The sequence below is a fragment of the Pleurodeles waltl genome, chromosome 6, assembly GCF_031143425.1.
Source record: "Pleurodeles waltl isolate 20211129_DDA chromosome 6, aPleWal1.hap1.20221129, whole genome shotgun sequence".
Classification (NCBI taxonomy): domain Eukaryota; kingdom Metazoa; phylum Chordata; class Amphibia; order Caudata; family Salamandridae; genus Pleurodeles; species Pleurodeles waltl.
This window is the reverse complement of record NC_090445.1, coordinates 1,540,089,891-1,540,234,069: the sequence shown is the minus strand read 5'-3', so window position 1 is coordinate 1,540,234,069 and position 144,179 is coordinate 1,540,089,891.

Sequence of the window (144,179 nt, the reverse complement as noted above, 5' to 3'; positions counted from 1 at the left end):
TGGACAAAGACTTCTACTGGAATTTGAAATACCAATGTCCTTTTTCCTGAGGTGATCATGTTTCAGAGGGATCTCATCTCTACAGGAAGCGAGATCCACAGGTTGGCATTTAGACAGGAAAAGATTCTTCCACCTAACCCAGTGCAGTGAACTTTAGGGAAAGTCACTAAGTGAAGGATGGCAAAGCGCAGTTTGCATTTATGTGTGTGGTAAGAAAATATTCATCTAAGATAGGTCCAGTATTGTTTACTGCTTTGGGAGTGAAACAGGAAGCTTCGATTATCACTCTTTTATGTACAGGGAGCCAGTGCAAGGAGTGGAGATGGGCTTTGACAGACACCTTGTTGGGATATCCCAGGATTTATCTGGCTACACTGTTTTGAACACTTTGCAGGTGGTGTTTCATGATATAAGCTGGTGCTCTCAGATAAGGAGAATTCCCATAATCTATCCTGGAGATGATAATGGCCTTGAGGATGTTTTTCTGGGACGACAGAGAGAGCAAGGGAACATTTTTAAAGCGTAGCCTACTAATGGGAAAGCAAGATGCCACAAGCTTATTGGCTTGTATCGCAAAATCAAAAAATTCTAGTTTTCTTGCAGAGTTGATTGGTATGGGGACGGGTGCCTAATTTTACTGGCCACCATTCAGATATCCACATCCAGGTATTTTTGCGTAACAGGAGGATCTCAGTTTTGTTTCTCTTGAGACAATTGGCTTACATTCATTTGGCAACTGCAGATATGCAGCTGTTTAAGTTGATTTTCATATCCCCAAGGTTATCCTGGATGGAGGCAATAATTTGGGTATTGTCGACATATGCGACAATTTCAAAGCCCCGTACATCAAAAAGAAAGATGCAGAGTGAAAAAGGGAGAGGGATGCTGTCTGGCACCTGACAGAAAGGAAGGAATTAAACTATTTCATGGCCTCCTTAGATATGCCTACTTCCTGCATACTTGAAAACATGTCAAATGCTGTGGACCTGGTCCAAATAAGTCTGAGATCATCTATCATGGCAAGGAGAGCAGGTTCAGAGCTGTGGGGCCAGATTGACCCAGATCTAAAAGTCCATTACTTTCCAAATACTAAGACACTTGAAAATGTAAACTTTTTCGATAATTTTAGATGGTAACGGCAAGAGGGAATGGGTCTGTAATTTGTAAATTGAGATGCATTGGCGTGTTTTTTTTTTTTAGAAGTGGAGTGATGATAGTTCTCTTCCAGATGGTAGTGAAATGAGTGGTGTCTAAAGAACTAAAGAATACTGGGTAGTTTCGGTGTTACGATGTCTAAGGTTAGTTTATATCCTAGGGGGAGGGGAATCTACACAGGCTCTGAATTTAATAGCTCCAAGAATATTGGTTGTCTGCTGTTTTTGAAAGGGGACGTATGTGGAGCATAAAATCGGATCCGTTCAAGATCAGGAATTTTTGGGAAAATAGCTATCATTTACTCTTTTAGAGAGGCAGGTGAAGTTACAAAAGTTTTTTCCAATCTGTGCCTCAAAAAATGTGGTTAAATTATCACACAGATCTTGAGATGGAGCCAGGGCGGAGGAGCACCGCCCCACTGGATTTTCCAAAAAGGAAAAATAGAAAGATAATAACATATGTTATTATAATTTTATTTTTCTTTGTAGTAAGTGGCGGGGCGGGGCTGGGCTGGAGGGAGGGGGCCTGAGGAGGGCTATGCACCACAATGAGTGCACGTCTGCTTGGCCAGCCATGTTGGGGCAGCCAAACAGACATGCGCACCTTCTATGTTCTCTACCTGGCTGTAATAAACAGCCGAGTGGAGAACATGCCAGCCTCCCACTCCCGGTCTGAGCTGCGAAGCAGGCTGCTTAGACCAATCACGACACTGCTGTTATGCTGGTGATGGCAGCTTTGTGATTGACAGGTAGCCTGTGCAGCCATGAAGAGGATGGACGGGAGACGAACGCGTCTCCCCTCAAAGGTAAGGGTTTTTGTTTTTAGAAAAAAAAAATGTAAACCCCCCCTTCCCTGTCCCGCCCCGCCCCGCCACCCCCGTTCAGTGGCAGCCTCCACTAGATGGAGCTTTAGGAGACTTACGGGCCTTTAGATTGCTGAGGTGGTTTACAATTGCAAAGAGGTCACAAATGGGATTTTGGAAGAAAGGATCACAGTTGAGTAGTAGGAGGCTCTCGCGGCTTTTGTAGGGTGTTTATAATGGCCTACAGCCTTAAAAAGTATTTACTTTTTATTATAGGGTTATAATTAGTCTTCTATTTCCATTCTAGCTTTTAATAGTATTTGTTTATGCCGCTAGGCCTGAACCATGAGCCACCTTCCTAGTTTAACAAGCATTTACAATGCATCGGGTCTCGCGTTTGCTCGTGTTAGAGCCGATCGCGTTGTAAACTCCTAACCCGACTTTTCACCTATCGGGCAAAAGTGCATTTATGCACGTAACCCGAAAAAGTGAAATCAAGTAGGTAAAGCGCTCGACTTCTGCCAAGCGAGATCGGGCTCGTAAATTAGTTTAAAAAAAAGTCCACGAGCCCGATGGAAAACAGCGAGCCTCGCATGTTTTCTGTACTTGGTCGCTGCGCTCGAGGAGGGCTTGCCACCGGAAAAGGCATGACATATGCGTGCCTCGACTAATGAAAGCAAGCCGATTTAATTAGGGAAGCCCACGAACCAATAAAAAGCACTGACGTGAAGTTGACAGGGCTCGGAGCCCTTTTCTAAATACATAAGAGTCTCCCTGCTATACGCATGCGCGAGCGCATGCAAAGCAGGCTCGTCCCTAAAAATGTTGGCATGTATCCAGTAAGTCTTCAAAGCATGCATGTCTGTCGTATCTGTATAGACAAACTTAACCGATGGTGGCCGATAGCTGTAGTGGGTCAAGAGCAGAGATGCAGTTTTAAAATCGACTCTTAAAGCAGAAGTGCACTGATATTGTGTCGAGATGCAGTGTTCTGTAAAGTAGGAGGAACCTTTAGGGGTTTTCCTATCACTCTCTGTGCACATTAAAATACTGGTGGGGTAGGTATCTCAAATGACACTTCTACAGCCGCTCATAACTCCCAGGAAATCTCTACATCTCCCTCCTTCTGTCTTCCCTCAGGGCTCCTGCAGCCAGTGAACTGCACTGCACCGCACCACAAGGCAACCTGCAGAGAAGATAAAAGCTGCAGTAGTGACCCATGTTCCTCGCCCCGCCCAGGAAGCCACTCTGTTAGAAAACTAGAATTAATTACATTTGTGGCCATATTCTGACCTTCAAATGCAGAATGCACTGCAAAAGCAATACTGTATGGTTGCCACAGTAGGCTAAACATTTCATGAAACAAAATTCTCTAATTACAAAAATCATTTCACAGATTAGCTGGATGCAGCATGTTTCCCTTTGCCTACAGTGCACTAGTTAATGGCCATAGGCAAGGAACAAACTGTAAAAAAAAATGCATTCTCTCAGTGGTTCCCTTTTGACTTCTGTGGACCCCCACTTTATCAGTACTCTGGTTCCCCCCCCCAATCATTATTGGAATCAGGGTACCCCCACACTAAATCATTACTGAAAGCTGGGGGACTAATCTGTTAATAATATTTAATTTTCTAAGCAGTTGTGGACCCCCTGAGGAGGCTTCGTGGACCCCAAGGGGCCCCCAGACCACAGGTTATGTATCACTGCTCTACACTGTATATTTTAAGCATCTTATAGACACTTTCAGGTCCAGCTTGCAGAGAGCAGAAGCTTTCTGGATGCAAACAACCTATGCCAGTTTACAAAGAATTTACATTGGTCTTAAAGCCCGCCCATGCTTTCCATGTGTTGGCTTTATTGTCAGTCATATTTGCTTGCCTCTTACTACATGCCTTGTTATCTTGTGTTTGCCCCTACCTGGGGCATAGTCTCTGTATTTGTGTCCCTCCATTGCTTACTTTTATGAAACTACTTTATTTTATTATTTCTTAAGCACTTCAACTGTCTCCTTCATGTGCTTCTTTTTCCACTCCCACTGTGTTGATCGCTCTCTCTTCCATGTGCATCTCTCCCCCCTGCGCAGCTCCCACTCATCTGTGTGCTTCTCTACCTCTCCCCCACCGTCCCTGTTGTTCTCTCTCTCCTGTTTCTCCTCCCCATTGTTGAGCTGCCTGTCCTTTTCCTCTCCAAAGCCCGCTCCTTGGTTTATCTCCAACTCCTAACAGCCACAGTCCTTATAAGGTCACAGCCTACCACACAGCACAGCTCTCTGGTTCGCTAAAGACATCTTGGGGACTTTCAGAGAGTTGACCTATCAATGCATTCTGCTCATTGATTTATTTCCATTGTCTTTGTGGTTTGTGACTCACACTTTGTGGCTTTCCTTTTTATACCTTTATTTGCTTTAGGCTCCCCAGGTTCAGTTTGTCCTTCCCATTGCCTAAATTGTGTTTTCTGTATCCCTCCACAAACTAGCTTTCTGTTCACAGGCCTTTCAGCGGCGGACTGGAAACCCAAAGCAGCACTGGCAAATTTTGTAAGACCAGCCCTGCAAATTCAGTGAGTGAGCTTGACAACTTTAACGGGGATTGGGGACGGGTGGCTCTCCCTCCCCAAGTAAATTTGGGAAAAATGCTGCAATCTTTATTGGGGCTCTTCAGTGTTTCCCTCACTGTCACCCTCCAACAGTGCCCCTCCTCTCAAATGTATTTCATTTGTTTTATAGCACCTCTCATACCAGTGTAGGGTGTTGGAGCACTTTAAATTACGCACACACATACAGAGACAATGAATCATTTGTGTGTATATTGGTGTAAATCAGTGTATAGAAAATGTTACAAAAGACTAAGGGGACTGGCAGGCAAGCATGCTTGGTCTGGGGAAGCACAAACTCAGGATTCAGAACGTATCACAGTGGTTAGGGTTGACTTTACTACAACAATTTATTTCTATCCACACAGAATTAGGAAAATGAAAGCCTGGAGAAAGCATAACTTTCTCACCTGGAGCACACGGTTTGCATGCAGCTCTTTGATGACAGTTCATAGCTCACTGTGCTAGATTACTATTGTAATGTATGAACTGCACAGTAACAAAAGGATCTCTGTGACAAAAGCACACAAGGCCACATCAGTCTACTTTGCACAACTCCACCTTATGCCACTGTACTCTACACCAGTCTGCAACACTGCACTGTACACCACTACACTCTATGCCAATACACTGTATGCCTATGCACATTACTCTGTAACATTAAACACTATGCCCCTGCACACTATGCCAATCCACTGTCCGTCACTCTAATCTACTGTGCACCACAGCACTAAATGACACTGAACTCTACACTACTTTCCTCTATGCCATTACACTCTATGCAACTGTACTCTACCCTGCACCACTCCACTCTATTCCACTTCACTCCACTCTGAAACAATCTACTCTAGCCACTCTACTCCACTCTGCGCCACTCCACTCTGCGCCACTGCACTCTACATCACTGTACTCTTAACCACTACACTCTAAGCCAATGTTCTCTGCACAGCTGCACTCAATGGCACTGCACTCTACACCACTGCACTCTACTCTGCATCACTGTACTCTGTCCCACTGCTCTCTACACCACTCAACATCACTGCACTCTGACACTCTTCTCTGCAACACTACACTGCCCACCGATGAACTCTACGCCACTCTACTCTGCACTATTCCACTCTATGCCACAGCACTCTATGGCACGGTAGTCTACTCTGCACCCTTGTATGCTACTCTACACCACTGCACTCTATGCCACTGAACTATACTCTGCATTTTATGTCACTGCACTCTATGCCACTCAAGTCTATATCATTCCAGCCACCCCACTCTGCACCACTCTACTCTATGCCACTGCACTCTACTCTGCACCACTCTACTCTGCGCCACTCCACTCAGTGCCACTCCGCTCTGTGCCACTCCGCTCTGTGCCACTCCGCTCTGTGCCACTCCACTATGCGCCACTCCACTATGCGCCACTCCACTCTGCACCACTGCATTCTACTATGCACCACTCTAATCGACACCACTGCATTCTACAACACTGCATTGTACTCCACGGAATTCAATACCAGTGCACTCAGTGCCACTACACTATACTCTAACTGCAGTCAAGTCCATAAATAATCCCCTCACAGAACACTCTTCCTCTTAAATGCAGCAAACTTTACTTGCCCGATGTCCTCTTTCCATCTGTGTTATGACTTTATTCATATTCTTCCTCGCTTCATCCTTTTATATTGCGCCTCTAAAAACAAGAAAACAACATTCAATAAACTCAATTTCCACATAGTTTTAACCTATAAACATAAAAGTAATAATTTCAAACTTAAACACATTCTAAAATGTAATCATCTTCCATCCCTTAACATTAAAGAAGTTTTCATGAGTGCTGTAATATCTAGGGTAATTAGCAGTGCATGGCAAGGGTCCCAGTTATAGTTACCTTAGGGCCCGTGATATAGTTACTTGAAAAAACTCTAACTATAACCACTGAATTTTGACGGTTTTGTGCGAGTAAATTCGGAACCTAACTATAACGTCCCTGTAATCTTTGTTTTTTTAAGTGTCTTTCTATAGTTTTTTTAGTTGCATTTCCTAACTATAACATCCCTGTAACTTTTGTTTTTTTCAATGAATTTAAATGTTTTTTTAAATGTAAAGTGATTTTAATCCACAAAAACAATACAGACCACACACATCAGCACATCAAAATAACACAAACTTTCATTATACTTTCCGTCACACCCACTCCCGCCCTCATGACTACACAAAGAATACAAATCCTGACCTATCTTTACCACTACTTTCTCACTCTTCACAAACATCTACCACAAATACCCCAACACAGCAACATGCATTCACCCGCCTCTCATCCATTGCGCAATTTAGAGCCTTACATTATGATCCACATGCTCCTCCACCACCCCTAACCCATACTCCTTCCACACTAAACAGACGCAAAAAATATAAACAACATGCCACTCTTAACAACTTTGCATCCCCTTGTCTATTACAGAATAAGGCTAACCTACAAAAACATTTACATTCTTCATGTCTCTCTCAGCCACCAAGTCCACCACCAATATCCAAAGACCCAACAAAATGCCTCCTGAGCAAGCTGGAAGAGGAACACTATATTGAAAAATAGGACTATTGTGACCCTCACACAGTTATCACAACTAACAACATACCTGCTACAAGCTCAAAATATACTGCTCACCCTTCTCCTAAACAAAACAACATCGCCACTAACACACTTTTTCTAAACTCCAGCTTATAAATGCTCAATCACTCTAACAAAACAAGCACCACATCTATGATTTGCTCACAGACACACAACCTGACTTACTATTCATAACAGAATCATGGTTGGGAGATGAGACTGCCTCAGTGTTGCATGAAGTCGTTCCTCCGGGCTATCAAACCATCACACAAAACCGTATAGGCAAGGGAGGTGGTGGACTAGCAATAATATTCAAACAAGCAATAAATCTCAGTTGAACAGACATTTCCATACAAGGTTGTGAAGCCTTCCTCACCAGATGCCACCCTACTCCAACTTCCTCCTGTAACTTTCTCCTCCTTTACAGACCTCCACGTAATAACTCAGCATTCCCAGATGCTTTTCTAGATACTGTCTCAAACCTTATTACATTTTACTCAAACCTACGAATTCTTGGGGACCTAAATATTTGGTGTGACAAACCCAATATACTCCATCCAAAAGCTATCACCACTGGCCTAGTCGAATTTGAGCCTACATCAGACTGTACACAATCCCACATACATCGCTGGACACATCCTAGATGTCATTTTTGCCCAGCCTGAACTAGTTACCGTTCATAGCATTATTCCAATCACATGGTCGGACCAGCATTTGATAACTTTCTGACATAAAACACAACAAATCAACACACATCACAAATACATACATGCACCTATCAACCCTGGAGCAAACTCATTTTTGATGAGTTAGAAACACAACTAACAGCCAACACAAATCTAGATACAATTAATTATGTTCCAAAACTTTAAGAGTGGCTACAGGAAGCTTTTGATATCCTAATACCACTCAGAAAAACTAAACAGGACAAAAGAAAATCAACACCTTGGAGAAACACAGAACTCAAAAAGATAAAGCAACAAATCAGAAGGTTGCAGCGGACCTGGCTCAAAACAAACAACATTCAAGACAAACTGCAGCTACACAAACGTAAAAGAATATACAAATCATCAATCAAAAAAGCTAAAAAAGCTACTACTCAGACAGAATACAAAATACAAAATCTGCAACCAAAGAATTTTTTAAAATTTTCAATGAATCTCAAAAATGTAAATGCATAGAAGGAAGTCAATCCCACTACAAAAGATTTCACAAACAAACTGGCAACTCATTACACAACCAAGGCAGACACATTGGACTCCTTTTTAAAGCAGAAGATAACCATCGGCGCCAACCCATTTCCTAAAATTCCCTCTAAGAATTACCCAACCCAGCCTCTACAGTCCTTCAAACAAATATCACAAGGTGAATTTATGGATTTGGTCAAAGCAAGCAGGCCTTCCAGTTGCCCTTCTGACCCTTGTCTACCACACATCTTCAAGAACATTCTTTTATCTACTTCTGCTGCCACACCTGTAATAAGAATCATCAACAACTCTTTAACTACAGAAATTTTCCTGAAGACCTGAAAAAGGCCTACATACATCCGTTATTAAACAAAACAAACCTAGACCCCCAGGACCACAACAACTACAGACCAATCACAAATGGACCTTTCCTGGGGAAACTGATAGAAAGAGCAGCATTCGCCCAGATGTCACAATTCATTGAATACAATTCCATACTTTCAGACTACCAAACTTGATTCTACCCAGGAAGAGGCACTGAATCAGCACTCATAGCAATCTGGGATGATCTTAAAAACACAGTCGACCGCAATAGAGTTGCTGCACTACTTCTCTTGGACATCTCGGCTGCCTTTGATTCGGTTGACCATGACACCCTAATTCAAAGACTCCACAAAGTCAGCATACAAGGGACTGCTCTTGGCTGGATTACTTCCTACCTTCAAAACAGAACTAATATTATCTATTCTCACCCCTTCTCATTCAGACCCTATCTCACAAAAGCAGGGGTCCCCCAAGGATCAATCATCTCACCTTTGCTTTTCAACATCTACATGATATCATTCGCAGAACCGATCAATGATTTTGAACCCGCATGCTACAACTATGCAGATGACATGCAAATACTACTTAAATTGGAATGCCCCAAAGACAATGAAAACTCACAAATCTTCAGGTGCCTCAGAGCTGTTGATCAGTGAATGACTTGGAGCCACCTCAAACTAAATGCCTCTAAAACGGAAATACTCATATGTGGTGACTGGAAAAACTATGACTCACTGTGCGGCTGGCCTGATGATCTCAGACCACCTCCTCAATTATCCAAGGAAGTTAAATACCTCGGAATTACCATGGACTGCAAGTTAACTATGAATGCCCAAGTGGACAAATTAGCATGAACAAGCTTCATCACGTTGAAGATTCCGTGACGCATCTTCCCCCACCTCAGATTTCCACACAAGGTGCAGGTTACTATCTCTCTTCTACTATCCAAACTGGATTATGCCAATGGCCTCTACCATGGATCATCTCTATTATGAAAAAATTACAACATATTCATAACTCCGCTGCCAGGCTACTATTACATGTAAAGCCACAAGCCCACATCTCCCCTGCCTTGAGATCACTACACTGGCTACTTGTTGCCAGAAGATTCAAATTTGAGCTGATTTGTATCACCCACAAAGCTATACATTGAACAGGACCGCTTTTTATCGGAAACAAAATAATCAAATACATTCAACAAAGAAAGCTCCACTCAAGATTGGCACCCCTCCTTAGAACACCAACATACAAGAAAAATACTATAGGTGGTACATCCTTCTCCGTTCAAGCAGCCAAACTATGGAATTAATTAACCCCAAATATAAGATCCATGGATAACTATCTTGTCTTCAGAAGACTAATCAAGATTTGGCTCTTTTCTTCATAACCACCATATTCAAACAGCAATGGACTGCATATGCCTGTGTTGATAAATTTGTTTAATCTGAATATGTGTATATTCTGGGTATGTATAGGTCTTTAGGGAATATGTATCGCTACTATGTCATAACAATAAATTACACACTTACTCTTTAAACCTGTTTAACAAACTATATTTACTCATGATGAAATATACATAAATAAACATAATATAAATTTACTCTCTTGTAAGCTTCACTGTGTCTACCCATCACCATATGTCATGTCTCTATCAATCTATCCTCCAGCCCCACTCTGACCAATCCCAAACCCACTCTACTACTTTCATCTCCAAAATAACCCTCCCTAAGCTCTTCCCTAATATATTCTCCCTCATTTATCTCACCTTGACTCATCCAAAACCCCTCCTGCTACTATGATCTCCCTAACCCTTTCCACAGACTCTTCCTTCCTCCATCTCTCCTTTACTCATCCCAAGCCTCATCCTATTACTATAAACTCCCAATGAACACTTCTGGATTCTTCCCTCCTCTATCCCTCCATTAATCTAGTCAATCCAACTAATAAACTCACATATCCTCTGCACAAATTAACTCATAAAAATACTAAAACTGAACTCATATTTCCCTATACTACTCCACCACTATTCCTCTTGGGTTCCGGAGTAGCGTGCCACTCGCCGAAAAGCGTTTCAACGCCCCGTCAGGGGTAGTAAGTGCTATATAAATATTATTACAATACAATACAATACTATACATTAATCTGGCCAGGACAGATAAGATAAGACCCTTGTTGGAGGACTTGGGCTTTACGTAAACTGCATTTTAAGTCAGACAGTGGTGGGAAGCCCCATCTCTGGAGAAATACCTGGAAGTGGATTGTATATCACGGGGCCTGCAAATCTTCCCAATTCCTACAGTGTCTCACCCCAATCCACGCATGCTTGAGGAATTGGCAGAAAATTCCAAAAACTGTTCACAAGGAATGTTAAAGATTCTAATTAAATATGCATGGGAAGATCATAAGTCATTGTTGGTACAAATTAACCAATTACTCATGGAAATTAAAGCATGTCCAGATCAAGAATGGATTATCAATCCTTTGAAGGTGGTTGATGAATGAGTACAGAAGTACGAAAAAGATATAATTCAACAGAAACGTTGTAAATTCAAAAGGGCCGAAAATGGTTATGAATCAGGAAGAATTTTGACCTTTGCACGTAGATTCGATTCAGTGAGGAACCAATTTGTGAAAGACCAAGCCCTTCAAACAATGGATAGAAGAAAAGGTGATTTTAGTATGACCTTAAGTTCAGATTTGGATTCCATTGGTGGATCAACTGTGGATTTGGGCACCAAGATGTCTTTTTCCAAGGAATATCGCCTACTCCAACAGACTCACAGTCATCTTGAAATGCGCAACAAGACAGGGTAAAAGGAAAAACAAACTCAAAAACAACACCAAAGAAGGATCAAGCAAAGAAGTGGCCGTGGGAACACAAGGGCGAGGTCAGAAAAGAACATAATGGTGATGGAAAAGTCATCACCGGAACTGACGGTAAATAGCTTATCTGATTGTATACTTATTCCCATTGAGAATGAGATTTTAAAATTTGGACTATCTTTCTGTCCCAGTGTCCCTGACAACTCTTCTCAGTTGTGGATTGAACTATTTAAATTTGCATGTAAACTGAAACTTCACAAAGTTCACACTTTGAATGATGAGGTGCTTGCAAATAGACCGGCCCGGGACATATAGAAATATCAAATTTATTGATTGATGATGTTGGAGTCCTTCATTCTCTATATGAACTGAGTAACTCTACAGGCTTGGATAATACTAGTGTTACCAATGTTTCTATTGACCCCTTTCACCAAGCCTTGGTGACTAATTTACATAAAGAAGATATGTCTGCTGATAATAGGTTCAAGCCACCGTCTAAGTTTATGCCACAAACACCTACACACCGTATTGATGTATTTTGTGAACGTGTAGCTAAAGAATTGTTGAATCTTTGTAAGGAAAAAGGTAAACATCAGAATTTGAATCCAGATCAACGGAGGGCCATCAAAAAGTTACAAGAGGATCAAAGTATTGTCATCAAACTCTCCAATAAAGGGGGGAATGTTGTCATTATGTCCAGGAAAGATTATGTTAATGAAGCTTTCCATCAATTCAGCAATGAGGATTGTTATACTAAGGTTGACAAAGTGACACACGTAATTTTGCACAAACAGGCATCAATCTTAAGGACATTACTTTTCAAAATTGAACTGTTTTTAACTTTTAACCTTTTCTTTGAAAAAACTGGTGTTGGGGTGAACTTGATTATTTTGCTTGTGACTTACCGCATGACGAATGCCATTTTATTGTTGGAAGACCGGTCTAGTTGAGTTGCACTATGATTTGGAGGGGTTAAATAGAGAAAGCTGGCATAACCGTGCAGCGGGTGCGCTGATGGCGCACCAAAGGCAAGCCCATCCGTGGCCGGACTACTCTGGCCTGGCCCTTTCTTTAATCTGGCATATACAAGAAGTGAGTTGTTAACACTAGGCGATAAAGGTAAGACAACTGATAGTCTAGTAGCAAATCTTTGTGATAACTGTAATCTTTTTTGCTGCCCTGGATGTAACTATCAGGTGGGGTTTCAAACGTCTGAGAGCTTCCCACTAACAGTCATGGAGCCCGTTTGTACAGTGAGGGACCTGCCTCAAGAGTTAATTGGTGTACTGTTAAACACCAGGTCTCTTGTGAAACACAAATATGAATTCAGAGAATTCATGGAGGACTGTGCACTGGATATTGTTGGTCGCACTGAAACATGGTTTGGTGATGATTCGGATCCAGATTTAAACATTGCCATTCTGGAGGGATATGATTTGGGTAGAGTAGATACACAAGGTAAACGTCGGGTGGGGGTGAGGTGGCGATTATTTACCGCTGCTCAATTAAAGCGACAGTTAATCCTGTTGAACATCTGAATGGTGAGGCCCTGATGTTCTCCTTTAAATTTGATAATACTACATTGTTTAATGGCATACTGATACACAGACCCCCTGGGCCACAAGAAGGTTTTGTATCAATGGCTCAAACTTTGCTAGAATACTGCATCGAGTTTTCTAACTTTGCGCTGCAGCATGATTTCAATTTTCACTTAGAACTCACTGACAATTCCGAGGCTGAGTATTTGGTTGACTGTTTACTCAGTTTTGGTCTTGAACAGTTAGTGAACCAACCTTCCAATAAGGCCAATCATATCTTGGATGGAATTTTACTAATAATCCATCCTTAAGCTTTGACAAAGTTCTCCCTTTGAGCTGGTCAGATCATAGTGCATTCTTCTTTAATGTGGCTGTCCATTCCAATTAAAAGAAGTGGGTCATTCAAACCTCAGATTATTAAGTTCCACCCCTAGCGTAAAAGTGATAGAAGCTCTGAATTGAACACTAGATTAAGCAGGCATGTCCCAGTGCTTGACTTTGAGGTCGATAAGGGTATAGTAAATTTTACCAGCTTGATACATTCTGCAGTTTCAGAACTGGCCCCAGAAAAAACTATAAAGAGCTTTAGGTGACGTTCAATCAATCAACCAATCAATTTGTTGAGCGCGCTACTCACCCGGAAGGTTCTCAAGGCGTGGAGGGGTGCTACTGCTCGAAGAGCCAGGTCTTAAGGCGCTTCCTGAAGGTCAGGAGGTCATGGGTCTTATGTAGGTTGGTGGGGAGGGAGTTCCAGGTTTTGGTGGCGAGGTGGGAGAAGGATCTGCCGCCGGTAGTGGTACGGTGAATGTGGGGGACTGTTGAGAGGGCGAGGTTAGCGGAGCGGAGCTGGCGTGTCGGGTTGTGGAAGTTGAGTTGATCGCTGAGGTAGGCCGGTCCGGTGTCGTGGAGAGCTCTGTGAGGGTGGATTAGGATTTTGAAGATGATCTTTTTGTCGACGAGTAGCCAGTGGAGGTCCCTGAGGTGGGCAGAGATGTGTTTGTGGCGAGGGAGGGTGAGGATGAGACGTGCTGAGGCGTTCTGGATGCGCTGGAGTTTTTTCTGGAGCTTGACAGTTGTTCCCCCGTAGAGGGCGTTGCCGTAGTCCAGCCTGCTGCTAACGAGGGCGTGGGTGACCGTTTTTCTGGTTTTCACGGGAATCCACCTGAAGGTCTTGCAGAGCATTCGAAGGGTGTTGAAGCATGAGGATGAGATGGCGTTGACTTACTGGGTCATGGAGAGTGAAGAGTCTAGTATGAAGCCGAGGTTGCATACGTGGGTGGTGGGTGTTCGAGGCAACCCCAGGGTGGCCGGCCACCAGGAGTCATCCCATGCTGACTTGTTGGGGCCGAAGATGATGATCTCGGTCTTCTCTGAATTCAGCTTGAGGTGGCTTGCTGTCATCCAGTTGGCGATAGCGAGGAGTCCGGTGTGGAGGTTGTTCTTGGCGGTTGCGGGGTTCCGTGTGAGGGAGAGGATAAGCTGACTGTCGTCTGCGTAGGAGATGACATTGAGGCCTTGGGATTGGACGATGTTGGCGAGTGGAGCCATGTAGATATTGAAGAGGGTGGGGCTGAGTGAGGATCCCTTGGGGACTCCGCAGATAGTCTTGGTGGCCTTTGACCGGAACGGGGGGAGGCGAGCTCTTTGTGTTCTTTTGGAGAGGAAGGAGGTGAGCCAGTCCAGGGCTCTATGGCGAATTCCGGTGTCAAAGAGGCGTGTGCGAAGGGTTTGGTGACATACGGTGTCGAAGGCTGCAGAGAGCTCGAGGAGGATGAGGGCAACAGTTTCACTTTTGTCATGCCTGGTCCTGATGTCGTCGGCGCAGGCGATGAGGGCGGTCTTGTGCTGTGTTTATTGCAGAATCCCGACTGGGAGACGTTGAGAAGGCTGTTGTTCTCCAGAAAGTGGGAAAGTTGGTTGTTGACTATCTTCTCTATGACCTTCGCGAGGAAGGGGATTAGGGAGATAGGTCAGTAGTTTTTTAGGTCTTCGGGGTCGGCTTTGGGCTTTTTGAGCAAGGCGTTGACTTCGGCGTGTTTCCAGCTTTCCGGGAAAATGGCGGTCTAGAAGGAGCTGTTGATGATGGTCCAGAGCTGGGGAGCTATGATTTGGCTGGCCTTATTGAAGACGTGGTGAGGGCTGGGGTCTGCAGGAGAGCCGGAGTGGATGGTGCTCATGGTTTTGGTGGTTTCCTCATCGTTGGTGGGGGTCCAGGCGCTCAGTACGTTGGTGCAGCAGGGTGCGATGGGGTCGACCATGTCAGTGGTAGTGGTGGTGGGGGACGGCATTGCGAAGCTTCCATGTATGTCTGTGATCTTGCGGTGGAAGAAGATGGCAAGGGAGTTGCAGAGGTCTTGTGAGTGGGGAGGGTCGGTGGAGCAGGACTTGGGGTTGGTGAGTTCCTTGATGATGTTGAATAGCTCCATGCTGTTGTGTGCGTTGCTGTCAATCCGTTCTTTGTAAAAAGATCTTTTGGTGGTCCGGATGAGCTGGTGGTGTTTGCGCATGGCTGATTTGAGGGCAGTAAAGTTGCTCTCTGATTGTTCTTGGTGCCAGGTTTTCTCAGCTTTCCGGCATTCTCGTTTGGAGGCCTGAAGGTCTGCGGTGAACCAACTTGACGCAGGTGTTGCCGGTTTTCTTGAGTGGAGCGAGGGTGTTGGCGCAGTTGTCGAGCCATTGTTTGAGGTTGAGGGCAGCGGTGTTGGGGTTGTTGGTTTTGGGTGGTAGGGACTGGGCGAGGTTGGAGATCAATTGTTCCTTGGAGATCCAACCACCCCGTGGTTATTAATAAAGAACTAACTACTTTCCTGGATTCCAATTATCTGCTGGACCACTCCTGGTCTGGGTTTAGATCACATCATTCTACTGAATCTGCCCTTATGGCTGGCACAGAAGAGATTTTGATGCTGGTAGACAGAGATGGGAGCGCCACTTTGATCCTCCTCGATCTGTCTGGCGCATGCAATATGGTTAATTATCAGCTCCTGATCAGGAGAATAAAGGAGATATGCGTGAGAGACTTGGCTCTCACTATTCTTCACTCTTTTCAAGCTAACAGAGAGCAGACCATAATGCTGGGAGAGTTTGTTTCTGATCAGTTTTCTCTCCCTTGTGGGGTACCTCAAGGTTCATCCTGATCCCCCACTCTTTTTAACATCTATGTTACCCCTTTGGCCAAACTGAGTTGGTCACATGGTTTCTCTGTAATTTCGTATGCACCCATGCAAATGCACCACCCAGATTGTGGTATCCATGTCTGCTGATGTAGAGGTGACAGTCAAGAAATTGGATGATTGTTTAGTCCAGATTGAAGGCTGGATGCAAAAAACTGTTTCAAACTTAACACTAACAAAACAGAGGTAATCCTCTTTGGCCAGAATACAGCTTTCTGGAATACCTCTTGCTGGCTAGCGAATCTTGGATCACTTCCAGCTCCAGACCCCAAGGTCAGGAACCTAGGGGTTATATTTGATTTGAAACTATGTTTCTCTAAACAGATTAATCAGATTACCTCCTCTTGTTTTCTTTTTGCTGAGAGTATTTTTTTAAAAGTGCTTCCTTTCATCCCCATGAACCTGCAAAAGATGGTTATGGTGGCCTCAGTCCGAAGCAAAATTGACTATTGTATCGCACTATACTTGGGAATACAGAAACACTCACAACTTAAAACTTCAGTCACTTTAAAACGCGGTGGCTCGCACACTCCTGAGAATTCCTAAATTTAGCTCAATCTCTAACAGTATCGCTAGCCTGTATTGGCTGACAGTAGGGAAGAGAGTTACATTTAAAGCTGTGTGGATGATGCATAGCGCCTTGTACGACACTGACCCTGCCTATTTTCAAAAGGTGCTTTTTTGGCATATCCTAGTCACTATTTCAGGTCAGGAACAGCCAAATTGGTGTGCATCCCTATGATAAAGAGGGCCAAATAGGGAGGCAGATGTTTCTCTAATTTGGCAGGAAAACTATGGACTGCCTTACCACTCACTTTGAGATCTGAACCAAGTACCTCTTGCTTCAGGAAGTCATAAAAATGTGGATGTTTCCTAATTAGGTACTTTATTTCTTTTGGATATATTTCTTCTGACTCATTGCTTAGGGTCCTTTTTGGGTATGGTTCAGTCACTAGACGCTGAATGCACCAAGACGCCTCAGCATTCATGCGCTCTATAAGACTGTTACTTATTTACTTATTTTATGAATGTTCAACAAAGGTTCTTTAACTGGTTAAAGGGATGGGTTTAGGAGCAATTGTTAAGTTGGGCTGAGATGCAATTTCTAAACAATTAATTTTCAGTTTTACCAACATTATACTTACTTCCTAAAATACGCAAACACAAAACATGCCAACCTGGACGACTGCTAATTTCCTCCAAAAATAGCTTATTTGAGAACACCTCCATTTATGTGGATCATTTTTGTCTGCATTTGTGCATAGCTTGTCTTCTTACTTCAGGGGTACGAAAGATTTCCTTACGAAAATGTACAATGTGAGTTGGGAAGAGTCATATATTACGGCTTGCTTTGAAGTTGAAAGCCTATATAAGAGTACTAGGCATGATGCTGTAGTAGCATATAGATACTTTTTACCTGGACTAACTATTTAGCTTCCATACACATGCTGTTAGCAATGATTAATATCTGCCTTTCTGAAAATATTTTCTTATTTGATCAAGTGGTATACAAACAAATTCAGGGGACAGTCATGGGCACCTGCTTCGCCGTCAGTTGCACCAGATTATTGGTGGGCTGGTGGGAGCAGCAGGTGGTCTTAGCCTGTTCACATAAACAGTGGAAAATAACCAAGTATATTTCTTGAAACACTGATTATGTAGTGTATGCTATCATATGTTCCTGTGAGAAATAGTATATTGGATCTATGAGTTTTCCTGTTAAGAGGCGCATTTTAGGATATTGGCGGGCGATAACCAATCATGATTTCACCTACAGTGCAGCAAGGCATTTTCACAAACATCATTCTAGTGACTGGAGGTTGGCAAGAAATGTTGGCCTGGACATGGTACCTAAACACCCTAGGGGTGGGAACAGGTTACTGACTTTTAGGAGACTTGAATCCAGGTTGATTATGGATTCAGGCAATATGACCCTGATAAGCATGAACATGGATGAGGAGCTTTCTGTCCATTTATTGTGACATGAGACATGTGGTTCTGTTTTGTTTATGTTTTCACCCTCCTTCCTCCATTTCATTAGGATGTTGAACTCATGGAATTGTGATTTAGTAGTAATCATTTCATTGTTAGAAAGTTGACTGTTATTCATCACATCATTTTGAGCTAGTGTGTTTCCCCTTCCCCTTTTTTTCTTTTCTTTTAGATTTACATGAATCCACATCCAGATTAGGACACGTGTCTTCGAGATCTATCACTGTGACTTCATTTCAACGAGGATGAGTGCTTTTCTTTATTAAGTATAATAATGTGGAGGTTTTGTACATTATTGCTATACCAATTACAATCGATCAATCTTGGAACCACATTAGCTGTCTTAGATTAAGACGTGGGGATGTTGAATTGGCCAACCTCTACTAACATATTTAAGCTATGATAGCTATACTCAGGGTACAGGGCAGCTTGGCTACTTTAGCCTTGAATAAGTCTTTCTGGTAGATGAAGACAAACACGCCCATATTATGGCACCACATTAGTATATGAATGGTATACAGTAATTGCGTACCTATTAGCTATGTAAATGTGTTTTGCTCAATGAATTTATAGGAACAATTGTTCAGTTGGCCAACCATGATGTAAGGAGTATATTAATTGCATCTAGATTTCAACTGTGTTCAAATTTGTCTTTAGTTTTAGTCCACAGGAATTCACTACATGTATTGTGATGATACTGTTTTTAACACAGTCCTCTTAAATATTGTCCATGGAATGTATCAAGGTCTAAAGATATCTAATTTTGTCTGATATGGTAATCATGTAGAAATATTTATGTTATTATTAGATGATTTGCGGAATTTCGTTTACACACAGTTGGCTGTGGGTTCTTTTGTTTATGTTGATTATGTCTATTGGTTGTGTACGACTTTAAATATATCATAATGTGATTACTAATCAAGTACGGTTTTAAAGCATTTTGTTTCCCGATTTCTGCCTAGTAAAAGCATAAACTGACCCCGCTGGTGTGGCTCATTTTTTTCCAGTGATGGTAGCCTGTTGTTTTGGAGTGGATTTATTATTAAGGCTGCCAAACGAGCCCCAGAGCCCCAGAGGTTGGGGGTTTTCCAGCATCTGTTTGGTTGCAAATATATATATATATATATGTATATATATATATATATATATATATATACATACATATATATTGTGGGTGAGGTGGGGAGGTGGTGAGTGGTAAAATGTTAGCCTCCATGCCTTTAATGAAATCTTGATTCTCTGTTCATAAAACGTGGAGAAACACCATTTCATTTAAAGACCAGAGCCTACCATTATGCTTGTTGAAAGCTTTTCAACACCACATTTACCATATGCCTTACTGGTCTAAAGTAATGCTTTGCAAATGTATCTGCATTTTACCAATCAGCTGCTTTTAGAATCTCTTCCAGTCTACCTGCAGTCTAATAAACTTTGCTTACAATTGCACCTCTTAATAAATGTGCTTTAAATTGTGTTGCATCTATGCCTTCTTACTCCATTGCCCATTTTACCAGTCTTGCAATTGTAACATTACTCACTGCCCCATATGGTTTCACATAAGAAATCAACAATTGATTTTCTCCATCCTTTCAGGAATCAATAATTCTGTTTTCATATTCATTTAAGCATTCGATTACACACATTTTTTTACATTTTCAAAATTTTGGGTAAAAATAGACTCAGCCGTTGTTTTTGTTTTTTTCCATATCTTGAAATATACTCTGTCTGGCCCGTATAGTTTTTTACTTACCTCCAATGCTTTCACATCTGAAACTCTTCTACAGGAAATTAAACATATTAAAACTTCTAATTTTATGGTTAGCTACCTCAAAGCCAAATACCGATTCATAGGCCATGACTATAATAAAAACAGCATCAAAGTCACATTCCACAAAACATCATACTTTGCATTAGGAGGCCTTTTTAACCTCATACTCTTTAAAACTCTACACGCCATGGAATTCCTTCCCACCATTCTTCCATCCACATGAACATGTCCTGCTGAAATAGCCGCTCTATAACAATTCAAAGTTGTGTAACTCAGACCTTTTTCATATTGTTCAACCAGAAAATTCACTACTTCTACTAAAGGCGCCTCCAGGAATCCAGACTCCTCTCCATTCACCAACTAGACTATCTTCTCCAAACTACCTTATATTTCATTCTTGCCCCTGGTGCCCAGCACTCTTTGAGGAATTTAACAGCCCTGCTTAAGAGTCCCTTGAAACATTGAGATCTCCTGACACCTTCCAGATAAGAAGGTTCAATACCTTGTCCTGTACTAAGGGATGTTCTTCTCTTTCTCCATTTCTCAGCAGTCACTCTGGTGCTGGAATTAATAAAGGTATTGCACACGCCAACTCCATCACTGATGGAAACCATACTTGAGACACCCAAAATGACGTCACAAACACAATTTGACCCTTCTCTGTTCTCACTTTCATTAGAACTGTCTGTATCATCGCGCGAGGTGGAAAGCATAAGTTCTCCTCATCCTCCTCAAGGTATGCTAAAATGTATCCAATGCAGACCCTCCTGGATCTGGTATATCCGCCTGAAATATCTCTCTAGCTGGAAAGTCAGCCTGGTCGCAAAGAGATCCACTTTCATCGGACCCCACATGTTGTCTATTCTTGTGAAATACCAGGGATTCCGTTTCCACTTGCTGTAATCCCTGATATTCTTAAAATTCTAATCTGTTTCTGCATTCAATTGACCTGGTAAGTATTCTTCCTTCACTAATATTTTGTGTTCAATACAAAAATACCAAACTCTTTCACCAAATCTGACAGACTTTGGGATCTTCTCACTCCTACACAATTGATAAAAGCCACAGCTGAAACATTGTCCATCTTCATTAGAACTGTTTGTCCTTTCAAAATCTCCCTGAAGCTCTTGAAAGAATAAAATCCCACTGTTAATTCTAAGCAATGTATATGTTTTATTACCTCTTCTTCTTCCCAAAGCTCTCCTTCTCGCCTAAATGAGCTATCCAACCTTTCAAGCCGGTATCTGCTTCCAACACATAATCTGGTACACAACTAAATATTGCCCGCCCATTCTGTGCCTCCATATTTTGCAACCACCAATTCAATTCCTCTTTTGCTTCCTGATTCAAAGTAACTCTAATTTCATACAACAGATCTTTCCACAAAGCATCTCCCTTTATTCTTTGGAAAACTCGATAATGTATGGGGCCTGAAAAAAATGCTTGAATGGAAGAAGAAAACAATCCTACCATATGAGCCAAATATCTCAAAGACAGATTGTCCTTCAGTAACACATGTAAAATGTATTTCCTTATCATAGTCATATTTCTCTGTGGAAGCTGTAACATAACCCTCACTGTATCTACCTAGAAACCTCAAAACTCTATCCTTTCGTCAGGAATAAAGCGTGACTCCTCTTTGTTTATTAAAAAAAAAAAAACTTCTCCAGCACGTTTTTAACTAATATTAATTCCTTACTCAATTCCTCTATGTCCTGTGACATTATCAAAATGTCATCCAAATAAACTATCAATCTCACACCTCTCTCTCACGTAAGTGAGGCCATCACTACCCTCATTACGTTCATGAAGCAGCATGGAGCAGAAAACAAACCAAAAGGAAGATACTGGAACTGACATATTTTCTTTCTCCACCTGAATTGTAAACATCTTTGACTCTTCTTCTCCATCGAGATTGTGAAGTAAGCATCCTATAGGTCTAACTTTACCATCCTATCACTTTTTAGTGACATATCTCACAAGCAATGGATCCACTTCATTTTGAAATGTCTGTATACCAAATACTTGTTCAAGTCTCTCAGATTTAGAACTAGCCTCTACTCTTTGGCCTTTTTTTGTACCAAAAAGAGTGTGCTTATAATCCTTTTATCCTTACTCCTTTTTGTAACATACCTTCAAGTATCAGTGAATCTACCACAGACTTTTTTCCTCTGCTAAACATAAATCTCTTTGTCCTCTTACCTGTTGTGGTTTTTCTCTATCTCAAATCCCTCCATCATTTTTAGGACCTAAGCATCCTGGGTTATCTTTTCCCACTCTTTCACATAATCCTTCAACCTTCCTCCTACACGTTTTTGGAAAAACAGAATTTGACTCCGTACTCACCCTGAGATCCTTGGAAACACTGACCTCTTCTCGAAAGACTTCCTCTTCCTGTTGGCCCACCTGTACCTTGACCTGGGTAAACATTTGTTGAGGCTTGGTAACCTCTACCATAACTTTTGTGTTGGTTATTGTATTGGAACCTCTGTACTCCCCGGCCAATCAATGGTCGCTGTCTTTCCTCGTATTGACCTGAGCTTTGTCTAAGGTGGTAAATGTTGAAACATACTTTCCTAGACTTTTTACAATTCCTTCTCCAAATAACAAACCTTTTGCTTCCTCACTCACCTCTTTGTCTGCCATGTACCCTCATTTAGTGCTTATCTTCATCAATTTGGCTCTCCTCTTTTCCGCCATCAACCATGCATTTGCATTACCTAAAAGTATGATTGCCCTCTGACTCCATCCTCAGCGTAATTCAAGGTCCAATAATGTACCATAAACATGTGATTCTTCCACCATATCCAAAATTCTGTCTATAGGAACCAGTCTGTCCAACACCTTATCCTGACACTGTTTCAGTGAGTGTTTCAGGCCCTTACCTGGGTCTCTCCCTAACCTAAACAGAAAACGCATCATATTTGGCTCCTAATTTGGTGTGCAAACACCCCTTTTCATCAATCACTGGCCTAGAGCAATCCACCTTTAGTACCCTTGTCACATCTATACCCATTCTTTAATGAACTTACTGATGTGCTCTAAAAGCCACCACTTCCCACTTTGTGGATGTCTTAACTTATAGGGTTAGAACACATTTCCTCCCCTAATGGATTTTCTAACACATTTAAAATGCTTGAATCTCCATCGTCCTCAAAATCATCCTCAAAACCATCATCTTGCTGAATATCCAACACATACTCATCAAAATCCTTATTCTCATCTGTTTGCAAATGCATACCTATTTCCTCATCGTTAAATTTTTCATCTAGTTTGTCATTTAAAACACTTTTTCTATGTGTGTTGCTCTGGACACCTCTTTCTGCGTCCCGCTTAGGACACCTTTCCTTTTCATGGAGTTAAATCCATCTTTCATCTTCTTAGTTATTTTCGTATTTTCCAAATATTTGCTCTTCTTCAACCTTCTCCCACTTTTCTCTCTTTCCTCCTCTTCTTCTGATAGAGAATATTATTCTTCACAACTCCATATCCTTTCTCTTTTTTTCTTTTATATTGCGTATAGTCTCCTTGACTTGTTCCCTCATCGCTTGCTGAATTAATCTTTTTATTGTCTCCTCATTTATTTTTGTCCCAGAAATATCCTTTCTACAACCTTGCTCTGAATCCATAGTAACCTATTATATTAAACACTAAACAAAACTAACAAAGTACAACCTTAAAAAACTACCCTAACTAATCTTAAAAGACACCTTCATTCTATTTAGTTTACTAAAATGTTCCTACTGATCTAAAATCCCTCTTATCTTCCTGCGACCTGATTGTCTCTTGATCACCATTATTTCAAACGGTGCATTTTTCGATCTGTAACATGTTTTCCATGCTTTCCATTCACTTGATCCCAAACCAATATGGCCTCTGTAGTTGCATGATACTATGCTCATTTTACTCTGTTAGCCTAGCTCTGCAGCTCCCGTAGAGACTCACAAGCTGTTTATCTTTAATTAATAAACTCTGCGTGCAGCACAGTCCCTGCGTTTTAGCGCGTGCGGGACAAGCAGGCACCTAAGCGACTTCTGCTTCGCCTTCTGAATGGAATCACATACGTGCTCATTCTGAGACACACGCCTCTCTGCACGTACTCCTCCTGAGGCTCACACTGCTAAAAGGGAGGCTGAATAGTACACGCGCTCCACTTGTACATGAACAGAACTTTGACATGTGCTGCGTGCTAGCTCCAAACTGCTGGTAATATTTAGTCTATTGTTTTCTACCAAAATAAATGCCACACAGTTTGTAAATCACCAAATTCTAAACTTAAATGCTATCTAATCATTTTCTTTAAATATAGATATCAATGCAGTTAACTAACAGTATCTTTGCAAAATGTACATATATATTACATTCTATGAAAGCCACACATCTAAAAATGAGTTTTGTTAAAACATACATTAGAAATCAAATAATGAAATCTAAAATCTCTAATAATTTATGAAATTACATTAAAAAATATTAGTACTCATGGCCACAGTAGCAGCATTTAAAAGAGGAAGTGTGTTCTATCAGGGGATTATTTATGGACTTTGGAACTCTAATTCTAGATTAATGTTGAAGATCTTTAAAGGTGCCACAGGAGTGGCAAGGTCGATGCATAATGTAGATTTTCCAAGTAGTTTATGATGGAAAGTCTTAATTTTATTAAAGACACGGAGTCGAGTATTATGCTTTCTTTTCCTGCTTTATTTTAACAGCAGCCAAGAAAAAACACCAATCCCAAAGGTTTGCGTAACAGGCAACCAATGGGAGACAAGAGTAATAAACTAACCAATCACGACACTATACACCATAAGATATACCAATCCTGACTGCAGGCAGCCCTCTTTTCAGCTGCAAGACTTCAAGAGAATGATTTGAATAAAGGTAAAATACAACAAATTAAACATATTGCCAGAACAAATGCAAATAAGTCTTGAATTCTGTCCAGGGTAGCTGAGGAGAAACACTTGACAGGATGGTGAACAGAGAAATCCAGCTTCGGTGGTGATTGGACTGAAGGAATACTTTGAGTAGAAGCGGCATCCGATGATTTAGCTCGAAGTTGACGCTTGAGCGTTGGTAGCAACTAAATGGGTGGGAAAAAAGAACAATATTAATACAGGAAGCGGTGGGATAATACTCGCCTCCGTGTCTTTAATAAAATGAAGACTTCCCATCATAAACTACTTGGAAAATCGACATTCTATGACAAGACTGGAGGCTCCTGTTATGCTTGTTAAAAGCATGTTAATTACTACAGAAGTTGCTGTATTAACGGGTTTACAATAAAAAGTGCGAAAAATAAAATCATTTGACCAATCTGCCTTTCTTAGAATATCTTCCAAACGTGATCCAGCCCAAAAGGCTTTTGACGCCATAGCCCCTCTAGCAGAATGGGCTCCAAATTTTGACGTATTAATGCCCGCTAGTGACATTACCCATTTAACCCAAGGAGCTAAGGTAGGGGAAGATACAGGTTTATAAGGTTTCCTGAAGGAAATTCAAAGTTGAGAAGCAGAAGATGTTCTAAGATCGGCCGTCTTTTGTTCATAAACCTTTAAACAGTTTCCCACGCATAGTTTCGGATAATTGGGAAAGAACGGGTAGAAAACGGAAGTGATATTGGTTTTAGTACGACGAGACACATTGAACAGTACACCTGTAGGAGTAAAGTGACGAGCCAAAATATCCAAGGCTTTGACATCGGACAAACGTTTGATAGATACTAGACAAAGTAACATTGTTAGTTTAGCGGAAAGCATTTTCAAAGACAATAAGTTATTATCCTGCCAGGATAGAAACATTTGTAAGACGAGATTTACGTCCCAAAGAGCGGTATATTTGGGAAGGGGAGGGTTGGAGAATTTTACTCCTTTCAAAAGACGACAGATGATAGGATGTTCTCCTACGGGTTTCCCGTTTACAAAAGAATGATGTAGGGAGATAGCTGACCTATATAAGTTAATGGTCCTGTAGGATTTGCCGGCACTAGCCTGAGAGGCAAGGAAATTAGCTATCAGACTGAGACATGATTTTCCCAGACACCAGGTAGACCAGATGGACCAAGCTGATTTGTAAGCCTTGGAAGTGCCTGGAGCCCAGGAATTGTTGATGTAGGTTGAAGCCTCAAGTGAAATTCCTGGATAAGATGAGGAAGACCTGAAACTTTCCAGGCAGATAGGAGAAGGGATTTGCTGATAATGAGATCGTGAGGGAGACCTTGTGGATTGAGAAGGAGAGAAGGGAAGGATGTCAGAAGTACCGGGAAGTCGATTGATAATTCGAGAAGGGGGGGATACCACACTTGAGATTGCCACAACGGAACAACTAGAACTACTGTGGCTTTTTGACGACGAAGATGAGCGAGTACTCTGTTTATCATGATGAAAGGAGGAAAGGCATAGTTTATTGCATGGGACCACTGTTGAAGAAATGCATCGGTCGCTAAAGCTAGAGGATCTGGTCTCCAGCTGAAGAAATGAGGGAGTTAAGTATTTAGATGGGACGCGAAGAGGTCTATTTGGAAAGGACCCCATTTGCGATGAAGAGAGTTGAAGACCGAAGAGTGAAGTTTCCAGTCGCTGGAGTCGGAAAGATGACGCGAATACCAATCTGTGACTGAATTGAGCGAACTTGGTAAGTATTCTGCTCGAACTGAAATTTTTCGGTGGAGACAGAATTCCCAGAAATTTTGGCTAGTCCGGCTAGAGGTTTGGGTTTGGTACCGCCGAGATGATTGATGTATTTGACTGCCGTGAGGTTGTCCATACGTAGTAGTACGGAACAACGGACTCTGTTTTTGGTGAAGCTTCTGATTGCAAAGGAGGCTGCAAGCATCTCTAAATAGTTGATGTGCAATGAAGACTCCTGCAGAGACCTATTGCCTCCAGTCGATATTTGACCACACCTTGCGCCCCAACCTGTTAGGCTTGCATCGGATTCTAAGACAAGATCTGGGGCTGTGGCAAAGATGGTCCTGCCATTCCAGGCTTCTAGATGGTCGAGCCACCATTGAAGTTCTGTACGGGATTCAAGATCGAGGGGGATGAAATCTGAATAAGCAAGACCTTTGCGCAGTTGACAAATTTTTTATCTCTGTAGGGCCCGATAGTGAAGAGGGCCTGGAAATATTGCCTGTATCGAGGAAGAAAGAAGACCTACAATCCTTGCAAGAGACGGGGTCTGTGCACGGCCCAACACGTCCACCACTGAACAGCTCCAAGACTCTGATAGATAAATCACAGAGACTGAGAGAGTTCAAGAGAGGAAGATGGGATTAGGAAGGGAACAGCTGGGAAGGAGACCTGTAGTAAGAAAAAGGTTAGAACACACACTATGAAAATTATATCTCCTGAAATCAATACTAGACTATGATTCTAAGCCTAGTCACTCTGAAAACATGAACAATCTAAGAGTTAAGTTTAAAATGACTAAGTTTCAAGATGGCCGGATACCTGTAGGGGAATCAAGATGAATTAAATGAAAACTTTCTTATTCAAGTACTTTCCTTTACATGAGAATCAGAAAAACATTCTGACTAAAATATAAACCAGTCATATAAATCCTGTTTTGAGAATGTATACTAGGACCATACAATATTGCATCTAGAAACTCTGGCCTTCTGTGTACTCTTAAAATGTTTCAACACAAATTGTGCATATTGCAGATATATATATATATATATATATATATATATATATATATATATATGTAGGACACAACATAAAAGGATTGTGCACCATGAATAACACAATATGGATTCAGGAAACAAATCACATAACTTGTCAACTTGAATATTACATAATAAATATCTTAGAATAGTGGTATACAATAAACAACATGAAATAAACTCGAGGAGAGAATCGTGCGTCTTGCCGATTCAAGGGTTACCATGTAAAATACCAAGAAATGGTAGCTCGCAATGAATATCAAAGTCAAATCACCATTAATCGAATCGCGCGTCTTGCCGATTAGAAAAACACAATGTAAATGTCAAGAAATAACAGCTCACAATAAATAACAAGATCAAAGTACAATGAAACGAATCGCGCTTCTTTTGCCGATTCTTAAGCCATCATGTAAATGTCAAGAAATGGTAACGCGCAATGAACAACAAAGTTAAATCCTCATGAAACGAGTTGCGCGTCTTGCCAATTCGTAAAACATCAGGTAAATGTCAAGAAATAGTAGCGCGCAATGGACAACAATGTTTTAAACACCATAAAACGAATCGCGCGTCTTGCCGATTCTTAAGCCACCATGCCAATGTCAAGAAATGGTAGCACGCAATGAATAACAAAGTCAAACCTTTATGAAACAAATCGCACGTCTTTCCTATTTGTAAACTACCATATAAATGTCAAGAAATGGTCTCGCGCAAGTAATCAGTTACTCATTTAAGAATTAAACCAAGAATATGAAAATTCTCAATAACGGTGTCAGGAGAGTCCAACCCCCGTCTTACCGCCTGGGACAATGATCACCAATGAAGGATGGAGGGCAGAATACTGGAAGATCCAAATAGGCCGCCGGGACAGGAGCTCAGGAAGAAGCTGCTGCTCTGCACCGGGACCTCTGAATAGTGAGCACTGGGAGTTGGGCTGGCTCCCTTTTATAGAGTCTTGGCCCAGCCCAGAACCAGGCCCAGGCATGTTGCAGGGAAAGTCTTGGAAGGCCCTGGAAAGGGGCCACACCCTAACACACTCTGAAAACCTGCAGCAATACATTGCAAAGGAACAGTATTTGTAAGCATATTAAAAATAAGTTTTCAGGATTGAACTCTGCAATGCAAAAGGTTAAACCACAACATATCAGCACAATGCATAAATCACTTTGTTTTGAGAGTGCTGGGTTTTTGCATTTTTGTCGCCAATAGAGCACGTACTGCTCTGGTGTTGACAGTACTCCCCTCTCCCAGGCGCGCTCTAGGGCCTGGTTTGCTTGGATTAAGACGATGAAAGCGTCTCACAAGTACTGGAGCATGAACATCAGATGCGGAAACGCATGAGTTACTTTCAGGGCTATAAACTTTCCATGAGATTAAGTACCATAGATTACGCCCTCTCAGTTTAGAATCCAACAATTTCTGACTTCGTATTCTTCTTCCCCTTGTACTAGAACAGGAGCTGGATGAGGGTGGACCTTTTGGACTGCCTTTTTCAAGAGGGAAATGTGGAACACTGGATCAATCCGTAAGGATCTAGGCAATAGTAGTTTATAGGTCACCGGATTGATTTGCTGAAGGACAGTATAAGGACCTATGAATTTGGATTTAAACATGTGCTTCTTCTTGAAGTCTATATGTTTTGTGGAAAGCCACACTTTGTCACCTGGTTGATATTGCGGTCCCTCACAATGTTTCTTGTCATAATGCCTTTTATATTTTTGTTTGGCTTTTTCTAAATGCTGTTGAATCAGTTTCTGGGTTTGATGTAAATGCTGAATGGTTTCTGACACAGCTGGAGTAAGAGAACTTTCTTGAGTAATTGTGATGGGCAAGGTGTCAGAATGATTGCCAAATAAACCAAAAAAGGGTGTAACGCCAATAGAAGTGTGGAATGAGTTATTGTAAGCTAACTCAGCTAACCAGAGCATAGATGTCCAAGAATGAAGTGCCTTTTCAGCATAGGCACGTAGGTATTGTTTCAAAGTCTGATTTAGTCTCTCCGTTTGACCATCTGTTTGAGGATGGTGACTAGTAGATAGCATAGATGTCACTTGGAGTGTTTTACACCATGTCTTCCAGAAATTGGAGGAAAATTGTGACCCCCGATCGGAGAGGATAACCTTTGGCAGTCCATGATAACGAACCACTCTGTTCAGTAAAATAGTTGCCAATTCACTAGAAGTGGGCAATTTTTTACAGGCGATGAAATGTCCATATTTCGTGAGACTATCTACTACCACCAGAATTACTGAATGCTGTTGAACCACTGGCAGACCGGTAATAAAGTCGAAAGAAATGTGCTCCCATGGACGACTTGGGGTTGGAAGTGGATATAACAACCCTTTTGGTTTTGAATGACTTGCTTTAATGCGAGCACAAACTTCACAGTTGTTTACCATTGCCTTTACATCTTTTGTTAGGGTAGGCCACCAAAAATAGCGTTGGATCAGTTCAAGAGTTTTAGGAGTACCTGGGTGACCTGCCGTAAGTATAACATGCAACCAATGAAACACTATCTTGCGAAGTTTGGTAGTGGGTACGAACAAACGAGCATCATGAAAGGGTAAACCTTGCTTGATTGACCTTTTGGGATCTGCTTGGGCCCATGTTTGCCATTTTGCAACATTGAAAGAGTTGCAAATTTCTTCAAAGAAATCTTCAGTTTTTATGATACATAGAACCTTGTCAGGAGCAATGATAGCTCTGGAGGCTTGAAATGCAGGCAACGTGGTAGACTCTTGACGGGACAAGGCGTCAGCCTTGCGATTATCTTTACCAGGCCGGAAGGTTACTACAAAATCAAATTCAGCAAAAAAAAGCATACAGCGTAATTGCTGAGTGGTCAAAAGTCTGGCGGGACTCATGAATTGAAGATTACGATGATCAGTATATACTGTGACAGTGTATTTGGCACCCAACAAATGATGTCTCCATTCTTTAAAGGCGTCACGAATCACCAGAAGCTCTTTTTCAGGAATGACATAGTTCTGTTCAGCTTCGTTCAACTTCCGAGACATATAAGCTACAGCATGAAGTTGACCAGTGTCTTTATTTCGTTGTGATAAGACGGCTCCTATTGCTACATCTGAAGCATCAGCTTCCACTATGAAAGGTTGATTCGCATCAGGATGAGTCAAGACTAGGGCAGTGGAGAAAGCTTCCTTCAAAGTCGAGAAGGCTTGATCAGCTTCTGGGGACCATACAAACTTTTCTTTCTTTCTTAGTAGCTTAGTGATTGGAGCCACTGTCTGGGAGAAATTATTTATGAACCTCCAGTAAAAACTTGCAAACCCCAGGAAACATTGTACATCACGAACAGTCTTTGGGGTGGGCCAATCAGATATGGCTTTTACTTTCTTTTCTGCCATCACCATACCTTGAGGGCTAAGAATAACCCCTAAAAACTCAACTGTGGTAACATGAAACTCACACTTGGTTAGTTTGCAATATAAATGGTGTTTTCGAAGGGCTGCAAGAATTTTCTTGACATGTTGGACATGTTCGTTTTCATTGTCTGAGTAGATCAAAATGTCATCGATGTAGACTATGGCAAATATGTCAAGGTACTTTCTAAGAACGTCATTCAAGAAAAATTGAAATGCTGCTGGAGCATTACACAGACCAAAAGGCATGACGGTGTATTCAAAAAGACCATATCTTGTCTTGAACGCTGTTTTCCATTCGTCACCCTCTCTCATTCTGACCAAATGATAAGCACCTAGAAGGTCAAGCTTCGTGTAGATTTTTGCAATCTTTACTTGTTCCAATAAGACCGGAATTAGGGGTAAAGGATATTTATTCTTGATGGTGACTTTGTTCAAACCCCTATAGTCGATGCAAGTTCGAAGTTCTCCATTAGCTTTTGGAACAAAAACAAAGGCGAAGCTGCAGGAGACTTGGAGGGGCGAATAAAGCCATTCTACAAAAATTGATCTAGGTATTTTCGTAAATGTTGATTTTCAGGTTCTGACAGGGCATATACACGACAGTTGGGAAGTATCGCACCTGGGGCTAGATCAATTTGACAGTCATAAGATCTATGAGGAGGTAGAGTCTCTGCTCCTTTCTCATCAAATACATCTTTGTAAGATGAATACTGTTTGGGCAGCTGAATTTCTTTCTCTGTGGCAGTAGCTATGTAAGAGTTGCAAACTTTTGGTACTTGAATCTTTTGGAGACATTGTTCGTTACATAGCGCAGATGAGAACCCGATTTTTCATTCTGCCCAATTGATCTCTGGATTGTGATGAGTTAACCATGGCAAGCCGAGGATAATCCCATATTGAGGAGCATGGGTCACGTCAAGGATGATTTTCTCTTTATGTTTCTTTCTTTGATTCTTATCTTCACAAATCATCGACAAGGGGATAGTCTGAAGAGTTACTGGACCTCCAGTCAAGAGTTTTCCATCGACTGCCTGGATGATTTCTGGGGTCTTCTTTTCAATACATGGGATCCCCCATGCACGAACCAATTGGACATCAACAAAGTTCCCAGTAGCCCCAGAATCGACTAGAGCTTTTTTGAAATAGATATTTTTCTTGACCTGAGCTCTTATTTCCAGTTTAAGATGTCTAGATTGTGAAGGGTCCACGGTGACACCCAAGAGCAACCCTTCTCTGCATCTTGGGTGTTTTAGTTTTCCAACTTGACTGGTGCATTGGCTGCGACCTTCTGAACTGGACCTTGCTTGTTCTTTGGTTTGATTGGACAATCTTTGGCAAAATTACCTTTTCGCCCACAGTAAAGACATTGTCCATTTTTTCTGCGTAGGTCCTTTTCATCTTTGGTCAAAGGTCTTCTGATGGTTCCAATTTCCATCGGTTCCGGCGTTCTTTCTTTTGGAGTTCTTGAGTCTCTGTTATCATGAACGCGCCATGAATATTTTTCAATATTTTTGCGCATTTCTTTTCGTTCTGCTAAACGATGATCAAGTCTCAAGACAAGATTTATTAATTCTTGACAGTCTGTAGGTTGTGAGTCGAGTTGCGCTAACATATCTTTTAGTTCCTCCTTGAGTCCCTTGTAAAACAAGGCCGCTTGTTTTTCTTCAGGCCAGGATGTCTCGGCAACCAGCCGGTTAAAGTTGGCTAAATACGACACTAGGTCTTGATTCCCTTGGCGTAAATCTAATAATTCACGATCTGCTGACTGTGTTACAGTTCTACGATCAAAAACTCTCTCAAATTCACGCACAAAATTTCTCCAGTTGTACAACAAGGGACTATTTTACGCACAAGAGGAATTGCTCAAGTAGCTGCATCCCCAGACAGATATGATAACAAGAAAGCTACTTTAGACTGGGCATCAGGGAAAGTATTTGGTCTGCAGGTGAAGTGTAGTTCCACTTGAACCAGGAAAGATTGCGCTTTCAAAGGGTCACCTGAGAAACGTTCTGGGGGAGCTAAAGGAATTGCAGAAGGAACATTTAGGGAAATCGGATTACTTCCAGAAGCCTGAGAAGAAGTACCTGGCCTAGACACACCTGGGGGACTTTGTTCCTTCTTCTCTACCTTATCTTGCAACTGACTCAGTCTCTCTGCTAAGCTAGTTGTCAATTCTTTGGATGATACCACCTCTGCTTGGAGCTGGGTGATAGCCTTGACTAACTCGTCTAGCGTGGCCATGCTGAGAACATACACAAGCCAGGAGGATAATAATTTGTGGGCTCACTTTTCTGTCAGAGTCACCAGATCCTCGGGGTCTGTGCACATTCCCAACACGTCTACCACTGAACAGCTCCAAAACTCTGATAGATAAATCACAGAGACTGAGAGAGTTCAAGAGGGGAAGATGGGATTAGGAAGGGAACAGCTGGGAAGGAGACCTGTAGTAAGAAAAAGGTTAGAACACACAATATGAAAATTATATCTCCTGAAATCAATACTAGACTATGATTCTAAGCCTAGTCACTCTGAAAACATGAACAATCTAAGAGTTAAGTTTAAAATGACTAAGTTTCAAGATGGCCGGATACCTGTAGGGGAATCAAGATGAATTAAATGAAAACTTTCTTATTCAAGTACTTTCCTTTACATGAGAATCAGAAAAACATTCTGACTAAAATATAAACCAGTCATATAAATCCTGTTTTGAGAATGTATACTAGGACCATACAATATTGCATCTAGAAACTCTGGCCTTCTGTGTACTCTTAAAATGTTTCAACACAAATTGCGCATATTGCAGATATATATATATATATATAGTAAACACCATAAAAGGATTGTGCTCCATGAATAACACAATATGGATTCAGGAAACAAATCACATAACTTGTCATCTCGAATATTACATAATAAATATCTTAGAATAGTGGTATACAATAAACAACATGAAATAAACTTGAGGAGAGAATCGTGCGTCTTGCCGATTCGAGTGTTACCATGTAAAATACCAAGAAATGGTAGCACGCAATGAATATCAAAGTCAAATCATCATTAAGCGAATCGCGCGTCTTGCCGATTCGTAAAATACGATGTAAATGTCAAGAAATAACTGCTCACAATAAATAACAAGATTAAAGTACAATGAAACGAATCGCGCTTCTTTTGCCGATTCTTAAGCCAGCATGTAAATGTCAAGAAATGGTAGCGCGCAATGAACAACAAAGTTAAATCCTCATGAAACGAGTTGCGCGTCTTGCCAATTCGTAAAACATCATGTAAATGTCAAGAAATAGTAGCGCGCAATGGACAACAATGTTTTAAACACCATAAAACGAATCGCGCGTCTTGCCGATTCTTAAGCCACCATGCCAATGTCAAGAAATGGTAGCACGCAATGAATAACAAAGTCAAACCTTTATGAAACAAATTGCGCGTCTTTCCTATTTGTAAACTACCATATAAATGTCAAGAAATGGTAGCGCGCATGTAATCTGTTACTCTTTTAAGAATTAAACCAAGAATATGAAAATTCTCAATAACGGTGTCGGGAGAGTCCAACCACCGTCTTACCGCCTGGAACAATGATCACCAATGAAGGATGGAGGGCAGAAGACTGGAAGATCCAAATAGGCTGCCGGGACAGGAGCTCAGGAAGAAGCTGCTGCTCTGCACCGGGACCTCTGAATAGTGAGCACTGGGAGTTGGGCTGGCTCCCTTTTATAGAGTCTTGGCCCAGCCCAGAACCATGCCCAGGCATGTTGCAGGGAAAGTCTCTGGAAGGCCCTGGAAAGGGGCCACACCCTAACACACTCTGAAAACCTGCAGCAATACATTGTGAAGGAACAGTATTTGTAAGCATATTAAAAATAAATTTTCAGGATTGAACTCTGCAATGTAAAAGGTTAAACCACAACATATCAGCACAATGCATAAATCACTTTGTTTTGAGAGTGCTGGGTTTTTGCGTTTGAGTGCTTGACCTTGTTTGTCGCAAATAGGGCGCGTACTGCTCTGGTGTTGACAGAAGCCTTGATTCCTGAAGGACCGGCCAGTGGAGCGGCCTCTTCCTCTACCGGCCCTGGCAAAAACCTGTGTGTTGAACACCTTTTTAAGTGACTGCTGCGCTTTATCCAGTGAGGCAAAGGTGGTAACGTATTCACTCAACTCTTTAATAAAAGAGTCCCCAAAGAGCAAGCCGTCAGCTTTAGATCCTGGATCCATAGCTGCCAGATTTGCTAGTTTAGGATCTAGCTTAAGTAAAAGTCCTTTTCGACGTTCATGCGTCATAACCAAGTTTTTGTTACCAAGCAAACAGAAGGCTCTCTGAATCCAGAGTGATAGTTCCTCAGGATCTATAGACTCGTCATTGATTCTTGCGGATTCTGCCAAGTCAAATATGCGGGATAAGGGACTGACCAAATCAAGTACTTTATCCTGGCAGAGGGCCCAGGCTCTGTCTACCCCTTTGCGGGGATCTTTCCCGAATTTAGAGAAAAAGGTTAGAAGGGACGGATCTATAGAAGGAGTTGCAGTAATGTGTAGGGGAAGAGAGGGCCTGGGACACTCAGAACGTAATTTGGCCCGTACTTGTTTATCTAGGGGAAGACGTAGTTTTGCTAAAATATAATTAGCAACGTGTTCCGAAGGTAGCCATTCAGTAGAATTGGGGTGATGAATTAAACCAGGATCAAACATGGGATTGCCATCAGAATCCAGAAGGGGGGAGTGTGCCTGGTCAGCTGATGCTGGTATTGTCTTTTTGGGAGGAGGCCCAATCCAAAAATCAGAGGTGTTAGTATCCTCATTGTCTGTATTAGAATCAATGTCATCCCCATCATCATCTGTGTCTCTAATGTCCTCAATCACAATCTTATGGGTCTTAGATATGTTTTTTGTTTTGGCTTTAATTTTCGTACCCATAGATTTATTCCCCTCCGCCCTCTATCCTGAGTGAGTTTGACTCACAATCCGTTAGCGCAGACAAGGCATTACCCTGATTAGAATAAGAAGCCTCCGAGGCTTTGCGCTTTCTGCTTTCCCCCGCAGAATGGGCCAAATGTGATTGGGAGAGACAGGAAGACACAGTATTCTGAATTTGTTTGGAAATTTTTACCATAGAAGCAGAAACTGCTTTCTTGACTGAAGACTGTATAAAGTTATTTAAATTGGAAGAAAAAATCTCTTCAGAATCTTCATTTGTTGAGAAGAAATCTGAAAAATCAATTTTACTGTGGGGAAGAGCACACAACTGGTAAATAAGGGGTTAAAATTTGAGGGGAAGGGCTTTAGAACAAGTAACTGTGACTCACCAGGAAACTGTCGACTGAGCAGCAGGAACGTTAGAGCCACGCCTCACCAGGAAGTGGCAGAGTCAGCAGTATAAACCGACTGAGTCAGGGAGCAGAATGAGGTTTGAAGAGCTTTATCGAGACAAAAAGGATAAATATTGAACAGCGCTTCAATGCAGCTGCGCTCAGAACAGAGAATAACGGTAAGGCAGCACTCGCGTCAGCCGGCGTTCACAATAGAATGTTAACGCAGCTACGCGAGCAAGTGAACACTGAGAAAAACGCTTGGCGCTGCGCGTGCACGATTAAATGAAGTTTAAGAAGACATGCAGTTCCTAAAGTGAAAGCGCAAACACGCGCATAAAGTTAAACATTGAAAAACAATTAGAAATAAGGTTTAAAGAAAGCAAATATTAAACTAATACTAAGAATTATATGGAGCACTAAAAGATATACTTATCTTGACTGCGAGCAGCAAGAAAAGAGGGCTGCCTGCAGTCAGGATTGGTATATCTTGTGGTGTATAGTGTTGTGATTGGTTAGTTTATTACTCTTGTCTCCCATTGGTTGCCTGTTACGCAAACCTTTGGGATTGGTGTTTTTTCTTGGCTGCTGTTAAAATAAAGCAGGAAAAGAAAGCATAATAGGAGCCTCCGGTCTTGTCATAAAATTGTAGTCTCCAGTCCTGAAATGAACTCAGTGCTTAATTTTTAAATGAGTGTCTGCCGGTGTCCGAAGCTCTACTCAAACCTGTGGCCAGTGCAATTAAATGTCAGCAAGTGGAATACAAAGTCTGCGAAGCCTTAAAACCACCTGATGCTGCTTTAGTCCACTGACAGACACTCTCTGCACATTATGGCGGTCATTCTGACCGCGACGGGCGGCGGTCGCCTCCCAAATGGCCGCTCCGCGGTCAGGAGACCGCGGATGCGATTCTGGCTTTCCCGCTGGGCTGGCGGGCGACCGCCAAAAGGCCGCCCGCCGGCCCAGCGGGAAAGACCCTGCAACAAGGAAGCAGGCTCCGAATGGAGCCGGCGGAGGTGCAGGGGTGCGACGGGTGTAGTGGCATCCGTCGCGATTTAGTGAAAATCTTTATGGGGCCCTGTTAGGGGGCCCCTGCACTGCCCATGCCAGCGGCATGGGCAGTGCAGGGGCCCCCAGGGGCCCCACGACACCCGTTCCCGCCATCCTGGTTCTGGCGGTGAAAACCAGCAGAAACAGGCTGGCGGGAAGGGGGTCGGAATTCCGCCGGTTCCCCTTTTCTGACCGCGGCTTTACCGCCGCGGTCAGAATAGCCCTGGAAGCACCGCCAGCCTGTTGGCGGTGCTTCCGCTGCCCTCCGCCCTGGCGGTCAGAGACCGCCAGGGTTGGAATGAGGGCCTATATCTTTTATCTCATGCGCCTCCTTTACCCTTTTCTGACTGGCTTTTTCTCTTACTCTGTCTTTCCACTTTGTGTGCCTTTCCCCTCTCTTGCTGTCGGGAAATGTCCAATCAGGAAAAATAAGTGCTGCTCTCCAAAAAAGAACGACAACCACTGGTTCAAATTAAGTACTTAGTAGGATGTTGTGACTGCCATTATGGCTTTAAAAAAATGTTGATGACATGGCACAACATCCCAATGTTGTACAGTACAGCATATACCATTTGCTAAAGTTAATAGGTCCCAAATGCGAGACCTTTTAGCTTTGTTACTGCTTGTTTTCGGTAGAAGGGAACATTTGGCTAAAACACCGGCGTCCCATACAGGTGAGTGTTTGTAAATCACAGCATTAGTGTATTTGAATTATGTTTCTGTATGCAAGTCACTACTGGTTGTGAAATGCATTACACTTTTTACTGTGTAGGATATATGTCTGGCCCCATATCATGAGGCTGACAGTCAGCACATAACAGAATTCCAGGCAAGATCACTTACCATGATGGGAATTGTAGCCCCTTACACTTAATAGGAAAATGTAAACTACAGCTTCCAGCATGCGTGTGCTGTTGCCTGAAAACTGGACTGGCTGAAATCCTTGGCATAGGACCAGATGACAACTGCAGGATGGGAAGTACTGAGGTGTTTGCCCAAGCTGTCACCTCATGACATTTCTTCAAATATCCCTGAAATGCCCCCTATTTTTTTCAGCGTCTTCAGGTTATTTGTAAACTATGGGACCACCCAGCCACCAACTCCCAAGACACTCTGCAAAGCCTTGTGCTATTGATTATAAAATAGGGTCCCACTTCAATAGCTCTTGAGGGAGCATCCCTTCTCCAGGCCTTACTGTGAGACTGCTGGCAGAGACTTATTGTGTGGAGGGATGCAGCACTGCTGCAGCTCAGGAATGGGGCCAACCGAACCCAACCATGTCTGTACAGCAACTCTTTAAAGGGGGCCAATTTCTAACGCCATGAGTTCGGGTCCTATGCGTCTTCAAGGGCGCCTTGAACTTCGCGGTTGCCTGTGTGATAAGATAGTGGATGAATGGCAGCAGGGCAGCAGGGCCGGACCCACCGGTGTTCCTCCTCAGCGTCTGGCAAACCCAACAACCCGACCCGGGCCAAAAAGCTTTCCTGAATAGAAGACCATGTAATCTTCCCAGAAAAATGGACCCGCAGCACCCTTCTCTGAGAAGAGCAAGCACATCACACTTACAATGGCAGAATTGTGACTGGCATATTCAAGCCTGAACAACCACTAAGATTAAATCAGTCAGTTGAGAAGCTACACTTCACTGTCCCAGGGTGGACTATTGGTGTGGTCCCTGGATCAGAGCTACATGCTTGTTGTCTCATCAAGGCTGAGCCCAAGCCTGAGGCCCTGCCTGTAGGCCTACTGCTGTGTGCCCACCAGTGTGAATGGAAGGGCATTTCACAGCAACCCAGGTCTAGCTCAAAGAAAAAAGTGCAGGTGGGCTGAGAGTGTCTTGAAGCTGTCCTCTCACCAGAAACAGTGTTGAAGAACTGCACCAATGGACCGCACTGACACAAAGTGAACAGCCCACATGAGCCATGGTTCTTCATGACAATATGCACAAGAGACTAATTTATTAATTTCATTATTCCAGCAACCCCGATATTTTGTGCAACATGAGATAAGCATGGATCCCTGCCGGCCTTGTGCCTGGCTGCTGGATCACTGCCCCCACGCTACAAAAGAAGCTCCTATCCTTGCTAGACTGTGTAGAGACCCAGATGCTACTGTATCGTAGATCTGAAACTCGTAGACCTGATCCTATTTGCGCTAGAATTACAAAATGTGTGTGCGGTTAGAGCTTCCCCAAACCCCAGCCATTGTGACAAAAATTCCTCCCCCTGGATCTGTGGCCACTGATCCTGTGTGGTTCCCAGCAACCAGTCCTAAGTTCCAGAAGTTCAGGGAGAAAAACAGCCCTCCACCCGAAGCCTCAAGCTGATCAATTCTTTTATCCTTAACCAGAGGTTCTACATATGCAGTATGTGTAAGATTTGAGGTCACCCATTCCTATCGTATGTCTGCCTGGTACCCTAGTTGCCTAAAGGAACTGAAATTTACTCCAGCCTAGTACACTTGGTGACACAAAAGGATGATGGACGGAGTGCTGAACAATGCAAACACTCACCCCCGTCAGAGATCTGGTTTAATCCATTGTTCTTTTTCTCACCATGCCACCCCAGTTTGGACCCAGACATATGCAAATCAGCCTTGATCCTGTTCCTCATGGGAACAGTCCAGCCTGAAAAGCCAAGCCAGGTACTCCCTGGACCGGAAACAAGCATCCTGGGACCGGTTTCAGGGTATCACCCTTCAACAGCCAGGCTTAAATTTTTGACTGCACCCAAAAGACACATGGATAACTGAACATTTATCCCACTGCACTAAATTAGACTGCATTTTCGCTTCGTCCACAACATAACCCAATATTTTGTGCTCAGTTTAATAACACTCCCATACCTTTGGGCCACGTTTGCACTATATAAAACAGCAAGAAATACAGTTATGATGTTGAGGAGAGGCCTAGGCCTCATTTAGAGTTCGGAGGGAAATGAAAATCATCCAGTTTTTCGAGGAAACTTCAAATACAGAGTACAATCTACCAGCTGAATTTCCTCTACCATAAGCATAATATTGTGGGGGAAATTCAGCTGGTGGAATCTGCTCTGTATTTAGAGTTTCATCTGAAAATGTGTTTTCCTTGGCTCCATGCAAACTTTAAATTAGGTCCTCAATAGGGGTGCCCTTATGGGTATCCTATGACTTTCAAACCTATGATCTTTTTCCTAGTGCCACAATGGACCCTCAACAGACCTCAGCGTTTAAGACTTTCTGAACTCTTGGCAGCTCTGGAGCTCCCTAAGGTGCTTAATCATTAACATTAGCCCATTGCGTCTTATGAGATGCGTTCTTCTGAGCAGAAATGTGCAAAAGTGCCGCTAACCGTTTTTCAAACATGGGGACACAGTCATCGCCTACAAGTTACATTTTGCAATCTCTCTGAAAGGTTACAACAGATCACTGACATGATATTTATACATACAATATGGAAACACAAAACTATCATAAATTAAATATTGAAAACAAAAATATTGACTTCCCTTACTTAATTAGTAAAACCACAAATATCGCCAACGAAAATATTGTTGTTAGCAATATTGATTTAAACTTATGTCAAAAACCAAAATGTCAGAAACAAAAATATCACTATCTTTAAATACAATATAACCTATAAAAAAAAATTCAAGCTTAAATCAAGCTTAAACTAAACAAACCAATAAAATAAACGTATAAACGATTTTAACCAATAAAATCAGAGAAACATTTAAATAAACAATAAAAAAAGGCACGCTAATTTAAACAAGTAAATACTTGAAAAACAACAAATGCTGCAAGGCGAGGACATGCTGTTGGATTCTCTCACCAAACCATTATGGACCGCCATGAAAAGGCTAGCGGAGAACAAGGTTGTAATCAGCAGGGTGGCGCTGAGTCCAGCATCACCGTAGCTGATAACAATCTGCACGGCCGTCACAGCGTCGGGATCTAGGATCCTGGTGGGGACAGCGGTAGGTTGGTGGGTCTGACCAGCAACCTCGTAATGTGGCCGTCGGATCGCCACAGCCACGGCAGTCCAACCGCCCCACTAGTCTGGTGGTTCTAGGACTGCCGGACTCATAAATGGGCCCTAAAACCCAACTCAGTCAATCACATAAATTAATTACAACACATAAAATACACAATTCCAAAGAACATTCATATACTATTTACACAAACAATATATTCACATTTCCCACCCAGATAAATGAATTAAATAAACATTACTGTTCTGTAGCTGCAGATCTTCCTCTGTATCCAGTTAGTACAAAATAGTAAAACACCAAAAATTGGAAAATATTGTCCAAAAAGCCAGAAAAAATGAAAAAATAAAACAAATTCAATATAGATCCTTTGAAGCAATCCAAAGTACGTGGAACCATAAAAACCCAAAATATTGTTTTAAAAAAAGCCCCAGGACACCTACGAAGATTAAATTCATAGCAAAAAGCATTAGATTATTAAAACCAAAAATAGATTTCTTTAAAAAAATGGAAACTCCCAGTGCCCCTTGGACTTGTCCCTAGAGACAGACCTGCAAAGTAAAGTAAAGTACAAAAGCCACCAGTGAAACAAATTACAATCCTCAAAACATATATACATCACACATACGGCCAGCGGTGGCGTCCCCCCACCCTATTACAATGGAACATTGCAATAGAGCGTTCCCTCTGGCCCACCTTAAAGGAGCCGAGTGCTATGTTGTAGCACAAAGGGGGCTGACCAGCACCCTCGCAATGTGCACTGTCTACAAAGCGATGCTGATGGTGCAGGGCAGGCGGGTGCCTGCGTTGCCCATGCCATGGGCAAGGGCTGTACAGGGGACCCCTGTGGGCCCCAGCACACCCTCACGGTCAGCCTTTATATTCCGGTCAGACTAACATGAAAAGCCTGGCAGTGAGGGGAGCCAGGCAGCGCGGAGTTCAGCGCCCCAGTGGCTGAGTACAACTATGACCGCCGCCATGCCATTGGGAACCATGTTCCCAGCAGGAAGGGCGGTCCCCTGGCCAGTCAGCCCACCAGAGTTGTAATTGGGTGGTCGGACTGCCTGAAATGCGGTGGTCGGACCATCAGTGTGAGTGTGGCAGTCCTCAGACCGCCACACTCATAGTGAAGCCCTTATTCATCAAAATGTATATACTGTAACACATTTAAACATAACATAACAATACATTACTAAGATAGCATACAAAAACCCAAAACTACTAACTACTGAAAAAGAATACTATTAATACATTTGAATATACTAAAAACCCACAAACAAAACTATAACTAACATGTAGACCTCCCCCATAAACCACTCTTCTCTCAAAACACAAAATCTTTAAAACAGCAACACCGTACCCCAACCTGATCCTGGGAAAAATAGACTAACAATAACACATAATGATTACAAAACACAAGCTAGCAGTAAACAAAACTGGCAGCTAAATGAACTAAAAAAATAGAATATCTCCCCCTCGAAATGAATGGGAAATAATATTTAAATGTACAAAATATTAAAAATGTAAAGCATGTCAATAAATGTTGTGTAAAATTTTTACAAAATTATAAACTATAAATTAGATAATAGTATTACATCTATACAATTAGTTAACATATATTAAAAAACATATGTTTTAAATATGTTAAAAACACGTATATACAACAATGTAATAAATGTGAAAAACTGTTAAAAATTGTTTAAAAAAGTGAAAAATATGAAACATGCAGTAGTAACTAAATATAATGTTTTTCATTCTTTCACAAAAAATTTAAGAACATTTTTATTTACTTAACTTTATGTGAATGTTTATTTAAACATTTACACGCTCACACGAACACACACATAGATATATGTTTAAAATTGTACATTTATACAACGAAGTTTGAAACCATAAGTACAACAAGAAAAATCTGTTACTTGCATTTATTCTATAAAAATGTAATTAATTATATTATTACTTACAAGAATACACATAACTTTTTAATTATATATCTAAACACCATTGATATAAATAGAATAACTCAAGCTCTATCTAGTGCATGGAAATAAAATTACATTAAAGAATTTCAGACTAAAATAGTAAAATTCAATAATGGCACTACAACATGATCCATTTTTAAACACTAAACAGTTGACATTTCCTATTCCCGCTCCAGCCAAACCATATTGGTGAAGGTGTTGGACACTAAAGGGATGACATTTACTATTTTCACTCCAGACTAACCATATTGGGGGAAGGTGTTGGGACACTAAAGGGGGGACATTTACTATTCCCACTCCATTCTAACCATATTGGGGAAGGTGTTGGACCCTGAAGGTGTGACATTTACGTTCCCAATCAAGCCTAACCATATTGGGGGGAGTTGTTGGACACTAAAGAGGTGACATTTACTGTTCCCAGTCCACCTTAACCATATTGGAGGGAAGACGTTGGACACCAAGGGGGTGACATTAACTTTCCCACTCCAGCCTAACAATATTGTGGTAATGTGTTGGACACGAAAAGGCTGACTTATAACATTCACACTCCAGTCTAACCATATTGGGAACAACGTTGGGCACTAAAGGGGTGACATCTATTATTACCACTCCAGTCTAACTACATTGTGGAAGGTGCTGGACACAAAAGGGGTGAGATTTACAATCCCAGTCCAGTTTAACCATATTGTGGAAGGTGGGGGACTCAAAAGGGGTGAGATTTACTATTCCCACTCCAGTTTAACCATATTGGGGCAAGGTGTAATAGACTAAAGGGTTGACATTTACTATATCCACTCATATACACATAAACATCAAAATATTTAAATTATTTGATGAAAATTACTAATTGATATAAATATGAAAAACAATTACTACCATTCATAAACTTTATAACATAAAAAAAAAATTAAATCAAAAGCCTAAATTGAAAAACATGCATTAAAAATATATTTAAACCAACTTATTATAAACATTAAAAGATATATATTTAAAAGAAATACTACATTTCAAAGTATTTTATAATTATTTAAGTGTTAAGAAATATTTTTTTTAAACATTTTCAAAAACTAAAATGTATATTTTAAAAAAAGTTACAATTTTATACCATTAAATATATAAAAAAATATTGATTTAAGTTTTTAACTGTATTAACATACGGTTTTATTATTTTCACTTGGTAAATAAATAAAAATATTTTACATGTAATATCATTAATATACTTATTATTAAATCTAGAAATATTGTTTTAATTACATTAATGAAACTAATTATAAACTTCCACATTATTATTTTGTATATCATTCAGATTTTTACTATAAATGTTACTTTAAAATATATGCTTTTTAAAAAACTCTTCCCCCTTATCCCCTAAAAACTCAACATTGTGCTACTGAAAAAAGGAAGAAAACCATTATTTAAATAAATCCAAATAAATTGTGCATTTCAACAATTTCATAACAAATAAATTATCTTACTAAAAATACAAATAAAAAAAATATCTACAATTAAACACACTACGGTTAATTATATACAGGGGAACACTTACAAATTATATTATTATGACATTTTCTACATCAATATTTTTGAGAAACACTCAAAAGAATATTTTTACCTTTGGTATTCCTGTCGACAATATTTCTGTAATTCCGACTTTCTTGACACAATATTTTGTATGAAGATTTTTTTTTCTGAGCTTTTGTCTAAGGCGGTAATTACGAGGTTGGCAGGCCAACCACTGGCCCGCCACCCCCGTGGGGAAGAGACCGCCATGAAGTTGGCCCAATTACAATGTTTCCACCAAGCTGACCATATTAGGAGGTTTCCCCCAGTCAGCTTAGTGGAAACAGTGTGGCGGCATTGGCTTCAGCTCCTCATGGAGCCGAGGCCAATGCTGTCGAACAAAGGGGGCCCCCAGCACCCTCGGAATGCACAGTCTCCGTTAGCATACAGCGCGCATTACGAGGGTGCTTCGCAGGGGGGCCCTACACTGTCCACGACATGGTCGTGGCCAGTGAAAGGGCCCCCTTGTGGCCCTAAATGCCTTATTATGGCTCTGGAGGTCACTAGACCGCTAGACCTGCGGTGGCGGTCCGGACTGCCGCAGCTTTGACAGTCTGACTGTCAAATTTAGAGTTTGGCAGTTGGACCGTCAAAAGAACACCGTCTCTTCCAGAGGTCATGGTTGTAATCAGCCACAGCACCACTGAAGTCAGCGCCGCCATTCTGATTACAACCTTGTTCTCACCAGCCTTTTCATGGGGGCATGACCCCCACGAAAAAGGCAGGCAGAGAACAAGTGCAGAGGCCAAAGGGGGACCCCTGCACTGCCAATGGCATGAGCAGTGCAGGGGTCCCACTGCCCAGCAGTCTTGAAATTCACACTGTCCGTACAGCAGACCCTGTGTGCGTCAGCATTGCCACTGGCACAATTATGAGCCAAGACCAATGCTGTCCCACAGCGCTGACCGGCAGAAAACCTTGTTTCCGCATGTCAGCCCAGTGGGAAAGTTGTAATGGGGCCAGTGGCGGTCTCCTTGTCGGGAGTTTGGGGAACTGATGTTTCCTTCCCCTAAACTCCTCATGACCCCCTATGGGCCTGATTACGAGTTTGGCAGTCGGAAAACCCGACAGCCAGACTTGTAGTGAGGAGACCGCCGTCGAGGTGGTGGTCTGCCCACCTGCCCTATTACAACTTTCCCAAGGGGCTGATGGGCAAGAACCATGGTTCTTGCCCATCAGCCCAGAGGGAAACGTGCAGCAGCATTGTTCCATGCTCATAATTGATCCGGCGGCAATGCTGCCGCATTCAAGGGATCACTGATCCTGGCGGGGATGGCGGTCGGACCACCACAGCCAGATACTCATTACGAGGTTGGTGGGCTGACCGTTGGCCTGCCAGACCCCTGGAGAGGAGACCGCCGCAGAGCTTGCGGTCTCCCCCCACAGGCCAATTACAAAGTTTCCACTGGTCTGACCGGTAGGAGAATCTCCACAGATAGATTTGGGTACTGCTGCATTCCTGTAAGCTGGGTGGGGCACACTGGAGAAAGAGAGAGACAAGCTCTCCAGTACACTTTAAAAGGTGCTCTTCGATTCAGATGTGAATGGGGAATAACAAGTATTGCTCACTTGAGAGGAGTGGGACTCAGGGAACCAGGTATGAAACAATTGAGCCTTGACCTCATGGACTGTGTGTATTGTTTATGAATTTCGTATTTTACTTTGAAGTCATAGATATATACTTATTTTTTCACAAACGTCAGTATGTGACTGGACAATCATATATTTCTGCATGTACTTTGAGTTGTGAGCTTGTATTCACCCCCTGTGTCTACCTCCCACCGTGAAGCCTTGGACTGCTCGACCCCCTCTGTTGGTCAGTGAACGGCTGCAGGGCTGTATGAGATTGAATATTAGCCTGTGGTGGACTGGTTAGGGCTGTGATGGCTATATAGGGGTGAGACAAATGCAGAGAGCTGTGAGAGGCCTAGTGGGCCTTTGGCAGGCTGACTATCACTGTGATAGGCTGAAAGTGGCAGTGAGAGTTTGGTTGAGGCTCTGATAGATTGTAGCAGGTCACAGTGGGACAGAAAATAGGCCCAGGTACCAAATAAAAGTGGATCTAAATAGCGAATCAGTTTGCTAAAAGTGACCCACATTTGTAAATCAGCAGTTTTGAATTGTGAAGACAAGTTGTATAAGTGTTTTGCAAGGTATGTGAGATGGCATGTTGCAGGCAATGTTTTAGGTAGTATCGGGGAAACCAACAGTAAAAAAAGAGGCCAATCAGACCACAAAATGGTCCAACAAACAACCATAAAAACACTGACCTGTCAGACCAAACTTTCAAGCGCTGCCAGATTTCCTTTTAGGCCAGTCCAACCCTACAGTAGGGGTTTGAGAGTGGCTGCAGGGGTTAGATAGGGCAGCAACAGACTTCAGGGAGCTGTGAGGGTGAGTAGAGCTGTGGCAAGCTAGTGTGTTCTAGACATTGGGTTAGGCTGTGACATCCTGGATGGAGCTATGAAAGGCGATAGAGTGTTGGAGATGTTGGATGAGCTATAGCCCGCTGGATGGGCTATGTCAGACTTCATGGTGCTGCTAGAGGTACATTGAGCTAGGAAAAGCTGAAAGGCTCTGTTAGGGGTGTAGAAGGCTAGAGGGAATGAGAGTGATTATGGAAGTGGCTGGATGGCTGGGTTTGTGGCAGGCTGCAGAGGTGTTATTTTGTGGGATCCTTCTACTCTACTGAGTGAGGGGGTGGAACCCCCAGAGAAGGTGCGGTTTCCCCTGGTGGTGAAGGGAAAATGGTATCACCCTGACGTAAGGGGCAATGTAATAAAAATGACCGGCGGCTGTGCACCAAAGATCAGTATGCACCATACTATCCTGTGAACGCCTGATCACTAGACATGGTTGAAGGGAAGGGGGTACTCACTATTCCCTGACTCCCAACAAATTGGCAACAAGAGTGGGATCAGCGGCCCTACCTGCATACCCGCTGAGGCTCCCACATCATCCGCTCAGACGGCTCCATTCAGGGCACCTCCTCGAACAAGGAAGCAGGCAGCCTTTGGTGCAGAGGCCTGTCTGTGTTTCCGTGGCTGCTCGCATGCCTGTGGGGCATGTGTTGCCTGCCAGCCCGAGGTTTCCCCTTTTGCCTGAGGGGATGGCCCGAGAGAACTGGTGATGACATGAGCGGTCTGCTCTTCAGTGCCACGCCTGGAGAAGGTGGCTATGCCCCCTGCTGCAACCGAGATCGGCGAGCTACTCGAACGTTGTGCTGGTGCTGCCTGGGCCTCCCAGGCCCTAAAAGTGACAGTGAGGCGCCTGAAAAGAAAGACCACGCCCAGTACACATTTCCAACAGGGCATACACAGCGGAACACAAGAAGCCACAAAAATAAATTTATTGGAAAAAAAAAAAAAAAAAGGAAAAATGAACACTCCAAGGGTCAACAAAACTGACAAACATAACACAGCCAGTGCATAACTCCCTGCTTGGCATGAGTGGTAGTGCACTCCAGATCACCTGCTGCAGCTACTTTTGGGGAGTCCCATTCACACAACACTAAAGGGAGTAAGCGAGCAGCTGCAAAGATACCATCCTGTACAAAGGAAGCGAGAAAACTGACATGGAGGCAGACTCTGAGTGACACAGATGAACGAGACCACCACCTGCCACCCACCCTACCACCATGAGACACTGGTCCCTGCTGCGCCATGGGCTCCATACCTACATTGGAGCTATTCGTGGCAGATGGTCCCTGGTCAGCCAAAGCAGTGAGGTGGAAGGAGTGGGTTGAGAGGCTGGAAACCTATTTCGCCACAGTGGCTCTAGACAACGATAAGACGCCAGCCTATGTATGCTGTTACATCTGGGGGGCTGCCATGATACATAAAATCAGCAAATTAGTGGCCGGGGAAGGACCACCATTCATCTACCAGTCCCTGAAACGGGCCCTCACTGCCCATTTTGAACCTCTTGCGAACCCAGACTCTCGAGATGTTTCTTCGTCGTCAAGCCCGTCATCTGCCAGAGGAGTTAGTGGACACTTTCTATGCAAGGCACAAAGACCTACCCAGCAACTGTACTTTGCCTGATGTAGGGTACCACTCAATGAAACTAAGGGACCATATCCTCCAGGTCCCGGGCATGTCCATGGCAGACATGCTTACCATGGGTTGATCGAAGGAACTATCCCGGGTGCGAGCCTCACACATGGAAGTGGCGCTGCAGAAGCACGTAAAGACAGAACCAGTGAATGCAGTCACTACAGCACCCTTAGACAAAAAGAAGGCTCGACCTGGATCATCTAACAACATTCGGACTTGCTACACTTGTGGAGGACCCTATCCACACCAGGACACTTGCCCAGCCCATGGTAAGTGATTCACAAACTGCAATAAACATAATCTTTTTGCCAAATTGTGTCGCTCCACGCCCGTGCAGAAACCCATCAAGGCAAAGACAGTCAATACTGCTCAAACTGCCATCCCCCTTGAGGATGAAAGGAACATGGATGACAATGATGAAGACATGGATGGGGTTGTCTACATCATCCACGCTATGCAACCCGGGGGACAGCTCAGGAAAAGGATTCTGATGTGCAGCATCCTAGTTGTGGGTCAGCAGCTGTTGGGCCACATTGACACTGGGGCATCTATAAACATCCTAGCGCAGTCTGTTCTAAAAACCCTGCCAATCTGTCCAACTCTTTGCCCTACCACCATTCAAGTATATGCGTTTGGGTCTTTGACACCACTTCCCGTGGTCGGGGTCTTCACAACGGACATTACGCATGAAAACAAGCCCGCCCAGGCCACAGTCTATGTCACCAAGGCGGGGTCGTACATGCTGCTGACCTGCTGCACTGCTGAGAAGCTCAACCTGGTGTCGTTCGAATTCAGTGTGCACCTAGGAGGTATTGAGGAGCTAGTGAAGGAGTACTCATCGCTGTTTGAGGGCATTGGATGTCTTAGAGGAAGGCTCATTAAACTGCACATCAACACTTCTATTCAACCCGTGGCCTTAAACCACTGGCGGATTGCATTTTATTTGCGCCATAAGGTGGAAGAACTAAAGAAACTGGAGTTGGCTGACATTATTGAACTGGTGGACGGACCGACCACGTGGGTCTCGCCTATCGTCATCACTTGCAAACCAAAGCAGCCCGGCGAAGTGGGAATTTGCATGGACAAGCGACTACCCAACTTGGGTAATCGCCAAGAGTGCCATCTAACTCCTACTGTGGATGACTTTGTGGCGGAGGTGAGTGGGTCACGTTGGTTCTCCAAGATGGACCTCTGGGCAGGATATCATCAGCTCCTGCTAGCACCAGCATCAAAGAGCCATAACCACATTCTCGACACATGTCGGACTGCTGAGGTATAAACAACTCAGTTTTGTTGTGTTGAGCACTGCAGAGGTATTCCAAGATACGATAAGAGAAGTACTGGTTGACTCGAAGGAGTCATCAACGTGAGCGATGATATTTTGGTGCATGCACCTACCATCGAGAAGCACCTGGAACGACTATGCGCTACGTTCCAGTGGTTGCATGAAAATGGTTTGACACTACATATGGAAAAGTGTGCATTTCTCCAACGAGACATTGTGTTTTTTGGATACCATTTCTCAGAACAAGGAGTAATACCTGACCCCAAGAAGGTCCAAGACATCCAATCCGCCCCAGCCCCCACCTCTGTCATGGGAGTCTGCAGTTTTCTAGGGATGGTCACCTACTGCTGGAGATTCATTCAGAACATGACTTCTCTCACAGCTCCTCTAAGAGAACTCATTAAGGCGAATGTGACCTGGGAATGGGGGCTCACTCAAGAGACAGCTTTTCGAATGACTAAACAGGCTGTGTCCACACAAACTACTCTAAAGTACTTTATCCCCTCCAAGGAATTTGAGCTGTGTGTGATGCAAGTCCTGTAGGGCTCAGACTGTCCTGTCCCAGAAAGGCCCTGATGGAGAGTGGGCTCCTGTGTCCTATGCCAGTCGGGCATTAACAGACACTGAGCAATGGTATTCACACACTGAAAAGAGAGCCATAGCGGTGCACTGGGGCCATCGTCATTTTCATCTCAACCTGTATAGACAGCCTTTCATCGTCACACTGATCATTAGCCCCTCATCCCTTTGTTCAATGGTTCATCTTCCAGCTCCACCCCCCACACCCTCGCTAGGGATTGAAAAATGGATCCCCCAGCTGCAGGAATATCCATTTTCAGTGGTCTGTCTCCCAGGGGCGCAGAACCCGGCAGACTATCTGTCCCAGCACGCTAGGTCTGCCACTGCCAGGGAAGAAGCCGATGCAGCGGATGTTGAGGAATATGTGTGGATGGTGGTAGAAAAATCACTGCCTTTGCCCATCTCACTTGAGGAAATCAAAACAGCCACCCTCACCAGGAAATGGCACACCATGATGCACAACGTGTCACAAAGGACAACAGAGGCTCGCCTAACGCTCTCATCCCTGCACCATGTTCAACTGGAACTGGCTGTGTCCCATAACGGTGCCTGTTGCGAGGCCCGAGATTAATCATTTCTGGACCCCTACAGCAACGGGTCGTCGACCTTGCATATGTGGCCCATCAAGGAATAGTCAAGACAAAAGCCAGGACACTATGCAAGGTATGGTTCCCTGGGCTCAATCAACAGGTGGAACAGACCGTGCAGCATTGCCACATATGTCAAGTGGTTGGCCAGGCTGATCCCCCAGCGCCCATTACCAAGCCCATTTCCCCCAGCTCCGTGGCATCGAGCCAGTACTGACTTAGGAAGTCTGTTGGATGGACGACACACGCTAGTTGACATTGATGACTTCTCAAAGTCTAGAATCTACCACCACTGCCCAAGTCATTCCATGAATGGAAAAAATCTTAGCCACGACAGACAATGGTCTACCTTTCTTGAGTTAGCAATTTACTGCTTATCTGGCTTCCCATGGCATCCATCATTGCAAGATTATGCCTTGATGGCCTCAGGCAAACGGAGAGGCAGAATGGTTCATGAGAACCATCAACAAAGTCCTGAGAATGGCTGTGGCCCAAGGGAGGAACATAGAGTCTGCTCATTTTTCATTCTTGCGGGAATATAGGCTCACTCCAGATGCCACCACAAAGGTTGCACCTAGCTTTGTGTGCAAGTAGCGAATGGTGGTGGACACGATTCCCCACTTTGAGCGTCCTACAAATCAAGTGACCAAGAAATTGAGTTAATGTTACATAAACAATGACCGAATGTCCAGGAAGAGACGTGTCCGCTCCCCGGGCTTACACATGGGTGATCTGGTGCTGGTAAAGAATTGGCATCCTGAGGGAAAGTTCAAATTGCCTTTTGAACAGACCCCGTGGATAGTCCAAAGGTCCATGGGGCCTTGGTCACTGCGCGAAGCTGCCATGAGTCCATAACAAGGAAGGTGTCATTTTTCAAACAATATCGCCCTCCTGCTGGAGTCTGAGTGTTCTGTGGATTCTGTGCCAGAGGTCTTGGTAAGGGTGGACGATCCGGCACCCTTTTCTTCCTCCACTGAATGTACTGGTGACTCATCCATGGATGCCCTGCTGAGAGAAGAGCCAGATGTGGGATCCTGTGCGACTCAGGAATGGGAGAAGGGGGAAGCCCTTATGAAACCGAAACAATATTGTGTCCTGAGGATGCTGGTTCCCAGAGGAATGGCTCTAGAAAGTATAATCTGTATCCTCATCCCACTCTTCCACGAGACTGCGCGATTTTGTTTTGACCTGAGGCGCCATTCCTGGCGTCATTCAATGCTGTTGAGAATCAATTTATGACATATCCCGAATCACGTTGTTTGTTTGTTTGTTTTCTTTGTTGCTAGCTCATGTGGTGGTTCCACGTCTTTTATGTTTGCTGTATTATTATGTGTGGCCGGAGGAGGAATGTTATGTTGTGAGATCCTCCCACTGAGTGAGGGGTGGAATCCCTCTGCGGTTTACTCTGGTGGTGAAGAGGAAATGGTATGCTCCTGACGTAACGGGCAATGTAATAAAAATGACCGGCGGCTGCGCGCCAAAGGTCAATATGCACCACCATACTATTCTGGGTACGTAGTCACTCTACATGGTTTTAGAGAGGGGGGCACACATTATTCCCCGACTCAGAACACAGGGGCTGTGACAGGCCAGAGGGGTCAGTGACGGGCGGTAGAGAGGTGAAGAGGACGGTAGGGCAGTGACAGACTGCAGTGTCTGTGATAGGCTAGAGAGGTCAGTGACGGGCGGTAGAGAGGTAAAGAGGGTGAATAGGGCAGTGACCACCTGCAGGGGCTGTGAAAAGGCTAAAGAGGTTTGTAATGGGCAGTAGAGAGGTGAAGAGGATGTGAATAGGGCAGTGACAGGCTGCAGGGGTCTGAGAGGTCTGGGTGGGCAGTAGATAGATGAAGAGGATGTGAATATGGCAGTGACAAGCTGCAGGGGTCTGAGGTCTGTGAAGGGTAGTAGAGATTGAAGAAGGTGCATGGGTCTGTGTCAGGCTGCAGGGGCTGTGACAGTCTACAGAGGTCTGTGACGGACGGTAGAGAGGTGAAGAGGATGGGGATAGGGCAGTGACAGGCTGCAGGGGTCTAAGAGGTATGTGATGGGCAGTAGAGAGAGAATGAGGTGCATGGTTCTGTGACAGGCTGCAGGGACTGTGACAGTCTAGAGAAGTCTGTGAGGGGCAGTAGAAAGGTGACGAGGGTGTGAATAGGGCAGTGACAGGCTACAGGGGTCTGCGAGGTCTGTGATGGGCTGTAGAGAGAGAGAATGAGGTGCATGGTTCTGTGACAGGCTGCATGGCCAGTGACGGGCTGTAGAGAGGTGAAGATGATGTGAATAGGGCAGTGAGAGCCTGCAGAGGTCTGAGAGGTCTGTGAAGGGCACTAGAGAGTGAAGGGGTGCATGGGTCTGTGACAGGCTGCAGGCACGGTGACAGGTTCAGCTCCCTCTCTCCCCCTCCCTCCTTCTCTCTCTGCAGCACCAGATGTCTATCCTTCAGGATCCGCAGAGCAGCAAAGTCATCTCCGGCAAGCTCCTGTAATAAGAACTCCCACCACCCCCCACCTCTCGGTGTGGGACGGGGAGGGAGATATTGAGGGGGCTCTATTAATCACTGTCAGCTTCCAGAGACAAATTTGCCCCTCCCGCGGAAATGATGGCAGGTTTAGGGCTTCTTCTATATGTTTGTTTTTTATATTTGTGAGTTTTACCAGTAACGTAGCTGGTCTGTCATGGGTCGTAGTGCAAGTAAGGAAATGCCCACCTTGGCTTCTGTTTACATTTTAAAATGCAGCAATAATCAAATTTCACTGGGCCCCTAAGGCCTCCAAAGCCCCGGTGCCACTACACCTGCTGCACCAATGGAAGCTACAGCCCCGAGTTTCACTCTATTTTTTAAATGATTGCTTCATAGGACAAGGAGTAAGTGTAGTATAAAACAGCACAGAAAAGGACCAGCATAGAACATACACAAAACGTGCAGCACGAAACCAGTGCAGGAAAAAATAGAGCAAAGAGGATGTACAACAGACAACCGGCCAATCACGTAACAAGCAAATCACATAATACGCAGGGGACACGTACAGCACGTAACTGGCACAGCAAAGAACAGGTATCCTGAACCACGGGTCGAGCACGGAAAATGTGTAGAGCCTCTACGTCACAGCACTGGATAAGCAAAACAAAGAACAAGAACAGACGAAACATAGGAACTGGGGCCGCATAGAACTGTTGGGTCGCATGAAATGTACAGCAATGTACAGCAGAGGGTGCCTAGGGCTACTGGGAGCCTCACACACAACAGACAATGAATGATAAGCACAGCAGGGACAAGACGCTCAGAGGCATTTGTATGAGAGGGTGCGCCATGCTTGTACCAGGCAACGTGGTACATGCGTGGCGCAAACCTTTATTTTTGAAGCCAGGCAAAGCCAAAGAGTAATGCAAGGAGAGCAAATCGCTTCCTTGCCTTACTCTGAGCAAAGGGAGGCGTTTCATGGGCATTGCGTGGCTCTTACTACGCAACTCCCATTCGTTTTTTACCCATTTTCAGAGTTACAAACCTGGCAATGCACCAAAAAGATATGTCACCCCAGCACAGGCGTAACAAGGAGAAATGTATATTTCTCCTCGTTTTTTACTCTTTCTGCAGCGCACATAAAAAGAAGAAAATGACTCTCTAGTGGTGTTTTTATGCAGGAAGGTGCCCCTTACTGCACAAAAACAATCCTACATGCAACACATGCACAAGGGTGCCTGCATTGGCACTAGGTTGCCAAAAGGGTGCCAAGCCAGTGACAAAGGCCTGGAATGTGCAGTATTGGATAACTACAGCACCTTCCTACCCTTTACCTGTGACACTGTGCAGCACAGCAAGGTGATTTGCTTCACTGTCCTGTGCCACAAAACTCATAAATACGCCCCCACTCACTAACTGTTACACAAGTAATACAAATACCACTTGCCCAGGCACATGGAATATCTGATCATCTGACCCCATCTTCAGAATCCCCACAGTCAAAGGACAGTCTTGCGTCTAAAAGGGCCAAGAGGAGGGGCTGGACGTCCTACGCATGTGCAATTTGGTTGGCTCAGACCTGTAGATGAAAGTACGTGTGTTGTGTGGTTGGGGCAGCATTGCCCCTAATGTTGACAACATAAAAGAGTGGAATTATACCTGTGGAATTATTTCGAAAAGTGGCACAATTAGAGCATACAAACATTGTGCTTGAGTGGTGTTAGGGATTTTTGTAAAAAAAAAATTGGTGGAACATTAACAATGTGAAGGATGTGGTTTTACACTCAGTTACATTACAATTACTACGGCTGCTTTAAAGCAATATTTCTATTGTATATAGAAGTGTGTTCTTCTGACCCCTCTTAACTTGGCCTGAATTTAGGCCTAGCAACCACATTGTTCAAAATAGATGTCCTGTTCATGCTATTCTCAATTAATCTTTTTCTGACGCAGTCAGTAAACTGTATCTTTGATTTAAGTGCCTGCTGCTAGCTCACTGTATCCTACCCATTTATAACAACTTGCTGTTGTTCATGTATCTTTTTTGTTCCATCATCTCCAGATGACATTAAGATACAGGGGGCAGAATCAACATTCGTGTAGTGGAATTATGCTTAGGTGTTAAGGCAATATGACATTAAACAGAATTGTTCTCTGATTTTCTACGAATGAAACATATCTGGTCATACTACGATGAATCTGCAGTTTTGGTAATTTTGTAGGCGTTTGCATGTTTCAGCTTGCATGCGCATCTCCTTTCCAAGATGGATCAATAAATAAAAAAATATGAAATTGAAGTAGCATAAAAGTGCTTTTTGAGGCAGAGAGACCAGCAGCAATTTGCGCACCCTGGGCCTCCAAAAAGAAATAAGAGTAATGGAAGGATAGAAGCAATCCATCCAATCACAGAGATGCTAAAGTGGCTGTGCTCCAGAAGAGTGAAAAACAAAACATGTACAAGATGGGACATGGAAAGCTATCAATTAAGAATCAAACAAATGAGAGTGACAATAGAGCCAACCAATACTAAGCAGTCGGTGGGTTGTAAGTCCCTGTAAGATCTTGGTAAGCTCACAATAGGTCTTTTTCAACCGCTGTTTAGTAGGCTCGACTTAATGATGTATATGGTAACACAAACATGTTTTTTCCTTATTATTATTACTATTATTATTTAATCTTTTGTTCCCCTGACTTGAAGTGAGAGGATTTATGTTACAATCCAGCTGGTTACCCATGTGAGAGGAAAGGCTGTAGGGTGTTATTTGTTTTAGCATTCAACAAAAGTTAAATGCCTGTAAATGACCAGTACAATTATTTCAGATTATAAGAGAACAAGGAAAGCACAAGTGAAGCACACTTTTTTGTCATTCTGAAGTGTAGAGGAAGCCAATATTTTAATATGATAAAAACAATACATACACCTGGTGATGTAATTTCCACACCCTATAGTTTGTGCTCTGTATTCTAGCACACAGCAAAGTTTAAATGCCCTAAAATAAACTGTGCAAATATTTCAGAATGTATCAGAATTAGGAAAGCACAAATGAAGCACATTTGTTTGTAATTCTAAACCGTGGAGGTCACATATATTTTAATACAATCAAAACAAATCAATACACTTGATGATGCTATTTCCACATATTATCGTTTGTGCACTGTATAATTTTATTAGTAAACCTGTGTATGCAAATACAATGATCATTTCAATTGAAAATGTGTTGTCTGTAATTGCAGTATGCTACCACACAATGCATACTCCAGTTTAGGCAACTCTACTCTGACACCCTACTCCACTCCATGCTAGTCCACTCTACAACTCTCTACTCCATGCCACTCAACCGCCCTCTATGCCATGCCACTCAACTCTACAACACTCCATGTTACTCCACTCTATGGCATTCCACGCCACTCAGTGCCTCTCCACTCTACAATACTCTATTCCATTCTATAACCCTCTGCACCATTTCACTCTACTCTACCACACTCTACCCCAATCTATGCCACTCCACTTGACAGTGCACTATGACACTCTACACCATTTCACTTTAGTCCATTACACTCTAAACCACTCCACTCTATGACACTCCATGACACTCTACGTCACTCCACTCTACACTACTCCACTTTACAACACTCTATGCCACTTTGCTTCCCTCTATGCCACTCAACACTACACCACTCCATTTTATGGCACTTTAATCCATTATACGATATGCCAATCTGCTCTACGGCACTCCACTCTACAGCAGTCCACTCTACTAAACTTTACACCACTGTATGTTATGCCTTTCTACACGCAACTCTACACCACTCCAATCTATGCCACTATACTCCACTCTGCACCACTCCATGCCACTGAACTGTACTCCACGTGATTCTACACCCCTCCGCTCTATGACACAACACTGTACACCACTCCTCTGCTATTCTATTCCACACCACGATACTATACTCTACAACACTCTACTCCACTCCACTCCACTCTAATCCACTCTATGACACTCTACAACACTCCACTCCAAAATACTCCATTCTATGACACTGTACTCCACTTCCCTCTATTCCACTTAAGGTCACTCCACTTGTCACCACGTCACTCTAGGCCATTCTATGCTACTCTCGATTCTCTAATGGACGACCCTTCACAATGCTCTACGACACTCTAGTCAAATCAACAACAGTGTACTCTACGACACTCCACTCTGCAGCACACCATGACAGTCTATGCCACTCCACTCTACGACACTCCACTCTAGGACAGTCTATGCCATTCCAGTTTATGACATGCTATGCTACTTTACTACACTCTATGCCACTCAACGCTACACCAGTCCATGCTATGACACTTCACTCCACTCTGTGCTATACCACTCCACTCTACGGCACTCCATCCCACTCTATGGCACTCCATTCTACTCGACACTTTATTCCACTGTGTACCATGCCACTCTATACCCCTCCACTTTACAACACTCCACTATACACCACTCCACGCCACTCTGTGCCACTCCAGAAGACTCTACTCCACTCCATTTTACTTACTTCATTCCACTGTATCACCTTCCACTCTATCCCATCCACTCTATGCCCGCCAACCCATGGCCTCCATTTCACTACACTATATATCCCTCCACTCTACAACACTCCACTCTATGCCACCCAGAAGACTCTATTCCATTCCATTACACTTACTTCGCTCCACTATATACCCCTCCACTCTATCCCCTGCAGTCTATTCCCCTTCAAGCTATGCCCTCCATTCTACTCCACTCTACAACACTTTACGTCATTCTACACCACTGCACTCCACAACGCTGTATGACCCTCCACTCTACGACCCTTCACAACACTCTACAACAGTTTACTCCACTCAATGATATTCTGCGACAATCCACTAAATGCCACTCTACGCCACTCTGCAACACTCTACTTCAGTCTATGACATTTTACTCCCCTCCATGCTATGCCACTCTACGCCCCCACCCCACTCCAGGACACTCTACAACACTCTACTCCACTCTATGCCACAACACTTTATGCCCCTCTGCTCTACTATATACCCCTCTTCTCTATGCAACTCTACATCACTCCACACCACTCCACTCTACTCTACTCTCTTCTACTCCCCTCCAAGCCACTCTATGCCATTGTATGCCACTCCACTCTACATCACTCCATGCAACTCTCCTCAATGCCACTAACTTTTAGTCATGCTGATCAACAGCCACACTGGTGTACAACATGGCTAAAACATACTGGTAAAGCCAACAGCTCTTGCATAGATGAGGCCTATTGGCTTTGCCAATGCTGATCAGTCTTCATTATGTTATCTGTCAAATTCTTGTACCCCTTTTCAACTTTTTCTCTGCAAGTCCCTCCACTTCCTGTGTGTCGTACATTCTCTTCCCATTCAATTAGGTAACAATTTGTGTCCTTCCCTGTCCCTAGTCATCTCCTCATATTTTCCCCTTCCTTTTGCTTGTACACCCTTTTCTTTCTTTCCCTCTTATGTGTTCACCTTCTGAGATGCTTTTCTCACTTTTTGACAACTTGCCCCTTACTTACTTTCTGTTCCCCCCTGTGTGTAAGCCCCACCGGTATTAACCATCCCTAATCTCCTCCTGTGCGTAACCCACCAGTATTAACCATCCCCCACTTCCCTGTTTTGTCAGCCCAACAGTAGTAACCATCCCCCACCTCCCCCTGTGTGTAAACCCACCAGGATTAACCACCCCTACCTCCCTTTGTGTAAGCCCACCAGTATTAACTACACCACACCTCCCTGTGTGTAACCCACCAGTATTAACCATCCCACACCCCCTCCTGTGTGCAAGCCCACCAGTATTAACTACACCCACCTCCTCTTGTGTGTAAGCACACCATTGGTAACCATCCCTCACCTCCTGCTGTGTGTAAGCCCACAAGTATTAACTACACCCACCCCCTGTGTGTAAGTCTACCCCTATTAACTACACCCCACCTCTCTGTGTGTAAGCTCACCAGTATTAACCACCCTCTCCTCCCTGTGTATAACCCACCTGTATTAACCATCCCCCACCTCCTCCTGTGTGTAAGCCTACCAGTATTAACCATCCCCACCTCCCTGTGTGTAAGCCCACCAGGATTAACCACCCCATCCCCCTGTGTGTACTCCCTACCGGTATTAAGCATCCCTAACCTCCTCCTGTGTGTAAGCCTACCATTATTAAACCACCCCCCACCTCCCTGTGTGTAAGCCCCATGAGTATTAACCATCCCCATCTCCCTGTGTGTAACCCACCTGTATTAACCATCTACCACCTCCCTGTGTGTAAGCCACATGGTATTAACTACACCCACCTCCCTGTGTGAAAGCCCCACTAGTATTAACCATCCCTCACCTCATGTGTGTAACCCACCAGTATTAACTACACCCACCTCCCCGTGTGTAAGCACACCCTTAGTAACCATCCTCCCCCTTTGTGTAAAACCACCGGTATTAACTACACCCTACCTCCTCCAGTGTCTAAGCCATTCTGTATTAACTACACCCAAGATCCCTGTGTGTAAGCCCACCAGTGTTAACCATTGCCCACCTCCCTGTGTGTAAGCCCACCAGTATTACCCAACGCCACTTCCCTGAGTGTAAACCCACCAGTATTAAATGTACTCATATTTCGCTATATATTAATCCACCACTAATTCCTCGGGGGTTCCGGAGTAGCCTGCTACTCGCCGAAAAGCGCTTTGACGCCTCGTCAGGGGTAGTAAACGATATATAAATACAATTACTATTACTCTTATTACTGCTTAAACTGACATCCCACAAGTCATGCTCAAACAGGTTGCTGACCTACAGAATCAATACCTAGATGCATTGGTAGGAGATGCTCTTTGCTCCAGGCACAACTGTCTTAGTGGGTGTAGCAGCAGGAGACATAGGATGCAATGTGCCATCCACTGCTTTGATGCTATAGGTCTGCTGTATTGTGGCCACATGATAACCTTTTCTATGATACACTATCTCTCTCTACTGTAACACGTTAAAAATACTTCTTACATGTGGGCATTGACAGCACAACTGTCAACCTGATCTATTGTTAACAATTTACATGAGGTGGGTTTGAGGTAGCACCTTTCAACTATTGACTTTCTTTGACCAACAACTTTCAGTCATTGTCAGGAGAAGTCTAAGCTCGGCCCAGTGGAGTATCAATTTCTCACCTAATGCTACTGGTTGTGTGGATGTATGCTTCCATCTTTATTCCAGTGCTGGCACTGAACTGCATGAAGGTCCACTTTAGTGTTCTCTGTCTGCTCTTGTTGTCTTCCATTTGAGTGACTCACTTTAGCATGTTTATGCTGCATGCATTATCTCATTAAACCAAGACCTGTTGGCTGTGCCCATGCCTATTTGTACAGATCTCGGGTTGCTAACGCTTATATGCTTTCCCCTCAAGGAATGCCCTTGTACAAAAGCCTCAAGTGTGTGATGATTTTGAGGCTGACTTGTTAATGTTCTGTTCTGGCATTGCTTCCCAATGATTTTTAGGGCTAATAGGGTTGGAAACTCCATCACTCTTGGCAAGGAGGCCGATTAGAGTCAACATACCCTCATGGGTGATAGTGCGCTTTACAAATACACATAAATTAACATGTCAATGAAGTTGGTAGTGCCATTGTGGCGGAGTTGTTCGGCATAACCAGTTCCAGAATTCTAAACTGTCTGACATCTAGGAATGTTTCGGAGTATAGTTTGGTGTCCTTCACCATGCATGGTACACGTAGTAATGATGTGGAAGTGAGAGATGGAGCATGTGCATGGATGGATGTTTGAAGAAGCCCCCCACGGCCCTGCAAAGTTCAGCAATGCTAGTACTGATGGACACATGACTGACACCATAGGGTAATATGGAATGGGGTGAAAAATGTTTGAATTACTCATGAGAGGTGTTGGCTGATTACACTTTCTTTTAATAAATTGTATACATAGGTGTCGCCTTGGCAATGCTTGGCCATGCACTTCCCACTTTGCCCTCCCACCTCCCTCACCTTCAGATGCCAAACTTGTGCTCTACAGCAGAACAATCAACACTTTCGCCTAGCTGCTGAACCTGTGCACTGAGGATTTTTTGTTAGAAATTGGGTTTCTGGCTGGCTAGGTTCTGCATCTAAGTCAGGCAGAACCCACACTGTTAGAAATGGGGTCTTTGGTTGGCAGTGAGGTTACCCTCTGTCCAAGCAAGGACCCTCACTCTAGTCAGGGTAAGTCACACACAATCCAAATTATCCTGTGCCCACCCTCTGGTAGCTTGGCACTGAGCAGTCAGGCTTAACTTAGAAGGCAATGTGTAAAGTATTTGTGCAATAAATCATACAATAACACAATATAGCACCACAAAAATACACCACACAGTGTTTGGAAAAATATATAATATTTATCTGGATATTTGCAGGTCAAAACGATAAAAGATGCAATAAGAATTATAGAGATATCACTGAGAAGTGATAAGAAGTGTCTTAAGTCTTTAATAAACAAACAAAGTCTCTTTCAAGCACAAAGTACCTGGTTTGGAGTGAAAAATCTCCGCAAAGGGCCGCAGAGGAGGAGATGCGTGGAAAATGGTGTGTGCGTCGGTTTCGCCCCTTCACACACGGACTTGCGTCGTTAATTTTCACGCGGGGAAAACGTTGCGTCGATTTCCGGTGCGCGGGTCACGGGGTTTTCAGACGCCCCGGGGTCTGTGCGTGGAATCCTGGGCTTGTTGTCCGGCTGCGCGTCGTTCCGGTGGACTGTGCGTGGAATTTTCTCCCTCACGGTAGGCGTCGCGTCGATTTCCTCTCTGGAAGTCGGGCGCCGCTGTCCAGGGGGGCCGCGCGTCGAAGTTCCGGTCACACCGCAGGCGTCGCGTCGATCTTTTCCACGCGGGGTCGAGCGGCGTCTTTCTGGGTCGGCGTGCGCTGAATTTTTCACCGCAGAGCAAGCTGTGTGTCGAATATTTTGGCGCACAAGGAGTCCAGTTGAAAGATAGAAGTCTTTTTGGTCCTGAGACTTCAGGGAACAGGAGGCAAGCCATATCCAAGCCCTTGGAGAGCACTTCTGCAGCAGGGCAAGAATTCAGCAAGGCAGCAGGGCAACAGCAAGGCAGCAGTCCTCTGTAGAAAGCAGTCAGGTGAGTCCTTTAGGCAGCCAGGCAGTTCTTCTTGGCAGGATGCAGGTTCTGGTTCAGGTTTCTTCTCCAGCAAGTGTCTGAGGTGGTAGGGCAGGGGCCCTGTTTTATACCCAAATGTGCCTTTGAAGTGGGAGAGACTTCAAAGAGTGGCTTAGAAGTGCACCAGGTCCCCTTTCAGTTCAATCCTGTCTGCCAGGGTCCCAGTAGGGGGTGTGGCAGTCCTTTGTGTCAGACCAGGCCCTCCACCCTCCCAGCCCAGGAAGACCCATTCAAAATGCAGATGTATGCAAGTGAGGCTGAGTACCCTGTGTTTGGGGTGTGTCTGAGTGAATGCACAAGGAGCTGTCAACTAAACCCAGCCAGATGTGGATTGTAAGGCACAGAAAGATTTAAGTGCAAAGAAATGCTCACTTTCTAAAAGTGGCATTTCTAGAATAGTAATATTAAATCCAACTTCACCAGTCAGCAGGATTTTGTATTACCATTCTGGCCATACAAAATATGACCTTCCTACTCCTTTCAGATCAGCAGCTACCACTTCAACAATGTATGAGGGTAGCCCTAATGTTATCCTATGAAGGGAGCAGGCGTCACAGTAGTGTAAAAACGAATTTAGGAGTTTTACACTACCAGGACATATAAACTACACAGGTACATGTCCTGCCTTTTACCCACACAGCACCCTGCTCTAGGGGTTACCTGGGGCACACATTAGGGATGACTTATATGTAGAAAAAGGGGAGTTTTAGGCTTGGCAAGTACTTTTAAATGCCAAGTCGAAGTGGCAGTGAAACTACACACACAGGCCTTGCAATGGCAGGCCTGAGACAAGGTTAAGGGCACAACCAGTGCTGCAGGTCCACTAGTAGCATTTAATCTACAGGCCCTAGGCACATATAGTGCACTCTACTAGGGTCTTACAAGTAAAGCAAATAGCCAATCATGGATAAACCAATCAACAGTACAATTTACACAGATAGCATATGCACTTTAGCACTGGTTAGCAGTGGTAAAGTGCCCAGAGTTCAAAAGCCAACAACAACAGGTCAGAAAAAATAGGAGGAAGGAGGCAAAAAGTTTGGGGATGACCCTGTAAAAAGGCCAGGTCCAACATGACCCACCACCAGCCTAAAGCCAGGGGAGAACAATCACTATCCTGATGTACTTCCCTGTTTGAGGCGATAGAACAAGGACCCAGGCCCACAACAGCAGGGGCATGTTCCAGTTCTTCGCCTTCCTGACTCCAATTGGATCCCTCTGTCCATACTCTCAGGGTCCACTAAGCCAACCCATGGGGAACCTTTCTCCTCACCTGCAGATACCATCTGCGCAGCACCTAACCTTACTTTGCTCACAGATGTATCCCAGGGGCCGGATAGTACCACCAGGGCCAACACAGTGGTGTTGCCCACTCTACCCCCAGGGTGTGACTCTTGTCCCCTCCCCAGGGGTAACTCTGTCCACCCGGGCAGCAAGCCACAGTGGCCACTGACAGCTGTCAGGGATGAGAGCCAGGCCCCAGGCCTCTCAAAGCTCCCTGACCACTGTGACTGTGGAGAGTGGGGGGCGGTAGCCCCAGGTGCTGGGCATCCTTTGACCACTCTCCCTTCCACCAGGTCAGGGATGACAGCCTGAACCTGGTCCTCCCCTCTGGGGCTCTGTACCCTCCCTCCTGGAGCGGCACTCCCAGAGTCCAACATGGTCAGGGTGCGTATAGAAGCAGCCCTGCACCATTCTTTCACCAGTGTAGGGCTGTTAACCTGCAACTGGTCTTCCAACCTGGGGTCTGCACCGTCAGGTTGGAATAGGGCCTGGGGTGGGGCTTCCCTCCCCCTGCCCTCCCTTCTGGGGTCCAGCACCCCCCAACTAGGAGTGCCCCCTCCCAGAAGACAACATGGTAGGGGCACTGTTATCAGTAACCCCTTCCTCCAGGTCAGGGGGGACACCCTGAACCTGGACTTCCAATCCAGGGTCTGTACCCTCAGACTGAATCACTGCCTGGCAAACCAGGACTTTCTGGGGGGCAAACCTACCCCCACCAGGTAAGAGTTTACCCTCTGAACCTGGTCCTTCAACCCAGGGTCACCACCCTGAGGTTGAACAATTGCCTGGCATGCCAGGACTTCCTGGGGGGCACACTCAACCCCCCCCCCACAAGTGACACACCGTCCCCAAGGGCCACACAAGAGTCTGGCTGGCGCAGGTCTCCTGACCTCTGCCCATCTGGCAGAATCTGGATCTCCCCCAAACCAGAAATGGTTTCACCTGAGTCATTCCTGGGGGGCTCTGCTCTCAGAGCTGACCCCTGACTCTCCAGGACCTCCACTGGGGTCCGCAGCCCCCTCTCAACCCTCTGCCTGGACTTCTGCACCCCCACACTAGGAGTGGTACTGCCAGACACCAGAACTGGTGGGATGCTGGCTACAGTCAACCCCCAAGTTCTTCTGGCACTGCGGGATCTCCTTCAACAGGTGGCCCTACGGTACAGGCTAGGCTCCCCTCCTGGTGTTCCCTCATGGAACCCTCCAGGACCTGGGACCGGATCTCGGGCACCCTGGGCCTCAGCCCATCCCCATTCCCTCTCCTCTGAGACTGGACATGGGGTCCCTCACCCATCACACTACTCTGGGACCTACCTGGGACACTGCAATCCTTTCCCACCTCACTTGGTTGGGAAACACCTAGACCACTCCCTTAAGGAGCACCCCCCAATGCCTCTTCAGACTCTCTGGTACTCACCCAGAAGTCTGCCTCCATTGTAAGCTCCCTGGGGTCAGATAACTCACACTCCACCTGGTGTTGGCGTAGCTCTGGAAAATAAGGACCAGACATTTGCTCTCCAGCAATTACATCACTCAGCCCCTCACATGTATTAACCAAAGTACCCTTCACCCAACAATCCAGTGTCTCAGCCTTGAAAAAGCACTCTACATCACCCTTCTGAGACTGGTGAGACAGTGTCTGACTGTCCCTGTCACTCAACACACACTCTTCGGGGATGTCTCCACACTCTATACCCAGGACGTCCACTAGGGGGGAACCCTTTTCCCTGTCACTCTCTTCTAGAGCCAGTAAAGTGTCCCTCCCCCCAGTAGGAATATGCCTCCCTGTGCCAGTTCCCCAATCCTCCTCAGGGACCCTGGGCATAACGGGAACTACCTCATACTCCTGAACCGCCTGGTGTGTGTCAACTCCCTTCTTCAAGTCGGGCACCACATCTCTGGGCCTGTGCACTTCTCCAGCAGCACTGGATACAAGATTTTTGCTGCCACCATCTGAAGTGGACTCAGCCCTTCTGGCTTCCAATTTCAGCTCTTCACGCCTCAGCTCTTGAGCTGCAATCCTTTCTTTTTCCTGGGCTAAGGCTCTCTCTGCCTCAGACCTCTCAAGCTCCTCATCTAGCTCTTCCATCCACCGCTCTTGACCTATGAACCATTCATCTCTCACTGGTTCTCTTTCCTCATCTGAGTAGTCCTCCTCCTCATAATCATTCTCAGGGCTATTCATCCTTTGGTTCTTTGCTGCCTGTTCCTCTGCCCATTGTGCCTCTCCCCAGGCTACATAGATATCTAGCAGTTCCATCTGAGTGGATCTCCTTGACATAGGAAGTCCCCATTTTCTGCAAAGCCCCCTCAGCTCAGCCTTGGTGAGGGATTCAACAGGCACAATGCTTGACACATCGTAGTCTTCTGTGAAGCTGGTATCCATTCGCAATCTGGCAAGGTATCACAGGCAAAACCCAAAACCAAAGTCCAAAACATCAACAATATATCCAGGAGGACATCGGAGAATCAAAAGCAAAAAGATGAAAAAATCAAGCTGACCTTCAACTGTGGGTCGGTAGTGAAATACTTAGCTACTGTATGTCACTGCACAAATACAAGTCCTATTCTCACCACTGATCACCAAAGTTAGAAATGGGGTCTTTGGTTGGCAGTCAGGTTACCCTCTGTCCAAGCAAGGACCCTCACTCTAGTCAGGGTAAGTCACATACAATCCAAATTATCCTGTGCCCACCCTCTGGTAGCTTGGCACTGAGTAGTCAGGCTTACCTTAGAAGGCAATGTGTAAAGTATTTGTGCAATAAATCATACAATAACACAATATAGCACCACAAAAATACACCACACAGTGTTTGGAAAAATATATAATATTTATCTGGATAGTTGCAGGTCAAAACAATAAAAGATGCAATAAGAAATTGTAGCGATATCACTGAGAAGTGATCTTAAGTCTTTAAAAAACAAACAAAGGCCCTCATTATGACTCCGGCGGGCGGCGGAGGCCGCCCGCCAGAATTCCGCCCTCCGTAATACCGCTCCGAGGGTATTATGAGTTTTTCCCTGGGCTGGCGGGCGGTCTCCAAAAGACCGCCCGCCAGCCCAGGGAAAAACTCCCTTCCCACGAGGATGCTGGCTCGTAATAGAGCCGGCGGAGTGGGAAGGTGCGACGGGTGCTGTTGCACCCGTCGCGTATTTCACTGTCTGCAAGGCAGACAGTGAAATACATTTTGGGGCCCTCTTACGGGGGCCCCGCGACTCCCCCTCCCGCCATCCGGTTCCCGGCGGGAGAACCGCCAGGAACTGGATGGCGGGAGGGGGAGTCGGAATCCCCAAGCCGGCGCAGCAAGCTGCGCCGGCTTGGAGGATTCCTTGGGGGCAGCGGGAAACCGGCGGGAGACCGCCGGTTTCCCTTCTCTGACCGCGGCTAAGCCGCCACGGTCAGAATGCCCCGCGGGGCACCGCCGGCCTGTCGGCGGTGCCTCCGCGTCCAGCGGCCCTGGCGGTTACAAACCGCCAGGGTCGTAATGAGGGCCAAAGTCTCTTTTAGGCACAAAGTACCTGGTTTGGAGTGAAAAATCTCTGCAAAGGGCCGCAGAGGAGGAGATGCGTGGAAAATGGTGTGTGCGTCGGTTTCGCCCCTTCACACATGGACTTGCGTCGTTATTTTTCACGCGGGGAAGATGTTGCGTCGATTTCCGGCGCGCGGACAGTCTCCTCTGTGGGTCGCAGGGTTTTCAGACGCCCGGGGTCTGTGCGTGAAATCCTGGGCTTGTTGTCCGGCTGCGCGTCGTTCCGGTGGGCTGTGAGTGGAATTTTTTCCCTCACAGCAGGCGTCGTGTCGATTTCCTCTCTGGAAGTCGGCGGCATTGTCCAGGCGGGCTGTGCGTCGAAGTTCCGGTCACACCTCAGGCGTTGCGTCGATCTTTTCCTCGCGGGGTCGAGCGGCGCCTTTTCCGGTCGGCGTGCAGTGAATTTTTCACCGCGGAGCAAGCTGTGTGTCGAATTTTTCGGCGCACAAGGAGTACAGTTGAAAGATAGAAGTCTTTTTGGTCCTGAGACTTCAGGGAACAGGAGGCAAGCTCTATCCAAGCCCTTGGAGTGCACTTCTGCAGCAGGGCAAGAGTTCAGCAAGGCAGCAGGGCAACAACAAGGCAACAGTCCTCTGTAGAAAGCAGTCAGGTGAGTCCTTTAGGCAGCCAGGCAGTTCTTCTTGGCAGGATGCAGGTTCTGGTTCAGGTTTCTTCTCCAGCAAGTGTCTGAGGTGGTTGGGCAGAGGCCCTGTTTTATACCCAAATGTGGCTTTGAAGTGGGGGAGACTTCAAAGAGTGGCTTAGAAGTGCACCAGGTCCCCTTTCAGTTCAATCCTGTATGCCAGGGTCCCAGTAGGGGGTGGGGCAGTCCTTTGAGTCAGAGCAGGCCCTCCACCCTCCCAGCCCAGGAAGACCCATTCAAAATGCAGATGTATGCAAGTGAGACTGAGTACCCTGTGTTTGGGGTCTGTCTGAGTGAATGCACAAGGAGCTGTCAACTAAACCCAGCCAGACGTGGATTGTAAGGCACAGAAAGATTTAAGTGCAAAGAAATGCTCACTTTCTAAAAGTGGCATTTCTAGAATAGTAATATTAAATCCAACTTCAGCAGTCAGCAGGATTTTGTATTACCATTATGACCAACCTAAATATGACCTTCCTACTCCTTTAAGATCAGCAGCTACCACTTCAACAATGTATGAGGGTAGCCCTAATGTTAGCCTATGAAGGGAGCAGGCCTCACAGTAGTGTAAAAACGAATTTAGGAGTTTTACACTACCAGGACATATAAACTACACAGGTACATGTCCTGCCTTTTACCCACACAGTACCCTGCTCTAGGGGTTACCTAGGGCACACATTAGGGATGACTTATATGTATAAAAAGGGGAGTTTTAGGCTTGGCAAGTACTTTTAAATGCCAAGTCGAAGTGGCAGTGAAACTGCACACACAGGCCTTGCAATGGAAGGCCTGAGACAAGGTTAAGGGGCTACTTAAGTGGGTGGCACAACCAGTGCTGCAGGCCCACTAGTAGCATTTAATCTACAGGCCCTAGGCACATATAGTGCACTCTACTAGGGTCTTTCAAGTAAATCAAATAGCCAATCATGGATAAACCAATCAACAGTACAATTTACACAGAGAGCATTTGCACTTCGGCACTGGTTAGCAGTGGTAAAGTGCCCAGAGTTCAAAAGCCAACAACAACAGGTCAGAAAAAATAGGAGGAAGGAGGCAAAAAGTTTGGGGATGACCCTGTAAAAAGGCCAGGTCCAACACACACCAAAGATAATCCCTGCTCACCCCTTTGGTAGCTTGGCATGAGCAGTCAGGCTTATCCCAGAGGCAATGTGCAAAGCGATTGCACAATACACGCAACACAAGTGACACAATAACTACACCACAAAGGAAACACAACACCAAGTTATGTAAAAATAAACTGTGTTGCATAAAACATCATTAGACCAAACACGACATGTATCAGAAATACCCTGCTACACAAGCAGTTGTCAGAACATTACAGATTACTAGTACTCTGCAAAAATAAGCAGTTGTCAGGTAAACATGTAGGTTAATGGTATTCTGCAACACAAGCAATAGTCAGGTTGTCATTACCACTAAAGAAAAAGAAATGCATGTCATAATAAACATATCCCATCAGGAATGCCAGGCCATCATCATAAATGCACATATCATCAAAACGTTACCATAGGGCGTAGACCGTATGAAACACTATACACCCTCCCACCGTATAGCAGGCAGGTCCTGAAATTATAAATATCCCTTCAATCATGGTAAGCGCAACATACACATAAATCAGGTCATAATGAAAAAGAATGCAGCATACACAATGGGAGCTGAAGTACCATGGTGGAAATAACCTACAGTCTCTTCCATGCGCAGGCTTCAGCGCCTCTGCGCTTCCCTTAGGAGAACTACAGTACACAAACATCCACTGTCAGGTATAGGAGCTGCGCTCCTATTCAGCTAATTACGGTAATTTCCGTTGATTTACCCGGCGACAATCCCAGGTCACTCCACGGAGCGACTAATTCTAATGCTCTATTTTATGGTAGTGTGGTCGAGCAGTAGGCTTATCAGAGGGTAGTGTTAAGCATTTGTTGTACACACAGGCAATAAATGAGGAACACATACTCAAAGACTTACTCCAGGCCAATAGGTTTTTATATTGAAAAATATATTTTCTTAGTTTATTTTAAGAACCACAGGTTCAAGATTTACAATTAATACTTTAAATGTAAGGTACTTCACTTAGATACTTTAGGAACTTTGAATGAAAACAATATCATGTACAGACTTTGTAAAAATGGCAATAAGCTATTTTCAAAGTGGACACTGCAAAAATCAACAGTTCCTGGGGGAGGTAAGTAAAGGTTAGATTAGTAGGTAAGTAAAACACTTACAAGTCTCAGTCCTGGGGCATAGGCAGCCCACCGTTGGGGGTTCAAGGCAACCCCAAAGTTACCACACCAGCAGCTCATTGCCGGTCAGGTACAGAGGTCAAAGAGGTGCCCAAAACACATAGGCGCCTATGGAGAACAGGGGTGCTCCGGTTCCAGTCTGCCAGCAGGTAAGTACCTGTGTCCTCGGGGGCAGACCAGGGGGGTTTTGTAGAGCACTGGGGGGAACACAAGTAGGCACACAAAGCACACCCTCAGCGGCACCGTGGCGGCTGGGTGCAGTGTGCAAAGCAAGAGTCGGATTTTGTATAGGTTTCAATAGAGGGACCCGGGGGTCACTCTAGCCGTGCAGGCAGGCACAGGGGGGGCTTCTTGGGACAGCCACCACCTGAGCAAGGCAGAGGGTCACCTGGGGGTCACTCCTGCATCAAAGTTCGGTTCCTTCGGGTCCTGGGGGCTGCGGGTGCAGTGCTCCAGGCGTCGGGTCCCTTGTTACAGGCAGTCACGGTCAGGTGGAGCCTCTGGATTCTCTCTGCAGGCGTCGCTGTGGGGGGCTCAGGGGAATCGTCTCTGGTTACTCACAGGCTCGCAGTCGCCGGGGAGTCCTCCCTGAGGTGTTGGTTTTCTGCAGGTCGAGCCGGGGGCGTCGGGTGCAGAGTGTAGAGTTTCACGCTTCTGGCGGGAAACGTGAAGTCCTTGGATGTTGCTTCTTTGTTGCAAAGAAGCAGCTGGTTTTGAACAGGGCCGCTGTTCACTGGAGTTTCTTGGTCCTGTAGTCCAGGGCAGACCTCTGAGGCTTCAGAGGTCGCTGGTCCTTGTCGGATGCGTCGCTGGAGCAGGTTTTTGAAGTTGGAGACAGGCCAGTAGGGCTAGGGCCAATTCAGTTGTTGTCTTCCTCCTTCTCTGCTTGTCGGATGCGTCGCTGGAGCAGGTTTTTGAAGTTGGAGACAGGCCAGTAGGGCTGGGGCCAATTCAGTTGTTGTCTTCCTCCTTCTCTGCAGGCTTGTAGGTCAGCAGTCCTCCTTCTTTCTTCAGGTTGCAGGAATTTGATTTCCTGGGATCTGGGGAGCCCCTAAATACTGAATTTAGGGGTGTGTTTAGGCCTGGGAGGGCAGTAGCCAATAACTACTGTCCTTGAGGGTGGCTACACCCTCCTTGTGCCTCCTCCCTGAGGGGAGGGGGGCACATCCCTATTCCTTTTGGGGGAATCCTCCAAAATCAAGATGGAGGATTTCTAAAGGCAGGGGTCACCTCAGCTCAGGGCACCTTAGGGGCTGTCCTGACTGGTAGGTGACTCCTCCTTGTTTTTCTCATTATCTCCTCTGGACTTGCTGCCAAAAGTGGGGGCTGTGTCCAGGGGGCAGGCATCTCCACTAGCTGGAGTGCCCTGGGGTATTGTAACACGAAGCTTGAGCCTTTGAGGCTCACTGCTAGGTGTTACAGTTCCTGCAGGGGGAGGTGTTAAGCATCTCCACCCAGTGCAGGCTTTGTTTCTGGCCTCAGAGAGCACAAAGGCTCTCACCCCAGGGGGTCAAAAAACTCATCTCTCAGCAGCAGGCTGGCACAGACCAGTCAGTCCTGCACTGAAGGATTGGGTAAAATACAGGGGGCATCTCTAAGATGCCCTCTGTGTGCATTTTTTAATAAGTCCAACACTGGCATCAGTGTGGGTTTATTATTCTGAGAAGTTTGATACCAAACTTCCCAGTATTCAGTGTAGCCATTATGGAGCTGTGGAGTTCGTTTTTGACAAACTCCCAGACCATATACTTAATATGGTCACACTGTACTTACAATGTCTAAGAATGGACTTGGACACTGTAGGGATTGCTCATGCAACTATGCTCTCTCCTGTGGTATGGTGCACCCTGCCTTAGGGCTGTAAGGCCTGCTAGAGGGGTGACTTACCTATGCCATAGGCAGTATTTTGTGTGCATGGCATCCTGAGGGGGATGCCATGTCGACTTTGCCTTTTTCTCCCCACCAACACACACAATCTGCAATGGCAGTGTGCCTGTGTTAGGGGAGGGGTCCCTAAGGGTGGCACAACACATGCTCCAGCCCTTAGAGACATTCCCTGTTCACAGGGCCCTTGGTACCACTGGTACCTTTTACAAGGGACTTATCTGTGTTCCAGGGGTATGCCAATTGTGGAAACAATGGTACATTTTTTGTGAAAGAACACTGGTGCTGGGGCCTGGTTAGCAGGGTCCCAGCGCACTTCTCAGGTAAATCAGTATCAGGCAAAAAGTGGGGGGTAACTGCAACAGGGAGCCATTTTCTTACAAGGTTCAACATTTCAGTGTCTGCAATTAAATAATTAACAAAGCAAAGAAGTCACATAGCCCCCTCAGTTTTCTCCTCGGGTTACAGTGCTTCACAGAGAGTTAGCTGATGTGCAGCATGGCCTAGAGAGACATCACCTGTCTTCCGCAGAGCACCCCTCCTCACTACCCCATACTCCATCCCTCACAGGATCAACTGTTAAAAAGAATCAAAGTAGATTAGCCTCAAACATATATTTGACTGATAGGAGAGAAGTGTCTGTAATCCAAATAATCTGTAATTTAGAGCAAGTTAATCTCCCCACCTAGACCTCCAGGACAATTTAGTGGCAGGGCGAGGCAAAAGTTTTATTACGCCTGCTTAATTTCTAAAATTTCATGGTATACTTGTTATGCAAAATTATGACATTACTCCATGCTGGAACATGAACAACTATATCACACGTGGATGTTCTTCACAGCACTTAAGTTTTTGTGGCTTTTATTTAGAAACAAATAGGCTTTCTGTCCAAAATGCATGCAACAGTTAATTTCATGCTAAAATATAGCTCTAAATGCTATTTTTGCATCTTGTGTGATTTTACATACTTTTTGCAGCATTTCACAGAATTATTCGAAAGCCAGTCAGTCTGTCAAAAATACTTTATTGCGGCTAGCACCCATCATAAAGAAGAATAAATATATGCTTAATATATACATATAGAACGCATTTGGCTTAAAAATATTCAGCAGTATATCTCCATTAGATAAAAAGTGCATTACTATACATATAAAATATAATTGAGATAAAATTGATCGACAATGCGCTCCATTGGGTAAGAAGTGCAGCACTGATCAAGTCTTAGGGCATTAGTCCGGGTTGGCTGATTATAAATACTATTTGCAACTACACCATGAGGTGAATAAAACTCTTGCAGCTGAGAAAACGATTGCTTGCCTGGCATTGGTTTTAAAAATTCTGGGTGCCTATGTAGGTTACCTAATACCCAAAAGCCTACAAATCGGAAGCAGCCACTTCTTTCTCAGTGGGCATCAGTTTTACAGAAGAAGAAAACATGAGTCTTAGACTCCTCAACTGTCCCACAACCAGAGCAGGTCGAATCCAGAGGATTATTGTCACTCCTCCACTTACTTGTAAACACACGTAAGGGCAATGAACTATGCCTGAACTGTACAAACAGATTGCGTGACAACGGTGGGTGAATCTCATCTAAAAAGGATTCATGTCCATAGTGATCCTTGTACTCTTTAAGAATCTCTGGATCAGTGGGCCCAATGAACCGTTCTCCAAGATTGTAGATAATGTAAGACGCTTATATTAAGGTGCAAGCTCTCTCTTAGACAATAACTGACAGTCCACTGCGGCAACCTCCCACAACCTTGATTTGCCAAACTTGGGGAAGATATACCTCCAGTTGGCCCATTATTTCTACCAATCCTCTCCTATAAGATTCTAATTCCGGGGTGCCCAAAGTCTCCTCCAGAATAGAAGAGGTCTGAGCCTCAGATCTTAAGTAAATGGTCTTATTCCCAAATCAAACCTCAACGGAATTAAGGGTGTGCTTGATAGAAGGCTTAATATCTGCCTAAGAAAAACATTCTCAAGCTTTTGCATTCCAGTCCCTGCTTTGGGTCCCCAAAGTTCAGCCCCATACAGAACCGCCCCCAATGCTTGCGATCTGAAAATGTACACCACAGGGATGACTGATTTGAAAAGTAATCTTTAGAGGCCCTTGCCAAGCCGCCAGTGAACTTGCCAATTTAAGCTATTGCCTGTCGATGTGTAGGGACCAGTCCATGTGCTCCCCAAGTAAGTCACACCCCTAGGTATTCAAAAGCCTTCACCCTCTCTAAAGAAACCCAATTCAGCTTCGGGCCTGGACGAGAGGTTGGAATAGCATTGAAAACCATATACTTGGTTTTGCTCACATTGATTTCCAATCCACTAAGTGTATAAAAATCGTTAAAGCAGTTAAGAGTAATTTGAAGGTCCATCGCTGTCCTGGACAAAAGTAGGGTGTCATCTGCAAACATTAATGCAGGAATCTTATCCGAAGCAAGTGTCGGTGGATCATTACTAATGTTGTTAACTGATTCGATAAGATAATTAACGTACAATAGAAATAATGTGGGGGCAAAACTCAACCCTGCCTCACACCTTTATTACAGGGAATGGGTCTGTGAGTTTCCCTAACTTGCCAAATCAAATTTGTGCAAAGTTCTCCTTATGCAGTCTCTGGATGATGTTAGAAAGATATCCAGGAACCCCCATGTCTGCCAGAACCTGCCACATGCATTCTCTAGAGACCAAATCAAAGACTGCCCATGAGTCAAAAATAATAAATAAAGACTGGAGCCCTCCAGAACTACTGTCTTCCAATATAGGACCTGAAGGCAAAATACAAGGTCTAAAGTAGAAGTAGACTGCCTAAAGCTCGCCTGTAGGGGACTAAGGACACTACTATCATCCATCCATCACTGTAATCTCCCACAGATCACAGTGCAAACAATTTTTGCATTGTGTCGATCAGACTGATCGTACTGTAGTTTGGTGGGAGAAGGGGGGAACCTTTCTTGTAGATGGGGATTATTTCAGCACCCACCTAGGACAGAGGAGAGGGCATTCCCTCCAAGATAGCATTGAAAAAACTGAGAGGTAGGGGATCCAAATTTCTGGCACAGAACAATAGAAGTCTCCTGGGTTTCTGTCAGGTCCTGACGCCTTTCTAGGAGCTATCTGTTTGATGGCACTAGCCACCTCATCCATAGTGATCTTGGGGTATTCTTCAATGCCGTGGGGGCTGAGAGACACACAGAAACTAGGACCCACCACAGCCTCGTCTCCTGCATGTAAATCGTACAGTGAACTAAAAATGGGTGGACCACTGTTCAGCCAAGATGTTGATCTCTATTGCTCCTGACGTCCCCGAAGACCCTGAGGCAACCACTTGCCAGAATAGCCTAAAGTCCTTATGTTTAAGTGCCCCATTCAAGGCCTCCCACTTATGTGTTTCCCACTCTTTCTTGGCAGAAGTTAGGCACTGCTTGTAATTACTCCTAGCAGATTGAACCCACACTGCATTCTTGGATTTAATGGCCTTTAAGAGTTTAGTTTTGGCCATGCGGCACTGTTTGTTATACCACCAAGTGGAGATTTTCCTTAGGCTCCCCTGAGTAACTTCCTTTTGGAACTGATGTTTTAATTCCTCCACCACTTCTTGGTGCATGGCCATGATCCCGCACCAACGTTTCTATTTCTCTACCAAGTCCAAACACTTCTTCATATTTTCTAGAGCCAGGCTTATAACTCTATACAATTGCTGGACAGATTCAGGGGACCGAGTGGACTCCTCTCATTTAACTCTGCGCCGATTAGGTACCAGGGCTATGCTCAGCTCCAGAATGCCCCCGCCCCCCCATGGTGAGGTCCCCAATTCAAGGGACAATGCATTATGGTCACTATCGTGCCCTACTATGACTTCCATGTCGATGACATCAGGCCATAACCTGACATCAACACAGGTACAATCAATAGTGGAAGACTGCCCTAAACGATTGAATGTATGAGACCCACACTTATCCAATTTAGTTTGCCCATTACACGCCCGAATGGAATGGTTCAATGCAAAGGCATTGATTTTGAGCGCTAGTGGGGTTGATTTATTGAGCGGATCAATCGTCAATGTGGGAATTCCCCATAACCTATTTTCCTCAAAAACAAAAATAATTGATGAAAACACTAACTGGTTAAAAAAAGCAATTAGAATCCCCACCAAGTACTTTGTAGACCTTCCCTTGCAGGGTAGAGAGGAAGTCGGCAAGATAACCTATCACAAAAGACACACAACCTGTACTAACAGGTCTAGAGTACACATTGACCAAATACAATTCACTGGCATCAGGAAATTGGAGAGAGAGGCATAAATCATCATCACTTGTTGTCTCCACCTGCCTAACCAAACAGCCCAGGTGTGAAGCGACCCATGATGATAGGCCCCCAGAGGGTCTTACCCTTCCACCAACATCTCACTTAGAAACTTTAGAATAGGTGGCATACCCTTGAAACTCTATTTCAGTGGTCAACCATGTCTCTTGAAACATACAAATGTCATACTGGATTGCAAATGCAGTCATCAGAGTTTTCTAATTTCCTCTTTAGACTGGCTACATTCCATTACTAAACCTTGACAGACTTTGATGCTTTCACCAATACCTCACCACAGCTAGATTGAATTGGTATTGTGGGAACATCAAGTTCGTCCTTTGCCCTAACTTCATCTTGGGGGTCTCCGCCCTGGCTAAAAATCTCTTGGTGACAGACAAGAGCTTCAATACCAGCACTGCAGCTATCAACCTTTATCTGTGTATCCTGCTTTGGTGGACAAGGACCAACCTTAAAGGCTGAACTATTGGTTGGTTCTTGCCGACTGGAATGGTCCATCGTAACTATTGGGCTACTACTAGCACCAGCCCGCATTCCCTATGAGACATAATGACACCCCAGTGCCCCACCATCCATGGAGCCAATAGGGTCTTGATTCCCTCCAATAAACAATCAACCCAGTCTAATATATCAAAGTTATTCTGCATTGGAACTGAAAGTAGGGCACCCCGCGGCCCACAAGGTAAACTCGGCAGGGGGAGTTACATCTCTGCGTTCAGCAAAAGCCAAATGGGGAACGGAGGGGTTCTGGGCAGCCAGGGATTGATAAAAATAACCTAAGGGAAGGGCTTCTATACAGGACCTCTCTAGATGCTCACCAAATAAGACACATTCAGCCAGGGACATGGATCTAAAGTTGATGATGTCACAGTCAACATCTCGATCCACCCTGCAAGGTCCAATCCAGGCCACTCTAATCACATGGAGCAGCTCTCTAGTGAGGGCAAGAGGAAAGCCTCTATGTCACACTAACCACCCCACAGTCTTATTTAACAAGGCATCGTATAATTCAACACTATTGCCTGACAGGGACGGGACACCTATAAGAACCACTAAATAGGGACATGCAGCCAGTGGAAAATGAATTACCGGCAACTTTGCTCTCCTTAGAAATCTGCTGGAAAGTGGGTGGATATTTCGGTTTGAGTAGAAGCAACCTTTGCCAGATACAAAGTCTGCCTTATTTGAGCCGGCATTCCAGGGTCAGCCTGGAGGGGGGGAAGTGTTTGGGGTCAAGACCATCACCAGTATAGCTGTTCTTGGATTAAATAAATTGGACGGTCATCTTGGATTAAATCAATGGGGCACCACTGCTACCCTGGTGGGTTGCAGGCTCATCGAGTATAAACTGTATCTGGGACTGTAATCCAATGATTTCTGCCAGTTTATTCTCAATAGTTGCGAGGCGACCTCAAATTGGAAGTAACTGCTCTACCAATATGTCCTTTACCCTGAGAGGTCAATTCAACCATGACAGACCTATACACATCAGGTGTGCTCCCGGCTGCGGGCACGGGCTGGGATAGAACACTCGGCCCTTCCACTTCAACGGTGGAACTACAGCTGATCGAGACAACCCAAGGTTTCTTTTACCCACAGTAGGTTGCCTACTCTTCCTTGCTTTCTTTCTGGGTTGCTCAAAGCCAGCTGAACAAGAGTCACTGGTGCCGCTTGGATCTATTTCACCTGGACCCACCGGGTCTGGGGGAGACGTTGCTACGTCAATCATGTAGGGAACGTCATGATCAACTCTTTCCTCCGAGGTATCCTCGGCGTGCAATGACAGTCGCCTCTCTGTGAGGGCTGTTTCAGTACTGATAACGCCTATAGCTTTATGGAGCATTCTGTCAATTGAGGTAGGTTTGGCGGGGGCGTATAGGCCCACTGCCCAACCAATACTTTCCTTTTTCCCATCGTATCCTCAACTTGAACTCTTGAAACAACCCCACAAACTGCAGTAAAATGGCCAAATTGAAAATGTATGATGAAAAGGGGCCCTAGCAGAGCCAGGCCACTCCAGACAGTAATTCTGCAAAAATAAGGTGGGGGTAGCTGTTAGGCCTGGGCACAAATTGTTTTTAACTGTCACTGATTCTGGAAATGAAGGCCCAAGCCAGTGGGGGCGCATGAAGCCACAATAAGACCAATCACTAAATGGTCAAATAAGAGCCTTTCCAGTAAGAAGTGGCTCCTGCAGCGAGGCACCGTGGATGCTGTAGTCGGCCCCGGGCACACTCCAGGTGTCCCAAGCAGCGGGAGATTTGCCAACTATTAATGCGCCTCCTGGTGCCAAAATGAGGCAAGAAGCGGCTTCTGCCGCGAGGCACTGTGGACACTGTAGTAGGTCCCGGGCCCCCGCACTCTCCAGGTGTCTCGTGCAGCGGGAGACTGTCAGCTATTAATGCGCCTGATGGTGCCAAAATGATGCAAGAAGCGGTTCCTGCTACGAGGCACTGTAGGCACTGTGGACGCTGTAGTTTGCCCCAGAATACTGCAGGTCATCTCACGCAGCGGGAGACTGACAGCTATTAATGCACCCGATGGCGCCGAAATGATGCAAGAAGTGCCTCCTGCCACGAGGCACTGTGGTCGGTATAGTCTACCCCGGGCCCCATGCACACTCCAGGTGTCCTCCGCAGTAGAAGACTGTCAGCTATTAATGCACTCGATGGTACCAAAATGATGCAAGAAGCAGCTCCTGCCGTGAGGTACTGTGGACGTTGTAGTCAGCCCCTCCAGGTGTCCCGCGCAGCAAATTGTGTACATTTCACACACCCCTGCCTAGTGTGCCTCCATCACACTATCACAAAAAACACATGCCCATGTAAGGGAAGGTCTGAGCCAAAGCTGGACCTAATGAGATTCGTCAAACATGTTTTAAGCTCTAATTCTTTTCTAACATTACTTCCCTGTTATACTTTCCAAAATAACCAGCCAAGTCGGCAGGAACCTTTCCGTCTGATAGGTCTGAAATGCGCTCCATCACCATATCTCCCACACTATGTTTTCATCAAACGAGCTCAGGAGTGTATATGAGGAATCTACACTTCAGACACGTTCAAATATTGGTGTCTTTGTTGAAACTATAAACAGAGAACAGTGCACTATTAAAACAAGCATTGGCAAAGGCAATAGGCCTGGTGTTCGCTGCCTGTCTTTTGGCTTAGTAAGTTATTGTTTTGCTCTGACATGGTTTTTGCCAGACTTTATTGTTGGGGAACCTGCCAGTCTTCCAGCAATCTATAAAACAAGCACTGTCAGTGCCAACAGGCCGGCCTTATGAATGAAAATGCCTTTTGTGTCATGGGTTTTGGTACTTAATAAGTCATCACACATGCACTCTGTCACTCATCTTTGCAGTTATGTATCCATTCATCCATCCACTTACTCATTCTTGAATTCACCCAATGACACAACCACAATAAAACACACAAACTCAACAACATATGAAAGATAACATAAAAGAACACAAGAAGAAAAAAAGAACACATGGTGCATTCTAAACAGTGGCCTTATGCTTGCAATAATAAAACAAAACATATCATTGGGTGTCTGTCTTGCAGAGACATGGCCGCCAGATTTAGAAGCCAATGTGTTGGCCATCCAACAGCATTCCAGGAAGTGGCCACATGGAATGTGGCGCAATGCAGATTAAATGAACATCAAGAAAGAGACTTGTAGCCCAGACCACTGAGTTGTAGTATTCTATATAGAAAATTAAAATAAAAAGAGGCAAAGAAATGAAAGGGGAACTATATAAAGAGAAACTTGAAAACTAAACCACTTGTCAACCAGCCTTAACACTAGGCACACTCATTTTCAGGTGGATGCACACGTGATAAGAAAATGCCATAATTCACAGGCAGAGAGAAGCAATGACTGACGTGGGCTCAACTATTACCCCATTCAGTGTGCTGTCATGGATAGAAGCAAAGTGTAAATGACACTGACACAGACCAATGGAAAAAGACAGCTGGCCTAAAGGCCCCACACATTTCTATTTGGATTTATTTATACATAGGGATGTCAGGCTTTCTGAAAAAAATCTATCAGGAATTATTACAGCCTAAGGCCCTCATTATAAGCTTGGCGGTAAATACCGAATACTGCTGCGCTGACTGCCGCCAGTATACTGCTGAGGAGGCGGACATCTGTCCGCCACATTTTGACACATACATTAAAAAACCAGACAGAAAACAGCCACAACCACAAATCTGCCAGACCCACTGAACGTGATAAACTGTCGGTACTACCACCCATACCATTACCCCCCAATACTAAGCCCACCAAATAATGACCCAACAATCACCACAGTGGACTTTCAATGACAGTAAACCATTGGCAGTGAACACTGCGGCGGCGGATATGACCACACAAAGACAAAACAAGACAACATTGGCCAGAACAAAAAACCCACACCTGACACAAATACACCTACCCCACACACCCACCAACAGTACTATAAAACACACACCCACATCACCCACAAACCTTTGCAAACGCGAAAAGACAGCAACAGCTAGCCACACAAATCACATAGACAACTTCACACACACACCACAACCACCCATTCATCCATCACGCACCCCACACCCCACTACATTACTCAACACCCTCTGCACAACACACACACCACACAACACCCATGTCCCCACAAAGGCATCTCCGTTTCACTGATGAGGAGTTGGGAGTCATGGTTGAGGAAATAGTTAGGGTAGAGCCACAGCTGTTTGTAGCACAGATCCAGCAGATATCCATTGCCAGGAAGATGGAGCTATGGCGGAGGATCGTGGACAGGGTGAACGCAGTGGGACAGCATCCACGAACAAGGGACGACATAAGGAAGAGGTGGAATGACCTACGGGGGAAGGTGCGTTCCATAGCAGCAAGTCCAGAGGACTAGCGGTGGACCCCCACCACCTCCCCCACAGCTGAGAGCATGGGAGGAGTAAGTCTTGGCAATACTCCATCTTGCGGGACTCACTGAAGTTGCCGGAGGACTGGACACTGGTGAGTCAACATTTACTGCCTATCACCCCCCCATACCTGCATGCTACCACCACCCCTCACCCTGACACCCATCACCCAACTCCATCCCACACAGTGCACCACCACAATTAACACACCGAAATGCCAAGCACTGCATGGTGTACCCAATGCATGCGCATCCCTTCCAGCCCTGCATGAACACCCACCCCCAATGCATTCACAGCATGGAGAACTAACAATCCCACAATCCATCACCATACACAAACATAGGTGGCAGGGCAACAGCAATAATATAGGGGAATATAGGGATGCAGAAAATGTCACAGACATATAGCATAATACACCACTTATATACCCACAGGTGCCCCAGCCAATCTCAGCAGCGAGGAGGTGCCACGGCTACCCATGCCCCACCAAAAGATGCCCCCAGTGATGACAGCAACTCTGGAGTTCTGGATCTGGATTCCAGACCACCACACAGTCTCTCCCCTCAGTGTCCAACACCATAGCAGCTACCCAAGGTCCCCAGACCTCTGTCCCCAGTGACGTGGTAGATGTACTGGTCAGCAAGGTACACTATCTGGATACTGAGTGAGTGGAAACTCTTCTGATTCCTGTACACTTGTTCATTGGCCCTGGGAAGGGACTAATGCAATATGGGTCCCAGCGATGGACCCAATAACGTGGTATATGTCCCATTGCATAGAATTGTGTAGGTATAGGTGATTACATTCGACTACAATGACGCATTTGTCAATCTGTAAAAGTGTGCCAGCATTGGAAAATGGCACCCGCCTGTCCTGTATTCATGGACAGGTGGAAGTGACCTCGCTCCGCTGGTGTTCGCGTCATGGTGGAAGCGGCCCGCTAGGGGTAGACCGCCCACGAGGGAGGGGTGCCTGTCGGAACCTGACCCCCCTGATGGCTCGCATACTGGCGGTGGCCTACCCAGAGCTGGATGGGCGCTTGAGGGCATCACAGCAGCCACAAGGGGGGTGAGTACAGTGTGTTTGTCAACCATATCTGTTGCATGGCATGGGATTTGGGTGCAGGGTACTAGTCAGTGGATGCCCCAATATGCCAGTTCAGACATTGCTGCGTGGTCTAGTTCAGGTTAATAGGGAGGAAAGCATGTATTAGGAAGGTAGCTTCCCATCTAAGACAGGGCTTAGCTGGTCCCAGTTGGTGTAGCTGGCCGTGTTTGGCTCCTACCTGCTGTGGTACTTAGCAAATGGTATGCCAGTGTGGTCCATACTACCCATTCTCAGTTTCAGTGTGTGACAGTGATGTGTCTGCCATCTGTGCTGTTGGTGCTGAGATTGACCCTGTGCTTCCTTTCTTTCTCTCCCCCTCTCTTTCCTTTTGTCATCCTGTCCATGTGTGTGCATTAGCATCATCTGGCGAAGGAGCAGGGGCACTGGGAAGGGAGGAAGCTGCAGCCCACGGGACCCAGAAGGCTGATCCCACTGACGCTGAGAGGACCAGTGGGACGGAGGGTGAGGGGCTCACCACGGTGGGGACAGGAGGTGATACCACTGACTCTGATTCGTCCTCGGATGGGAGCTCCCTGGTGGTGGCAGACCCCTCTGAGACCACCACAGCTCGAGGTTCTACCGCCACCCCTGTACCAGCACCACCCTCCCAGTAGCCCCCCACCGAGTTGTCCGTGCCCGCTCACCCAGGAGTGTGGGCATCTCCTCCGCCCCAGGCACCACAGGCCCTGCCCCAGTGCATATGTTTGCATTTTACATATTCATACAACAGGAATACAGTGATTGGAACTGTGTATGTGTCCTGGGTTTCTTTACTCCAGGGTTCTGTTACTGTTATTTTCCTGTGCATCTGGTTCTGGGTTTGTGGTGTGTGTGTGGTGTGTGTTGTGCATGTGTGTGTCACTCCTCACCCTCCCTCCCTTGTGTGCTAGGCGGCTGTACTCACCGTCGTCATCTTCGTCAGCGTTGGTGCTCCAAGATGGCCATGGCGTGGTAAATCATCAGGAAGACATGCAGTTCTGGTTCCATGGCGGCTGCGGACTCCTGTGTGTCCATGGAGGGGAGTGTCTCCTTTTATATGATGTTTCTGCCAGGCTTTTGGTGTTGTTGCTACCGCCCCGGATTTTGTGGAGATTGTCTATGTTATAATATGGTGGGCGGATCCTTGTCTTCCGTCTGCCTGTAGGTGGCGACCGCCGTAATCGGTGTTCGTACTGCGCTGGCGGTTGGTGTGGTACATTGGCTCTCTATGGGAAGGCTCACCGTCACGGTCATTGTTTGGCGGTCATTATGGCCAGCCTGTTGGCGGGGATACTGCCACGTTAACCCTGGCAGTCAGGGTCATAATGACCACCTAAATCTTCTAACCCTAGGGTTTGTCAGAGGCGGTAACCAACACTTTTCTATACAAAGGTAATCTGTGACGTTCCATGTAAAAAAGTACCCATCTGCAGGCTTTAGTGCTGAGAAATAACTATCCATCCTTAAATGCCTATTACCTTTAACATACGATTTTCACAATCAATATATCAGGTCTACAGTCTTTATCATAATTTTCATAATAAACAATCAGGCCAACAAAGTTTACCATTGCCTTGTCACCAAAGCTACCACTGACCTACTATGTTGGGTATAAGCCTTCCCACAGGCCAACAATCAGGTATACTGTAATAATATTCCAAACTGATGCACAATTACAATTGTCAAAACAATATATAATCCACCTCAATATGGCCTAATAAGAATCATCACAGTGAAAATCTGCTACTCCTAGGATTTGTCAGAGTTGGTGATCAGCACTGAAACCTTTGCCTGCAACTGCAATCTGCAATATTTTGTGTAAGAAAATACCTGCTATAGGGTTTAGTGTAAGATCAATTCACTCTTAAAATAATATTCCCTCTAGCACATGCTTTTCACAATACATAAGTAATTCCTTGCTTTGTCATAATGTTTCATTATAAACAGATAATACTTAAGGAATCTCACATAGGATTCCCCACTGAACTGATAAGACCTGTTGCCTTTTCCATTGGTTTGCAACTATTTCCAACACATCCTACTGAAGTGAACATAAAAAGGCAAACATAATGAACACATTTATAAAATCACAAATCTATACAGAATTACAGTTACAACTCCTCTCAATAGTGCCTAACACGACTCTTGACAGTGTAGATCTTCTACTCCCAGAGTTTGTTACAGTAGGTGACCAACACCAAAACCATTTCCTACAATGGGAATCTGTGAGATGATATGTAATAAAGTACCTATCCACAGCCTGTAATGAATTTAGATAACAATTCACTATTAGAGGCCTATTGGCTTTAACAGATGCTTTTCAGAATAAAAAAGCCAGGCTCAATGCCTTTGTCACACCTTTTCATAGTAAACGGAACAGGCCTATAGCATCTGGCATATTCCCTGTACACCATTCACACCTGTAGCAGTTATCATTGTCTTGTCACTATACCCAGCTTAGGTCTACTGCACTGAGCGTAGGTCCTCCCACAAGGTAATCATCAGGCATACAGCAATATATTTCTAAATGTATACAAATTAGAGTTATCAAAGTAAAATAATAACACTCAGGCTTAATAAGGATCTTCCTTATCCATGGTTTGTCGGAGAGGGTAACCAACACCAAAACCCTTTCCTGCTAAGGTAATGTGTGAGATTCCATGCACCACAAACCTATTTGTAGGCATTAGTTCAGAATCTCTACAATCCACCCTTAAATAGCTATCGACTTCAACATATACTTTTCACAGTCAATCCTAGGATTACTGACTTTAACCTTTCATAATAACCAATCAGGCTGTAGTTTTTATCACTGGCTTGTCAAAATAACCAACATAAACCGATTATATTGGTCAGAAGATTTCTCACAAGACAACCATCAAGTATACAGTAAGAACATTACAAATATGTACAAAATTACAGTTGCCAAAACAATATAAAATCCCTGCTAATACAGTCTATTAAGGATTACCATATTGTAAGTATTCTACCCTCATAGTTTGTTCGGGTCGGTCACCAATTCCGATTCAGGGCAAAAAACTACCATCCTACAAACTTTAGCACAACATAATAACAATCTATCCTTAAAAAACCTGTTGCCTTTAATACGTGCTTTTCATAATATGTAAGTCAGGCCTACTTCCTTGGTCATAACTTTTTGTTGTAAACAGATCCTACTTAAGGAATCTGACAAAGGTTTCCTCAATGACCTGATATCCTTTACCATTGGTTTGGCACTATACCCAACACAGGCATACTGAAGTGCACATAAAGTGGAAACCATCACACATGAAGTTATAAAATGACAAATGTGTGCCGACTTACAGTTGGCAAAACCTTATATCTGTAAGATTCCATGTAACAAAATACTCCTTCACAGCCTGTATTATATTGGGTTAACAATTCACTGTTAGTGGCATGTACTTTAATAATTGCTTTTCACAGTAAATAAGCCAGGCCTTATGCCTTTATTATACCTTTTATTAATAAGTAGACCAGACATACGCTTCTGATATAATGTTTTCCAGTGCACCAGTCAGGCCTCTAGCTGCTATCACAGGCCTACAGCAAGTGTAAACCCTCAGGGCACCCATTAGGCACACACTCATAAAATTACACATTGATACACAATTACAGTTCACAAAACAAAGGACTATATTTCCTAATACAGCCTAATCAGGATTATGGAAGTACATAGGTTCTATCCCCAAGATGTGTTTGGGTGTGTCACCACAAGCTTGCCTACTACGGTAATCCGTGTAACAAAATACTTACCTACAGGCTTTAGAACAGTTTAATGACAACCCATCTTCAAAAGCCTATTGCTTTTACAACGTCTATATGACAATAAGTAGGTCATGCTTATTGGCTTTGTTGTAAAGTTTCGGAATAAAATTTCAATCTATGGACTGTGGCGTGACTTTTCCAATGATTGGCTGAGGCCTGTATCCGTTACATCTTAACCAACACAGGTCCATTCAAGTGTGCATAAACTGGTAACCATCACTCGTCCAGTCATAAAGCTACAACTATGTAGAAGAATAAAGTTTGCCCAAAAATATATAACTCCACTCAATAGGGCCTAACAGCCCAAATGTTTGTCAAAGTGGATCGGCAATGACAATACCGTTGCCTACTATGATAATCTGTGAGACTACATGTAAAAAAATACCTTTGTAAACCATGTAACACAATTTGATTACAACCAACTGTTAAAGGCTCAATGGTTTTAACAAATGTTTTCACAATAAATCAGCTAAATCAGATGCCTTTCTCATAACAATTCATAATAAGCAGACCAGACCTTTGGCATCAGAGATAACTTTCCACAGTAGTTAACCAACACCAAAAACAATGTATTCTAATGTAATCTATGAGCAATAACACTGGATTTATGCAGCAGAGGATGTCTAAATTATGTGGCAGAGGTGGCTAAACTATGCAGCAGAAAGGGTAAATCGTGAGTGTAAGGAAATGCCTCCTTGGCATGGTTACCCCCTGACCTTTTGCCTTTGCTGATGCTAAGTAATGACTTGAAAGTGTGCTGGGACCCTGCTAACCAGGCCCCAGCACCAGTGTTCTTTCCCTAAACTATACCTTTGTCTCCACAATTGGCACAACCCTGGCACTCAGGTACCAAGGGCCCTGATGCCAGGGAAGGTCTCTAAGGGCTGCAGCATGTCTTGTGCCACCCTAGGGACCCCTCACTCAGCACATGCACACTGCCTCTCAGCTTGTGTGTGCTGGTGGGGAGAAAATGACTAAGTCGACATGGCACTCCCCTCAGAGTGCCATGCCAACCTCACACTGCCTCTGGCATAGGTAAGTCACCCCTCTAGAAGGCCTTACAGCCCTACGGCAGGGTGCACTATACCACAGGTGAGGGCATATGTGCATGAGCACTATGCCCCTACAGACTCTAAGCAAAACCTTAGACATTGTAAGTGCAGGGTAGCCATAAGAGTATATGGTCTGGGAGTTTGTCAAACACAAACTCCACAGTTCCATATTGGCTACACTGAAAACTGTGAAGTTTGGTATCAAACTTCTGAGCACAATAAATGCACACTGATGCCAGTGTGTACTTTATTGTAAAATACAGCCACAAGGCATCTTACAGATGCCCCCTGAAAACATACCCGACTTCCAGTGTAGGCTGACTAGTTTCTTCCAGCCTGCTACACACCAGAGATGTTGCTGGCCACATGGGGAGAGTGCCTTTGTCACTCTGGCCAGGAACAAAGCCTGTACTGGGTGGAGGTGCTTCTCACCTCCCCCTGCAGGAACTGTAACACCTGGCGGTGAGCCTCAAAGGCTCATGACTTTTGTTACAGCGCCCCAGGGCATCCCAGCTAGTGGAGATGCCCGCCCCTCCAACCACTGCCCCCACTTTTGGAGGCGAGACTGGAGGAGATAATGAGAAAAACAAGGAGGAGTCACCCACCAGTCAGGACAGCCCCTAAGGTGTCCTGAGCTGAGCTGTCCCTTACTTTTAGAAATCCTCCATCTTGTGAGTAGAGGATTCCCCCAATAGAATTAGGGATGTGCCCCCCTCCCCACAGGGAGGAGGCACAAAGAGGGTGTAGCCACCCTCAAGGACAGTAGCCATTGGCTACTGCCCTCCCAGACCTAAACACACCCCTAAATTCAGTATTTAGGGGCTCCCCAGAACCTAGGAAACTAGATTCCTGCAACCTTAACAAGAAGAAGGACTGCTGACCTGAAGCCCTGCAGTGAAGACAGAGACAACAGCTGCTTTGGCCCCAGCCCTACCGGCCAGTCTCCCAACTTCGAAGAAAACTGCAACAGCGACGCATCCAACAGGGACCAGCGACCTCTGAAGCCTCAGAGGACTGCCCTGCAACCAAGAAACTCCCGTGAACAGCGGCCCTGTTCAGCAATCTGAAACTTTCTTGCACAAAGAAACAACTTTAAATACTTCACGTTTCCCGCCGGAAGCGTGAGACTTTCCATTCTGCAACCGACGCCCACGACTCGATCTGCGGAAAACCAACACTTCAGGGAGGACTCCCCAGCGACTGTGAGCCCGTGAGCAGCCAGAGACGACCCACCTGAACCCCCACAGCGACGCATGAAGAGGAAATCCAGAGGCTCCCCCTGACCGCGACTGCCTGTAACAAGGGACCCGACGCCTGGAATCAACACTGCACCCACACCCCCCAGGACCTGAAGGAACAGAACTCCAGTGCAGGAGCGACCCCCAGGCGACCATCTGCCTAGCCCAAGTGGTGGCTACCCCGAGGAGCCCCGCCTGTGCCTGCCTGCATCGTTGAAGAGACCCCTGGGTCTCGCCATTACTTCCTATCTAAAACCTGACGCCTGTTTGCACTCTGCACCCGGCTGCACCCTGTGCCGCTGAGGGTGTACCTTCAGTGCCTGCTTGTGTCCCCCCCGGTGCCCTACAAAACCCCCCTAGTCTGCCCCCTGAGGACGCGGGTACTTACCTGCTGGCGGACTGGAACCAGGGCACCCCTGTTCTCCATTGAAGCCTATGTGTTTTGGGCACCTCTTTGACCTCTGCACCTGACCGGCTCTGAGCTGCTGGTGTGGTAACTTTGGGGTTGCCTTGAACCCCCAATGGTGGGCTACCTTGGACCCAACTTTGAGACGTGTAAGTGTTTTACTTACCTGCAAACTTAACCTTTACTTACCGCCCCCAGGAACTGTTGATTTTTGCAGAGTCCACTTTTAAAATAGCTTAATGCCATATTTACAAAGACTGTACATGATATTGTGATTATTCAAAGTTCCTAGAGTACCTACGTGAAATACCTTTCATTTGAAGTATTACTTGTAAATCTTGAACCTGTGGTTCTTAAAATAAACTAAGAAAATATATTTTTCAATATATAAACCTATTGGCCTGGAGTAAGTCTTTGAGTGTGTGTTCCTCATTTATTGCCTGTGTGAGTACAACAAGTGCTTGTGTCCCCCCCGGTGCCCTACAAAACCCCCCTAGTCTGCCCCCTGAGGACGCGGGTACTTACCTGCTGGCGGACTGGAACCAGGGCACCCCTGTTCTCCATTGAAGCCTATGTGTTTTTGGCACCTCTTTGACCTCTGCACCTGACCGGCTCTGAGCTGCTGGTGTGGTAACTTTGGGGTTGCCTTGAACCCCCAATGGTGGGCTACCTTGGACCCAACTTTGAGACGTGTAAGTGTTTTACTTACCTGCAAACTTAACCTTTACTTACCTCCCCCAGGAACTGTTGATTTTTGCAGTGTCCACTTTTAAAATAGCTTAATGCCATATTTACAAAGACTGTACATGATATTGTGATTATTCAAAGTTCCTAGAGTACCTACGTGAAATACCTTTCATTTGAAGTATTACTTGTAAATCTTGAACCTGTGGTTCTTAAAATAAACTAAGAAAATATATTTTTCAATATATAAACCTATTGGCCTGGAGTAAGTCTTTGAGTGTGTGTTCCTCATTTATTGCCTGTGTGAGTACAACAAGTGCTTAACACTACCCTCTGATAAGCCTACTGCTCGACCACACTACCACAAAATAGAGCATTAGAATTATCTCTTTTTGCCACTATCTTACCTCTAAGGGGAACGGAACCCTTGGACTCTGTGCACACTATTTCTTACTTTGAAATAGTATATACAGAGCCAACTTCCTACAGTGAGGTATGATGTGGCACATTCTGTTTGACATTTTTACACATTGTAACACTGTCAAGAAAAATATCTCACCATATTAGTTCCAGTTTAGCACCCAAATGCAGCTATAAGCAACTGAAAGATGACTTGTCAACCTTTGTAAAGGGCTTTTCATTGCAAATGATCACTTATTGCCAAATTTTAGTAACTTGTGGTGTGTTTGAGCTGGAAATAATGTTTTGTTAGAATCAGCAGAATATGCAGCAGATGATGGATTGTGTGGCAAATGCAGCAAATTCATAATTATGTGAAAAAACATCTATGAAATTCCTTGTAACAAAATACCTATTGGTAGGTATTATAGAGTAATAACAATCCACCCTTAAATGCCTATTGACTTTGACATATGCCTTTCACAATAAATACATCAGGCCTAATGCCTTTATCATAACATTTCATAATAAACAGATTAGGCCAATAGCCATGATCGTTTGCTTGCCACCATAACCAACTCAGTCCTGGTGCACTGAGTAAAAGCTTTTCAGCTAGGCAAAACTTGCAATTCACGCACTCCTTTTGGTGGAAGCATACAAATTTGGTCTAATCAAAACCTGTAATCAGGGATTCCAATATGTGGATGGAGGCTAAGGCACTCTCTCAATAGTACTCTGAAAGCTCATTTTTTTAATAAGATCAGGTGACAGCAGGGGTGCCAAGATAGACCTACAAATCCTTCCACGTAGATTAGTTTAGCACTGGGCATTCCCTTCTTTCAAACACACAACCACACTTTGAAGCCTAAAGGTAATAATGGAAGGGGACGGAACTGGGACTGGGAAACAGCAATACATTCCTAATGACTACCCTCATCCTATTTGTGCTGCTGCGAGAAAAAACAAACATGGTAAATTACATGCTTATTTAAGAAACTTTAACAGCATGCCATGTGTGTGCCCTGGAAAGGTAAAGAAAGGTAAGCTGTTGCTAGCTCAAGTGTGTAGATAAGCAAACAGAATAATTACAGGTGTGTGGTGGAGAAGCACTTATTTCGTCAAAGCATACAATTTCTTCCCATTCAAAATTTACTATTGTTCATCAACATGTGGGTGGAGCCATCGACCATCTCTGTAGTACTCCTGAAAGCTCTTTCTAAGGTTGAGCACCTAAGGTCTGTCTACAGCTGTGTTATCAAGCGAGACCTAAAAATAGTGCCTAAAAGCAAAAATATATTTTTGTCTCTAAAAGCACACATCACCATAGTAGTCCTTGTACAGAAGGGAACTACTTTGTGTGTGGTTGTGTTCCTCGTGAATAGGAAGAATCCCATCACTCACAGTCAAGTTGCCCAAAGGCTGAAGTTGACTGCCCCACGCCCCATGCTATATGCTGAGGTGATGGTAGGAAAATGTCCATGACAAAAGAAGAGACAAATCAAGACTAAGGAAGAGGGTTGGCTGAAAGCCCTGATGAGTAGGCATATTGTACATGTATTGTAGGTAAGATCAAAAGGAATGCCCTGCTCCATGCAAGGAGCATGCAAGACATGCACCTCTACTGCAGCACCGGTCCACTGCAACATCTTGTTTGACCCTTAATGTAACATAATGACAACAACAGCCCGCATAAGTGTTGGTAATATTCGATTGAACTCTTAGAGACAACACTGAGAATTCATGTTCTGTCCCGTTGAAAGCGTGGCTACCTTGCTAGGTGGTGTTGTAGCCGTCCCATTACAGGTGTAGTTGCGCTCCTAAGAACAGAGTGTAGCTTCTTACACTCCCTACTAGTGTGCCCCAGGCCAGCTCATGTGCATAAACTGGATCTCACTGTTGAGACTACTGAAAAGTTACAGGACCAATTTAAGATACAGAATTTTACACAACTTAGGTCAACCTTACAAAATGTAATACTTAGTGCATCTTCATGATCATTCCACCAGAGCTTTTCATAGTAAAAATGCAAGCTCTACTGCCTTTGTTTAGATTTGTTAAGCAATGATCCTGCATACCCAAAGTATTGTAGCTATATATTGGTTCAAATGGAACCAGTGCATTTTAAACAATCATTTGCAAAGCCAGCCTGTCTTGCTTTGCCAGTGCTTGTTCACTGCTGCACTTGCTTTGCTAAAGCTTACGTAATTGTGCAGCAAGCACTGGCAAAGCCAGCAGCTCTGGATGGACCACTCGGATGGTTTTGTATACTTTCATGAATGCCAAACATTGCATGTAGACACAATTCTAAGTAGAATGGCAATGCTAAAGTGGTGTAAGGCAAAATATAGGGCCCCCTGCAGAAGATGAAGAGGAGCTCTAAATATCCCATATGTGACTGATGTTTATTGGCCTTGGGCTGAATGGGGCACCAAAAAGGGTTGAGGGCCCCCTGAAGGGTTGCCCCACCAGCCGCGCTGCAGGGGCTGCGGGAGACCGCGTAATGCCCTTTAGATGCTAATGGTGGCAACGGTGGGTAGCATTTCCGAAGAGTTAGAGTGAGAGAGGAAAGAGTGTGTGTTGGGGGGTGGGGAGGGCATAGGCACACCAAGCAGCTCAGCAACACAAAGAGAGTGAACGGGGAATACTGAGACAGTGAGTACTCAGAGGGTGAGATATTTAGGTTGACTAGGGAGGCAGGTGTTTTCAGGTGGTGGAAGAGGGGAGAGGGAAGAGAAAGAGAGACAGAGAAAGAAAACAAGAGTGAACTGAAGTGGCAGTAAGTGGCTGTAAATGGATTAATGAGGCCCGAGATGAATTTAGCATTATGCTGCTTCAGTATTCTGTCTGTGCTTCACATTTAGTGGCAGTAGCTGTGTGTTTCAGAGTAGAGCTTAGGGCACCGGCACATTTTTGTTTACAAATTAAGCACTGGTTTTATGCTCCATAGAATACAATGACCTCAGACATAAAAACCTCAGACCACCTTGGCAAGCTGAGCTTTCTTGCTTGCAGCACTCTAAACACAAGAATAGTGCTACATTGTGTAAGGGAAACAGCACTTTGAAGCCTACCAGACAGACGATGGCCTGCAGAAGGATTGCAGGCATCAATATGTTCATCGTTAAGGTAAAAACAAGCATTTGCAATGCAATCAGTCTCATATTTGTTTTAATGAGAGCTATTGGCATTGTAAATTCCTAATTGGACTTTTCTTGCCACATAAATTGAAAATGAAAAGTAAAATATTAGTTGACGAAAGCCAGCCAGTTCAAGGTGCCATGGCCTCCATGAGCATGAGTGTGAAGGAGAGAGACAAAAGGAAAACGAAGTTCGCTCACAGTCAAACATATCGGCAATCGTGCAATTATCCATGTAACAGGGTCAGTCTGCAAGGCAGTAACAAAAATGCCCCAAGGAGAGACAAACGTAAAGCATTTGCCAATAATAACAAAGGATTTTTGAAAGGCAAGCCCACAAACGAGTGAAAGTGATGGACGTGAGGTGGGCGTGGTTAAAGGCCCACAATACTAATAACAGGTCAAAGCGCTTGCGCACTCGACCTAAAAAGAAAGGAGCAGTACAGACCCTTCCATTGAGTGCTAAAGTTAAAAATTCAGAGAAGGATGCAAAAAAAGAAAAAGAGTTCATTGACATTCGCAGTTGAAGGATACACTCAATCAATCAAAAACAAGGTGAAACCTAAATACTCTAGAGGCAGTAGAAGCGCAAGAATAGTGAGGAAAGCACTTGAAGCATGGAACCAAAAAAAACATAAGAAAGCATCCAGGCATGAGCAAGAGGCAGACCTAAAACATTTTCTAAGAATGTGTGAAAGTATTAGATACAACAACATCTGCGACAGACCGCTAAGGCTGTCTGTAGGAGACTGAATACATTGAGAAGAGTACCCACTGGAAAATCCATGATTACCAGACAAAATAATGTAAGTGATTGGTGCCATCAGATGAATCTTCAGTTTTTGAGTGGCCTAAAGAACTATTTGTCAAGGAAACAGGGATTGGTAACAGAGGAGCATCGGGTTCAGAGGGACTATTAAACCAAATGCTGCCCCACCGAGAGGCCAAGGAATTGGCAAGTGGTGTGATGTATAAAACAGAACATTTATATTGCAACAGACCCAGCACAGAAAGAGTACAGCACATGCATCATTAATTCATGCTTCTCTCACACATGAAACAGATATACAGCAGAAACAGCATTTGCAGTCTCGTATAAGCTTCCCTTACATACAAAAAACTACAACATGGGTGGAAGTAGTACGTGCTTCAATTTCACACTGAACATAACCAGCAAAGGCATCCGTAGGGCAAGCTTGCTTGTGTTTATGTTAACATTTTATAAAGTGTGTAGCAACCAACCAGGTCTTCACAATTCTACTGAAGTACCTTTCACACACTATAGCCAGGTTTTAAGCTGTTTCCTGAAGAGAGCTTTACTGAGGCAGAAACAAAGCTGAAACCGGAGCATGTTCCAAGGTTTGGAGCCAGGTAGCTGAAGGATCGGCTTCTGCTCTAGCTCGTCTGCACCTAGGCAGAAGAGCTAAATTGGATTTAGCCGACCTAAGAGCTACCGCAAGGACATAAGGCTGCATCATGCCTCTAAGAAACGCCGTAGTGATGTCCAGAAGGGCCCTATAAACGATACATAATGCCTTGCATTTGGTTTCTTTCTCTATTGGGAGCCTGTGGAGTAGGAGCAGACAAGAGGACTCAGAGTGGTACTTTGGGACGTGCAGAAGCAACAACGCTACAGAATTTTCAATAATCTGCAACTTTTTGAGAGAAGACTGATTGGCTCACAAGTATAGTACATTCCCATAGTCAAGGCAGGAGATATTCGTAGGCTGGACTATGGCCTTCTCTGGTCCAGCAGTGCCCAGAGAATCTTTTTTGAACTGTGCAGTAGGATGAAACAGCATCCGGACAGTTTAATAATCTGAATGTCAATATTCAATGCACAGTCGAGCCACATCCCCAGATCATTTACTGCAGGCTTCTGAGAGGGAAACGGGTCGAGCTCATCTGGCCACCAGGCTGGAGCCCGGAGTGAAGTCCAGTTTCCAACCAGCAGCACTTCAGTTTTACCCACTTTACACTGGAGACATTTCTTCTCCATCTAGTTGGAAGGAGCTAGGAGCAGGTTGTGAGGCCGTCGGCTGAGCAGCCGTGCACTGGTAAGAGTGAAAAGACCAATCGAATGTCATTGCATTAAAAGAATAGCGCAAAGCTGAAGGATTCCACAAGGTCCACCAGAGGTCAGACATAGATATTGATGAATTAAAGGAAGATCACTGTGGGACTCTGCGTTTAATAGTGAAGGTCTTGGAAAAATGAGGTTTGCCCAAGACCTGAAAGCTCCAGGCCTTCAAGGAAGGGGAAGAACCTTGTCCCTCATCCTGTAACCATCTACGCAGGATATTGTAAGAGACTGTGTTGAAAGCCACACTTAGGTCTAATAAAATGACTGCTGGGGTTCCGCCTCTGTACAACAAACACCAGAGTTCTTCCGTCACTGCCAATAAGGCACATTACGTGCTATGATAGGAGCGAAGCCTAACTGAGAGGAATGAAGACGCTGTGTGCCTGAATATAGGTGGATAATTGAAGATGAGAGGGGCAACAAGGATAGGTGATAATGCTCTGTTTTTGAAGCATCCAGTGAGGGTTTTTTAAGACGAAATACTACATTTGTGTGCTTCCACTCTGAGGGTTCTGTAGCGAAAGAGATGGAAATACTAGAGTCCCACCAGCACTGGATAGATGATAGTTGTAGCATGATAGATACCTGGTTGGTGCGGGTCCAAAGGGGAGCCCGACCTGATCGTGGAAGCCAAAGTGGTCAGGCCAGGGATCAATAGGGATTGGAAAGAAAATAGGTTTGACCTAGGGCCAAGTGAGTTTATACAGGGCGCCGTGGATTTTATCACTGCATCAGGGAAGGCTGTGTAAATTGCTCTTACATACATACATGTACGGCAGGCAGCAGTGTAGAAACTACACTCAAACACACAGAAAACCTGCACTGTGAGCAGCAGTAGTGCGTGCATGGCTAAAGATGCTTCAATGAGAAAAAGGAGCAACATGAAGTTTGCCATGCCATGGCGGACCTAGTTTAATTTATGTCTTTGGAAAAACACATAATTCATGTCCTGCAGGTGCTAGGAGTTTTCTCCCAGCACGTGAAGGATACTTGTAGGCTTCTCATCTCCGAGACTCCTTTGGTTTACATGGCAAAGCCAATAAGTCTCGCCTTAATAATGCAAGTGACAAGCTTTTGCCTTCGCGAATGCTGGTTTTTAAAGCATTGTTTAAAACAATAATTGAAAGAAAACAATTGAAAATACTGGAGGAACAGCAAACACTGTCTTAAAATATCTAAAAACTGAACACTGAATTCTTTTTTCAATTTTAATAAACAGCATTAATTATTTTTCAAATACTTTTCAAACAGGTAATTAAATTGAATTAAAAAGATGCATTTACTTAATGGAGCCTAACAGCTGTGTGCTGCCCTGATTACGGAGACTTCATAAATTAAAGGAAACTGCACTCTAAGGCCTAATTTACTTTCTACATAACTCAGACGAGAACAAATGCTGATCTGCAGCAGTGACTACAGCAGATTTCTGCGCCTCTGGGAGAAAGGGTGAATCTTCAGTTGCGGTGAGTGCAGCACCCGCCCCTTCCCCTGTGTCACAAATGCTGTCATTGTGCACCAGGGCTGTGCGTTATGAAGAAGCTTGGAAAAGAGTGAGGCGCCACATGGAGATCCCAGGGAGACACGGATGTGAGGGTGGGATGCAGCACAAGGGTGAGAGAGAGCAAAAAACACACTGAAGTTTTGGCGGATAGCTCCGGGGGAGGTGTTTGGGGGTTGTTACACCTCCCCTCCCCCAAATAAATGTAATTTGTGATAAATAGTCGGTGCAGGGGCTTTCATTCAGGTATGGTGAGGTGTCTGTCGTATTTGACGGGATTTTTTACTCAAACAGACAAAAACGCACACACACTCTCTCCCTCTCTCTGGGCCTCATTTACAAGAATCTGATGCATCGCTTGACGCATCAGATTTCTTGCGCTTCCCGCACATCCCTTAATGACACCATGGATGTGCTGTATTTACAATACAGAGCTCCATGGTGCACGTTTGCACAGATGCATCAGAAATTCTGACGCATCTGTTGGCACTTAACTCACGCATTGCTGAGTAGCCTTGTTAAACTGACGCAACTCCAGCAGTTTGAGGAATCTCCCATAGGAAAAATCTCTGCATCAATTTTACCACTGCTCTGAGCAGGCAGTAAATTTTTGACGCAGTGAAGTCGTAGAATGAAGCAGTGAAATGTAAATTTCACTGCGTCAGTTCTCAGTGGTTTTTCTCGTGGGAACGCCTACCCTGCAAACATTATACCTGGTGCAGGTATAATGTGATGTAGGGCTTTACAAATTGATACTTTGGGCCCAATGCTTCCGTTTGTAAATGTGGAGCACTATATTGCACTTCTAGTGCCACCGCTGTGTCAAAAAAAATGTATGCATCAGTGGTGCAAAGGTTTTGTAAATGAGGCCCTCTGTTTGGAAAAGCTTCAGAAATATTGGTTATTTCACACAATAATGTGCCTTCTCTCGCTTAGTACCCCTACCAACCCGCATTTCTCTCCCTTTCTGCTGCCTCTGAAGCTCCTCTTGTGCGTCCTGCTTGTCCTATAATGTATTTTGAAATAATGTGCCAGTGTTATTGTTGGGAAATCTGAATCTCCCCCTCTCCCCCCCACCCCCCACAAGCTTAGTGACCAAGGTACTCCCTTGATGAACTCCCATGGCATGCTCAAATGAAAGGAAAAATACAGTTCCCTCGGGTGAAATATGGAAGGATACAAGTCATCCAGTTCAAAGATGGTAAAGAATCTATGCTCTGGCGAGCTGACAAACACAAGGAGAGGAAGGAAAGGCATCAAGTGAAATGACAGCAAATGCGCTTGACAAGAAAGCCATCCTATGATAAGCAACAGGCTGGCTATAAGCCTGCTTTACATTTTTAGTATGGTCAACAAGAGGTTTTTAGCAAACAGTTAAGACTAGTCTGTAGACAAGACCTAACAAGCATTTTTGCAAAGCCAATAGGTCTTGCCTGTGCACGAGCTATTGGCTTTGCCAATGTGTTATACCCATGTTGTTAACCAGCGTGGCTGCTGTTCAGCATCACTAAAAGTTAGTGGCCTAGAGAAGAGTTGTGTGGAGTGTCCTAGAGTGGTGACGAGTGTAGTAGAGTATTGCAGTGTGGAGTGGCAAAGAGTGTTGTGCATTGGAGTGGCATAGTGTGGAGTTGTATAGAGTGGCATGCAGAAGAGTGGACTAGTGTAGAGTGCATTTGTGTAGAGTGTTGCAGAGTATGATGGATTAGAGAGCAGTGGCATAATATTCAGTAGTGTACAGTGTAGCGCAGTAGAAAGCACTGGCATAGATTAGAGTGGTGAATAGCAGAGTTGAGTGGCGCAGAGTGGAGTGGCATAGAGTAGAGTGCAGTAGCAAATAGTGCAGTTGCGTTGAGTAGAGTGGCGTGAAGTACAGTTGAGTGATGCAGAGGGCAGTGATGCAGAGTAGAGTTGAGAGGTGTAGAGTGCAGAGTAGAGTTGAGGGACATACAGTGCAGTGGCATAGAGTGGCGAAGACTAGAGTAGCATAGAGTGGTGTAAAGTATAGTGCCATAGAGTGCAGTGGAGTAGTGCAGAGTAGAGTACAGTGTTGTAGAGTACCAGAGTGCAGTGGTGTAGAGTGGAGTAGATGGTGTAGAGTACTGTCATGCAGAGTAGAGTGCAGTGGCATAGAGTGCAGTGACAGACTGCAGTTGTGTAGAGTACATTGGTATAGAGTGCAGTGGTTAAGAGTAAAGTGGCGTAGAGTGCAGTGGCATAGAGTGAGGCAGAGTGGCATAGAGTGCAATGGTGTAGAGTAGATTGTAGCAGAGTAGAGAGAATTGGCATAGAGTGGAGTGGTGCAGGGTAGAGTGCAGTTGCATGGAGTGGCATAGAGTCTAATGACATAGAGTAAAGTGGTGTAGAGTGCAGTGACATAGAGTGAAGTGGTGCAGAGTAGATAAGAGTGCCATACAGTGGATTGGCATAAAGTGCAGGGACATAAAGTTGAGTGTTACAGAGTAAAGTGCATTGGCGTAAAGTGCAGTGTTGCAGAGTGGTATAGAGTACAGTGGCATAGAGTGGAGTTGTGCAGAGTAAATTGGTGTGGCCTAGACTGGAGTGGTGTAGAGTGCAGTGGCAAAGAGTACAATGGTGTAGAGTAGAGTGGCGAAGAGTGCATTGGCATAAAGTAGAGTGGTACAGGGTAGACTATAGAGGTGTAGTGTGAAGTGGCTTAGAGTGCAGTGGTGTGGAGTGGTACAGAGTTCAATGGCAAGCAGTGGTGTAAAGTGGAGTGGTGCAGAGTAGAGTGGAATGGTGTAGAGCGAAGTATGCATCGTATAGTAGTACACATTTTCTATTGAAATGACCATTACATTTGCACAGACACAGTTTTACTGATAAAACTACACACTGCACATTCAAAAAGTTGTGGCAATTGCATCACCTAGTTTAGTGATTTGTTTTGATCATATTAAAGTATATGTTTCCAACACAATTCAGAAATAACAAAAAACTTGTTTCATTTGTGCGCTCATAATTCTGATATATTCTGAAATACTTCCATAGTTCATTTAAATGGTGTGTACAAGAAAAAAATGTGTCCTCTCCCCAATATCCAGCAAGATTGTCACATAAATCCTCTCACTTTGAAGTCAGAGAAAGAAAAGCAAACAAGCGCCCTTGGAGGACAGCGCCTGACATTTGATCTTGGTCTTTGAATGCACAGCAAATGTGATGAGATAAGAACAAGATATAAAGGCCTGTTAACAGAAAGGGAGTTTGTAGAGAAAACATGGTTTTGCAATCAGAAGGACGAACTGAACCTGGAGAGCCTAAAGCAAATAAAGCCAGCAAACAGAAAGCCAGAAAGTGTGAGTTTCAAACCACAAATCCATTGGTAATCAACGCAAAAAACAACAGATGATGGACAGAATGCAGAGCAAATCAAACATTCAACCTCAGTCACAGCTCTGGGTTTAATCCATCAGTTTTTTTGCTTATCATGCCATTCCAGTTTGGACCCAGCCACATGCAAATCAGTCTTGACCCTGTTCCCCATGTGAACAGTCCAGTCTGACTTGCCAGGCAAGGTCCTCCTTGGACCAGAAACAAGCATCCTGGGACCGGTTACAGGGTATCATCCTTCATCAGCCAGGCTAGCTTGAATCTGGTGGCATAGCAAGCACAGGACCCATGTCTGGGCATACCCTTCCCCCTTGGGGCGACAAATGCTAAAACAACAGGTAATGGACGGAATGTAGAGCACATCAAACATTCAGCCCCGTCACAGATCTGGGTTTAATCCATCAGTTTTTGGTAATCAATGAGCAGAATGTATTCCTAGGTCAACTCTCTGAAAGTCCCCAAGATGTCTTTAGCAAACCAGACAGCGTGCTGTCTGGTAGGCAGCGACCTAAAAACTACAGCCAGTTCTGGTGGTTCAATGTATTAAGGGTTCTGTATTTGACCTGTATTTGACCTTATGATTACAAGTTGAAAACACAATGGAGTCTTTAATCTTTCTGAGGATGGTAAAAATGAGTATCATTGAGTTAGGTAACAATAAATACTTGGCATTTAGCACCAAGATGCCAAGAGGTGAATGTGTATTTTACATATACACCTTACGTTTATGTGACATGGTGTTGGGGATGTCACCTTCAATACACCAGTTCCTCCGACAGCATTTTCGCAACAGTTTCTTCCAGCAGAGGGGGTGTTCCCACGGATCTGGCGTTGACTCCATCTTATGTTAGTAAAACTGTCGTTCCCCACACTAGGAATGAAGTGGGTGCTGTCAGTCTGGGGGACTCGCATCCCGTAACCGCCTACCTCTAAATCAGCACCCGTTCGTGATAACACGTATGGTTTTCACTAATAGTTCCATGTTTAGAGTTTTATAGTTCAATCAGTATATTGCATTAAAAAAACACAAAAAAAAAACACTCCAGGCCCGACATTGATTATGATAATTTATGTATAATATGTCCTACGTTATTCCATAGTGTGTTCATATGTTAATTTATGTTTTGGTATGATATACTGGATTATTTTTGGCGCCATCTGAATCACAGGTACATATACATGTTGTTGGGCTAGCTAGACTTTTGAATAAAATGCGCTTTTATTTCCAAACTGAAATGTACTCATTTTATCTCCTGCAGAGGGATAGAAGGCCGAGGTGGCGTTGTAAGGAACCCTGAGGACTTCCCTGATTTTCCTTTCCATCAAGCCAGGTGTGCAACATCGGGCCTGAAGGTGGCCTAGCCACGGCCCCGGGCCCGAGGTCGTGAACTCATCACTGCAGCTTCTGCAGGCTCTTCAGATAGGCGGGTGAGGGGTGGAGGAGGGCCTGGGGTGAAGGGAGCCATCCGTCCTCCGCGGGTGCAATGCAGCGGTGTGCCGGGGTGTCCTTGCCTGCAGAGCCCCCTCTCCGGGCTTCTGATTGGCTGCCGGACACAGACTGCAGCACTGTGCTGGTGCATGCGGGAAAAGGTGCTGAGTGGGGAACTCCAGCCGGGCAGGGAGAGGGAGGAAGGCTCGGGTGGAACTGAGGGGCTGCTCGTCTGCAGAAAAGGAACCCACGCCATCATAGTGACATGCAGGAGGGGGGCTGGGTGGGGGCGCAGTGCTGCGGTAACCATGCGGGAGCCGCTGCGCAGCTGCACTTACTCAACATTCATGACACGGACCAACCACCGCGGACGGCTCGCGACCAGTGGGTTTCGCTGCTCTAGCAGGAATTACAAAAGTTTAAGAAAGAAAAGAAAATGCGTGCTTTCATGCTTTGTGTCCTCACGTGGCCACTGGTGGCCAATAGGTCCTCAAAGGCAACTGTGTGCCTACGTCCTCCTATGTATGACCTGCGTGCCCTCGGACGCCCGGGAAAGAGGTGGTTGGGGGTTGTTTGTCGTCACCTGACCGCTTTTGTGCTGTTACTGCCCGTCCCTTCATTCTAGTCCTGAGCTGCTACCTGCATGTTACTTTACGCAGTCTTCCTATGGCGCACGTCTGACAATTATTCGGCTCCTTAGCAGGTTTCCATGCAGACGTATGTTGCGTGTTTGCCTGCGAAGCGTCAGCAGTGTAGGTGCCTATGGACAAACAACGCCCGATTTAGACAAACTGGTCTTGTGTCAGATGTTGGGGAATATTAATACTTTGTTTTGTGTATATTGCCATTTCTAAGCACCGCAAATCTGCCAAGGGGTCCCAAGGCGTGTATTACTTGCAACATCGTATTCTTGGCTACAAACGCCGTTTTTGAGGCTAAACCTGAATACTGCTTTTCAAGCATTAAAACCCGGCTAATTCAGCGAGGGCTGTGTAAGTTGTTTACTACTCTCCCACCAGCTGGCAGCTAGAGCAATAAAATATTGCCTCAGTACTTAGATGACAATGTGGCATGTTACTTTCTAACTAAAATCCACTACATTTATTCTGAATTCCATGACACTGATATACATTACGAGCCTGATTTGGACAATGGGGGCTTGGGGTGAGCAGTGGGCTTGCCCAGTCTACCCCGGGCTTATTGGGCTGTCGTGGTATGAGCCACGAGCCCGGGCGGGGATTGGTTAATATACAGGATGGGGCGGTGACTTGGGCAAGGAGATAAAAGGTAGGAGCTGGGTGTGGGCGGCCTCTTTGGCCGTTGTCACACCCAGTGGGCGTTTTGTCTTCGTGCCCGCCCGCCCTCTCGTCATTTTACTATTTGTGTTGTTTTCTTTTTGGGGTGGGTTTTTTGTGTGGGTATATCATTGTTCTTTTTGGTTTTCAATTTCAGCTTTTAACTTTTGTGAGTTTTAACAGGACAGGTCTATTTTTTGTTTGTTTCGGCTGTTGGCTTAAGGCGTATGTTTTTTAGTAATAAGGGGAGTTTTTTTGTTTTGTTTTTGCCGCTGATAGGCAGGTCTGGTGGGGATATGTCGAGTTGTTTTTATAGTTGGCCTTTCGGGGGGAAGGGGTAGATCAGAAAGATGAGAGGGCAGGGAGTTTGCACAGACAAGGGGAACTGGAGAAGGTGACTGCAGGACAGATGGGTTAATGGGTTGGTCGGGTCATGGTGGGGATGGGACAAGGGGTAGTGCGGTGGGGTCACTTTAGAGGGAGGGGGAGGGGTTAGATGATGAATTTGTATTAGTGAGGTCTTGGTAGTTTGGTGAGGCTATTATGCCAAGGTTGTAGTTTGCCAGACCTGTTCTATTAAAGCGGCCTTTTACCCCTTTAAGTGAGTGTCGCGGTCATTTCACGTTTCAGCCTGACAGTACTTCTAAGAGCCCTATTCTCGCCTCTTTTCCTTGTCTCACCACATCTCAAGTGGCAACCTTTATCTGGAGCGGCAAGTATGGCTCTCGCTTGACCTTTGCCCTCCTAGGATTTTGCCCTTGGCTCTCGACCTAGTAGGTCTGTGTCTGACTGACCTCGTTCTCAGTTCTGCAATTGTTACAGGTTGCTTTCCCAAATGATGGAAAGAAGCGATAGGGATTTCTTTACATAGAAAACCAAAGCTCGATGCTGAGGTTTTTAAAAACTTAAAAAACACAAAACGTTATCATAAGGAAGCAGATAGATTACCACACTAGCATTCATAGTATTCAAAATAAATACAAAATTCCAAACAAGCGAATGGCATAGTTTGGCACCCCCTAACATTGTCCCATCCTGGCCCATCACTGTTAATCCCGGAAAAAATATCCTGCCAGTATTCAGTGCCTAAAAAAAATATCATAGTGCGTATAACATCCACTTAGATCGTACTAATTGTTCCCCCCTAACTTGGGATTGCTGGAATAACATGAGTGCATACCCTGAATCTTAAATCCTGCCATCCTTCCAGTTTGCCCAGATCTTGTGATATCATTTACCAGCCTGTTCTGCTTTGCATATCATTTCTCATGGCCCATAATCCCACCATCTTTCGATGCCACTGAGCAATAGTAGGTACCTTGCTAGACTTCCAGTTTATCAGAATTAACGATTTTGCTAAGATGGCTACAAAGCAGGATTGAACCAGTGCCTTTGGGAGGAGGTTTTTAAAAACTACTGTCCTATATCATTGCTACCCTTACCTTCCTAGATCCTTGAAAAACATCTTAATAAAGTACTTATGACCCTGATTGGTTCCCATGAATTGCTAGATTCTACTCGAACTGGCTTCTGTAGAGAATAAAGCACTGAATGGGCGTTGGTGGCGGCTGCTTGACAGTATATCTGTGGTGGGCAGTGTGGAGGCCGCAGGTCATATTCTGTTAGCTATGACCGCAGCCTTCCACACAGTCTCACCTTCCCCGCCTCTTATCCAGTCATCGAAGATGAGGCACAGAACTTACAGGAATCCTTTCTATCAGAAAGATCGTAATCAGTAATATGTGGGCAGGTCTTCTCCAAGCCTTTTTTTGTTACCTTGGGGTCGTCAAGTTACATCCCTAAACCCCACGTTGTTCAATCTGTATGTTACGCCTTTGGCAAAACTGATTCAGTCCTTTGGATTAATGTGTTGTCTTACGCCAATGACATACAAATTATTGTCACCATTACGAATAAGGTCAATTCGGTGGCTCTCATTTTTAAAAACTTTATGCAATACATCTGTCACTTCATGAAGGCTAATTGTCTTAAATTACATGCTGACAAGACAGAAGTTCTTGTCTTTGGCAATCACCAACCCATTTGGTCTAGCCTTTGGTTCACCTCTCTCTCCAGTTAGCTCTGCTCAAAATCTGGGGCTGCTTTTTGACAACAATCTCTCTTTCGACTCTCAGGTGAGTCATGCGGTATCTGCATGCTTTAACATCACTTGATCCTTCAGGAAAATGCTTTCATACCTTCCTACCCTGGCTCTTAAAGAGGTGGTTTTGGCACTGATTTCCTTGTGCTTGGATTATTGCAACTCCCGTTATCTTAATATGAATTGGAGGTCACTAAATAAACTACAGGCAGTATGCAGCTGACCAGCTGATTCTCGATATCCCCAAATTTCAGTCAATCTTGCAGGAGCTCAAAAACATGAATTGGCTCCCGGTTATGAAGCACATCATTTTTATGGTGGTTTGTGTGGCTCATAAATCACTTCATAATCTTGGTCCCAAACTTCTCAGAGACAAGTTCCATTTGTATGTTCCTAGGAGAGCTCTGCGCTCAGCTTCAACCAAATTTCAACGGTACCCTGATCTAGACACACTTGACGGGAAGTATCTTTTTCCTATGCTACAGTGAAGCTTTGGAATACTCTTCCTTATTCCGTCACTTCAATAAACAAGAATACTCTGCCTTATTCCATCACTTCAATAAACAATCACACGCTTCTTCAGAAAAGCATTAAAACCTGGTTCTTCACTCTTTAAGTAACTATCTACGACGTGCTGTTTGGCACTGTCTCTGTGCTGGGCTTTTTGCGCACTTAGCACCCTGATGCCTTTGAGTATGTGAGCACTTTATAAACTATTTTTACATTTCTATTGCATTGGGGGCCATATGTATACAGCTCTGGTTGCAAAATACTGGTCACAATTTGTTTTCAAGCGATTTTTAATAAGATACATTTTGATACAGTATCACGTAGCATTACAATATATAACCTCCATTTTCCCTTTTTGACCCCCAACACAAAATAAGCATACGTTCCCTGACGCCCTCTCCATGCACTCAACGGACTACATTTAACCATGCCTTATGGGCCTCGTTCTCTCTCCTGGTGCAAGGCAATCATTTAAATGTTTTCTCCAAGTATATCGATCATCAATAGTTCAGATCTAGAGTTCCTATTCTGTGTGGTTGTGCGAAGCCCCCCACTATCCCTATGAGGTGGTCCAACAGGTGTTGCCAATATTTTAGACATTTTTCACACCAGTCATGTATATCATACATTATTTTTTTCCATGGCTACTACGTTTCATGTTTTACTATACCACATATGTAATGTGAGGATGGGGGTTGTTGTTTACAGTTTGCCTCTATTGCCTAGCAGCTGTCTTTAACTGTTTGCTCAATATTCTGGTGTTCCTGCCCATGTCCTTGGCACTAGGGTCCTGTAGCTCAAGCAGGACAACTTCAGGTGTCTTCTGAATTGGGTAGCCAATTATCTGTTTTGTCTTGTAGTGCTAAGGATTTCTTTACGAACGTGTCTCGGCTCACTGCATGACCATCAGCTGTGCAAGGCTGTTCCTGCATCTTTCCCACACATTCAACACTACTCTTAAGTAGCTGGGTAAATATTTCTTAGCCTTGGGGAATGAGGTACCAATTGTATGTTGGCAATTGACATTTTATGTCTGCGTTTTCTTCAGATAATATTCTTGAGAACTGTGCACATCATGCCATAATTTCTCCAAGTGTTTGTCTTTGATTTTTTCCCCACCATATTTCCAATTTTTTTTAAAAGCCCCATCTTTATTTTATCTCGCTAATCTTCAAAATTTTGTAAAGATTGGATATCACACCTAGGGATTCTGGAGATGTTTTAATGTATTTTTCTAGATCCGTTGTTGGCCGTGTAGCTTCTTCCTTTATCTATGGGTGTATAACTCAATGTTTCAGCTGGGCCTATGCTCGCCAATCCTTTTATGTAATGTTAAAGTCACTTTTACATTGTGCAGACAACTTAATCTCCCTCATGAAAAGTAGCTGGATTATATGATTGTCTCCCTCCATCCATCTAAGGAATATGGAGCTATCCTGTGTGAGTGGGAATTCTGAGTTTTGATGGATGGAGTAGTTAGAGGATAGGTAGGAGGTGAGTCCCAACTTAGTGTCTACCGCTTCCCATATTTTCATGATAGGTCGTAGTATGTGACTTGCATATGCGTTTTTCGGTTTTGTCTGCTGTAGAATACAGAGTATATCCCAAAGTGATCTATCCATGACAGTTTTGTCCATAAATACCCACTATTTGTTGGTTTCTTTCACCGTCCCTGCTTGTAGAATGCACAATTGCGTTGCCTGGTAAAATGTCCAGAATGTTCCCTTTCCCTAGGAACCATCTAGGATTTCCTAGAGACACAGCCCTTCTTTCCACTCCAGAGACCCTTTTCAGATCTTTTTGCAATGCCAGCACGTTTGCTTGTAGCCCAGCGTATGGCATGGCCTGGAACAGGTAGAGGAGCCGCAGCAGTATATTCATTTTGTTTTTGCCAATCCTCCTCAACTACAATGATGGCAAGATCCCCCATTTGTCCCGGTCTCTCAGTATTTTCCTCTTTAGTCCCCAGCAATTAATGCGCATCATGTTAGGCAAGGAGGGGGAAGTATCATATGTGCCTTCTCACCCATCCATCAGGGAATCTCTTTCTCAGTTCCACCACATATCCCTGTGGTAACGTCTAGTTGAGTATCTCTTGTTGTTGTTAACTTTAAACCCTTCCACTTAGTGAAAACGAGTCAGGTGTCGAGCGACCACAAGTGGCTCCACATGGTTAGTTATGGTGAGCGAGATGTTGTTTGCAAAAATACATAATTTGTGGGTTTCCTCGCCAAATTCAATCCCATAAACAGCCACTTAAGCTCGCAACACTGCGACTAGTGGGTCTATTGTCAGAGGAAAGAAATGGGGGACTGTGCGCACCCCTGTCTGGTTTCTCTTTCTAACCTCACTGTACTTGAACTATTGCAGTTGACTAGTACGTTTTCTTTGGAAGCATTGTCATTTGTGAGTATCCATCTATGCATCTGCTCACCAAATCCAAACGTGCTGAGTACTTGTTCTAGGAGGAAGCAACTGATACAATCCAATACTTTTTCTGTGTATACTTTGAACAGGAAGGCAGTACCTTTGTTTTGGTGACTTTCTCTACCAGATGCGCTACCCTCTTGATGTTGTCATGGATCTGTTGTCCAGTAACAAATCCGGATTCGTCCGCATTGGCCAACCCCAGCATATATTTAACAAGCCTATTAGCTAGGACTTTATTAAATATTTTGGTGTCTAGATTCAATAATGCTATCGTGAGGTAAGATTTATTGTCCTTTGGATCTTTCCTGGGTTTGGGTATTAGCACGACATTAGCATCAAACACCTTAGGAGTGCTCCACCATGTTTCTCCAAAGGAGTTGAAATGCTGCCCTGAATCCACCCATCCACTGCACTTTCCACCCTTTAAGGGGTTTAATTGCTGTGGTTACTTCCTCCAGTTCAGTGGTCTAGCTAAATACTCCCTATGTTCTGTTGTTAGAGTATGGAGGCTGCATTTGTGCAAATACTGGTACCAGTCCTCCCTTCATTCAGTGTTTAATTCCTTATCCTTATCCTTTTTCCTTCCTTATCTTTTATCATTTCCCTAGTGGAGCCCCTTAATTCAGTTATATTGGCCTCGTTAACCCTAGCTTTCAACTGGAGGGCCAATAGTCTCTCTGCTTTGTTACCTGTTGAATACAAGCCTTCTGCCCTGCTGGTAAATATAACCATGAGCTACTTCCTTAGTCCCTGTATCTCACCCGTTTCTACCTGCCGTGATTTCTCTACCTAATTAGAGTTTCCTCTTGTATTCTCTGTCTCAGTATTTTATCTGTCTATAAAAGTCATTCTCAATTACTTCTCGCATTTAGCGCTATCAGGATACCTATTAGGAACACCTTTTCAGAGTCCTTTCGGGTCACTGGGGATGTGTTGTCAACAAGGTGGGCTTCAGCAAACTGACCAACTTTCTCCCTAATTTCTTTTATGTTTAGGGGGTCTCTTAATAAGTGTTCCCTGCACTTTCATTTTTTTTGCCATTACTTGCACAGACCCAACTCATACAGTAATATAACATGATCAGAGAGGACGATATCTTCATTCTCCACTCTTCCTAACATTTTCTACTACAAGGTAGTCAATTCTAGTATATGTTCTCTGTGTAGCCAAGAATTAAGAGGAATGTCTTTCTTGTGTAGGTGCTCCCATAAACCCACTTTTCCCATCTCCTCTGCTAGCATTTCAAACCTTTTGGTGATTGCTGCATGCATTTGGCCATGGGGGTTGGAGCGACCCAACTCCCCGTCCCACACCAGGTTAAAATTCACCCCACCAACACTATACCCTTAAACAAGTGACCCACCTGCAGCAAAAAGAGTTTGTATTTAAATATGGTTCATATATAATAAGTATCATCGATGTCCTGCAGTTACAGTCTGTTATTGAATTAGTGCATATCTACTAGTGGCGGCCCGTCTTTTAGGGCGGAGGGGCCCCCCCCCCCCACCCCATGAAGAGTGTCTGTCAGGCTGAACAAAGGTCAGCCTGACAGACACTCTTCATGTTCAGGTCAGACAGCCAAGAGCAGACATGCGCGATTTGCGCAGACTCCTGGCTGCCTTAGCTGAACTTTGCTGGGCTGAGGAGATCACAGCTCCTATGAACGTGACCTCCTCGGCTCAGCAAAGGTGCCTCGAGGCCCTCCCCTGGGTGACGAGGAAAGCGTCACCAATTGACACTCTCCCTGGGCGCTTCAGTTTAAGCCCTGAAGCGCCCAGGGCGAGTGTCAATCAGTGACACTTCGTCACAGAGTGGGGTGGGGTCAGCAGTCTCACTGACCCCAAACCACTCTGTGACGAGGCTGGGACTGCTGCCTTCTCTCATTGGCTGACCTTAGGTCAGCCAATGAGGGAAGGCAGCAGTCCCAACCCTCCTGGGACCTGGAGGCTAATGGTAAGTGTGTGTGTGTGTGTGTGTGTATGTATGTGTGTTATGTTTTACATTGAATGTTTGGTGCGCGCATGCATGTTTGAGTGTTATGAGTGCTGTTAATGGATGTGCGTGCGTGTGTGTGTGAAAGAATGAGTGTGTGTGATCTTGTCAAATTAATGTTTGGTGCGTGCGTGCATGTTTGAATGGAATGAGTGTTGTTAATCGATGAGCGTGCGTGCGTGTCTGTGTGTGAAAGAATGAGTCTGTTTGTGTGAGTGTGTGCCCCGCCCGCCCCCCTCCCAAAGCTGCCGGCCGCCACTGATATCTACCAGCTTTGTATCTTTTTTTGTTAGTAGAACTTGACTCCCCAGGGTATGCCTGACTAGCATTGCCACATTTGCTGGTTTAGTATTTGCAGATGTTTGGATCTGACTTGGGTAATGTTTCTGTGTCAATCTTTGTTGATCAGACAGCAGAAGATGAGTCTCCTGTAGCATAATAATATCAGATCTAACCCAACAGAGGTAGTAGTGGCTTTTACTATGGGTGTTAGGCCAGTCACATTCAGGGATAGATATTCGCTAGGGGAGGAGTTTCCATGGGGGGGTCATGCGGGGGAGTTAATAATAATATAAAAACACACTTACCTGCTGCATGCCGCCTCGGTGTTCCTAGAGGCCTCAGTGCTTCTCTGCTTCTTCTCTTCCCACCAAATCCAGACGCTTCTCTCATGCTGTTACCTAGGATAGTGCAAATTCCAAATGTGTTTACATGGAATAGTCAAGGACAGGGATGGTGTGTTTTCAATAATGTAATACAGCAGCAGCTCATGAATATTACTGCAAATAATCTCTGTGGCACCCTCTCGTTTTTCATATGTGAAGTCCCTTGTTTTGAACTGAAAACGTTTTTTGTGGATGTTGCATGAGGCCTAATTTCTCTACAAAATGTCTGTAGTAGACTCTTATACATTACCCACATTAAAAATACATTTAAGGATAACAGCATCTTTAGCAGAGCTGCTTAAAGAATATTCAAGTTCATCAGGGCAAGGCTCTCTGCAGTACACAGCTGACTGTATCAGGGGGACCCCTGAAAGGCTAAGGGACCTGGGCCAGAGCCCACTTTGCCCATGCTTTAAAACATCTCTGGTCAGATGCCAACGTACTCAGCCAGTGTGGCACATCCTAGTACTTTCAGATCTTCACCACACACAGGCTTTTCTTCTGGTGTAAATCCCTAATCTCCCCTCCAGCCGGGGTGGCTCCCTCCGATGCTGTATTTCACTCATTCTCCATGGGTGGCAGTGCCAAAGCCATTCACCATCACGGCCACTCTTATCAGCAATCCACTGGCATTCACCATTAGAAGCACCTTTTTTTCAGTATGTGTGCATTGGCCGGGGCACGAGGAGCTGTCTCCCCCCAACAGGGTCATCTTAATGCACATGGAGCAAAAAGTTGCTTATGCTCTTCGGGAGCTGCAACTCCATCTCCATCTTAGGTCCGCCCCATCTATCACATTGTAAACTTTAAAAGAATGCCCACTTCTAAAAACATTCCCCATGTAGTAAACAATCACCAAAACGCTTACAAGTGATTTGTATAAGTTCTTTATCACAATGATATGTGTATACAGAGAAAATACATAGTGGGTAACTGTTTAATGTGGGCTTCTAATGCCATTAAGGGGTTTTGGTGACATTTATAAATAATGAGGCCAAGGGCAGAGTGGTTTATAAACATCATCGGAACCCTGAGATGGCAATATAGGAACTTGTTACACATGCTGCTCTTTCTCAATTTGTTGAACCGGGAATGGCAACTTCGTGATGTACAGTCATGTCCTTTGCCCTGCATGCCTAAACTACATTTCTGTGATCCTGGTTTCTTGATTTCTTATCATGCCACACACTAATCCTGTGTTCGAGGATTGACCTAGCCCTGGTTGTTTATCAATTATAGGTTCTATACCTAGTTCTGAATTGGGAAGGTGCACCAAGCACATCTCAGTACTGACCGGGGACTACGTCCGTGTCTCGAGTTTCAAGCGTGAAGTGCAGTATTGGCAGCATATCATGTTAGTGAATTCTAGTGACGGGATTTTTACCTGTGAGACATGATTGCGCACCTACAGGCATTCATCTAAAGTTCAGCTGCTCACAATGAACCTCAGTCCTGAATGCAAAATCCCGTACATTGTACGTGTGCATGTGTACGAGACATGACAGTGTGCAGAGCAGGAGTGATGTAGACCTATGGGTTACATTTCGGTAGTCCACATCCTCCACCAGACTGCAAGATGGAGGAGAGGTTGTTTTCTTCAGACAACATATGTGTATTGCTGACATATCCTAGATGAGAGGGAGACTCACCAGATGCTACTATGAGGAAATAGCATTCTTTAGAACTGCCAGGGCCCTTCTCAATACATTGGGGTGTTAATGACCCTGACTGTAGCTTCTGTTAGGTAGATGGCAGTGGGTGCAGCATGAAGCCTGCAGTATCTGTTGTTAGGGAAAGGAGTCCTTTGAGGAGGCACAGATTCTTGTCTCTCTTCCTGATCTCTGTGAGCAGGAGTTGTAAATAGCTGGGTGCAGCCTGCTCTGATTTTTTTGTACTTCCATGGTGGGCACTCTAACAGGAGACGTCCTGGGGGGTAAAGCATCCTTGCAGACAGAGGGCAGGCATGGAAAGTGGCCTGGCCAGGACACATGAAAAGAGAACTAACCCAAACTGGTTCCAAGGAAGAACAACTGGAATACTCATCCTATGTCTGTGAAATCCAGATGGGAGCTCAATGCCCATTACCTTTCATTGTTGTGGTTTCTTCTTCCAAGGAGGGGGCACTGAAGGTCTACTGCACAGCCAAGGGTTCGTATTGCACTGCCAGCCAACTCCCAAGATGTGAGGAAACATCGCCTGGAGCCTGATCTGAAGTTGGAGTTACTGGACTATCCTGGGTGCCAAGATGTCCTGCCTGAGAGCAAAGGAAGGAAGTGCCAGCTGTGCTGGAAGAGCGAAACATGGACGAGACTGCTGTAATTGCCATTGGTGTAAGGTCCATTCAACAGAGATGCAAAGGGGCCACAAGAGCAAGGAGCCTTCAGGGTGGTCCAGGTCCAGGAAGGGATGATGCCCCCACCAGATGCACCAGGGAGCACCAGCCCTTTGACGTGTGGGGAGGGTTAGAGGACAAGGTAGAAGGGCTGGCAGCGGATTCACCAGCAGATGCAGGCATCCAAGATGGGAATATGTCCCCATTGGCAGAAGCATGCACAAGGCTATATGAACATCAACCCCCAGGATCCTGTAGGGAGGACCCGAGAACAGTCCGTGGTGGAAGAGAGTGCTTGAGAGGATGGGCGGCCCGCCACAAATGGATGCTGGTCGTAGGGGTTCAGCGGGCCCCACAGACAAGATGGGAGAGGAGGTGACAAGACCAAAGGTCACCCCGGATGTGGTCATGTACAGCAGGAGCCTCCAGTCATTGCAGCAGTCAAGAATTCCAGGGTGAAGAGGCAAAAGCTTCAGAGCAAGCGCCCCCCCAACATGGAGAATAGGTAGCCAGCCTGGGGTGTCTGGTGGGCGGGAGAGTCAAAGGACAGAGGCAGATAGGGAGCATCCAGCATTGCAACCACAATCAGAAGCAGAGACATGTAAGCAGGATTCCGTGGAACTTTACAAGGGCGATGAGATTCACACAAGGGAGAATCAGGATACCGAGGGATATGGTTGGAAGTGGTGGCTATATGTACACCAAGCAACAGGGAGAATGAGTGGATGGACAACAGCAAAGTACAGAGACTGCGCAGCAAAGGGCCGCGTTGTATGGGATACCAGGAGATGGTAGGCACTGAGAGGGCGTCAGGGGAAGAAGAAGACAAGAGGACGACAGAGGGAAGTGAGGTTGAAATGAGGAACGAGGTCAAGCTTAAATGTCTGTCTGACAAAGAACAACAGGAAAGGAGAGGAAGGGCAACAAAGGGAAGAGAGAGGAAAACAGGGGAGGACAGGTGTGCACAGAGCAAGGGGAGAGAGGGGAGATAATGGCGACAGGTCGGGACGGAACTGAGAGTTAAGAGGCAGCTGCTAGAGGTCGGTTTAGAAGGACTGCAGTGGAATGGACGAAAAAGCCCAAGGAGAGCAATACCAGAATGAGGAGAGACAGGAGAATTAATATGAGATGAATTATGAGACTGGGGACTCCCTGGCAGTAGCACTGAAGAGGCTAAAGGGGAGAGAAAATGAGGGAACAAGAAGGGCCCAAGAGATAGTGTGGCTATCAGAAAGCATTGATTGTGTGAAGGTAGGATTATGGAAAGACAAGTCGTATATCCACAAGGGAGGTAAAAGTGTCAATGGCGTGTTAGGCACAAGGAAATGGGGGGGGGGCCAGGACAGGGGACAAAGGAGAGGTGACAAGGAAAGAGAGGATCAAGAAATGGGGATGGACATGGGAGAGGTAGTGCACACAAGTATGAAGATGGGGTTGGACATGACAGACAAGGACAAAGAGGACAGTTAGCCATTTGCTGGTGAGCATGAAAGATAAAATATGGGGGAATGAGTATGTGGACATCTTTAAGCTATTACTCAGAGAGACGAGGTACAAGGAAGAGTCTGAGGCAGAAGAACAGGAACTGGGAAAATGCCAGCAAGTTCCTATGAACATAGACACGTGGGCGGCAAAATTCACCATATATGCTAGTATCATATGCAACAAGAACGTGTAGTATTGTGGAAATACATGGATGTTATTGGGACAGCTAGTGTCAGCTTTATGGGGCTAGCTTGGCTGAGATATGATGAGGAGTTCCGGTCACATTGCATGGGACAAATTAGAAAGCAAGTTATGGTTACAATTCATGACACTCACCAGCCCTCTGACAACACTGCACATGGTGAGTGGGTTGCCCCTCCCATACAGAATTTTCCAGGGCATTCCATACCAGGGGGTGGAACAGACAGGAAGTGCAGGAGTCATTGGCAACTGCTGGAATTATACCAAGGGAATTCGTTAAGTATACCCATGTGAATTCAGACATGAATGTCAAAAATGTAATGGCAGACACCCATTATTGCACTGTACTCGGGGACCCATGAAGGAGCAGAGTGCCTGAAAAATGTAGCTACACCAATTAAAGTGGTAGTGCTACAACAATGGTTAAGGGAGTACACAGTTTTCAGAGAGGCAGGGCCTTATGGAAGGTTTTAGAATTTGTTACACAGGCATAAGGGTTGGGAGGTGGGTGGACTACCTGAAATCATGTTGAGGTAAAGACCAGATTATATAAGAAAAACTGACTATGGAACTGGGTGGGGATAGGACGCTGGGTCAGTTTATTGCCCCTCTAATTGAGGGCCTGATCATAGCACCAATATGGCTAGTATCCAAAAAGAGCAAAGTAGATTACGGAACGCTACAACACCTGTCGTGGCAGGAATGGCTCTTGATTAATGGTCATATTTACCAGGACGAACAAGTATAGATGAGGAGCTGAATATGGTACAGGATTGTGGGCTTAGAGCAGAAAGGCCAAAATAAAAACTGCACTGTCATTATTACTGGCCCATCTGCAGAATATGCTGTTGTTGGGAATACAATTCCAGGCGTGAATTTACACTGACAGAACGATGCGTATGGGCAGTGCAGTAGCATGCGCGGACTTCGAGAAAGGGAGCAAGAGCAGAGAATGTGCTACATCACCTCAACAACCTTTTAAGGATGAGATCAAAAGAGATGAGAATACTATATTGAGGGCTTTCAAGGAACCATGCATCTGGGTATTCCGTTAGCAGAAAAGAAAATGGAATGCCTCTCCACAAACTTGACATGCTTGGGCACTGAGTTTGCCTCCATAGTAATGGACTCACGTCTGCTGGCAAACAAATTGAGGAAGTTACAGGAGCTGTTGACCCAGGCATTAGAAAGAATAAGTGTGAGATCCATTTTTCTCAACAAATACTGCGACATGTCAACTTTGCATGAAGGCTGGGCACCTGGGTAGGGCATTCCATAGACAGTAGAACCTTGAAATCCCATCATTGCATACAGATGACAGCATACAGCAGAAATTATGGATGCGGCAGAGATGTCTGTCATCTTGCACAAAATGGACTTGAATGCATTCTCGGTGCAGGTGATGAAAAAATAGATGCGAGTACAGGGAACCCGACTGGGCACCTTGTTTGGGCACACTGATGGTAACATGAGGACAACAGGAAAGGTATTGGGGGTGCTGAGGCTATGCCTGGTACAGAGGGATCAAAAGGTGGGGATTTTGGCACACACTCTTATAAGGGCAGCCATAGAGGGTTTCAGGAAGGGCTTTGGAGAACAAGAGATTTAGTGGTTGGACAGTGTAAAAGAGTTTGCATGTGATGATATGTGGGACCATGATGGGGGGATCTGAGACTGAAGGAGTGTTGTTTTGATTGCCAAGTAGGGATCCGAGGAGATCACAGAAGGAAAAAGTTTGAATCTGAGGCTACTCCATCAGTAAGTGTGTTGGAGGGCATGCTGGAAGACAGTAGGAAGGTGGCCAGTAGGCTTGGATGGAGTTGAGGTGGTCGTAAGTACGGGATAGGGGACATGAGGTGGGCTTAACTGATGCCACTGATGTGGGAATCACAAGGCAAATGGTCCCTTCTGGCTGCATTGTTATTTCGTTAAGGGAAGAACGATCGGGTCCAAGGAATGGATTTGGAACTGAAAAAGACGGATAAGGATTTGGAGGCGGTGACAGAGCTATAGCTGGAGATGGTGGTGATGTGGACGCAGTTTATTGACTGGGAGAGAATACCAGGGTTCAAAAACCAGAGGCCACTGATAGGGTTAGGACGAAAGTTAACAGGGAGGTGACAGTTCTATAAGGTACAGGAGATAGCTGTGGTTAAGCACAAGAACACAGTGTACCCATGCCCAAGAGAATGGGGGCTTGGTCCAGGGGCAGGCAAGCTAGTGAGCTGGAGACGAAGTGGGGGTACAAGAAAGGCCAGAGGCAAGAGAAAGACATAAAAACAGAAGTGGTCCGATCACTGACAGAATATCAAAGTCAAAAATCTTGTGTGCACAGAATATAATGTCAAAAATATTGAGTATCAAAATATTGAGAAGGTAAGTGCAAATAGGTAAGTATAGATTTACTATTCTTAACTCTACATCTACCTACTGTGAAGACATATATATAAATATATATTGTCAAGGTACATAAAAACCTTGCACACCCATAGAAACCTATCTTCACAATATTCTTGTCTTCCATATTCTTGCCACAATATTTTGTTCACACAATATTTTGGACTCAATATTTTGTCCAAACACAAGTGGTCGGATTAAATTAAACAATAAGATGGTATTTGCGGATGGGGGCTGTTTGGGGACAAAGGATGGGCCAGCTGAAATTTTTTAGAACATTGTGAAAGAATGTTACTTTCTGCAGTAAGAAGTCAAAGGCTATTTGTTTTCGCACCCAGATTGCTCTTGAATAAAGCGACCTTATGATAACATAAAAGGTGCCAGTGGTGGAAGGGAGAGGTCGTCCCTTTCAGCTTGGGGAGATTTGGGAGGAGTAGATTTGGGGGAGGTGCAGCGACGCACCGGCTGTGTGGACATTGCGATTGGGAAATCGCATCTCCCTACAGGGTGGAGCAGTTGCTTCAGAAACTACGGAGCCCACCGAAACTCACTGGTACATAAAAAAAAATTGGCCACAAGCTTAGGGGTGTGTAGAGGGGATCTGAATCTGTACAATGTTAAGGGGGCAGTTAGGTATTGCTGGGGTTGAGTGTTTTGGGGGGGGGATAAGGACTAGATTAGGGGTAAATGCAAATGAAACAATAGACAGTAAAGATCAAATGAGGAAAGGATGGCAGGTTTGGTCCAGGGATGGGCAAGCTCGTGAGGCGGAGAAGCTTTGGAAGCAGAAGAAAGGCCAGAGCGGCCTGAGCAAGACATACCCACAGAAGTCATCAAACTGAAGTTAAAGCGTAAGATGTCAATGTAGGGTGGAACTGTTATGGGGCAGGAGGATGGGTTAGATGATATTTGTTAGAACATTGTGAGGGCATATTCTTTTGTACCTCAAGAAGCCGAAGGATGTTATTATGTTCGCGAGCAGCCTGCTCCAGAAAAAAGGGAACCTTCTGACAACAACAAAGCTGCCTCAGGTGATTTTCCTCCCAGTATAATGCACTCCATTCAGCAAGTTGGGTTGAAAGACCAGTGATGCTTACTGCTGTCCGAAAGAGCCATTCTGTCCTGCAAAATGTTTCAGCTAAGCACGTACTGCCTTGCAAAATATTTTAACTGGACACTCAGATAATCACAAGCAACATTTCCTATTTGGTTGAAAGCTGCGTGGCACCACCTCCTGCTGGTGGTTTGCAGTATTGAACTATTCCAGCCAAACTGAGTGAAGGTTTTTAGGTTGAGCATAGCAGTGCGCAAGCGCTGCTTTTCCGACAAGTTGTTATCTATTTCAGCTTTTAACCACGCCCACCTCACGCCCATCACTAGTGCTCATTCATGAGCTTTCACTTCAAAAATCCTTTCTTATCATTGGTAAATGCTGTACGTTTGTCCCTCCTTGGGGGCCGTTTGGTTTCCCCCTTTTCCGTTGACCCTGTTACATGGCTAATTGCACTTTTGCTGATGTATTTCACTGTGAGCAAACTTCTTATTCCTTTTGTGTGTCTCCTTCACACTCATGGCGGGGAGCTTTGAATTGGCTTGCTTATGTGAAACTGTTTTATTTTTCATTTTCAATTTATGTGGCAAGAAAAGTTCGGTTAGGAGGTTACAACGCTAATAGCTCTAACTCGAGCAAATGCGAGACCCTTTGCATTGCAAATGCTTGTTTGGCTTGTATTGTGCCTCTGCCCAATGCTCCAGTATGTGAGCTGCCTCGTTTGCAGGCTCAGTGACAATCACACCGCCTTCCAGATAACCAAGGCCAGACTGGCTATACTGGGCATCTGACGGTTCCCCAGGAGCCTGGAAGGGTGGGGCTGTTTTTGCCAAGGTAACTCTGGTGATTAATGTGACTGTTGAAGAGAGATGGAGGTTGTCTATTGGCAGTTTTGGCTCATTCAAGGTAGTGCAGGGGGGTAATATGCCTGCTGCAAAGAACATGTACTATGAAGACCACAGAATAGTATTTTATGTGCTTAGCTCGGTGGGATACTACTTTTGTCACACAGCTCCTTTTGTTACTGTGCAGCTCAGAAGTTTCAATCCTAATCTAGCACAGTGAGCTATGAACTGCCATCAAAGAGCTGCATGCAAACTGCATGGTACATGTTTCAAAGTTATATTTTTCCCCAGTCTTTGATTGTCCTACTTTTGCTAAAAATGCTTCATTTGGATATAAATACATTGTTATTAGTATAGTCAAACCTAATCACTGTGTTACGTTCTGAACCCTGAGTTTATGCTTCCCCAGACCAAGCACTCTTAAAAAATGCCTACCAGTGTGAATGACGTGTGAATCCGACATCTTGAGGTCCCCTTTGTCAACATTCTCTGTACACTGATTTACACAAATGATTCATTGTCTCTTTATGTGTGTGTGATGTAAAGTGCTCCAAAAGCCAATGGTGGTAAAAGAGGTGCTATAAAATAAAAGAAATACACGTGAGAGGGGCTATGGAGAGATCAGAGGCACTGTTAGAGGGTGATGGTGAGGGAATCATTGAAGGACCCAAATAAAGATTGCTCTATCCTGGAGTACTGTAAGGTAATCATTTATTATGCTTTAAAAATGAATACAGTTGAATATGTAATGAAAAATATGTTGTAGAATGCACAATTTTTGCCATTTTTCCCAAATGTTCTTGTTGGGGCGGGGAGAACCCACCGAGGCCCATTGTAGTGGTCAGGCTCCCTCGCTATGCACCCTATGGGGGGTGGTTTGACAAAGTTTGCCAGGGCTGCTTTGGGTTCCCAGTGCGGCCTGGAATGTAACCACTTTAATACCAATATGGAGAAATCAACAAAAACCTTCTCACAGAATGTTCTGTTAATGTAAAGGACCCTCTAGTGCCCCTAGACCTATATAACCTAAAAGGGCAACCACTAATCCCTCAGGGCAAGCCTATCTGTGCACTAGTCTGTAAAGCCAAGAAGCGTGTCCTATATACAATTGCCCACATGCAATTTCAGTTTGCCAAAATCAACTGTACTGGTAAACTTCAGGTGACAAAGGCAAACTCCAATGTGCAGGAAGGGTTGTAAAGGGAGCAGCTCTTCCCAGCTCCTCACGGTTGGCCATGTCCATCTAGGCTCAGCATGTGGCGAGGCTCCGGTAGTATGTAATACAGCTACCCATTTCTTCTTCCAGCTAACTCTCAACCGCTACTACCATCTTACTGGTAACTAGTTTACGCCGTTCTTTTATCCACCACTTCTACCTTGACAAATTGCTTCGCTAATGGGTGGTCTACAAAGATTTTATTAGATAAACAAAGTTTTGCAGGATTCTCGTTTAATGTCAATCGACTTCACCCAGACAAGTATTTTCTCCTCTTCTATTCATCCTATGTTTATCATATATGGATTTTGGACTTTGTTCTCCGTCCTACTAACCAGTGACTGACTGTGAAACTAGGACTTTAATGTTTGCACAACAATAAAATCAAGAACTCTCTGAGTGGGACTTCACCTCTTTTTGTTTACTCCCAAGTATTTTCTCCTGCACTTGCTGGTACTGTAAAACATTTTCTCATTACTGTTAGCATTGTGCCAAAACTAGGCGTGCCTTTTCACGGATACTTAGTGTGGAACTGGATGTGCACTGTGCTTGCTATGTTTTCCTCGCCTCTTTGAAACTGGTCGGATGATTTAGATTTTCACACTCACGAGGGATGGATATGCCAAATTTGTATTGTACTATGTTTTAATTGAATTCACACGGTGCTTACCACCCCTGAAAAGCCTTTGAAGTGCTTAACTGCAAGTAGAACGCAACTCTGCAACCCAAGGTTATTGGTTAATTCGGTGCCTAATTTGTAAAAAAAAAAAAAGTACATGCCCTGGCCCTTCTCAAGAGGCTACTGCAACTTGCACCACTCATTGAACCTGTCACCACTGCCAGTACCAGTATCAATACAGTTAATACCCGTCACACTTGTCTATTATGATGTGGACCATCCCAGGTCACCAAAATCTTAACAATGCAGATGGCTGGTACTATACATTTTTAATCTATATTGAATTATGAAGAACTTGTCCCTGTGCTCACCTGAAAAATAGACATGCAGCACCACCAAATGGTAGACTGTCATAAGTGGCAGTATAGAGAATTAAGTGCGGGTGCTCAGTACCGGAAAACACCAACTCAAAATAAGCACTCAGTAAAGATGGGTTATTGATTACTGTTGGTAATTGGGAATAGTCTTGGATTTTCAAGAAAACCATTTCATGCATCTTCTCTAGTTTCTTTGTGGTATGTTATATTAATAGGAGTTAAATGTAATCATTGATGGGAGCGAAGTGAGTTTTTGCAAATGGTTGGTGGGCTGAATACATAGGTTAGAGCAGGTTCGATATTGCTAGGTTGCACGGGCATGATTTCTAAGAAGATGTGATCAATTAGGTGAAGTGTGGGCAATTTATAGACAAACAGTAAAGGAGATTAGGCTAGCATGTCACTTAGAATAGGCTATACTCAGAGAGAGGAGGCTTTCACAGGAAATGAGGGTAAAAAAAAGGTCGTTTGAAAGAAAGAAGAGAGAACAACTGGAAGTGTTAACTCAAGGGCCGATTTTCGTACAGGGTCTAGAATATAGAGGGAGAAGGCTGTTATGGATAGCATGTGACCTGTGGAGGTAAAACTGTAGCAACAATTGTGCACAAAAGAGCAAGAAGTTTCCTGTGATGTTTTAAGTGACGTGTTTGAGGTTACTGGACTCCAATTGTCAAATGGTATCACAAGGCTACCCACAGGACCCCAAACTGAGTGCCAAGTGCACCCCTTAGACAACTGCTATTCAAGATTGAAAGGCCGGGACCTCCAAGGTCTAATCAACAAGGTGGTCTGGACTAGAGACCTGGAACTCAGGCAAGCGTGCAGTATCAATTAATATGTCAATGCCCATCCTGTGTTCTACTCCAAAAAGGAAAATGAGTTTAAGTTATGCACACTGCTGCATACTACTCCTAAACATACACAGGTAGACAACGAAGCACAGGCAGAGCTCCGAGGGGTGGCTCAGGGTGACTTTGGTAAACATTTGGAGGCTCTCTGATGGTGTATAACTGGAGGAAAGGATTGGGCACTTACACCTCAACCACCCCTGCCTGACTTGAGCCCAGTGCCATGCCAGCAAGGCCTCTTTACTGTTCCATAGGATGGGTCAAAGGCCCTGCTCTGATACAAAGTGAAGAGCTCACCCCAGCTGTACAGTGATGAGCCTCAGGGAGTAAGGCTGGCCAAAGGAGTGGGGCTCTGACACAGGTCCTAAGGGGTCTGAAGCTGTCTTTAATGCCTGCACACTGGATTTCGCAGGCCACGACAGGGAGCATGGGGGTAATATCACTACGAGGCAATATCTAAAAAACACAGGATTTGGATTTTTTAAGAGCAAAGCCTTCAAAGATCCTAAACAAAGAAATTCTTGGTCATGCTGAACTTTTTCTCGTGCTGGGTACACCAACAAATCCTGGAGGAATGGGCAGGCACATACAGAGGCTTGCACCGTTGAGCTTTATATTCACTCCTCAACTGCTGGGATGACTTCCAGATGTTTTTGGGGTCCTGTAAAGTGAGGACACGCCTAAGAACCCGATGGCTACGGTTAAAAATCAGAAAGGAGGACTGAGTAATATTATGGTTGCATATTGTGCTCCCTTGCCTGCGTTCATTTTTTTGTCTGCTTAACCACGTACTTGTGTCCTTCCAATGCTTCTCTCGCGAGGGCCACTTTTTTTCTTTATCTTCTAACCGTCCTTGTGAGTGAAATTTTGCCTGCGTTCTGACTTATCTTTTTTCGGTATTGCCCATTTATTTTACAATTTAGATTTTCTTTATTTTTTCCATTTATTTTGTTGTTTTTGCTAACAGATAATCATGCATTTATGTACTTGATTTGTCATTACACTTTCCTACATGTTTATGTTCTCCCTCCGACATTTCCTTCTTGCTTAACCCCTTCTCTTACACACTTTTCCAGATTCCGGCCTTCTTTGACTGCGTCCATCACACACTTTCATGCATTCCTGTATTACAACTACACTACTTCCATGTTGCTTCTTTTCCCTCTCACCGCCCCATCCATGGTGCTTCTTCTCCCTCCTTCCGTCCATGTTACTTCTTTTCTCTCCTCCTTCCCCAGCCATTCGCTTCTTTTCAATCTAGTATCTCTATTTCTTTTCCCACAGCACCCGTCCTTGATTCAAAGTCACAGTTTCTTCTCTCCGGCCCATCAGGCAGCTAGAACTGGCCGCGTCATTGAGTTTTTTTTTTACCATTCTGCTTTCATACCTACCCTCCCTCCCTTCCACTACTCCCAGCCAACTGCCAAAGCAAATAGCTCACCCACAGGTGCGACCTATTGGCTTTGCCAGTGCTTGTTTCAGGAGGTGGCACCATGGTCTATAGCTCTCCCTGCAGAGATCTCAGTCCAGGTTTGTTCCCAACCATGAGGGTAGCCAGCAGACAAAGATCCTGGCCCTGGCACAAGACGTTTTCTCAGGCACATTGGTGTGCGTCTTGTCCCTGGTTATATGAATCCATGGACATTCTGGCCAGTCTGCCTTGTGCGATTTTTGGAAACTTCTCAAATCAGATTCTATCTGCCCTCTGCATGAGCAGGACATGCCAGAGGTGTCATCCTCAGGAGCAATCCTAAAGCTGGTTTCAGCTAATTTCTGACTTTTTGTTTCTACTGTGCAAATCGACCAGCCACAGTCTTTGTTACACAACTATTGCATGAGAAGGGAGCAGAGATGGGCATGCCTAATTTGATACAAGAGGTTACAATTTAAAGAGATTCAGTATTCAGGGGCGGCTCCTCCTCAATGGCAGAGGAGCGTCGTCCCCTTGGCTAAGTGCCATGAGATGAAAAATAAAACAATAGTTACACTATCATTTTAGTTTTTATCTGCTGGCTCAGCCAGCGGTACAGGGAGGGGCGGGGCTGAACCAGAGGAGGTGGGAGGGGGAGGAGGGGATAGTGCACCTAAGTACGCATGTGTGTTTGGCGTCTGTCTGAGGCCGGCCAAACACGCATGTGCACTTCGGTTTCTCCAGCCCGGCTTTTTTTGTGAAAAATACTACAAGGCTGAGGTAAAAAAATCTTTGCAACTTTGCACACCCCTATTTGCTTACCAGTTCTTTGCCAGAGGAATCAAAGGAGCGGCTATTTCTTCCAGATCTTCCATATCCTACTGCTCTCTTCACCTTTACCAGCCAGTTATCCAATTCTACTTGCTAGACGAATACCGACCTAACAAGGAAATTACAATATTTAAATCTGTAAGATCTAAAGCTACCAAACCCAGACCACTGGATTTGAGTTAAGATCTGGAGTTTGAATTTGGATTTTATTAATACAGAATTGAACAACCAATCTCACAAAGCAAGTCAAAATTGATAACATGCTCCCAGAAGAAGTTACAAGAATACAGGATAGTGGAATGAGAACCTCAAGAAATGCAGAACTCACTCAAGTGTTGTAACCTAAAGAACTACAAGGAAAAATGAAACAATTAACAACTTCTGACTGTTTTGCCACATTAAATGGCTCCCTAGATTTGGGACCGATTGTGATAACATCATGAAAAACTCCTGTCTTAATAATAACATTAAAGTAGTTGGCAAATAAACAGTACTGCCACACTGCAACCTAAGATTGAATAAGACACTGATCTTAATTCCGACTCTGAAGGGGTTTATGGATGGATTTAAAGCCAACTCATATATGTAGTACAAGTGTTTTGGAATTTAATGACACACTAGATGACCCTGAGTTACTAGGAACTAGACCTGGAGCCTGATTATGAGTCTGGCAGGCACTCGCCTGCCAGACACGTGGTGCCAGTCAGGACCACTGCCGCTGTGGCAGTCTGTCTGCCACATTACGACCCTGACGGTCAGACCACCAGGGTACAGCCATCACTGCCGGGATCAGTAATCCCAGCGGACTGACGGTGGCGGAGGTCAGAATCAGCTAGGGAGGCACTGCAGTCAACCCCACCCTGCTGATTACGACCTAGTTCTCTGCCAGCCTTTTCATGGTGGTATCACCGCCAAGAAAAGGCTGACAGAGAACAGGTGCAGGGGGCCCCCTGCACTGCCCATGCACTTGGCAAGGGCAGTGCAGGGGACCCCCTGCCCAGCACCCTCAGACAGTGAGCATTGGGAGCGTGCTGGTGCCCCCTGCAGCGGCAGCATTGCCGACCGGGTCGATTACGAGCCGGCAGCAATGTTGCCGCCACTTTCCTGTTGGGCTGGCAGGTGGAAACCCAAACACATAGGGGTCGATTAAGACTTCGGCAGACTGAAAAGGCCATCCGCCGAAGTCCCGACAGGTGAGTTGCTGCCAGCAGGAAACTGCCTCCAGCATTGTCTCCGGCTCGTAATAGAGCTGGCGGCAATGCTGTAGTGCGAGGGTGAACCAGCACCCATCGCAAACTTCACTGTCTGCTACCACCATGAAACCGCTGGCGAAGAGCGGAGTTGTAATCCCCAGGGCAGTGCTGCTTGGGATTAGGACCGCCAGCACTGCCAGTCCGTCCTGTGGTGGTAAAGTGGCGGTGCTGGCAGTCTGACTGCGGCACTACCGCCGTGGTAGTAATGTAGCGGTCAGACCACCACATTAGGGGCGGACTGACTGCAACTGCGACCCCCCTTATAATAAGGGCTATAATGAGGCCCATAGTACTGCCAGTATGTAACCTAGCAAGTAATTTTGAAAACTCAACCATATACTGAACAAGATAACATACAAAGTAATAATGTAGAATTAGGTAAAAGCAATGATAACAAGGATGATGTTGCCCTTCCATCTTCCCTGGGGTTCACAGCAGTTAGTGCAATTAGCGCTAGCTTAACTAGGATATCAGACGCGCTCATTAATCATTCGGAAATAAAAGCAAATCAACTAACATTACCAAAAGGCATTTCTCTGTTAATAAAGGCTAAATGGGAAGTCTGTAACCCTAAAATAAAGAAACACCTTACAAAATCTTCTAGAGTAAAATTTCAAAGCCTCTTGCAAATCAAAAACGCAATGGATCAGATACTACTCCTACTATGTAAAATTTAAAATTAAATAGAAAAATGCAAAGCTTATGGAAACAAAGTCTGAAAAAATGTTGACAGCAGCACATCCAATATAATGGAGGGGCAGTATAAAAACCGAGATCATAAACGTAAAACCAACAAAGACAACATCCAAACATAATCAAAAACGTAATGGCACCCACAAGTAAAACAAACATATCATTTTTAAGGTAAACAGAGCACATCCATAAATTCAGCAGTCAGCATACTGGCCACCAATAAGAAAGATGAGCAACTGAAGGAACTAAGTACATCGAAATCAGACACTAAAAGATTAGAAATTAGATCAGTCTCACAAAACTCAGTGGAAAGAGTCACAAAGCACACAGATCTGGACAGACGCCTTCAACTGTACAGTATATTAGCGAAAATAGGTTTAAAAACGTAGGTGACTAAGCAAAAGGCTGGGTAACAAAACTAAAAAAAGAATAGCTGACCCTGAATTAGAATTATTTCCAATCTTCAGTTAAAACGACTGGCATCACCAAAAGAATAAAATAACTGTAAATCAATCTGATAACAACAAATACCCATATTTTGCAAACCAACAAACATTACCATCAATTTGGAAATTCGACTGGATAGCAATGACACTATACCCACACACAAACTATAACAAGGGGGAAAGGAGCTGCCTTACACACACAGCAAAATAGACTAATAAAAAAAATACCAATTGTAAACCACAAAATAAGTGAAGACACAGAAACTAACTTGGAAACTGCTTTAGATGACAGCGATATTATACCCATAGGAAACGAATCCTGACGAAATAAACTATTACAAGGAATTGTAGAATTCATTTCGGCTATCATAAAAAAAGAAAACTAAAAGAGAAGTCAAACACATCAACAATTAATAACAGCAGGAATTAAGATATAGAAAGAGGTATGATGAAAGAACACGAGAAAATAATGAGGAATCAAAATAATAAAACCTGCCCCATTTAATACAGATGCAGAACACATTAGTAAAACAATGGCACAAATCAACAGCATAAGACTAAAAAGTAAGAAAATATAACAATTGATTTCAGTCCTACTTATCATTCAGAAGGATATCACGACATATTCAATTGTCTGAATATTTTGAAACTTCTTCATTCTTTTGAAGAACTGGAAAAACCCAACTCTCAACATCCAAAAAGCATTTAATGAATTCTCAATTATAACATTGGTAAAGAAATTACACACACAAACACACGTTGGATAACAGATATCTGGCCTTCTATATTATGGGAATAGAAACATGATCCAACACTTTGGGGTATCATATTAAAGTCATTTGTAAACACAAAGGGCCTGATTTAGAGTTTTTGCTGATGGGGTTACCGTCCACTGTACTACAATTCCATTATAGCCTGTGGAGATCGTAATATGGTGGACAGCATATCCGTCACATTTGTGACGGAGTACCCTGTCCGCCTCACACTAAATCATGCCCAAAGTATTCAAATATTTTCAAGCAACGAAAGCTAAGTACCAACGCCTGTTCTGGATATCCTGACTAGATCCGAATTACCAAAGGACTGGACACTTGAATACAATGACGTAAAAAAAAAAAAAAGAGAGCCATACTACATCCAAGAACTGTAATATTCCATTTGGAAGGTCTGGACTGAGAGGAATGCTGGCTATCCAAAAAAAGGCTTAATTATGGATTACTTAGTTTGACATAGGTGAAAAGGAAAAATGCTTTTCGCTCCTTCCGGAACACTGGGTACCTTCCAGAGTGTTTTTGTACTAGTAATAATTCAAAGTTTTCTGAGAGAAGATATATCAAAGAAGTCCATCAATTTTGATGCTTCATATGACAATTAACTTCTTCAATTTTGCAATTTCTAATATAATTGCACTTTCTGGTAATATTTTTACAATTGTTTTCACAAATATTACACAACTCAAAAAACATAGACATGCAACTACCAAATGTTTCGTGATATAATTGCTTCTTCACAGTTTAAAAACTTGAAAATGGATGACCAGACCTCACAATAATTTTACGTAATTGACCCCAATGGAACACGCAATCCAAAATCCATAGTTTTCAAAATATTAATCAATGCCACATCTTAAGGGTATCTCCTATTCGATGCAAAATCACAGAACCGATCTAATCCATTTCTGACAGCCCAAGCGTAAATTAGATAATAATATTGTGAGGTTTGGTCTAGCGTTTTCAAGTTGAATTGAGAAGAAGCCCTGAGAGGTTGGGTAAAAAAATTGTGAAATTAGCCCTGAAGAAGTGATTATATTGCAGAATACGTTGTGGCTGGATGCCTACTTATTTGAGTCATGCAATATTTATGGAAACAATTGTATGAATACTACCAGAAATTGGAATTATATTGAAAATTGGACAATTGAACTGAAGAAATTGTTATCTGAAGCAGCAAAACTGATAGACTTATTTAATTGTAGATACATAGATTCTGAGAGCCAATCTAAATGGAATAGAATTCACCTTGACTGCTTCAGATATGTTCCATAAAATTGTAGGGGTTGACAACTAAAGCATGGTGGGCCAATGATTATCTCTTTTTTTTTAAACAAACTATTAAATCATTTGTTTACATGAAACTCTGAAAATTACTGATAGCCATTTCCTTAATATCACCATGTACAAATCATAAAGCCACAAGATTGTAAATAGGCAGACCAACTGGGGGACTCCTTATCGTAATTAGTAATACATTGGATCAAAAAGATTCAAAACTCATTTTAACTCTGAATACATGCTAGCCATTTTAATCTAATGTTTGAAGAAAACAAAACTGATTATAGTAAATATCTGTAAATTACCACAAACCTAGAAAGTAAAGCTTTTACTCATTTAAGATTCGTTGAATCTATTGCGAAGTACAGATATTGTTAGTTCAGAAGACTATTGACTTTTTGTATTTCTTCCTATAGCCTACATGTAAAACCCCCAATGCAAGCTCAACATGTAAAATTATCAGTACCTTTCACAAGACCTTGGCTATTTGCCAGGTACTTTTCTGCACATTCTACTTTCTCTGCACCAGAAAGGAAATCAATCATTGCCTATACATTTCTCCATGTTTATGAATTCTCAAAAAGTGACGACTGTAAAGTAGTTAGTAGACAAAAGTGTGATGATTGACCACAACAAAGTTGTCTGAAGCGGATGTTTACTTGGCCATAGGGCTATCTAGGGTCTACCTTAGGGGTGACTTACATGTAGTAAAAGGGGAACTCTGGGTCTGGCAAGTAAATTAGGATGCCAGGTCCCTGTGGCAGAAAACTGCGCACACAGGCCCTGTGCTAGCAGGCCTGAGACAGGTTTGAAAGTCTACTTCAGTGGGTGGTGCAAGCAGCGCTGCAGGCCCACTAGTAGCATTTAATTTACAGGCCCTGGGTATACAGATACCACTGTACAAGGGACCTATGGGTAAATTAAATATGCCAATTAGGTATAATCCAATCATACCAACTTTAGATGGGAGAGCACCTGCACTTTAGCACTGATCAGCAGTGATAAAGTGCTCAGAGTCCTAGAGCCAACAGCGAGAGTCCGAAAAAAATAGGAGGAATTAGGCAAAAAGTCAGGGGATAAACCTGCCACAAGGGCCAGGTCCAACAGACAGCCTGTCCTAAATACCCAAAACGGCATCAGAACCTAAAGTGTTGATTTGTAGGATGGCGATATCAGTAGCTAGCAAGGATGCCATGGTGAAAACAAGGGAAGTTGCTCCTTTGACTGCAGGTGGGGTAGCAAAATACAGTAATTATCAGGGCTCTGGGCCCCAGTGCCACTGTACCTGCTACACCAAAGGAACTTACGTTCCTGGGCGATATGTATTAGTTTCCAAACAGCTTCGCCGCTCGCCTGTAACATTTAACTAGTGCAAAGCCACTCACCACGCAAGGTGGTCAGATATGGGCTGAAAAGAAAGCAGTTTATAGGCTCTGGTAAAGTTCGGTACCCACCCAAAGGTGAAATGCCAGGCATGGGACATGAGCTCATTCGGGCTTGCACTGCAGGAAGGCAGCAAGGCTTGGTTGAGAGGCAATAACACATCTGAAAACCCAGTGCTGGAAACCCAGGATTACTGTCTGTCATGGCTGGGGTGCATCCCATGAGCTATTGTTCTCTGTAATTGAACAGCAATTGGTCCTGGATGGTGGTAATGAAGAGCATTGGCAGAAATGTCTGTAAGCACTGGAAGAGCAGGGATTCTGCAGGTAGGGGGACAGATGCATTGAGAGGGATTTTTTCAAGTGTCAGAAGGACAGTGTTTCTTCAGGTCGGGGGGTAGGGGGGTGAGGTGCTTTGGCGGGGGTGTTTGTAAGCACCAGAGGAGCTGAGATTCTGCAGGTCTGGTCAGAAAAGCAGAGATTTTGCAGGTCAAGGGAGATGTGCATTGAGGGAGCTATCTGTAAGAACCGGAAGAGCAGAGATTCTGCAGGCCAGGGGTGAGGTGCATTGAGGGAGCTATCTGTAAGCACCGGAAGAGCAGAGATTATGCAGGTCAAAGGCCAGATGTATTGACGGGTTGTCTGTAAACACAGGAAGAGCAGAGATTCTGCAGGCTGGGGCAAGGTGCATTGGCCAGCAGAGATTCTGCAGGTCAAGGGTCAGGTGCATTGAGGGGACCTTGGAAGAGTCTCAGAATTGGAATAGCAGAGGACGCTGCAGGTTCGGATTACAGTGCATTATCAGAGCTCTGTATGGTCCAGTCTTGACTGATTGGTTGGGGGGTGTGTCCGGTTATGACCGAGGTGCATTAGCTGTGCTGCCTGTTGTTACCGGTGAAAGGACAGCAATTCTATGTCAGGCCCGGAGGCTTCGGATTATACTTTCTCTTTCTTTACTGAAAGAATCCACAGCCAATAAACGTTTAAATAACAAAAAAAATACATAACCCAACATTCCCAGTAGTCCATAATCTGACCAATTCCCAGTCTACAGTCCAAATAAATGTCCTTGTGACCTTAGTCCTTCCACTTTCTTTGATGCTTACAGCCCTTAGATACATACCAAGTAGTTTAAGTGGAACCTATTGTATGTTTTTGTGTATTTACTTATTGTGGCCGTGGTGCGGGAGCTGGGGTTGAACGGTGCTCGCTGACTGACTCTTCAGTCTTTCGTGTTCAGCACTCCGCGCTCATTCGCGTCTTCGGTTCTTTTCATATGGGAATTGGAAGCGGTTGCGGCGAGCATGGAAGACCCGGGGACTTCTGCCAAGGCTCAGGAACGCCCTGCGGGACGTCCTGGGGTTCAGACAGTGTGTCTAGGGCTTTTCTTAAAGCCTCACAAGCGCTGGTATTAGAGAGGCTAGTCCTCTCTTGATTTTCACACCGCGTGCATGCGCGGACAAGTTCTCGGGCCTTTCTGCTTCGGATCTCACCAGCATTTAGCGCGTGTGTGAAATTCTGTGCCTAGTTACCCCTGAGAACGCCCGACGGGGCGGTAAAGGCATCCAAGGGCTTTGCCTAAGGGAATCTGCTGCAGGTGCTCCCTCCACTTCTTACTGGGCTGTTTTTTGAGAGTTGTACTCTCAATTTGACTGGAGTTTTCTCCATTTTGAAACCTGCAGGGGCTGATTCCACCTCCTTCATACCTCTTCATATCTAGAGATATGGCGTTTTACGTAGAAGAGGACGAATTCTTTCAGGAAGAGGCCGAAGAGCCATATGAAAATCAGATGGAGGAAAGACTGGTACAGGCCCTTGGACATCACGTGCAGGACTCTGTGAATCAAGCCCTTATAAAGGCTTTAAGGCCCTTTAAGCAGCCCCTGGTGCGTTTTGGGCAAAGAGAATTGATGGGCAGACCCTCTGATAATAGAGTGATCGATAATCAACTTCCTGATGTGAGTCGGACCCAGAGGGCTTACAGAGGACCTAGATCCTCAGCAGAGATTTTGTCCCAGATGGCTTCCTCGGTCCTCAGAGACCATGAATATGAACAGGATCTTAATGAGCTCCCAAAAGAGTTGTCCTCTCAAGGACTGTCACATCCCGAGGACTCTCAATCTTCTGCTTCCCATTCCTCTGACTCTGAAAAAACTCGGGATGAACCTAAAGTGTCGGGTAAGCGGAAACGCAAATCCCATCATTTGACTGAAGAGGCAGTGGTTCAGAGGAAGCTGTTTTTTGATCCGGAGAGTATTATTATCCGAGATCCACCAAATGGGTGCCATCTATGGAGGTTGCGCACTATGTCCAAGACAGGTTGCACAAGAGTTTTGACAAAGATGTTCGCAACACTCTGCGTTCGGAGTGCCCCTGTCCTTCCCTGACTGGCAAAGTGGCAGACACCCCTGAGTTAGACCCTAGTATGGCCACTTTTCTTAAAAGGTTTGTGAAAGATCCAAAGAAGGGACTGGACAGAGCCTGGAGAGGCTGCCAGGATAAACTTTTAGATATATCAGGGCCTATCACGAAGATTCTGGAGCTTGCAGTCCAGGCCAAGAAAAATAATACATTCTTAGATCCTGAAGCAGTCCTGGAGTGGGCGCAAAGAGCAATTTGCCTCCTCGGTAATGCCAACTGCGCCATGTCCACGGAGCGGCGCAAGTCATTTTTAATGAGGATCGATTCCAATTTGGTTGAGTTGGCCTCTTCAGAGTCCGGTTTGATGGCTAATGGCCTCTTGACAAATTTGTTAAGGATCTTGGCAAATACGTCTCCACATTCTCTGCCCTGGACAAGGCTCAATCCTCCCTGAAAAATATGTTCAGTGGTGGCCTTTTTCTCAGGGCTGGACGCTATAGAGGCTAAACGCCAGGCCGTGGTTTCTATCAGGCCTCCTTCACATACTTGCAGAGGTCGTGGCTCCTACCAAGCCTCTTTAGGATTCTATCCCTGCCGCAGGAGAGGGCGAGGTCATGCCCATCGAGGCGGAAATAGGGGCAACTTCAACAACACAGACATGGCAGCAACAGGTGAGAATCATTCCCTTTTCTTAAGTGTATTGGGGGGACAGATTAAAAGAGCATTTGCAAGCTTGGAGACAAATATCTCAGGTTCCCTGGGTCCTGCAAACAGTACTGGGTTATCAGTTAGAGTTCTACCCCCCCACCCCCAAACATACAGTCATTCCCTCTCCTCTACATTTTTCCCAATCAGAGAGCAGTTTCATAGACATTGAGGTTGCTTCTCTTCTACAGAAGTGAGCAATAGTTCCTACAGATTTGCACCAGTCTGGGTTTGTCAGCATGATCCTTCTCGTGCAAAAGAAAGAAGGAGGGTATTGTCTGGTTCTGAATCTCACGGAGTTCAATTCTCTCATAGTCTACCGCCATTTCAAGATGGAAGGTATCTGTTGCAGGAGAAGGATTGGCTCATCTGTCTAGACCTCAAAGATGCTTATTTGACAGTACCAGTTGTCATGCTGCATCACAGATTCCGGCAATTTTGTTGGCAAAAATTATGGTTCGAGTTTGCAGTCCTTCCTGTCGGTCTCTCCTCGGCCCCATGGTGTTTCACTAAATTGCTGAGACCTGTCGTGCAATTTCTTCGAGAGAGAGGCGTACGCTTAATTATTTATCTAGGCGACATTCTCATTATGGCCCACACCAAAGAGTTAGTTCTTTTTAATCTACGTTGGACCATTCAGATTTTGCAGGATGTGGGGTTTCTGATAAATTCAGACAAATCCATCATCCTTCCCTCTCAATGCATAGAATTCTTAGGCTTCCAAGTCGAATTGATCAAAGCACAGTTAAAGCTTCCTCTGGCGAAACGGTCTATGATCAAGAGAGAGTTACGGAAAGCCCTTGTCTCTCCGAGTATATCATTGAGGACTTTGGCGAGGTTGGTAGGGCTTCTAGCCTCCTCTATCCAAGCAACATTTCCGGTTCCCTTGCATTACAGGGCCCTTCAGCGTCTAAAGATTCTGCATCTCTGCAAAGGTCTGAGTTATGCGGAGCAGATTTCTCTGACAGGGGAAGCCTGAATAGAGATATACTGGTGGTTGGAGCACATGGATGCTTGGAACAGCAAAGCCATCTTTGCCTCTGTCCCGGTGATAGTCATAGAGTTGGATGCCAGTCAGTGGGGCTGGAGAGCATGATGTGTAACGGTAGAGACGGGGGAAAGGTGGTCTCCAACTGAGCTCTCCCTATACATCAATTGTTTGGAACTACTGGCGGGAGCTTTCGCGATTCGCTCTCTTTCTCCCCACAAAGCCAGCTGTTGCATACTGTTACGTATGGACAAAATTTCAGTGGTGCGATATATCAATCGATTGGGCAGGACCAGGTCCCGAGTATTGGCAGAGATTAACAAGGAATTCTGGCACTTTTGCCTTCAGCATCAGATATTGGTGATGACAGAATACATTCCGGGATGGTCCAATGTAGTAGCGGTTTGAAACTCTCGGTTTTTATGGGACACTGATGAATCACTGGGCAAGTGTGCGATAGACCTCTTTGCATCTCGCCTCAATTCTCAACTGTCTTTCTTTTACAGTTTGGAGACCAGATCCGTCAGGCCTGGCGACGGACGCTTTCCTTAAGGTCTGGATGACCACTCTCTCGTATGCCTTTCCCCCCCTTCTCCATGATTCAGAGGGCACTCTCTCAGGGCCGGAGACAGGGGGCGGGGATCATTTTGATAACACCTCTGTGGGCGGCTCACTCGTGGTGCCCGGTGGTGATGTCACTCTCTTGTGCCCCTCCGGTTCTTCTGCCGTTGTTCCCTTCCTTACTTCTGGATCCCAGACTCCTCCCTCATCCTCTAATAATACAGGGACTGTTGTCTCTCATGGAGTGGAGAGTTTCAGGGGACGTTGGCAAATGCTGAATGTTTCGAGAGAAGCTATCTTCTTTTCATCCCAGTCCTGGGCACCTTCCACTAATAAGAGATATGAGGCTTCTTGGAAGTGATGGATGGGTTGGCGTGGTGAATGGGGAATTGATCGCTTTGGGGCCCACATTAGTATGATTATCAATTTTTTATCAGATTTGGCTGCGCAAGGTTTGGCTTGTAGGACTATCAATAATTTTAGATCAGCTCTTTCAGCGGGACATCCTCATATTAAAGGTAAACCGGTGGGTGAACATCCTTTAGTTGGCAAACTTTTAAGGGGCATTAGGATGGTCAAACCCCCTCGGCCTAAATATACAGTTTTATGGGATGTCGATATTGAGCTTCGCTATCTATGAAATTGGCCATGTAATGAAGATTTAGCACGTAAACAATTATCGGCCAAACTCACGATATTATTCTGTCGTATTTCATGCAGAAGGGTATCAGATGTGAGAGCCCTTGATTTAGCAGGTATTTACTCTTTCTGGAGTTTCCTTTTTCATTTCAAGACGTACTAAAACTGCTTCTAGATGTGTATCTTATCCTGCTTTTCCTCATCATCCTAAATTATGTGTGGTTCGATGCATAAAGGAATATGAAGATTGTACTCATGAATTTCGCAAGGATTCTCAAGGACAATTACTCATTTCCTTGCAGAGACTATTTTCTCTAGTCTCCTCTGTTACATCGGCTAGATTGGTTAAATGGTTGTTGGCTGAAGCAGGTATAGATGTTTCCACTTTTGGGGCACATTCTGTGAGGGGTGCTATGGCCTCTAAGACTTTTGGAGCTGATAGTACATTTAAGGTATTTGCTCATAAACCTATTGTAGATGTAGCTTCGGTTGTGGTGGATAAGCTTTGAACTAGCATAATCCAAAGCGTCCGGTCCTGACATAGAATAAAACAAATTCTAGCTATTGCGCCAAGAATTTTCAATTCTATTAAGGACAAGGAGGCGAGGATTATCCCACCCTTATTATGTATGTATTTCATCAAAATGTTTGATATTTAATTCATTCATGAAGTTATCAACGTTAGTGATGCATATTTGATATACTGCATCCAATCTGATGGAAAAAGCTTTGAAAAAGAAAGTTGGTGAGCATCAAAAACAATGTTGAAGTGGAATCTAATGAAACAGTATTGCACAGGTATTCTGATACTTTTTCATATTACATGGGTAAGGTCCAATTTATTGAAAAAACTTTTTTTTTCCAGTGTCCCGCAAAAACGAAAATCCTCTTAATGTTTGAAGGTCCCTGTGGCAAAGGAGCATTTGGAAGGCCTTAGCTTTCTATATGAGATATTAGCGGTCTGTTTTTTTTCTCTATTAGGTTCTGATAATAAAGGAGCAGCGGTGTCTGTGACCCGAACGATTGGACTGTAAACAGTTGGATTCCAAGATGAGGATCCTGGGTGGATTGAAGATTGTCTTGTTTTGTTATGGCAAAGAAAGAGGAAGGACTAAGGTCACAAGGACATTTATATGGACTGTAGACCGGGGATTGGTCAGATTATGGGCTACTGGGAATGTTGGGTTATGTAGTTTTTTTGCTAGTTAAATGTTTATTGGCTGCTGTATTCTTTCAGTAAAGAAAGAGAAAGCATAATCCTCGCCTCCGTTTCCTTAATAGAATTGAAAATTCTTGATATATTGATCATATTGATGTGATAGCTAGAATTTTTTTTATTGTAACTGTATTTATATAGCGCTTCAAATCCCTGATGTGGGGTCGAAGCGCTTTTCGACGAGTAGCATGCGACTATGGGACCCAAAAAGGATTAGTATAGGGAAACATTGATCCTGAAGGTAGACTGATGTCCAGTGCCAGGTGTTTCGGAGGGTGACTCAGTCCTGAACCCGTATGGTAGGTACAGCAGGACTACGCTGCATTGGCAGGGCAGTGTACTGACGGGGAAGTCGCAGGTTGTGAACTGCTGGTGCAGGGCTTGGGTGCATTACGAAAGCAACATGTGGGCCTCAGCTGTTAGTGCAGGGGGTGATGATGGAAGGAAGGGCATTAGCAGAGTGATATGGATCTAACGTCCAGCACTGGTAAAGCAGGGCTGCTGCAGTCAGGAAAGGGCTGCGTTTGGTGAGCTCCGAGTGGTGTCGGACATGGAATACCAGAGGGTGCAGTGATCGAGGTGCATTGGCGGAGCTCCTGAGGGTCCCAGGAGTGGAATGACAAGGACATGTCTGAGGTGCGCGAGCAGACCTGTGTGTAGATCCAGGAAGGGCATCGGCGGGGCTGAGGTTAGTGATGATTGAGGGGCTTTGGCGGAGCTGCTTCTAAAATTACAGTTACGGATCCCAGAAGTGGAATAAATCGCACACTGCATGCGGGGTCTGGGGCAGTGGCAGTTCTGTGCGTGGGGCCTAGTGCTGGAAAGCAGGAAGTCCCGTTGCAAGGGTGTGAGCCTGTGTGGCACTGTCGTAAACTCAGCGCTGCTTCTGCTGAATAAGGGTTGAGGTAGACCCCCACTTCTCTCTGCTGCAAGGAGATATGTCCCCACCCAAGCGGTTCGAAGGTGCCTTAGAGATGAATCCCCGGCCCCCACTTCAGCAACACCCCCCTCCCCCCCCACCCAGTGCTCACCCGGCTGCAGAACACCTTTTAATGAAAGTACTGTACAGTCAATGCGGGCGGGGGGCTAGGAGGCACAGGGGCCCGAGGGCGGGGGGCTGGATACCGACTCTCTGTCCAACGCCCCCCACCACACACACTGCAACAGACCCTTCCCCTTACCTCAGTGATCTGAACCCCGGCAGCCCCTGCAGCCCTCCCCCTCCAGTGCCTGCACATGCTGATGTGCAGAGCTCATGCAGGGCTGCGGCACTGCTGTGGGGAGGGGGCGGGGGGGGCTGCTGAGCGCTGCAGTTTGAGCAGCCAGGAGCCCAGCGCACCGTGTCATTGGGAGCAGAAGGCTGCAGCGCTCACCTGGCAGCACCACGCGCCTGCACCGGCCCGGGCACTGAAGAGCGGCCCGGGCACTGAAGAGCGGCCCGGGCACTTCACATCTATCCGGAGAAGCAGCACAGGCCGGGGCCAGCCCTCCTCTCCGCTGCAGGTACGTCCGCCGCCCAGCACAGCGTCCAGGAGCAGCGCCCGCCGGCAGCGAACTCTGAAACTTCTGCGCCGCAGGACACCTGGCTCTTACAGCTATAATAATATAACTATCGCTAATAACATGAAGCATAGCAATAACCGTGAAGGCGAACCTATTTACATTGAACAGAAAAGAACGCTATCTGGTCCCGGGATAGGTAATTAGCACCAGGCAGCTCAGTGGGGCTTGCTTAGAGAGCAGCCTCCGCTTGCCCAGGACCAGCGAAATTTCGCCGAGGCCTCTGACATTCTGATTGCAGTCGGTAACTTCACTCGGGTGGCATCCGCGAGGGAAGGCAGGCTGATAATACCAATAATGCCCTTTTATACCGTACACAGCAGGACCTGCCTGAGCAGGCTTTATGTTGCAGAACCCCACTGAACCTTATCGACGGAATTCCCGCTTAACTGTCCTTGGAAGGATAACGCGTGAATTGGCCCTGCCGCAAATGAACCTTATGCTGGGCATATTATAAATAAATCTGCACACGGTGCTTTTTCCCACTGAACTGCATTAATAGTATTTTGGCCCATTAGTTCACAGGTGACCTGCAGGTTTGCCTGCAAGGAGCGCTTTAGCTTCGTTATCTTGGGGTTAATGATTTTACCCAATGATCCTTGCAGTTATCTCACTCTTGTCAGATGTTCGTGTAAAATGTCCGTCCAGTAATCACTCTGTTGCAGGCATCGATGCGCCGACTAGCACTGGCAGTCCGCGTTAGTAGGAGGGATGTGAAACCGCAAGTACCAGAATGCACAGGGAGGTGAGCCACAAATCCCTGGAGTAGCGGTGCTTTTCACGCCTGACTCGGCCAATCCTGCGAATTCCTCGAAAGCTGTTTTATTCTGTCCGATGTCTGTCAGACCTATTTGCGTTGCCGCAGTTTTGTTTCATAGCGTTCTACAGTGCTTATAGTTTAGATTTTTGGCAAAATCAAACTGGCTGTATCTGCAGATGTACTCAGAAATTTTTAAAAGATGTGTTCAGTGCCCTTACATTGTGCCCATTTTCATAAAGGCGTGACTCGACCACGTGATTCGAGGCGCTGCGCTCATAGACCACTCAGTGAGCTTTCGCACCGGTACCCTCTTCTTTTGTCGGACCCTCTTGCTTGTAGTTGCACCTATTAGCACGGCCTGGTAGGCGTCTTTGAGCAATTTTATGAAACCCTTGTCGGCATAGCTCATATTTCATCCGATCCTATGACTTTACTACACGTTATCAGAGGCTCATATGTGTCTTTGTACCCATTATTTAATCCTTGCTGGCTATGCTGCTCAGGTAGCTGTCCAGTTTCCCAGATCCATGAAATGATGGCTCATCTATTGCATTCGTTTTAGCTTCTTTCAAAAGCGGGACTACAAGTCCCAGAATGCAAATCACTAGTCATGGTAGAGCTATTCACGCTCGGACACGGCCTATGCTCATTCATCGGACCTTGTGGACGTTGTTGCGCCCTTTATCTGGGCTTAGTAAACGTGAGACTGCACTTGCAGCTCCTAACATTGGACCCTCGGCAACGCCGTAGCACCTATTAACAGACCTTCACCGGGGCCCTTGCGCCATTCTTAAATCCCCGTGGGCGTCTAATCTGACAGGCTCCCTGACATGCAATATACGCGGAACGCGCCTATGGGTAAAGTTTTTTTATGACCCAGTGTCGCCAAGGACTTAACGAGTCCTTGGTGATTCTTTTGCAAGCTCTTTTCGGCTTCGTTCAAGCCACGCAACTAAAATTAACCTGGACTAAAGTTCCCAGAATACATGAACTTTTAAATAAAATAAAAAATAAAAAAAGCAGCACTGGACTGCCTTGTTAGTGATGACGTCACGCGGCATCCTCAGCTCCAATTAACTAATTATTGGTGTAAGACCCTGGGAAGCATGATCTGTAAAGTAAGCCGTGACTGGCATGTCCTCTTCTTATGGGGGTTCCCCGTACTCTGCCGAGGACGGGTGATGCGAGTGGTGAGCTGTGCACCGGTCCCAGAGACAGCTCCTTTCTCCTTGGTCTCGGCGGCCCCTGCTTCGCGGCTCCAAGCGGGAATAGATCCCCGGTGCAGGGCGCAGCTCCTTCCTCCTTGAATGCAGCGCCCGGGCTTCGGAGTGCACTGTCGCGGATACACCGCGTCCTAGTGTTAAGTTTCAGCCCCGCTAGAGCGGCCGATGCACCACGCACAGACGCAGCTTCTTTTCCTAGTGCCGTGCGGTCCAGCCAGGGAGCTGACACACAGCTCCTTTCTCCTGGAGTCGCTGCATCGGTCTACGCAGTGCGGCTGGAGCACGAGGCACAGTTTCTTCCTTCTTCCTGCCTGTCATGCAGCGACCCTTGGACCTCAGTTCCCCAAATGCAATGAAGTACGATGGAATTCATTCTGTGCATTATGATAACATGTTTTATTGCAATACTGAACATACACGTTCTAGCGTAAGTGGCATGTAAGGAGCCTTTCTTACTCCTATTACATCAGTTCTGGGCTTTGCTTTACATTATGGGACGTGTATTCCGGTTTAATAGAACTACAGATACCAAAATGAAAGCAAACCAGCCGGACTGAAAGCAAGGGAGTAGCCAGAAAAATTAACCCCCCCCCCCCCCCTACTTTGAAACCTATGTCAAAAGACACTGAGTGAGGGGGCAGGCGAGTCTGGCACTCGTTCTGTTGCCTCCCTGAGGAAATACTGAAACCACTGTGGCAAAATCGTGCAATATACACCTACATTTTCAGTTAATTTGCTCATTATACGGCAAGCAGGGCTCACGAAATGGGCTTTAGGAGCAGTGGGAAGGGAGAGTAATGAGGTTTGATAGGGGTACTACGTGATAGAAGACAATATTGTGTAAAATAGCAAATATTTTTGAAGACTTTGAAACCAGAGAGAGGAGAGTGTGTATGTGGTTTGTCTGTGTGTGATAAAAATCCAACAGACATCTGACCATACCCGACTGGAATCACCTGTACCCAACTATTTATCAACAAATACATTTATTAGGGAGGAGTAACACCCCAAACACCCACCCCCTGAGCTACGCTCCTTCATATATTCTTCTCTCTTTCCATCCATCAATCCATATGTATCTGTATTTAGCTCATCTAGCCATCAACCTTGCTTCTCTCCTCAATCCACCATCCGTACTTCATTCAATTCATCTTTCTTCCATCTTTCCATCTTTCTGCACCATATTCAGCCGCCACCTCTTATCTACCCATCAACCCTTCATCCTGCCACCCACCTCTCTATTCATCCATCCATCCACCTACCAATTTAACCATCTCTCCAATCTTCCATCCATCTATTCCTTTCATGCTCTCTTGTTGCATTTGTTCCCCCTCCCCGTAGCCCCTTCGTGCTTTCCCCACAAGTGAGCCTAATAAAAAAGAAAGTAAACACGAACACAATTTTAAACGTTTAATGTCAGTGAGACTACCGGTGGCAGCCCTTCCCCCACCACTGCTCGTGCTGCTAAAGTGCGGGGATTCATGACGTCACAGACTGGATGAGATACTAAGGAATGGATTTGGAAGCGCGATGTTATGCTGAGAGGGAGCAAGCACTGGGCCGTAGCTGAACAGTTCATAAACCTGGTTGACGTTTTAAATCGATCATTCCCATTTCTTCCTGTTTATCACTAGGCCTCTTGGTGTCTTTTGATGTCACAGGCTGACAGGTGTTCTAGGGTTCTATGGCAAGACGTTTAGGTGTCTCTCATTGACACACGCTGCCAAGTATCCCGGAGTTCTATGTCGAGACGCTTAATCTTCTGTCACAAACTGCCAGGTATTCTAAGGTTCCATGACGAAACTTTTAGGTGTCTCTCAATGTCACAGGATGCCAGGTATTCTAGAGTTACATGTGATACGTTTATGTGTCTCGCTGTCACAGTCTACCTGGTGTTCCAGGGTTAACTGATGAGACGTTTAGGTGTCTCCCCCTGTCACAGGATGCCAGGTATTCTAGAGTTCCATGTCGAGACGTTTAATCGTCTGTCACAGGCTTTCAGGTATTCTAAGGTTCCATGAGGAGACGTTTATGTGTCTCGCTGTCACAGTCTACCTGGTGTTCTAGGGTTCTCTGATGAGACATTTAGGTGTCTCTCACTGTCACAGGCTGCCAGGTATTCTAAGGTTATTAGACGAGACGTTTATGTGTCTCGCTGTCATAGTCTGCCTGGTGTTCTAGGGTTCTCTGATGAGACTTTAGGCGTCTCTCACTGTCTCACACCGCCAGGTATTCTAGCGACCCATGATGAGACGTTTAGGTGTCTCTCACTGTCACAGGCTGCCAGGTCTTCGAGAGTTCTAATACGAGACATTTAATTGTCCCATACAGTCACACGCCTGTAGTATTTTGCCTTTTTTGACGAGACATTTCGGTGTCTAATACTGTCACATGCTGCCAGGTATTCTAGAGTTCCGTGGAAAGATATATAGGTGTTTCATTGTGTCACACGATTCTGGGTGTTCTAGGGTTCTCTGGCGAAATATTTATGGGTTTCTCACTGTCACACGCTTCCAGGTTTTAAGGGTTCCATGACGAGACATTCAGGTGTCTCTCACTCTCATCACAAAAAAGATGAGGGTGCACAAAACACAGGGAGAGTTGTACGGTCCAGTGCTCCAATCTCTCTACAGGAACCTAGTCGAGGGCATCTCGGTTTATGAACTAGATCACCCACTGTCACGCGCTTCCAGGTAATCTACGTAGTTTGACGAGGCGTGTAGGTGTCTCTGACGTCACACGCTCCCAGGTATTCTAGGGTTCCACGACAATGCATTTCTGTAACTGACACACACTTACAGGTATTATGCGTTTTTTAACAAGACGTTTAGGTGTCTCTGACTGTCACACGCTGCCAGGTATTCTATGATTTTATGATGAGACATTTAAGTGTCTCATACTGCCCCATGCCTCCAGGTATTCTGCGTTCTATGACAAGACATTTAGGTGTCTAATGTTGTCACATGCTGCCAGGTTTTCTAGACTTCTAGGTTGAGACATTTAGGTGTCTCATTCCGTCAAATGATCTGGGTATTCTAGGGATCTCTGGCGAAATATTTAGGTGTCTCTCACTGTCACATTCCGCCAGGTATTCTGGGATCCACTAACGAGGTATTTCGGTGTCTCTCACTGTCACACACTTCTAGGTATTCTACTGAGACGTTTGCGTGTCTCCTACTGTCAGACGCTTCCAATTATTCTACTTTAACAAGACATGTAGGTGGCTCTGACTGTCACGCGGTGCCAGGGAATTCTAGGGTGAGACCTTTAAATGTCTGTCACTGTCACATGCTGCCACGCATTCTTGGGTTCTACGACGAGACGTTTAGGTGTTTCTCACTGTCACCGACTGCCAGGTATTCTAGTCTTCGATGACTAGATGTTTAGGTGTCTGTCACAGTTACACGCTCCCAGGTACTTTAGTGTTCGATGACGAGATTTTTAGGTGTCTGTCACAGTTACACACTGCCAGGTATTCTAGTCTTCGATGACTAGATGTTTAGGTGTCTGTCACAGTTACACGCTCCCAGGTACTCTAGTGTTCGATGACGAGATGTTTAGGTGTCTGTCACTGTTACACACTGCCAGGTATTCCAGTGTTCGATGACGAGATGTTTAGGTGTCTGTCACTGTTACACACTGCTAGGTATTCTAGTCTTCGATGACGAGATGTTTAGGTGTCTGTCACTGTTACACACTGCCAGGTGTCCGGCA